The sequence below is a fragment of the Loxodonta africana genome, chromosome 20, assembly GCF_030014295.1.
Source record: "Loxodonta africana isolate mLoxAfr1 chromosome 20, mLoxAfr1.hap2, whole genome shotgun sequence".
NCBI lineage: Eukaryota > Metazoa > Chordata > Mammalia > Proboscidea > Elephantidae > Loxodonta > Loxodonta africana.
The window spans coordinates 74,921,205-75,065,383 of NC_087361.1; the positions used below are offsets into that span (position 1 = coordinate 74,921,205).

General features: G+C 39.7%; 1 protein-coding gene across 2 annotated transcripts; it reads left to right on the forward strand.

Annotated features, from left to right (window-relative positions):
- The first annotated feature begins 19,325 nt into the window (after positions 1 to 19,325).
- KIF14 (kinesin family member 14) lies at positions 19,326 to 93,300 on the forward strand. 2 transcript variants are annotated; one of them, XM_010590194.3, is made up of 31 exons: positions 19,326 to 19,794; positions 21,476 to 21,997; positions 22,097 to 22,676; positions 24,774 to 25,028; positions 25,908 to 25,995; positions 26,582 to 26,680; positions 27,662 to 27,714; positions 28,741 to 28,771; positions 29,228 to 29,335; positions 30,044 to 30,160; positions 30,493 to 30,608; positions 31,725 to 31,897; positions 32,968 to 33,115; positions 33,368 to 33,431; positions 35,787 to 35,971; positions 44,035 to 44,137; positions 46,857 to 47,023; positions 52,241 to 52,388; positions 52,915 to 53,067; positions 54,708 to 54,834; positions 57,750 to 57,843; positions 58,600 to 58,735; positions 62,161 to 62,261; positions 68,342 to 68,436; positions 71,440 to 71,664; positions 71,847 to 72,031; positions 76,672 to 76,830; positions 77,655 to 77,777; positions 89,733 to 89,807; positions 90,578 to 90,716; positions 91,118 to 93,300. In XM_010590194.3, exons 2-31 carry the CDS (start codon positions 21,592 to 21,594, stop codon positions 91,489 to 91,491), a joined length of 4,827 nt encoding a protein of 1,608 aa, XP_010588496.1. In that variant the 5' UTR covers positions 19,326 to 19,794; positions 21,476 to 21,591; the 3' UTR covers positions 91,492 to 93,300. The 2 variants fall into 2 exon arrangements, with proteins under 2 accessions (XP_010588496.1, XP_003410252.1); XM_003410204.4 differs by having other exon boundaries at positions 21,476 to 22,676.
- Positions 93,301 to 144,179: the final 50,879 nt, after the last annotated feature.

A 144,179-nucleotide genomic window follows, 5' to 3' on the forward strand; every position in this document is an offset into this window, starting at 1 on the left:
CTCTTAACCACTGCGCCACCAGGGCTCCACGTAAGGACAGTCAAGTCCATACCAGGTCAGGTTATTGTGGAAGCAGCAGTTTAGGGTGGGCTACAGGCTCATGAAATCAGAAACAATCCCAAACCACAGACCTACCATCAACAGAAGCCAAGAAAATTCCAGACAGATGAAGACACTGGCCGTGCAGTGTGTGGCCAGAGACCAGAAGCTGATGGTTTCCGCAGCTATAGGATTCCATCCCTTTTCATCCAGTTAGAATGCGATTCTGTTATGACCAACTAAAACTTGAGCCCACATCCTGAGACCCTGCTCTGTCATTCCTATATGTAATGAGAAAGAGAGAGAGGGAAGGAGACAGAGCTATCCCTTATATCTGTGCTGTGCACTCCTAAATACGTAGCACTTGAAATGTGGCTGGCCTTGTAAGTGCTCTAAGTGTAAAATGCACGCTGGGTTTGGAAGACTTCGTCTGGAAAAGGAATGTAAAATATCTCATGAGTAATTTTTATGTTCATTATGTATTGAAGTCAATGTTTTGACTATAATTGGTTAAATAAAATATATTCTTAAAATAAACTGCACCTTTTCTTTTTTGCTTTTCTTAACTTGGCTATTAGATTTGAAATTCATGAGTGGTTCACAATATATTGGACAATGCTGCTTTAGACTTTAATGGGACAAATTTCCAGGGTACCAGTTTGCAGCCCCCTTGTAAGATTTTGAGGTGAGGGGAGCAAACTGATAAGCTAGGAGTTTTAATTTTCTTTTCCCAGGAGTATAATCTCAATTTGCTCAGTCCCAACCTATGTCGATCTAAGTGGATATTCAGGTTCAATGAATCCTTGTGGTACCAAAATTTAATTAATAAGATTTTAAGAAATGCAGCTGGAAGAAATAAAGGACACAGTGACCAAGACTAATTCTTTGGCTTACTTTCACATGGATTAAATTAAACCCATAAAGTCTTTATAAATCTAGACCACGGCTTGTGAAAACCCTGTTCATCAACAAGAAGACAGGAAAATGCCATCATTTAACCATTTTTGTATGCTAAAGGAAACCGAGAAAATGTTAATCCAGATAGAACACTGCGCTCTCTGTTGCACCCCAGACTGCAGTATCTGGAAGAAAAAAAAATTGCAGAGTGAGTCAAAGAGCAGACTGTGGTTTAAATTGTGTGTTCAGGGTGGGGTGGGGGGTGGAGATGAGCCTTATAGAAACGTTAAAGGCATGTGGACGGGAATGGAATTATTCATGAAGCTATGGGCCTCCCTCCCCGGCTTCCCAAAGACTGATACCATGTGTAGAATTCTTGCAACCCAGGTGGCTTGTTACTTGGCAGTTGCCCTTTTATAACCATAAATATGAAAAAGCAATTATCTGGCACAATCTTTTTAATGCTGTTTTTTAAATTAAAAAACAGAATTACATGAATATAGAAACTGAAACAATTGTTATAAAAACAAATGTGTGTCGTTCTAGACAAGAGACTCATACTATTTAAACTGAAATTTACCAGTTAAAAAGAAATGAAGCTATAGACTATTGGGGGTCCATGAAGACAAAATGATTTCTACATACTCAACATCTTGGAAACCCTGGTGGTATAGTGGTTAAGTGCTCCAGCTACTAACCAAAGGGTCTGCAGTTCAAATCCACCAGGTGCTCCTTGGAAACTCCATGGGGCAGTTCTACTCCGTCCTATAGGGTTGCTATGAGTTGGAATTGACATGAGTTGGAATTGATTGAACAGCAACAGGCTTGGGCAATATCCTGAGACTGGTTGAAAGGTAAGTGACTCTAAACTCTTACATTCTCCATGTAGGAAAACAGCTACAATTCTGCTTGGAGAAGTCAGCAACATTTTCAAAATTACCTTGGGCCATGTTACCAAAGCACGGTGAGAAGAAAACCTAACTTGGCCTTTAAAAAAAATTACTGTTCCTAGGTGAACCCTACAGCTTCCTTTATATGAAAATAGGTTACCCAGTAGGCTTTGGGGCTGACAATGGTTTTTAAAATTTACTAATCTTCTCTGGAATGAAACCACCATGATCCAAAGAGAAAAAGAGCATTCTGAACAATTAGTAATCCTGGAGTTATTTTCTTTTTATATTAAGGATTACAAGCCTGATGTAATTTTTTTTTTTTAGTTATTGGCAGTATTGCTAAATCTATTTAGGTTGTGCCACTGAGTGATCACAACTGAATTCGTAAAGATTTCATTGAACAGACAAAATCAGAACGCACAAGCGTTTTAGGTAGTATATTCTTCCAGGACTCAGGGCCTATCATGTATTAGAATTTAGAAAGATAATACAAGATATGACAGATTTTAAACTCCTTTATGATCACACATATTATATAAATCTTATGTTTATTGTTGTTGTCAGCTGTTAGCCAGCTCCAAGTCATGGTGACCTAATGTTAATGGAACAAAACGTTGACTTGCCTTGCACGATCTTCATGATCGTTAGTGTGTTTGAGTCCATTGTTTCGGCCAGTGTGTCAGTCCATCTGACCGAGGGCTTTCCTCACCCTCATTGACCCTTCACTTTACCAACCATGACGTCCTTTTCTAGTAATTGGTCTTTCCTGATGACATATACAAAGTAAGCGAAGTCACACTAGCCTTACTTCAAAGGAGCATTTAGGTTGCATTTCTTGGAAAACTGATATGTTCATTCTTCTGGCAGCCCATGGTATATTTAATATTCTTCACCAATGCTACAGTTCAAATGCATCAATTCTTCCTCTGTAGCCACAGAAATTTGAGAACCAGAAAGAATTTTTGTAAAAATAGCTGTACAGGATTGTGGTGCAAAGCATAGCAAGTGGCTCCCAACTTCCTGAGTTTTGATGCCAGCTCTGTGACTTACCAGGTGTACAATGTTAGGTAATTTTTTTTAACTTCCTGGAAACTCAGTTTCCTTCATCTGTAAAACAGCAATAATCAGAATAATAGTAATAGGGTTATGAGGACCCCTGGTGGTGTAGTGGTTAAGAGCTTGACTGCTAACCAAAAGGTTGGCAGTTCGAATCCACCAGCTGCCCCTTGGAAACCCTACGGGGCACTTCTACTCTGTCCTGTAGGGTTATTACGAGTCAGAATCGACTCAACAGCAATAAGTTTGGTTTGTTTTTTTTATAGGGTTATGAAGGTTAAATGAGACAATATATGTACCTGACCTGACATATATTGTGCTCAATAATTGCTACTTGGTATTGTCTTTAGGTGCCATTGAGTTGATTCCAACTATGACGACCCCACGCGATTTTCTTGGCTATAATCTTTATGGCAGCAAATTGCCAAGTCTTGCTCCCCTGAAGTCACTGTGCAGGTTCAAACCTCCAACCTTTTGAGAACCTAACCGTTTGTGCCACCAGCACTCCTTACCTGCTTTCCATGCTTCTTTAATCCAGTAACCTTGTTCCTTAGCCGAGGAAACTGCAGTCAGGTGACTTACCTGTAGTCCTACCATTAAGCTGTGACACAGCCACAGCTGGAATTCAAGTGCAGCGCTCTTACCACTTCACCGTAACTTCCCCTTTGTCCTTTGGGCTTTAAAGTGTTAATTTCCGTAGTTCTATTGCACTTTTCTGTTAAGAACCCTGAATGCAACTAAATACAACCACCTACAAAGTAGGAAAATACATCTGAAATTCTAATAATTAAAGAAATAAATTAAAAATACATCTGAAATTCTAATAATTAAAGAAATAAATTAAAAATACATCTGAAATTCTAATAATTAAAGAAATAAATTAAATAGATTAACATTCTAAGTGACCATTTATTGGCGTGAGGTCATACTTTTTCTGCAAATCTTATGTAACCTAAAACGCTTCCAAAGTGCCTGTTCCACTGCTCAACGCTTTCTACACGTTTTCTTTCAGTTTGTCTCCCTCTGGTGGATTTAAGAAAAAAATGTGCTTTTATTTTTAGAATTACGCTGGATTATTTTTTTGGTCAGGCTAAGGAACACATGAATTGTCAGTCTGGCTCATGTTGCAGAGCTTCTAGAAAACTGACTTGCCTGGGTGGGAGTCTTTGCAGAGGCCCCAATTTGTGGAGGGTAAAGTAGGCGGAGGGAATCTGCTTCCAGTTCACTCATGTGAGGAAAAAAAGCGTACGCAAAGACATCGAGCTGTGTTCAGAGAAGCAAAAGTGGTTTGAAATTGCTGAGAATAAAGTACAAAAGATTAAGGCTGAAAGTCTGTGGCAAGAGATAACGTGGAAAGGTAAGTAGGGGCCATATTACAGGGGCTTTTAAAGTTATGTTCGAACTGCATTTTGTAGGTAATGGGAATTTAACGGGTTATTTACTTAGGCTTCAAAAACAGAAAACCCAAATAAGTGGCTTTAAAAAAACAGAAGTTTATTTCTGTATCATGTAAAAGAAGACAATAAGTAGGCAATCCAAGTTTGATAGGGAGCGCCTTGTCATCAGGGATCTAGGTTCCTTCCAATTCCTTACTCCTCCATCCCTATGGCATAGTCTTTGTTCTCATGGTTCAAAATGGCTGCCAGAGCTCCAGCAACCATACGCATCTACCCAATTGGATATCCACACTGGGGCTTCAAATTCAACTTTTCCAAAAAAACTAACTTGTTAATTTCTTTCTCTTTATTCTCTAGCTCCCTATTTCACTGGAAGAATGAGTGATGAAACGAGAGTGAGGAGGATGGATCAGAGACTCTGGAGAGAGGCTCCAGGAGAGAGAGAGTGAGCCTCCTAAAACGAGAAAGGAGTCAAGTGCTTTAAAATGGAGTGATGACCGGTCATGCTAAATGCTGCAGAGAAGTCAAGTCACATATGGACTAAAGGGCAGTTTTTTTTTTTTTTTAATATTTTTTATTGTGCTTTTTAAGTGAAAGTTTACAAGTCAAGCCAGTCTCTCACACAAAAACTTATATACACCCTGCTACATACTCCCAATTACTCTCCCCCTAATGAGACAGCCCACTCTCCCTTCACTCTCTCTCCTTGTGCCCATTTCACCAGCTTCTAACCCCCTCTACCCTCTCATCTCCCCCCACAGGCAGGAGATGCCAACACAATCTCAAGTGTCCACCTGATCCAAGAAGCTCACTCCTCACCAGCATCCCTCTCCAACCCATTGTCCAGTCCAATCCGTGTCTGAAGAGTTGGCTTCGGGAATGGCTCCTGTCCTGGGCCAACAGAAGGTCTGGGGGCCATGATCACTGGGGTCCTTCTGGTCTCTGTCAGACTATTAAGTCTGGTCTTTTTATGAGAATTTGGGGTCTGTATCCCACTGCTCTCCTGCTCCCTCAGGGGTTCTCGGTTGTGTTCTCTGTCAGAGCAGTCATCGGTTGTAGCCGGGCACCATCTAGTTCTGGTCTCAGGCTGATGTAGTCTCTGGTTCATGTGGCCCTTTCTGTCTCTTGGGCTCATAGTTACCTTGTGTCCTTGGCGTTCTTCATTCTCCTTTGATCCAGGTGGGTTGAGACTCGTTGATGCATCTTAGATGGCTGCTTGCTAGCGTTTAAGACCCCAGACGCCACTCTTCAAAGGGGGATGCAGAATGTTTTCTTAATAGGTTTTATTATGCCAACTGACTTAGATGTCCCCTGAAACCATGGTCCCAAATCCCTTCCCCTGCCACACTGGCTTTCGAAGCGTTCAGTTTATTCAGGAAACTTCTTTGCTTTTGGTTTTGTCCAATTGTGCTGACCTCCCCTGTATTGTGTGTTGTCTTTCCCTTCACCTAAAGTAGTTCTTATCACCTAAAGTAGTTCTTATCTATCTAATTAGTGAATACCCCCTCCCACCCTCCCTCCCCGCTCTCATAACCACAAAAGAATGTTTTCTTCTGAGTTTAAACTATTTCTCAAGTTTTTATAATAGCGGTCTTATACAATGTTTGTCCTTTTGCAACTGACTAATTTCACTCAGTGTAATGCCTTCCAGGTTTCTCTATGTTAGGAAATGTTTCACAGATTCCTCACTGTTCTTTATCGATGCGTAGTATTCCATTGTGTGAATATACCATAATTTATTTATCCATTCATCTGTTGATGGACACCTTGATTGTTTCCATCGTTTTGCTGTTGTAAACAGTGCTGAAATAAGCATGGGTGTGCATGTATCTGTTCGTGTAAAGGCTCTTATTTCTCTAGGATATATTCCAAGGAGTGGGATTGCTGGATCGTATCGTAGTTCTATTCCTAGCTTTTTAAGGAAGCGCCAAATCGATTTCCAAAGTGGTTGTACCATTTTACATCCCCACCAGCAGTGTAGAGGTGTTCCAATCTCTCCACAGCCTCTCCAACATATATTGTTTTGTGTTTTTTAGATTAATGGCAGCCTTGTTGGAGTGAGATGAAATCTCATTGTAGTTTTGATTTGCATTTCTCTAATGGCTAATGATCGTGAGAGCATTCCTCACGTATCTGTTAGCTACCTGAATGTCTTTAGTGAAGTGTCTATTTATATCTTTTGCCCATGTTTTAATTGGGTTGTCTTTTTGTAGTTGAGTTTTTGCATTATCACGTAGATTTTAGAAATCAGGTGCTGATCGGAAATGTCATAGCCAAAAACTTTTTCCCAGTGTGTAGGTAGTCTTTTTAGTCTTTTGGTGAAGTCTTTGGAGGAGCATAGGTGTTTGATTTTTAGGAGCTCCCAGTTACTTAGTTTTTCTTCTGCACTCTTAATGATGTTTTGTATACTATTTATACTATGTATTAAGGCTCCTAACGTTGTCCCTATTTTTTCTTTCATGATCTTTATAGTTTTAGATTTTATATTTAGGTCTTTGATCCATTTTGAGCTTGTTTTTGTGCATGGAGTGAGGTATGGGTCTTGTTTCATTTTTTTTTGCAGATGGATATCCAGTTATGCCAGCAGCATTTGTAAAAAGACTGTCTTTTTCCCATTTAACTGTTTTGGGGCCTTTGTCAAGTATCACCTGCTCATATGTGGATGGAATTTTGTCTGTATTCTCAATTCTGTTCCATTGGTCTATGTATCTGTTGTTGTACCAGTACCAGGCTGTTTTCATTACTATTACTACGGTATAATAGGTTCTAAAATCAGGTAGAGTAAGGTCTCCCACTTTGTTTTTCTTTTTCAGTAATGCTTTAGTTATCCGGGGCTTCGTTCCCTTCCATATGAAGTTGGTGATTTGTTTCTCCATCTCATTAAAGAATGTTGTTGGAATTTGGATCAGAATTGCATTAAATGTATAGATTGCTTTTGGTAGAATAGACATTTTTATAATGTTAAGTCTTCCTATTCATGAGCAAGGTATGTTTTTCCACTTATGTAGGTCTCTTAGTTTCTTGTAGAAGTGTATTGTAGTTTTCTTTGTATAAGTCTTTTACAACTCTGATAAGATTTATTCCTAAGTATTTTGTCTTCTTGGGGGCTACTGTAAATGGTATTGATTTGGTGATTTCCTCTTCGATGTTCTTTTTGTTGGTATAGAGGAATCCAACTGATTTTTTATGTTTATCTTGTACCCCGATATTCTGCTAAACTATTAGTTTCAGTAGTTTTCTGGAGGATTCCTTAGGGTTTTCTGTGTATAAGATCATGTCGTCTGGAAATAGAGATAATTTTACTTCTTCCTTGCCAATCTGGGTGCTCTTTATTTCTTTATCTAGCCTAATTGCTCTGGCTAGGACCTCCAGCACAATGTTGAATAAGAGTGGTGATAAATGGCATCCTTGTCTGGTTCCCATTCTCAAGGGGAATGCTTTCAGACTCTCTCCATAGGATGATGTTGTCTGTTGGCTTCGTATAAATGTCCTTTATTATGTTGAGGAATTTTCCTTCTATTCCTAGTTTGCTGAGAGTTTTTGTCATGAATGAGTGTTGAACTTTGTCAAATGACTTTTCTGCATCAATTGATAAAAGCATGTGATTCTTGTCTTTTGTTTTATTTATGTGATGGATTACATTAATTGTTTTTCTAATGTTGAACCATCCCTGCATACCTGGTAGGAATCCCACTTGGTCATGGTGAATTATTTTTTTGATATGTTGTTGAATTCTATTGGCTAGAATTTTGTTGAGGATTTTTGCCTCTAAGTTCATGAGTGATATAGGTTTGTAATTTTCTTTTTTGGTGGTGTCTGTACCTGGTTTTGGTATCAGGGGTATGCTGGCTTCATAGAATGAGTTAGGGAGCATTCTATCCTTTTCTATGCTCTGAAATACATTTAGTAGTAGTGGTGTTAACTCTTCTCTGAAAGTTTCATAGAACTCTGCAGTGAGGCTGTCCGGGCCAGGGCTATTTTTCTGTTGGGAGTTTTTTAAAATTACCTTTTCAATCTCTTTTTTTGTTATGGGTCTATTTAGTTGTTAGGTTGGTAGTGCGTTTCTAGGAAACTATCCATTTCTTCTAGGTTTTCAAATTTGCTAGAGTACAGTTTTTTATAGTAATCTGATATGATTCTTTTAATTTCAGTTGGATCTGTTGTAATATCACCCATCTCATTGCTTATTCAGGTTATTTGCTTCTTCTCATGTTTTCCTTTTGTCAGTTTGGCCAATGGTTTATGAATTTTGTTGATTTTTTTCAAAGAATCAGCTTTTGGTCTTGTTAATTCTTTCAGTTGTTTTTCTGTTTTCTATTTCATTTAGTTCTGCTTTCATTTTTATTATTTGTTTTTTTCTGGTGCCTGAGGATTTCCTTTGTTGCTCTCTTTCTATTTGTTCAAGTTGTAGGGATAATTCTTTGATTTTGGCCCGTCTTTTTGTACGTGTGCATTTATTGATATAAATTGACCTCTGAGCACTGCTTTCGCTGTGTCCCAAAGGTTCTGATAGGAAGCGTTTTCATTCTCATTGGATTCTATGAATTTCTTCATTCCATCCTCAATGTCTTCTATAATCCAGCCTTTTTTGAGCAGGGTATTGTTCAGTTTCCAAGTGTTTCATTTCTTTTCCCTGCTTTTTCTGTTATTGATTTCTACTTCTATGGCCTTATGGTCAGAGAAGATGCTTTGTAATATTCCAATGTTTTGGATTCTGCTAAGGCTTGCTTTATGACCTAATATGTGGTCTATTGTAGAGAATGTTCCATGTGCATTAGAAAAGAAAGTATACTTAGTTGCTGTTGGGTAGAGGGTTCTATGTATGTCTGTGAGGTCAAGTTGGTTGATTGTGGCATTTAGATCTTGCGTGTCTTTATTGAGCTTCTTTCTGGATGTCCTGTCCTTCTCTGCAAGTGGTGTGTTGAAGTCTCCTGCTATTATTGCGGCACTGTGTATCTCACTTTTCAATGCCGGTAGAGTTTGTTTTATGCCCTGTCATTGGGTGCATAAATATTTAATATGGTTATATCTTCTTGGTATATTGTCCCCTTAATCATTATATAGTGTCCTTTCTTATCCTTTATGATGGATTTAACTTTAAAGTCTATTTTGTCAGAAATTAATATTGCCACTCCTGCCCTTTTTTGATTGTTGTTTGCTTGATATATTTTTTTCCATCCTTTAAGTCTCTACGTTTGTGTCTCTGAATCTAAAGTGTGTCTCTTGTAGGCAGCATATAGACGGATCCTGTTTTTTAATCTGTTCTGCCACTCTCTGTCTCTTTATTGGTGCATTTAGTCCATTTACATTCAGCGTAATTATGGATAGGTTTGAATTTAGTGCTATCATTTTGATGTCTTTTTTTGTGTGTTCTTAACAGTTTCTTTTTCCCACTTAATTTTATGTGCTGAGTAGATTATATATTCTCCTTTCCTCATATTCATTGTTGTTGATTTTGAGTCTCTATTTTTTTCTTGTATTTTATTTTGATGAGTAGGATAATTTGTCTCCTTTGTGGTTACCTTATTATTTACCCCTATGGCTTTTTTCTAAGTTTAAACCTAATTTTTTTTCTTTGTATCACTGTATCTTCCTCTCAATATGGAAGATCTATGATTACATTTCTTAGTCCCTCTTTATTGTTTTAATATTGTCTTCTTTTATATAATAACATCTCTGTAACCCTGTTTTGAGCTTTTTTTTTTTTTTATAGTCTTGCTTTGTTTTTTTGATTTCCCTGTCTGGGTTGACTTCTGGTTGCTCTGCCCAGTGTTCTAGTCTTGGGTTGATACCTGATACTATTGATTTTCTAACCAAAGAACTCCCTTTAGTATTTCTTCTAGTTTTGGTTTTGTTTTTACAAATGCCCTAAACTTCTGTTTATCTGGAAATGTTCTAATTTCCCCTTCATATTTAAGAGACTGTTTTCCTGGATATATGATTCTTGGCTGACAGTTTTTTTCCTTCAATTTTATAAATATGTCATCCCATTGCCTCCTTGCCTACAGGGTTTCTGCCGAGTAGTCCAAGCTTATTCTTATTGGCTTTTCTTTGTAGGTGACTTATTGTTTTTCTCTAGCTGCTCTTAAAATTCTCTCTTTATTTTTGGTTTTGGCAAGTTTGATTATATGTCTTGGTGACTTTCTTTTAACATCTACTTTATGTGGAGTTCGATGAGCATCTTGGATAGATAGCTTCTCATCTTTCACAATATCAGGGAAGTTTTCTGCCAACAAATCTTCAACAATTTTCTCTGTATTTTCTGTTATCCCTCCCTGTTCTGGTATTCCAATCACTCGTAGGTTATTTTTCTTGATGGAGTCCCACATGATTCTGAAGTTTTCTTCACTTTTTAAAATTATTTTATCTGATTTTTCTTCAAATATATTAGTAACAAGTGATTTATCTTCAAGTTCAGAAATTCTGGCTTCTACTTGCTCAATTCTATGCCTCTGACTTTCTATCGAGTTGTCTACTTCTGTAATTTTATTGTTAATCTTCTGAATTTCTGATTGATGTCTGCCTATGGATTTTTCCAGCTTATTAAATTTTTCATCATGTTCCTGAATAATCTTACTAATTTTTTCAATTGCTTTATCTGCGTGTTCCTTGGCTTGTTCTGCATATTGCCTCATTTCCTTCCTGATGTCTTGAAGAGTTCTGTATGTTAAACTTTTGTATTCTGCATCTGGTAATTCCAGGAATGCACTTTCATCTAGAAGATCCCTGGATTCTTTGTTTTGAGAGCCTGTTGAGGTGATCATGGTCTGTTTCTTTATGTGACTTGATATTGACCATTGTCTCTGAGCCATCTATAAGTTATTGTATTAGTTTATGCTTGCTTACTCTGTCTTAGTGTCTTGCTTTGTTTTGTTTTGATATACCCAGAGGGGGTGCTTGAGTGAGCTAGCTTGATTATTTTTGCCTTTGGAGATATGATATCCTGTCCCCAGATGGCTAGAGTTATTATCAGGTATATCAGTCTAGGAGTCCATTCAGTTTTCTTGCATGAATTCAGCTCAGGTTTCCAGGTAGCTGATCATCAAGTGTGTGGTACAGGCTCTGTCCTACAGTCTTTGACGGGCAAGGGTGATTGCCGTATATACCAGTATCTGATTGCAGCAGGGGGTCACGCTCTGAACAAGGCAGGGGACTGAGAACCGTCCCCCGAGTGTCTCTAAGGAAAGCGCGTCCCTGTTCCCTAGAGCGTGCTGGTGGGTGGGTTCTACAGACGGACCATGGGCACCCAAAGTTTTTGGTTGTAAGGACTGGGAGGTACCAGTTATCCTTGGACCCCTGTTGCAGGTGGCTGGGTGACCTGAGTGGAGCTACCAGTCCTTAGGTCCCTGATGTGGATAGGTGAGGACCTTGTTTAATAGGCAAAGCAATGTCAAACATCAAACACCCACCTCTCCACCACACAGCTGAAATGGTTGGAGTCAGAAGGGCAGTTTTTATTGGATCTGAGAGGGAAATTATTGGTGACCTTGGTGAGGCTGTGTCCACAGGTACAGCAGAACCCTGTCCAGTGTTGAAGCTCATAGACCAGAATTACATCTTCCTTAACTCTTACTATTATAGTAATTGTGGAATAGTAGGGGTAGAAGTTAGCTGGCAGTGAACTAAGAAGTGAAGGAAGGGGTATTGAAGTAGAGAAAATGAGTGTTGTCCTTCAAGAAACTTGAGTGGGAGGAGTGTCCTGTCCTTGTCCGTATCGTGGTTGACCCAACCACATACCTTGAGTCTGGCATCCAGTACCAAAGAGCTGTGAACATTTCCGCTCTGCTCAGGCAAAAAGTCCTAGGCTTTCTTACCCCATTCCAACTTGGTTCCTCTCCTTTAGCTCCATTCCTGTGTTTACTGGAATCCTGGTACTTCATGATCCCTGCTTTCCCCTTGGTCTTAATGACAGCCTTAACTTCTCAGCCTTTTCTTTAGGACACAGTCTTGTGGTCTTCTTCTGGCTCCTACCACTTCCATTTGCCCAACCTAACAGCCCTATTTCATCACCCCATACCACTTGAATCCAACGTACTTCATGCCCCTGTAGACCTGCTAGGGAGCCTGGATGCGAAGAGAGCAAGATAGGTAGAGCTGGAGGAAGGGGGCGAAAAGAGAGGTTGGCGGCGGGGGGGTGGTCTTTTCTTATTTTGTCAAATGAGAGAGATGCTGAAGATGGAGAAAGCTGGGGATATTTGATGCAGGGAGGTCCATGGGGAGATGGAGAAGATGGTTTCCAGACACAGGTGTGGCGCTGGCCCCAAGCAGGAGGAGGGACAGCTGTTTCTCCAGACCAGAGCTAAACAAGGGCTTAAATGGAGGTAAGTTTACAGCTGGTGGTGAATGAGATAGGAAATTAAGAAAACAATATTATCATCAGTGGTGTTATCTTAGAAGACTGAACATGCACTTGGCTCTGATTAGCTCATGTTTATGGGTCTCTACATTCCATGCAACATGTTTAGCATTTGCATTTTCATATATATCCCCACTGCTGTCAAATGGATTCCTACTCACAGCAACCCTGTAGGACAGAGTAGAACTGCCCCATAGGGTTTCTAAAGCTGTAAATCTTTATGGAAGCAGACTGCCACATCTTTCTCCCTTGGAGCAGCTGGTGGGTTTGAACCGCTGATCATTCAGTTAGCAGCCGAGCACTTAACCACTGCACCACCAAGGCTCCTGTCATATACATTACCTATTATAATTCTCAGAAATATTTGTTAACTGTGTACAATCAGAACATTTATCAACTTAAATTCATATACAGTAGAGTATTAAAAAAATTAGACTTTCCAAATTGCTTCGCATATATTATCTAATTTGGTTTTTTTCTAGCAATCATTGACGTATTATCTCTGAGGAGTTTTACAGGTATAAGAAGCCAAGACTCAGACAGGTAAAGTAATTTGAGTGGTAAGCAGGTCTTCCTACTCTAATCTCTCAAAGAAATTATTATTTTAATGAGTTAAATTTGAAAACAAGTTTGAAATATGTTGTTGTTGTTAGGTGCTGTGGAGTTGATTTTCAACTCAGAGCAACCCTATGTGACAGAGTACAATTGCCCCATAGGGTTTGTTGCTGTCAGGTGCCATCGAATAGTTTTCGACTCGTAGTGACCCCATGCGACGGAGTAGAACTGCACCTAGGTTCTCTAGGCTGTAATCTTTATAGAGGCAGATCGCCAGGTCTTTCTCCTGCAGAGCTGCTGGGTAGGTTCAAACCTCCACCCTTTCAGTTAGCAGATGAGCGCTTAACCAATCTGTCTCCATAAGGTTTAAAAAACAAACAAACAAAAACCAAATCCTTTGCTGTAGAGTGGATTCCAATGAATAGCGGCCCTACAGGACAGAGTAGAATTGCCCCACAGGGTTTCCAAGGAGTAGTGATAGATTTGAACTGGTGACCTTTTGGTTAGCAGCCGAGCTCTTAACCACTGCACTACCAGAGCTCCTCTGCAGGGTTTACTAGGCCGTAATCAGAACAAATCTGCCTTGGAAGAAGTATATCCAGAATGTCCGTTAGAAGCAAGGATGGTGAGACTATGTCTCACATACTTTGGACATGTTATCAGGAGATATCAGTTCCTGGAGAAGAACATCACACTTGGTAAAGTAGAGGGTAAGTGAAAAAGAAGACTCTCAATGAAATGGATTGACACAGTGGCTGCGACAATGGGCTCAAGCATAACAACTCTCATGTGGATGGCACAGCACTGGACAGTGTTTCGCTCTGTTGTACATAGGGACACTCATGAGTCAGAACTGACTTGATTGGCATCTAACAACAACAACAATCTTTACAGAAGCAGACTGACAGGTCTTTCTCCTGAGGAGCCTCACAGTGGGCCCAAACCACCAACATTTTGGTTAGCAGCCTAGTGCTTAACTGCTGCGTGTTGGCAGTAACAAAGCACTCCTGCTTCCTCAGTGGGAGCTCAGAGCTCTGATGCCGCCAGCTGCTTTGGGCGGTTGTAGAGGGCGCCATATCCCCAAAGTCAGGCAGGATGTTAGCCACTGACTCAGAGGAAATGAGACTTGAACTGAAAAACATCTGCCATCTCACCCTGTGAACCTTGTACTCGCCAAATCTGCATTTTCTAGATTCCTTTTCTTCCTTCATAAAGCATAAAAGATGTCCAATATTCTAAAAAATTGAATCAAATTGGAGCAAAATGGAGATTCATATTGCTCCCCCTTAGAGACAGTGTTTCTTTGGTCTCTCATGATTTTTTAAGAGTATAAGGCCATTACAAAAGGAATTACAATTTCATCTTTTCAGTTATTTCCAGGGATTAAACCATAATCCTCATTCTTCGTAAAATAAAACGAGCCATTGTCATTGTAACAGAGCCGACAAATTGTGTGACTCCAGTTCTTCAGCACTAGCCTTGAATAGGGATTCAAGAGTTACATTAGGAAGCACAATTTAGTAGCTAACAATTATTAAGCACTGATCCTGTGCCAGGCCCTATGCTAAGCACTCTGCATACATTGTCTCATTTAATCCTCACTACATGTCTTCAAGGGGGGTGGCATTACCGTCTGCAATTTCCAGATGAGAACCCTGAGGCACCCAGAGGTTAGGTCACTTTCTGCTAGCTGTGAATAGGATTGAGTAGAGAAGAACCACTTCAGTGATCAAAACCCGTCTTGTGTAACCTGGGGGTGGCTCACAGGTGGCCCTTGCTTCTGTGGAGTATTAATCCTGTGGTTGAGATTAAATCTGGAGCTTTTACCAGAGCTGGTGGCATAATGATTAAGAACCATGGATGCTAACCAGAAGGTCGGCGGTTTGAATCTACCAGGCACTCTTCGGAAACCCTATGGGGCACTTCTACTCTGTCCTATAGGGTCACTATGACTCAGAATCGACTCACTGGCAATGGGTTTGGTTTTTTTTGTTCATTTGTTTTAACAGAACAAGAATAAGAAGAGGGAAGTGTGGCTAGTGTTACATGAAGGTCCTATGATGATTTTGTGCCAGGCATTAGGAATCAAGGATGAGCCAGGTTAGGTCCTGCTCCTTGGGCTAACAGTCTGGTGGGGAAATTGTGGACTGGTTTACTGGCTAGGCATTGTCTGGTCTTATTTAACTCTTAATTTTACGTTTAGTAAATACTTTATAGTTGTAAAGAGTCCCTGGGTGGTGTAGTTAACATGCCTGACTGCTAACTGAAAGGTGAGAGGTTTGAATACACCCAGAGGCACCACAGAAGAAAGGCCTGGTGATCTGAAAAGTCAGCCACTGAAAACTCTGTGGAGCACAATTCTGCTCTTGGAGTTGCCGTGAGTCAGGGTTAGCTAGACGGCAACTGGTATTAATTATTCCTTGTATTTAATATTCAGGTGTTTGCATTTAATTTTCGTATAAACTATCTTTTTGTGTGTGTGAATTCCTTTTTTGTGTGAAATACCTTTTTCTATTTTTATATTCCATTTATTTTCTTATTCTATTCATGGGCTTATTTTCCTTATAAAATTAAAAGAGATCTTTACATCTCCTGTCATATTTTTTGTATTTTTCTGGTCTGTTATATTTTGGAAACCCTGGTGGCGTAGCGGTTAAGAGCTTGCCTACTAACCAAAAGGTTGGCAGTTTGAATCCACCAGGTACTCCTTGGAAGCCTTATGGGGCAGTTCTACTCTGTCCTATAGGGTCGCTATGACTTGGAATTGACTCAGTGGCAATGGGTTTGATTTTTTTTTTTTTTTTTTGGTAATCTTATATTTTTACTTTTATTATGTTAAATTATACATAAGTTTAAAATTTTTGGAGCCCTGGTGTACAGTGGTTAAGAACTCAGCCTCTAACCAAAAGTTCACCAGTTCGAATCCACCAGGCTCTCCTTGGAAACCCTATGAGGCAGTCCTACCATGTCCTGTATGGTCACTATGAGTCGGAATTGACTCGACAGCAAAGGGTTTGGATTTTTGTTGGTTTTAAAATTTTTATGTACGGTATTCGAATTTGTCAGTTTTTTTCTTTTGCAGTATCTTCTTCTTTTGCTTCTAAACGGAATTATTGTTTTCCCAATAGATCTGTTAAATAATATAGTCTATTTTCTGATAGTTTTCCAACAACTTAATTTTAATTAAATTTTAGAATAATTTTTAAAGTGAGTTTTAAAATAGTCTGTTATCATCCTTTCAACCTTTTTATATAGTTGGGGGGGGTCACATCTTGTCTCTCTTTTTATGCCATTAAATACCTTTCCTTTATCTGCACTTTCAGCCACTTTTTTTCCTCTTTTTTTTAATATTGTTGCTTTATAATTTGTTTGGCTAGAGTCTTGTTGTTCTGGTTGTTTTTCGAAATGTATTTTTATTACTTTGTCAAGTTTCAAAATCTTATTGGAATATTGATTGAAATTGAGTTAAATATTGAATGGCATGGGCTTTGGGGTAGTATTTACTATGTATTTGGAGGTGTATAATCTTGCACAGATTTCTTAATTCTAAACCTCAATTTCTCATCTGTAAACCGGGGATGATAATAATATCTATCTCATAATATTTTTCAGGCTGAAACGAAAAAAATCCATTTAAAATTTTAGTATCCTTTCTGTCTAAACGTCTGCATAGGAAATTCTGGGAAAATGTTTTTACCATTGACTTTGCCATGGGAGCAAATAGTCATTTTTTTTTATTAACTTTTATTGAGCTTCAAGTGAACGTTTACAAATCAAGTCAGTCTGTCACATATAAGTTAATATACATCTTACTCCTTACTCCCACTTGCTCTCCCCCTAATGAGTCAGCCCTTCCAGTCTCTCCTTTTGTGAAAACTTTGGCAGCCTCCAACTCTCTCTATCCTCCCATCCCCCCTCCAGACAGGAGATGCCAACACAGTCTCAAGTGTCCACCTGATATAATTAGCTCACTCTTCATCAGCATCTCTCTCCTACCCACTGTCCAGTCCCTTTCATGTCTGATGAATTGTCTTCGGGGATGGTTCCCGTCCTGTGCCAACAGAAGGTTTGGGGACCATGACCGCCGGGATTCCTCTAGTCACATCCAGACCATTAAGTATGGTCTTTTTATGAGAATTTGGGGTCTGCATCCCACTGATCTCCTGCTCCCTCAGGGGTTCTCTATTGTGCTCCCTGTGAGGGCAGTCATCGATTGTGGCCGGGCACCAACTAGTTCTTCTGGTCTCAGGATAATGTAGGTCTCTGGTTCATGTGGCCCTCTCTGTCTCTTGGGCTCTTAGTTGTCGTGTGACCTTGGTGTTCTTCATTCTCCTTTGATCCAGGTGGGTTGAGACCAATTGATACATCTTAGATGGCCGCTTGTTAGCTTTTAAGACCCCACACGCCACATTTCAAAGTGGGATGCAGAATGTTTTCATAATAGAATTATTTTGCCAGTTGACTTAGAAGTCCCCTTAAACCATGGTTCCCAAACCCCCGCCCTTGCTCCGCTGACCTTTGAAGTATTCAGTTTATCCTGGAAACTTCTTTGCTTTTGGTCCAGTCCAGTCCAGTTGAGCTGACCTTCCATGTATTGAGTGTTGTCCTTCCCTTCACCTAAAGCAGTTCTTATCAGCTAATTAATCAGTAAAAAAACCCTCTCCCTCCCTCCCTCCCTCCCCCCCTCGTAACCACAAAAGTATGTGTTCTTCTCAGTTTATACTATTTCTCAAGATCTTATAATAGTGGTCTTATACAATATTTGTCCTTTTCCCTCTGACTGATTTCTCTCAGCATAATGCCTTCCAGGTTCCTCCATGTCATGAAATGTTTCACAGATTCGTCACTGTTCTTTACCGATGCGTAGTATTCCATTGTGTGAATATGCCACAATTTATTTACCCATTCATCCATAGATGGACACCTTGGTTGCTTCCAGCTTTTTGCTATTGTAAACAGAGCTGCAATAAACATGGGTGTGCATATATCTGTTTGTGTGAAGGCTCTTGTTTCTCTAGGGTGTATTCCGAGGAGTGGGATTTCTGGGTTGTATGGTAGTTCTATTTCTAACTGTTTAAGATAACGCCAGATAGATTTCCAAAGTGCTTGTACCATTTTACATTCCCACCAGCAATGTATGAGTTCCAATCTCTCTGCAGCCTCTCCAACATTTATTATTTTGTGTTTTTTGGATTAATGCCAGCCTTGTTGGAGTGAGATGGAATCTCATCGTAGTTTTAACTTGCATTTCTCTAATGGCTAATGCTCGAGAGCATTTTCTCATGTATCTGTTAGCTGCCTGAATGTCTTCTTTAGTGAAGTGTGTGTTCATATCCTTTGCCCACTTCTTGATTGGGTTGTTTGTCTTTTTGTGGTTGAGTTTTGACAGAATCATGTAGATTTTAGAGATCAGGTGCTGGTCGGAGATGTCATAGCTGAAAATTCTTTCCCAGTCTATAGGTGGTCTTTTTACTCTTTTGGTGAAGTCTTTAGATGAGCATAGGTGTTTGATTTTTAGGAGCTCCCAGTTATCAGGTTTCTCTTCGTCATTTTTGGTAATGTTTTGTATTCTGTTTATGCCTTGTATTAGGGCTCCTAGGGTTGTCCCTATTTTTTTCTTCCATGATCTTTATTGTTTTAGTCTTTATGTTTAGGTCTTTGATCCACTTGGAGTTAGTTTTTGTGCATGGTGTGAGGTATGGGTCCTGTTTCATTTTTTTGCAAATGGATATCCAGTTATGCCAGCACCAGTTGTTAAAAAGAGCAAATAGTCATTTTTACAATGTCAAGTCTTCAACGTAACGTGGATAGATTATGCTTTTTTTAATATTAAAGATCGACAAGACTGTCACTATCACTGCCCTACACCATCTTCGTCAGTTGCCCGCAACAACGCAGACCTCTCCCTCTTTCTCCGGTCGGAATTAAGAGGGCCGGAAGTCTACCAGAGAGCTGCGCCGGGGCGTGGCGGGACCCGTTGCCTGGGAGCGAGGGCGGGGCGGTCCACACACAGCCACCGGAAACCCCACCACCTGCGCTTCCGGGGGGCGGGAGGAAGCGGAGGCCCACGCCCGACGCGGCCGCCAGTAGCCAATCAGAAGACGGGGCGGTCATTCAAATTGTGGCCTCTGCTGGAGCCGGCTGCCGGGCGGTGAGTGACGTGCGAGCGGCCTGGAGGGTCCCCGGGGTGTTGGGCCCTGGGGAGGGTCCGAGGACGGGTTCTGTGGGGAGAGTGCGGGCGCTTCTCCTGCGGAGGACCGCTGCAGTGTGGACGGGTGGTCTGGGCTCAGGTCCTCTGTGCAGCCCGGAGTTCCTGGTCGGCGGCGTCGAGGCCCCCCGAGAGGAAGGGCTCCGCGGGGACCAGGACGCCGGAGTTCAGGGCTCCTCCGCCCAACCTTCTCCCGCTGGGTCTCGCCTAGTCGGCTGCCACGAAGAGGTCCATTCGCCGTCACAGCCCTCGTAGTGACCAGCTGAGGAAGAAGAGGATCACGGGGATGTTTTGGTGTTGGTTCCGACTTGTTTTCTTGCACTAATTCCAGTCTTCTTTAAAATCTGGTGGCGAAACTCCCCAGATAAAAAAAAAAACACCGTACTGATTTATGTAAGTAGCAAATAGTTTTCTGTTGCAGTAGACTTTCCAGGTTTTTTTTTTCTTTTCTTTAAATTCATTTCATGATAGTATGTTGTCATTTAGCGCCGATTCCGACTCATAGTGATCCCAGAAAGGTTGACGGAATGCTTATAAGCTGACGAAGTTTTTTGTAATAATGACTTTTATGTGGAACTTTAAAAGATTTACTTAAACATTGCCCGTTGCCGTCGAGTCGATGCCAACTCACAGCGACCCTATAGGTAGAAATACCCCATAGGGTTTCCAGGGAGTGGCTGGTGGATTCCAACTGTAGACCCTTTGGTTAGCAGCCTAACGCTTAACCACTGAGCGACCAGGGCTTCACTTAAACAGTAACTTCTAATTTGTTCCTGTATAACAATGATTTATGAACTAGTTTGAGCAAGTGTTATTTTACTAGTTAGAACCACGCATTCAAATTTAAAGGTTTGTTTATGTCAACTTAAGGAGTTTGCTGCAGAGTAGACTAGAAGCCAGATCTCTTAGCTGTCATCACTGCTGTTCTCTTTCTTCTAAACTTTAATGCCTGATAGATACTGTTGACATATATTTACAAACACATCGCTCTGATTTGTTATCTAATTGCTAGAGAGCAGACTACTTACCTAATCTTGCATAGTTCTGCTAACACGAGCAATTAATGTGTATTACTTATTGTCTGTGGTACTCATTTGTGAATAATCTGCCTTGTGACACCTCTCAATTTAATCTCTTTCATGAAATATTCCTGTATTCAGCATACATTCCACAGGTATTTATAAAAATGCATTGTTCCAGACTTTGACTTAAGTGCTAGGGTTTCCTTTAGGATCTCTCCCCACTTCCAAAGCTGGGACTACTTAAAAAAAGTGTTAATCTGTGTTTTCCGCCTTGACTAAGGAAATGAGAACAGAGGTCTTATCTTTGAAATCTCCACTGGCTATTAGAGGACCTGGCATACAATGAAAAAACCAATTGCCGTTGAATTGATTCTGACTCATGGTGATGCCATGTGTGTCAGAGTAAAACCGTTCTCCATAGGGTTTTCAATGGCTGGTTCTTTTAGCAGTAAATTGCCAGGACTTTCTTCTGAGGTGTCTCTGGGTGAACTTGAACCTTCGGCCTTTTGGTTAGCAGCCGAGTGCACTAACCATTTGCACCACCCAGGGACATAATGAGGACTCAGTGAATTTACTTGTTGAATGATGCTTGTAAACTCTTTGAGGGCAGAGATTTGTCTGAAGCTGCTTGGAAGTGATATCGGAGCTGGAGATTGAGTCTTGGAGACTAAAGGTGTCAGCTGAAGCCCTGAAGAAGTGGTGGTTCAGCTGTTAGAGACTGTGTAGTGAGCTGCACATAACGTGGGGGCCGTATTCATATTAAGTGGGTAGATTGAGAAAAAGAGTCCTCTAAAGAGACAGAAAAGACTAACACAAAGGAGGGTCAGAGTTTGGTGTCGATAAAAAGGTAGAGTGTTTGGAAGTAACAGTACCTTGGACTGGAACTGTCACAGAGGGGTCAAGTAGAAGAAGGATCGAAAAGTGTCATTATCACTGCTTTATTCTAATGTATTCCTCTGGGAAGTTACTTTTAAAAATGGGAAGTTCTCTCTATGTTTTTAAAGCCTGTTTAGGGTCTGTGCAATCTAATTTTTTTTCTTTTTTTTTTGTAGGTTAGCAGCTATTTTTAGAAACTGATATATGAGAAATGGCTGAAAGTCAAATAACCATCCAAAGACGAGCTTAGGTTCTTCAACAGCATCGTTTTCTAAAATAACTTGCTGCCAAAATGTCAGTATACGCTGCTCGTAATCGAAATGACAGCAATATCCTTGGTATTCCTTCTTCCCAAAAGAATTCCTCACTGAATGTCCTCTCCCAAGGTAGTGGACTTAAGCTGCATTCAAAGTCAAATATGTCAGAATGCGAAAATGATGATCCATTATTTGGATCTGCAAGTAAAATCAAAGACGTAAATAGCACTTACGTTATTTCTGCCTGTAAAAAAACGGGAGATCTGCCCCTGACCCCTAAACCTGTAGGTGGATTGACACTTCAGAGAAGAGTTACAAGGGACAAAGAATCGTCTTTGCTTGGTAGTGAGCTGGGAGAGACTGCTGAAAAACGTCTTACGTTACAACGTCGTGCTAAAACAGATTCTATGGAAAAGTGGGAAACAACGCAGAAAATGGGAGGTGAGACAGAAAATACTTGTGCTTCACAGGAAATTAGTAGAAATGTAAAGACTGTAAATACTGATAAAAACTCTTGTGTTGCATCTTCTGTACCTTTAGCTGAAGACTCAAAAAATGTTGAAATGATGACTGATGAAAAATACAAACAGACATTTTCAGCCCCCAGAGATGGAAATGAAAATGGAAATGTTGTGCTTAAGTACTTAAGCCATAGAACACCCACTGGTTCTCGGAGTCATATTGAAGCTGTTAGATCAGGACGCTTGGTAACAAAACCCTCTCAGAACAAGTTGGATATCAGAGTGTCTGGAACAGAAAACTTATATCATAGAAGTATTGGGAAGGACATTGTGAAAAATTCAGCCATTAAATTGGGAGCTTTAGAAAAAGGAAGAACACCTGTGAAATGCGTAACAGAACACAGATTAACGCCAAAGCGCAGTGTGCCTCAGTTGAAGAGCCCAGCTGCATCAGTACTGAAAAATCGAATGCCCAGCCTTCAAGTTAAACAAAGGCCAAAAAGTTCTCTTCTTGGAAATAAAACTGAAAGGTCACAAGAAAATACGCTCCCTCCTGAAGAAGAAGCTGCAGCTCAGAACACCGATATAAAAACAGACCCCTTAAAAGCAGAGAATAGTCAAGTGACCGTGGCAGTACGCATAAGGCCTTTCAGCAAGAGGTACGTAAGTCTTTTAAAATCCAAGGCTAAGTCCATGATATGTAATGCATCTTGCCTCTGGCAAGCCAATGTGCTTATGCATTTTCCAACTTGTTGGCAATATTTTTATGTAAAGAGAACTTTCAGATTTAGTTGTAGTATGTTGATTATTCTCAATGATTGTAAAATGAAAAAAATTGAGAATGTGTATTTTCTAAATCACCAACTTTTTTCTAGATATATTGCTTTTCAAAAGCCTGACTGAGTCACTTGAGTCTCTAATGCAGTCTGCTTTCAAATCTGTAACATATGGCAGGATCCTCTACCTTTCCCTTAAAAAGAGCCCTTACGGGTCACTCATTCCTCAAACAGATCTTTCCAGAACCCTTTCCAGAATGGTGCTCATCACCGTCATCCCATATTGAGAGATAATGATTATAAATGCAGTGATTTATTAGGTTTGATTCTGATGGCAAAAATCTCTCTCCACAAAGTGATTGTAGGTGGAGGTGACAGATTAGGGGTAGGGCTGAAATAGATGGACGTGACAAAATGTGAATGTGATATTTACGTATTTGAAAATATTTTAAGGGAAGACTGAAAAACTTGACAGGGACAGTAGTTTTAATTTGACGATGTGTATCTGAGCAAATTAGAAGAAGATACGGCAACCACTGCAGTGGGAAGGAACTTCTAGTTTGAGCATAAAGGGTCAATCACTAGTTAAAGGCGAGTCATAACAGCGCTATAAGGGCTTACTAGTGAAAATGTGGGGCTAATGATAAGGGGAGAGAGCTGAGAGTGAGCTGATTTGGCTCTTCAGAAAAGCTTCAAGAACCACAATAGGAAAAGAGGCAACATAAAAACAGACCCCGTAGGGACAAAATACAAGATGGCTGACTACACCGAAGGGCCAGGAGCCTGATTCCAGACTCAACAGACAAGCCCTGGAAGCAGGGCTGGGGTGGGGAGGCACTTGTCAAACTGATAAGGCAGGGGTTTGCAGGTTAAACTCTGATCCAAAATAGAGTTGGGAGGAAAAGGGATATCTGGTGCCAGACTCTTTTTTTTTTTTTGCATATCTAGAGTACGTGAAAGATTTCCACCCTAGTCTGAGGTAAAAGAAGAATGGACATGAAAATCCGTAACTCTAAGGGAGAGGATCTAGAGGAGGGAGTAACTTTCTATAATAGTGACAACAGCTGATAGCTAGGACAGACTTAGGATTCAAACTTACGTTCAGTGGATGTCTTAGTTATCTAGTGCTGCTATAACAGAAATACCACAAGTGAATGGCTTTAACAAAGAGAAGTACTACAGTAAAGTAGGTCAAAAGTCCAGATTCAGGGTGTCAGCTCCAGGGGAAGGCTTTCTCTCTCTGTAGCCTCTGGAGGAAGATCTTTCTCGTCAGTCTTCCCCTGGTTGAGGAGCTTCTCTGCACAGGAACCCTGGGTCTAAAGGACACATTCTGCTCCCAGTGCTTCTTTCTTGGTGGCATGAGGTGGTCCTGTCTCTCCACTTACTTCTTTCTTTTGCATCTCAAGAGATTGCCTCAAGGCACAGTCCAATCTTGTAGGTTGAGTCCTGCCTCACTAACACAACTGCCACCCATCTTCCCTCATTAACATCACAGAGGCAGGATTTACAACATATAGGAAAATCATAGAATACTGGGAATCATGGCCCAGCCCAATTGATACACACATTTTTGGGGGCATAATTCAGTCCATGACAACAGAGTTTGTTGAAATTATAATTTATGCCGTTTTTTACACAGATGCGTACCCCAAAACTTCTTTAAAATATATTTAAGATAAATTTTCAGATTCGAACTGAAGAGTATAAGTAGATTATAGCAGGTGGGATGGGAGAAAGGATTACTCAAGAGAAAAAAAGAGGAAAAATCTTGTGAAAATGGGGTAGATTTTCTGTAAAAGAGATCTGGAACCCCATTTTCCCTTCAAGTGGTGGCATTCGAGCTACTGGAGATGTATTAATGTTTGCTGCTTTACATTTCCACATAAAATTGAAGAATTTTCTTGCCTTTGAGGAATGTTATATTAGCTAGTTTTTATTTTGGGATTAATTTTATTTTTTTCTTTGTGTTTCTTTTTATAGAGAAAAGATGGAAAAAGCATCCCAGGTGGTCTTCATGAATGGAGAGGAAATAACTGTGCAACATCCTGACATGAAACAAGCTTACAATTTTATTTATGATGTTTCATTCTGGTCTTTTGATGAATGTCATCCTAACTATGCTAGCCAGACAACTGTTTATGAGACGTTAGCAGTACCTCTCCTAGAAAGAGCCTTTGAGGGCTACAATACCTGTCTCTTTGCTTATGGTCAGACTGGCTCTGGAAAATCATATACGTAAGTTTTATTGCAAATGTAATTATCCAGAAATTATTAAATCTTCTGTTAGGAGAAGCAGCATGGTGTGGTAGAAAGTTTTGAAATCACACAGATCTGGGCTCAAATCTCAGCTATTTTATATAGTAGCCATGCAAACTTGGGCAAGTTACTTATCCTTTGGACTTCAGTTTACACATGAGATACAGTTTTCTTTGTATCATTGACCTCATTTTACTATTAATTATACCTCTCGTATAAACTGAAGCCCAGCGAGGTTATGTATCTTGTAAATATTATGAGAATTAAAAATAAGTCATCTAATAAATGGTAGCTGTGACAATACCTGTCCTAGAAGGAAATACTCAGAATTTTAATGGTAGCTAATATTTTTTGAATTCTTCCTATATTCTCGTCACTGTGCTAAAGATTGGAGCCCTGGTGGGCAGTGGTTAAGAGCTCAGTGGTTAACTAAAAGGTTGGCAGTTCGAATCCACCAGGTGCTCCTTGGAAACCCTGTGGGGGAAGTTCCACTCTGTCCTATAGGGTCGCTGGGAGTCGGAATTGACTCGACGGCAACGATTTGATACAGGTGCTAAAGGTTTCACTTGCAGTCTGTCACAACAACCCTCTGAATTAGAGACTTCCATTATTCCCATTTTACAGAAGAAGAAATTGAGGCTTAGTGAGGTTAAGTATCGTGTCCAAGGTCACAGAGTTGATCAGTGTTAAGATCAAGATTTGAATTTAGTCAGATTCGGCTCCAGAGCCTAGGTTCTCAGCTATTAACTAAGATTTAATCAGCTTGCCCTCTGACTCATTTCCTCAGAAAGGATTTAAAAGAAAAACACACACAACTAACTACTTCTATTTTATCCTTATTCATAATGTATTTTCCAGGATGATGGGATTTAGCGAAGAACCAGGAATAATTCCAAGATTTTGTCAAGATCTTTTTGCGCAAGTAGCCAAAAAACGAACGCAAGAGGTATGTTCACAGAGTACCTGCAAGCCTGCATATTAGACTAGAAAGCAATCAAATCAAGTGAAAATCAGGGTTATGGTAACTAAAGAAACTAAGGAAACATTTAATGGAAGATGTAGTTCTGATAGCTAGGTCACTCTCCTTTGGAACAGTGGTATGGAAAGGGAGGGTGGGGACTCTGCATTTAGGATCAGTTCTTGCTGGTGTACAGTGATGGAGGGGTCGTCTCTTCTGTCAGCCTTTCTCTGCTTTATTCCTTTTGTGTGTGTATAAACCCATGGCCATCAAGTTGATTCTGACTCATAGCAACCCTATAGGACAGAGTAGAACCGCCCCATAAGGTTTCCAAGGAGCACCTGGTGGATTTGAACTGCCTACCTTTTGGTTAGCAGCCAAGCTCTTAACCACTGTGCCCCCAGGACTCCTATACTTCTTTATATTCTTCTAACTATAGCCTGAAGCCAAACACATAGTAGGTAGGTATTTAAGAAATGCTTAACGAATTGAATTGAATCTCACCTAGAGGTTAGTAAGAAGAACTACAAGGGCTTTTAAAATAAATTGCATGCTGTGTTTCTGTTCCTGCCAGGTCAGCTATCACCTTGAAATGAGCTTCTTTGAAGTATATAATGAGAAAATTCACGATCTCCTGGTTTGTAAAGGTGAAAATGGGCAGAGGAAGCAACCTGTAAGATTAAAACAATTTATTATTTGTCTTTGAGTTCTGTTCTTATAAATGCATGGAATTAGATGAGATTTCAGGATGATATGGCCTAACTTCTTATTAAAATGCTATTATATGATTGCGAATGCTTGGGATTAACAGCCTAACTTCTTCGTTATTTCGTAAGTAAGCTGAGAATCATTAGTAGAAATAAATCAGTTATTAAAATACCTCTTTTTATTTTAACCAAGTATCGTGTAAAAGTTAAACCATTTGTTACAAGATTTAGTTAGACCACCTAAACATCTAATGCCTAATAGTCTATAAAGCAGTAAAAGTTTTTAAAATTGGTTTTTTATTGTGGAATATGTATTTCAGTGGATTATCTAGCAAATTGGTATTTTATAGAGAATGTTTTCTGTGAAATACAAGGTTTCACAAATACAGAGGCCTTTTTTTTAAACTGCTATTCGAATTAAAAATTTTTAATTTTGAAAAGAACCTTGGAATGCGAACATTAAAATCTAAAGTCAGTTGAGTTGTTCAAGGCTGTGCAGCTTACTCTTGGCAAAATCAAGGAACTTAAAAATAAAACTTGGCATTTTCTTCTCTGTGTTTTTAAATTTCTGGCCACACACAACTTAAAATATATAATGTAAAAATGAAGAAAATGTTAAATGCCTGAAATTTAGTGAGCATGTTTAGAGAGCCACTTAAGAACATATAAGTAAAAGCTACTGCGGAATTTAACTTAAGGGCAAGAAAGCTGTAAGGCATTTGATGCTGTGCTGTATTGTTGCGTATCGTGCACATTTGTGGTGTTGAGGCAGTTTCTCAGTGCCTTACAGATTTGTTTCTGTGAGAACGTTTATGTTTATTTCTGGACATAAAAAAGACAGATCTCTTTACCTTAAACTCAAAATATAGAAAAATAATCGTTTGAAGTTATGTTTATTGTGAAGTATTTGTCATACACTTAACGATGCTAATGTTTGCTTCTGCTAGCTGAGACTGAGGGAGCATCCTATTTCTGGACCCTATGTGGAAGCGCTGTCAATGTAAGTGTTTGACTCCACAGGAGCAAGGAGAAAACGAATGAGTAGAGTGAATGTTGTTCTCCCATAAACCTTATGTTACTTCCATTTGCCTCCCCAGCTTTGAAACCTGCATGGCTATTTAGCCTTCTACGCTTACTATTATTCGATTAAATCTTCTCTCTCTAAATAGAGTCTTAGCTCTTTGTTTTTATATTTGTATTTTTCACAGCATCTATAAGTGCCTGGCATAGGGTATTAATTACACTGAGTATGAAATAAGTATTTGATTTTTCTCCCCTTCACCCTCTTTTCTCCCCATTAAGTTAAACCTTCTCCTTCAACGTGCTTTGTATACCGATTAAGATGAAGAGAGGAGAAGGCACGAAGATGAGCTCAGTTGTTTGATCTGTGCTAAGAGTCATTTGTGTTTCAACACTCTGAATGCTTCTCTTAAAGGAGAGAAAAAGTGATTAGATATGAGTTCAGCTCCATTTATTATATCCAGGATTATGTTGAGACCCAAACATGTATGTATGTGGGCGTGCATGCACACACGTAAAGTAAATCTTTTGATCTAATGGTTGTAGACTTGAATATTATAATGTTAAGATGCTAAGATACTTCATTGTTTAAGAAAAATCATACTTTTTGGCACAATTAAAACATTATTTTTAGAATAGGCAAATTTGTGGAAACCACAGTTTATTAGTCGTTACCAGGGGTGGCAGAGAGGGAAAGGGGGCCATTGCTTAGGGGCACTGAGTTTCTGTTCAGGCTGATGGAAGAATTTGGAAGCAGATAGTGGCGATGGTTGCACAGCACGATGAACATGATGGCACTGAATTGTACACGTGAAAAAGTTGAAATGTTAAGTGTTATATATGTTTTTACCACACACACACATGCAGAAAACCATTATTTTATTTCCTTCCCTTGAAGGCTGGGGTAAATGAAAGAGTCTGTGAGAATTAATGTAAAGGTTATTATTGCAGTATGAGAACAATAGTATCATCTGTAAAATCTGGTTTTTTTTTTTTTTTTAAATAGGAATGTTGTCAGTTCTTACTCTGATATCCAGGTAAGATTGATTTTCTGTGTTTTGTTTTCTTTTCATTAGATAGAAAGGTCATAATCATAAATATTCGTAAGAATATTTCTCCTTAATTGCTGTTTGCATAAACAGAAGGTTAATCTTGTTAATTATCGTAAAATGATTTTGTTTTTTAAACCTTAATCAAAAGTCTTGTTCTTCCAAATTAAAAAAAAAAAATGATTATTATGTCAGTTTGGAGTTATAGAAATAGCCTTTTAAAGGTATTATTTCCTGATTGAGATTTCTGTGACAGAAAAGAAAAAAGTGGACAATGGGAATACAAATGATAAAAGATAAACATTTATTAATAATCTTATTTTATAAACTAATTTTAAATGTGTGTAATGTTACCGGGTGTGCTTACTTAGCTTTGTTGTTCCATAACTTGTTCCAATAAATTATAGTCTGCAGCTCTGACCTTGCTCGCTTCTTTATTATTAGAGTTGGCTAGAATTGGGAAATAAACAAAGAGCAACTGCCGCTACTGGCATGAATGATAAAAGCTCCCGATCTCATTCCGTTTTCACCCTGGTGATGACCCAGACCAAGGTATTTTTTTTGGTGATTATTTTCGTAGATCAGGTAGTAAATAACATTTAAATTTCATGGTTTTCTTCTTTCATTCAAAAGATAAAAGTACTGTTATATCAGTAGAAGCATGTACACTAATTCTAAATGACTTTCTGTATATAATGGCAGTGTGTTGTTTTCATTATTTTTATGATCAGTAATACGTGGTAAAAACATATGAGAAAGTATATTATCTTTCAGGTGTTTTATAAGCACACTTAAATTTACAAAATGCAGCCATTGTATGCTATTAAAATTGTTTGCAAAGATCATTTTTAATAACTTTACCTATAGCATTCTATTAACTATTATAATCCGTTAAGTTTTTCTCTACTATGAGAAATTTATGTTGTTTTTAAATGTTTTGCTATTATAATGCCGGGATAAACAACACATTTGTGCATAAAGCTTTTTCTCTATGATTGTTTCCTTCATATAATTGAGTAGTTGTGGGTTTTTATTCTTTTAAAGCCATTTCTTTTATTTTGGCACAGCCCAACCACTGCTCAATGTATTGTTTTTAGTAGAATATGTGAATATTTATACATTGTGAAACTATCACAGATTCAAGCAGGGATGTTTTAAAAAAGAATGGTTGGTAATCTTATAGAATTTTCACTCATGAAGACATGTATTAATAGCAAGTCACTGAAGAACTTAAGTTATTTTAATATCATTTTGCTACAGACGGAATTGGTGGAGGGGGAAGAGCATGATCACAGAATCACGAGCCGCATGAATCTGATAGACCTGGCGGGCAGTGAGCGCTGCTCTGCAGCGCACACTAGTGGAGATCGGCTGAAGGTAAATGTGGATGGTTTGCATTTTGATAAAATTTAGTCCTGAGGGCATTATTTTCAGGATATTACAAACTGAATAAACTTACCAAAAAAAATGTATCTTTAGCTGCAGCCTACAGAATACATTGCTGTGGTTTAAAGAGGGATGCAAACTCTGTGGTTTGATTATTTTTCACAGAAACATTTTAGCAAGTTTTGAGTCATAGAAAGTTGGTAGCTTATAGAAGAAAGTACTTATTCATTAATTATACAAAGGGAGAAATACATTTTGTGAAATTAGTATATTGTTGAGCAATTATTTGAAAATTAATTTTTTTTTTTTTATCTTATGTATAGGAAGGTGTGAGTATTAACAAGTCCTTGCTGACTTTGGGAAAGGTTATATCCGCACTCTCTGAACAAGCGAACCAGAGGAGAGTTTTTATTCCTTATCGTGAATCAGTTCTTACATGGCAAGTATCTTCTGAAGTCAAATATAGTGAATACTGTGGGAAAAAATAATAGACTAACTTCATATAACACTGGGATAGAGAAGGAATATGGCCTAGTGGTTAACAATATAGACTCCGGAATCAAACTGGATTTGAATCTCAGCTCCGCATCTTAAAAGCTCTGTGACTTCGGACGAATCAGTTAATACTCTGAGCTTCAGTTTCCTCATCCGTAAAATGGGGATAACGTCAACACCTATCTTAGTGTTGTAGTGAGGATCAAATGATTAATGTAAAACTCTTAACACATAGTATGTGCTGTATGAATGTAAGCAAATATTACTGTACTTATTAGTGCCTGATGTGTGAATATATATGCTATTGCCAAACATAAAGTGAAATTAAATAATTTTTGTTTGGTTAGTGTAATTAATTTATATGTATTCAATTTTAAATATATTACATTTAAGTTTACATCTGTTTAGATTTAATTTCTAATTCTGATAAACATTTATATAATTCTGATAAGGACTGTATCTCTATTTGACAGAAATGTATCTTTATAATTGGTTTACTGTAATGTGGCTGCCACCTCAAAACCTATAAGGGAAAATCTGTTTTTATTTTTCCAAGCCTTTTGAAAGTTAAAAATAGTGAAATATATTCTGTATTAATAAAGGATATGCTTTTCAGTCTCATACTCCCTTTTTCCTTAAAATAAGCCTTTTGCATATAGTAGAATACAAAACTTTGGTTTATAGTCCATTCATTATTTTCAACATTTGTTGAACACCTGCTCCAAAAGGTTGTGGTAGCAATGGAAACACACAGACGACCAAGACATATAGTTCCTTTCCTAAAGTCGCTTGCAGTCTGGCAAGGCGAGAGGTATCTTACTAAATAGCTGATAACTAACCACATTTTAAAATTTCTGTACAGATTATTGCTTTACGAAACAATATAAAAAATGAAGAGAAAATACAGTGTTTATGAGATCTAAATATAGCTAGATACCAAAAATTATTAAAATGGTATTTAAGAGCAGCATATTGTTTGTTTTGTGCTTTCTAGGTAATTACTGTTATTCTAGGCTTTGTGAAGCAAAGTCTAATTATGACTTTTTTTTTTCCTTTAAAGGCTGTTAAAAGAAAGTCTGGGTGGAAATTCAAAAACTGCAATGATTGCGACAGTCAGTCCTGCCGGCAGCAGTATAGATGAAACCCTAAGCACGCTTAGATATGCTAACCAAGCCCGTTTGATAGTCAACATTGCCAAAGTAAATGAAGATACGAATGCTAAGTTAATCAGAGGTGAATATTTTTCTAAAAATTACTTTGCAACAGCTTAGTCTCACAAATTCTAGTCTTGAGAACATGCAATTTAAGGAAATCAGTTTTTTCTACACCTACTTATAATAGATTCTAGTCATCATTCCACAGTGATGGAGGAAGATAGAAGGACAGTGGGAAAAAGAATAAGTAATATGGAAGAAAAACAATCAGAAATTGTTTTAAAGGAGTAGAATATGAGTAAAGGGGAAACAGGAGGCATGGAAAAATAATTTTGCAGACTGAGTACAGATGTGTGTAGCAAATTAACAATAGAGTTATTTATTATTACTTTTTTCTTATGTCCTTTCCTTCATTGCCATTCCATTTATCAGCTCTGTTCTTGCTTAGCCTGTTGATCCAGAGGCTAAGCACAGGCCTAAATTTGTTTACGCTAAATACTACTTTGTGTTTATGCCTTGGTAATTACTCACCTAGGGTAGACTTTACATACCTGCAAAGAATCTTGATTTATGCCATGTCGTATCCCTGCTTATGTGGAGCTACCATCTTTTCACACCCCTTTGTCCTCTGGCCCTTTTTAGCAGCAGAAGGTGAATAGGTACTTCAGAGTTGTGATCCAGAGTAGAATCAGTTTTCTATATCACAGTTTATCCCTTCCTTTTTAGATCTCCTCTGTTTTACAAATGGAACCATTTTCATTAGAAATAAGCATTTTGAATTTCAGGTTGAAAAATGTTTGGTCTTTATCCAACATGTCTTATGAGTATGCTCTGCCCTGGACAATCTCAGCTTATGTCTCTTTTTACAGTGTCACTAATAGTACCATCCTTCCCTCTTAAGAGCATCCCACTATGGCCATCCTACTTATGAGGGGGGAAATTCATTAATATGAGAGTACTTTTCCAGGTCAAGCCTAGGTAGGGGTATATAGCTCATGTAAGTAAAGTAAAATTGATTTCTGAAATATTCTGTTTTATTTAATAATATTTAAAAATTCAAATAAAATAGAAGATGGGAGGATTGTACCTGACATGGAAATTATTATGTATTAAATGTGTTTTATCACATATCTTTTTATAAATATTTAGAGTTGAAAGCAGAAATTGAAAAGCTAAAAGCTGCTCAAAGAAACAATCGACATATTGACCCTGAACGATATAGGCTCTGTCGGCAAGAAATAACATCCCTAAGAATGAAACTGCATCAGCAGGAGAAAGACATGGCAGAAATGCAGAGGTGCGATACAGTCGGTACTTTAAATTTTCATTGTGTTTCCTTGGAATCATAGGACGAGTGGGGCCTGAAGAAGACGCTGAGTCTATCTTTCTCCCTACCTTCTGTATGAATAGAGCACCCCACCCCCAGACAATCATATTTTGAAATATTTCTAGGTTGTTCCCTAATCTTTATTGATGATCTAGCCTCTTGATTCTCAATCTTATATATCAGGATGTCTTTAACTCTATTGTTTTGTTTGTCTTTGGAAAGAGTATGGAAAGAAAAGTTTGAACAAGCTGAAAAAAGAAAACTTCAAGAAACAAAAGAGTTACAGGTATTATTTCAACCTTCTAAACTGATTGCAAATAAAAAAGAAATATGAAAGTAAACATGTAAATTTAATTTCTCAAATACTTACACTGACTCTGTACAAAGCAATACCATGAAGAGAATTAATATAAAGAATTGTTAAGATCAAGATTGTGATTGCTTTCAGCCCATAAGCTAGTTGGAAAGTTGAAATATAAACAAACTATACAGTTATATTCAATTTGACTCAACAAATATTGATTGAATATCTGTGCTGGGCCAGAAACAAGGATTGCCAGACTGTGTAAGGTGCAGTTCTGGCTCTCAGAGAGCTTGTGATTCAGGGGGAGATTTGTAGTTGTTGGATGCCGTCAAGTCGATCATGACTCATAGCGACCTCATGTGACGGAGTAGAACTGCCCTATAGGGTTTTCTTGGCTATAATCGTTATGGAAACAGATTGCCAGATCTTTCTCCTGCGAACCAGCTGTGTGGCTTCGAACCACTGCCGAGTGCTAACCTGATGCACCGCCAGGGCTCCTTGAGGGAGGTTTACAGTAAAAAGACAACTGTATTGTGATGTGACTTAATTAGCTTTAGCTATATGAAACTGTCATTTTTATAGGTAAAAAGTGGTTGAATACAGGCAGTTTCCTATGATCCAACCTAATGCAATGAAAAGTATGAGATGCAGGAGAGAGGACAGAATCATTTGAGGAGGGTGTTTATCAAGGAGGAAGGGACCGTTAAGCAGTGTGTTGCACAATGAGCAGTAGAGGAATACGTGTTTGAAGGCATGGAGGCCCAACACAGCTTGGATGTCAGAGAATTAAGACATTTTTTATGGCTGGAAATGAAAGCTGGTGACAGAGATTAGACTGGAGAGAGATGCAGGTGGGGAACTTGGATTTAGGTGATTGGGAGCCATTGAAGGGCTTTAAATGGAAAGAGAATGACATAAGCAGTCTTGTATTTAGACAGACACTTGTGGTCATAGTGTGAAAGGTGGATTTAAGAGAGCGAAGACTGTTGATGACAGAAAAGATTACTCATTTAAGAGGTAGCTGTTGCTGTTAAGGCAAGTGATTGTCAGAGCTTGGAGTAAGGCAGTGGCAGTGGGATTGGATAGTGGAGGAATTGGAGTCAAGAGATAGAAGGGAGGTAAAATTGATAGGCTTGGGAATGTTTTTGGATGTAGGGGTTGAGAGAAATGGAAAAGTCGAGAATGAGTCCCAGGTTTCTGAAATACGTGTATTGCCATTGTGAAATTGTCAGCTCGCTGTAGTGGTAAACGAAGGAGCCAGATGACAGTGAGTTGAGGAATGACTGAGAGATGAAAAGATAGAGCCACACATGTAGACTCTGAAAAACTTAGGTGAGAATTGCGGGAGTCAGAGATGGGCTTTGAAGTTGAGAGAAGGGTTTGTTTGTTTGTTTTGTGTTTATTTGTTTAAAGGATGAAAGAGACTTGAACATTTTTATAGGAGTCAGAAAGCTCCTTAATGAAGTGAGGTTCTAAAAGAGACTGGAGAAGATAGGTCATTGCCAGTGCCAAAGGTATTGGCAGTAAAGGAAATATTTCATATGATAGGTAGGGAAGTCCTATAAGGATTCAGGGGAAGGGAGGAAAATTCCATGGGAAAGGCCAGTCTGGGAAGCTTGGGTCAGATCTCGATAGGTAGAGAAAAGGAAGAGAGCACTTCAGGAAGGGAAAATTATATGAGAGTAAAGGAGGTGTGCTCGGAAGAGAGGGTGTGGATCAATTTTATTGGAATAAGCAGTTTGTGTAAGGTCATAAGGTGATAAAATTGGAAAAATAAGTTATGGTTAAGAGCTTAATTTCCAGGCCAAGGAATTTGAGTTTTGTCTTACAGGAAGCGAGAAGTCGCTGAAATGTTTGACTAGGGAATTGACATTTTGAGAGTACCTTTGCAAGAGAATTAATCCGCTATGGATGTAAGATGGATTGAAAACAGGAAAAATTGTTGGCAGGGCAATCAGGAGGGTACTATGGTAGGTAGTTCAGGTGTGAATTGATAAGGGCCTGAACTAAGGTGATGGCAGTGAGGATGTGAAACAAGGAACCGATCCGTTCTAAAGACATTTGGCGTGATTTGGTGACAGATTGATATGTGAGTGGGCTGAGGATGGTGAAGGATGAAGAATCAGCGTAACTCTAGGACCTTTAGTATGATTCTAACAGTTATCGGGAAGTCAGGAAGGGGAGATTCTTAGGAGGGCGAAATTCTAAGGAACTTTTAATTTATCGAGACTTCATGTAGAATGATTTAAATTTTTAACTTAGACCATATATTTTAGGTGAGTTTAGCAATTTTGTATTTATCGTTAATGTTAATTTTTTTTTTCTGACTTTCACTAGAAAGCAGGAATTACATTCCAAATGGACAACCACTTGCCAAACCTTGTCAATCTCAATGAAGATCCTCAGCTATCGGAGATGTTGCTATATATGATAAAAGAAGGAAAAACCACAGTTGGAAAGTATAAACCAAACTCAAGCCATGATATTCAGTTATCTGGGGCGCTGATTGCTGATGATCATTGGTATGTTAATCTTCTTAAATAAGGCATCTGTTCATTTTTCAGTGGTCTTCTATATCTTGTTAACATGTGGTTACCTTCACTGAGGCATTAGTTTATACTGATTCTTGTATATAATTCTTCAAACTCATCCTCTAGCCAGGAAAACCAGGCATACTCAGTGTTTGTAAGGGTTATAGGTCAGTTATTCTCAGTGTCAAATATTGTGCTCCCTATTTTTGTCTTGGAGCCCTGGTGCCACAGTGGGTAAGAGCTCAGCTGCTAACCAAAAGGTCGGTAGTTTGAATCTACCAGCCACTCCTTGGAAACCCTATGGGGCAGTTCTGCTCTGTCTTGTAGGGTTGCTGTGAGTCGGAATCAACTCGACAGCAATGAGTATATATCTTTGTTTTGGTGTATTTGATCTTTCGTTGGTTGAGGGACACTTTCCTTTCTTAGAATTATAATTATGTGAATGAAAGCAAACTTCTAGCCATCTTAATGACAGAAGTTTTGGTTGGATTGCCAAATTTTAAAATTTTGTTTCATGTGACCTTTACATGAATGGAATGATAGTGTATGTGTTGTTGGGATGGTAGTGTGTGTAAGCTGTTTTGACTCTTCATCGTTTTCAAGATTTATCCATGTTGATGCTCTTTCATTTTCACAGCTATGAATCATTCCATTCCAGTATATGAATTTATCTATTATATGATTACAATTTATTTATTTTGCTGGTAGACATTTGGGTTGTTTCTAATTTTTTTGCTGCCACAATATTTCTTTTTGTATTCTTGTATGTGTTTCCTGGTACAAATGTGAAGAGTTTCTCTAGAAAGAGTGTCCCAGTTGCTAGGCTGAGATAATGACCTTACGAGTTCTCAGAGGAGCTGGTAGGAACTTGGGAGACCTGAGCTGCCAGACCAGTCATCTCTCACTGTGAGCACCCTCTCTGTTTACCCCAGTGTGCTGTATAAATATTATAATTTTCTAAGTATGTATAATAATAATTTAAAAAGTTTAAGAAGCACTTAAAGTGTATGTCTAGGAGTAAAGTTGTTTGGTTGAGGGATATGTGCATCTTCAGCTTTATTAGGTAATTTCAAATTGCTTTCCGAAACCATTATCAGTTTCTGCTTCTGTTGGTGGAGCATAGCCATTGCCGCACATCTTTGCCAACACTTGGTGCTGTCAGACTTTAATTTATGCCAGTCTGGTGAATGTTAATTGATATCTCATTGTGGATGCATTTTGCATTTATTTCATTAATTATGAGGTTGATTATCTTTTCATATATCCACTGGCCTTTTTGTTTGCTCTTCTGTGACTTGCCTATTTATGTCTTTTATTCATTTTTCAGTTGGCTTGTTTTTTTTCTTAATAACTTGTAAGAGTTCTTTATATATTCTGCTGGCCAAACCCGTATGGGTTTTATGTGTTGCAAGTATCCCTTAATGAGTGTGTGATTCACCTTTCCACTCTTTTGTGCTGCGTTTGGCGGATGGAAGTTCCTGATCTGATTGCAGTGCATGTCATCAGTTTTGTCCTTTATGGTTGTCAATTTTTGTGTCTTGTTTAAGAAATCCTTTCTACATTGAGATCATAGAGATGTTTGTCTAAATTTTCTTATAGATGTTTTCAAGTTTTGTTTTCACATTTAAGTTCTTAAGTTGTCTGGAATTTTTATTTGTTAAGAAGTTGGGATCTAGATTCATTTGTTTTCCATGTGAATAACTTGTTGTCCCAGTACTACACATTACCCCTAAATGCCAAAAAAAAAAACCCAAACCTGTTGCCATTGAGTTGATTCTAACTCATAGCAACATATAGTGTATTGCTTTTTTTGTGATCTGTACTGCTCATATAACAAATTTTCAAAAATTTGGAAGTCTGTTTCTTCTCTCTGATACCCTATGGACTTAGTTACTTTAGCTTTATAATAAGTCTTTATATCCGGTAGAGAAAATCCTCTCGTTTTTCAGATCCATTTGCTCTTTAATTAAGTAATTGTTTTGTATAACAGAAATGCAATATTACTTCTATTAGTGGCAAAGATATAGAACAAGCTCTGAAAGAGTTAAGAGTCTAGTAGGGGATGAGGAAGCCCCCACTTGCCTCTCACTCTGTTGGTCCTTGTTTAGTACAGTCATCAGCCTTTGTCTTATTCCCTGGACTGTAAACTCCGTGAGAGCTGGTTTCATGTCTGTCTTCACTGTTGACACATATCTGGCATGCAGGGATACAGTGAATATAGGAACTTCAGTACCCATCAGTATATATTGTGTTAGATGAGTACTACATACTTAGAGCTTAAAAGTAAAGAGAAGGAAGAGTCTGCTTCCTGCTGAGACGTAAAGAAAAGCTTCTTAGAGCTCTAGCTTTTCAGTTGGGTTGAAGGATGATAGAGATAAGGGAAAGGATGGCCTTTGTTGAAGGAATGACTCAAACAAGGGAGGAAAGCTAATATTAAGGCAAATTCATGGTACTGAAAAGTTTGAGTATGAGGTGGGGTTCTTCTGGGAAAATGTAGCAAATAAGGGATATTGGTGGTTAGAACCAGATTGTGGAAGTTCCAGAATGGTAGACTAAGAAAATTTTTTTTTTTTAAATAATTTTTATTGTGCTTTAAGTGAAAGTTTACAAATCAAGTCAGTATGTCACATATAAGCTCATATACCCCTTCCTCCATACTCCCACTTACTCTCCCCTTAATGAGTCAGCCCGCTCCCTCCTTCCAGTCTCTCCTTTAGTGAAGGTTTTGCCAGTTTCTAACCCTCTATACCCTCCCATGTCCCCTCCAGACAGGAAATGCCAACACAGTCTCAAGTGTCCACCTGATACAAGTAGCTCTCTCTTCATCAGCATCTCTCTCGAACCCATTGTCCAGTCCCTTCCATGTCTGATGAGTTGTCTTCGGGAGTGGTTCCTGTCCTGGGCCAACAAAAGGTTTGGGGACCATGACCGCCGGGATTCCTCTAGTCTCAGTCAGACCATTAACTCTGGTCTTTTTATGAGAATTTGGGGTCTGCCTCCCACTGATCTCTTGCTCCCTCAGGGGTTCTCTGTTGTGCTCCCTGTCAGGGCAGTCATTGGTTGTGGCTGGGCACCATCTAGTTCTTCTGGTCTCAGGATGATGTAAGTCTCTAGTTCATGTGGCCTTTTCTGTCTCTTGGGCTCATAGTTATCATGTAACCTTGGTGTTCTTCATTCTCCTTTGATCCAGGTGGGTTGAGACCAATTGATGCACCTTAGATGGCCGCTTGTTAGCATTTAAGACCCCAGATGCCACACTTCAAAGTGAGATGCAGAATGTTTTCACAATAGAATTATTTTGCCAATTGACTTAGAAGTCCCCTTAACCCATAGTCCCCAAACCCCTGCCCGTGCTCCGCTGACCTTTGAAGCATTCAGTTTATCCTGGAAACTTCTTTGCTTTTGGTCCAGTCCAGCTGAGCTGACCTTCCCTTCACCTAAAGTAGTTCTTATCTACTAACTAATCAGTAAATAACCCTCTCCCACCCTCCCTCCCTCCCCGTCCCGTAACCACAAAAGAATGTGTTCTCAGTTTATACTGTTTCTCAAGATCTTATAATAGTGGTCTTATACAATATTTGTCCTTTTGCCTCTGACTGATTTCACTCAGCACAATGCCTTCCAGGTTCCTCCATGTTATTAAATGTTTCACAGATTCGTCACCGTTCTTCATTGATGCGTAGTATTCCATTGTGTGAATATACCGTAATTTATTTAACCGTTCATCCGCTGATGGACACCTTGGTTGCTTCCAGCTTTTTGCTATTGTAAACAGTGCTGAAATAAACATGGGTGTGCATATATCTGTTTGTATGAAGGCTCTTGTTTCTCTAGGGTATATTCCGAGCAGTGGGATTTCTGGGTTGTATGGTAGTTCTATTTCTAACTGTTTAAGATAACGCCAGATAGATTTCCAAAGTGCTTGTACCATTTTACATTCCCACCAGCAGTGTATAAGAGTTCCAATCTCTCCGCAGCCTCTCCAACATTTATTATTTTGTGTTTTTTGGATTAATGCCAGCCTTGTTGGAGTGAGATGGAATCTCATCGTACTTTTAATTTGCATTTCTCTAATGGCTAATGCTCGAGAGCATTTTCTCATGTATCTGTTAGCTGCCTGAATATCTTCTTTAGTGAAGTGCATGTTCATATCCTTTGCCAACTTTTTGATTGGGCTGTTTGTCTTTTTGTGGTTGAGTTTTAACAGAATCATATAGATTTTAGAGATCAGGCGCTGGTCGGAGATGTCATAGCTGAAAATTTTTTCCCAATCTGTAAAAATCTGTAGGTGGTCTTTTTACTCTTTTGGTGAAGTCTTTAGATGAGCATAGGTGTTTGATTTTTAGGAGCTCCCAGTTATCTGGTTTCTCTTCGTCATTTTTGGTAATGTTTTGTATTCTGTTTATGCCTTGTATTAGGGCTCCTAAGGTTGACCCTATTTTTTCTTCCATGATCTTTATCGTTTTAGTCTTTATGTTTAGGTCTTTGATCCACTTGGAGTTAGTTTTTGTGCATGGTGTGAGGTATGGGTCCTGTTTCATTTTTTTGCAAATGGATATCCAGTTATGCCAGCACCATTTGTTAAAAAGACTATCTTTTCCCCAATTAACTGGCACTGGGCCTTTGTCAAATATCAGCTGCTCATATGTGGATGGATTTATATCTGGGTTCTCAATTCTGTTCCACTGGTCTATGCGCCTGTTGTTGTACCAGTACCAGGCTGTTTTGACTACTGTGGCTGTATAATATGCTCTAAAATCAGGTAGAGTGAGGCCTCCCACTTTCTTCTTCTTTTTCAGTAATGCTTTACTTATCCGGGGCTTCTTTCCCTTCCATATGAAGCTGGTGATTTGTTTCTCCATCACATTTAAAAATGTCACTGGAATTTGGATCGGAAGTGCATTGTATGTATAGATAGCTTTTGGTAGAATAGACATTTTTACTATGTTAAGTCTTCCTATCCATGAGCAAGGTATGTTTTTCCACTTCTGTAGGTCCTTTTTAGTTTCTTACACTAGTACTTTGTAGTTTTCTTTGTGTAAGTCTTTTACATCTTTGGTAAGATTTATTCCTAAGTATTTTATCTTCTTGGGGGCTACTGTGAATGGTATTGATTTGGTGATTTCCTCTTCGATGTTCTTTTTGTTGATGTAGAGGAATCCAAGTGAGTTTTGTATGTTTTTCTTATAACCTGAGACTCTGCCAAACTCTTCTATTAGTTTCAGTAGTTTTCTGAAGGATTCCTTAGGGTTTTCTGTGTATAAGATAGTGTCATCTGCAAATAAAGATAATTTTACTTCCTCCTTGCCAATCCGGATGCCCTTTATTTCTTTGTCTAGCCTAATTGCTCTGGCTAGGACCTCTAGCACAATGTTGAATAAGAGCGGTGACAAAGGGCATCCTTGTCTGGTTCCCGTTCTCAAGGGAAATGCTTTCAGGCTCTCTCCATTTAGAGTGATGTTAGCTGTTGGCTTTGTATAAAAAAAAAAAAAAAAAATTATTTTTTTATTTTGGCTTTGTATGGATGCCCTTTATTATGTTGAGGAATTTTCCTTCAATTCCTATTTTGCTGAGAGTTTTTATCATGAATGGGTGTTGGACTTTGTTAAATGCCTTTTCTGCATCAACTGATAAGATCATGTGGTTTCTGTCTTTTGTTTTATTTATATGGTGGATTACATTAATGGTTTTTCTAATATTAAACCAGCCTTGCATACCTGGTATAAATCCCACTTGGTCGCGGTGGATTATTTTTTGATATGTTGTTGAATTCTGTTGGCTAGAATTTTGTTGAGGATTTTTGCATCTATGTTCATGAGGGATATAGGTCTGTAATTTTCTTTTTTTGTGGTGTCTTTACCTGGTTTTGGTATCAGGGATATGGTGGCTTCATAGAATGTGTTGGGTAGTATTCCATCATTTTCTATGCTTTGAAATACCTTTAGTAGTAGTGGTGTTAATTCTTCTCTGAAGGTTTGGTAGAACTCTGCAGTGAAGCCGTCCGGGCCAGGGCTTTTTTTTGTTGGGAGTTTTTTGATTACCTTTTCAATCTCTTTTTTTGTTATGGGTCTATTTAGTTGTTCTACTTCTGATTGTGTTAGTTTAGGTAGGTAGTGTTTTTCTAGGAATTCATCCATTTCTTCTAGGTTTGCAAATTTGTTAGAGTATAGTTTTTAATAATAATCTGATATGATTCTTTTAATTTCATTTGGGTCTGTTGTGATGTGGTCCTTCTCGTTTCTTATTTGGGTTATTTGTTTCCCTTCCTGTATTTCTTTAGTCAGTCTAGCCAATGGTTTATCAATTTTGTTAATTTTTTCAAAGAACCAGCTTTTGGCTTTGTTAATTCTTTCAATTGTTTCTCTGTTCTCTAATTCATTTAGTTCAGCTCTAATATTTATTGTTTATTTTTTTCTGGTGCCTGATGGATTCTTTTGTTGCTCGCTTTCTATTTGTTCAAGTTGTAGGGACAGTTCTCTGATTTTGGCCCTTTCTTCTTTATGTATGTGTGCATTTATCAATATAAATTGACCTCTGAGCATTCCTTTTGCTCTGTCCCAGAGGTTTTGATAGGAAGTGTTTTCATTCTTGTTGCATTATATGAATTTCTTTATTCCCTCCTTAATGTCTTCTATAACCCAGTCTTTTTTCAGGAGGGTATTGTTCAGTTTCCAAGTATTTGATTTCTTTTCCCTGATTTTTCTGTTATTGATTTCCACTTTTATGGCCTTGTGGTCTGAGAAGATGCTTTGTGATATTTTGGTGTTTTGGATTCTGCAGAGGTTTGTTTTATGACCCAATATGTAGACCAAGGAATATTGATGGGAGAGTAGATAGAACTAGGAAGGGAGTGGAACAAGAAGACCTTGCTTAAACCTTTGCTGGTTAAGACACTAGATTGGTGGGAGGGATGGCCTGCCAGAGGGTGAGTTCCTCTTTTCTCTAAAGGATGCAATTGAACTAGTATTCGTTAATACGGATCTTGGAACCTAACTGGTCGTTTTTGGTTGGGACTGAGCCTTTGCTTCCCTTTTCTCCTCTCTATCCAGTTTATCCGAAGAGGAACTGGACTTTGGAGTTTCTTTCCTGTTCTCTGGGTATAAAGAACAAAGGAACAAGTAGCATTTATAGTTGATTTTCTGGACAGGGTCCAGTTATTTTATATGAATAAGGAGTAAGATTTTTCATGAGAGAAAAAAAATGTTTGTTGTTTTTTCCATTTGCTGATTTGTAAAACCAGAAACATAGAAAAGTAAAAAATAAAAACACTTAAAATTGTCCCATTCATGGGTGACCACTGTTAATATTTTAATAAGTTTGTTCCTTGAATTTTTTTTTTCATTTTAGGGAAAAGAAGTTTTATTTTTTTAAAAAATCTTTATAATCAAAATACATGGGATAGAATCGTTTCCAATGTAGCTGAGAGGGGCCAGATTTTTTTTTTTTTATATACTTTTTATTGTGCTTTAAGTGAAAGTTTACAAATCAAGTCAGTCTCTCATACAAAAACCCATATATACCTTGCTACACACTCCCAATTGCTCTCCCCCTAATGAGACAGCCCGCTTTCTCCCTCCACTCTCTCTTTTCGTGTCCATTTCGCCAGTTTCTAACCCCCTCCACCCTCTGATCTATCTCCCCTCCAGGCAGGAGATGCCAACATAGTCTCAAGTGTCCACCTGATCCAAGAAGCTCACTCCTCACCAGCATCCCTCTCCAACCCATTGTCCAGTCCAATCCCTGTCTGAAGAGTTGGCTTTGGGAATGGTTCCTGTCCTGGGCCAAGAGAAGGTCTGGGGGCCATGCCCACTGGGGTCCTTCTAGTCTCAGTCAGACCATTAAGTCTGGTCCTATGAGAATTTGGAGCCAGATTTTTTTTGCCAAAACTTTAAAATCTAGTTGAAGCAAAATAAAAGAATTTTAAATTATTTTCGTAATAAACTGACATGAACTTTAATACTAAAGGAATAACCCAAGCAGGATCATCCTGTATTGCCTGCTTCATATTTTTAATGTGTCCTGTAATTGTAACAATGTGCCTCTTATCTTTACAGTACCATCGAAAATTTTGACGGGACAGTGAGTATTATCCCAGTTGGGGAAGCAAAGACTTATGTTAATGGAAGACATATTTTGGAAGCCACAGTATTACATCATGTAAGTTGACTCGTACTGAAAGATAAGAAATTGTTTGACCTTGAGCAAGTCATTTAATTTCTTTGAGTCTCAGTTTTCTCCTCTGTAAGATAAGGGAGTTGAACCAGTTTAAGGATTTTTCCAGTTCTACAATTCTCTTTTCTATTAATTCAGAAGCTATTGTCCTTTATGCAGAGACAAAAATTATATCCCTATGAACCAGTACCTAAAGAGCAGACCACTTGACAGCAATCTTATGTGTCCAGTAAAGAGCTGGGCCTTGGAATCAGGCCAGAAAGGGTTGAAGCCCTGGCGCTACTGTTTGCTATCTGTATGACCTTTAGCAAGGAGCTCTGGTGATGCAAAGGTTAAGTGCTTGGCTGCTAACTGAAAGGAAGGTCAGCAGTTGGAACCCACCAGGTGTTTCATGGGATGAAAGTCCTGGCAACCTGCTCCTGTAAAGATTAGAGTCTAGGAAACTCTATGGGGCAGTTCTACTCTGTCCTATAGGGTCACTATGAGTCGGAATCGACTTGGCAGCACACAGCAACAACAAAAACGTGATCTTCAGCAAGTTATTTTACTAAGATGATTGCTTAATAGTGCATAAACTAGGACACTTTTGAGAGAATTATTATTATTATTATTTTTTATTAAGTTTACAAATTAGGTCAGTCTCTCATACAAAACCTTATATATACCTTGTATACTCCTAGTTGCTCTCCCCCTAATGAGACAGCACGTTCCTTTTCGCCACCCTGTGTTTCTGTGTCCGTTCAACCAGCTTCTGTCCCCCTCGGCCTTCACATCTTCCCTCCACACAGGGGCTGCCCAGATAGTCTTATGTGTCTACTTGATCCAAGAAGCCCACTCCTCACCAGTATCATTTGCTGTCTTATAGTCCAGTCCCAATCCCTGTCTGAAGAGTTGGCTTCGAGAATGGTTCCTGTCTTGGGCTAACAGAAGGTTTGGGGACCATGGTCTCCGGGGTCCCTCTGGTCTCAGTCAGACCATTAAGCCTGGTCTTTTTATGAGAATTTGGTGTCTGCATCCTGCTGCTCTCCTGCTCCCTCAGGGGTTCTCTGTTGTGTTCCCTGTCATGGCAGTCATCGGTTGTAGCTGGGCACCATCTAGTTTTCTTGTCTCAGGCTGATGTAGTCTTTGATTTATGCGGCCCATTCTGACTCTTGGGCTCATACTTACCTTGTGTCCTTGGTGTTCTTCATTCTCCTTTGCTCCAGGTGGGTTGAGACCAATTGTTGCATCTTAGATGGCCACTTGCTAGCATTTAAGACCCCAGGTGCCACTCTCCAAAATGGGATGCAGAATGTTTTCTTAATAGTTTTTGTTATGCCAGTTGATCTAGATGTCCCCTGAAACCATGGTCCCCAAACCTGGCCCCTGCTACTCTGGCCTTTGAAGCGTTTGGTTTATTCAGAAAACTTCTTTGCTTTTGATATAGTCCAGTTGTGCTGACCTCTCCTTTATTGCGTGTTGTCCATCCCTTCACCTAAATTAGCCCTTGTCTACTACCTAATTAGTGAATTCCCCTCTCCCTCCCTCTTCCCCTTCCCTACCTCGAAACCATCAAAGAGTATTTTCTTCTCTGTTTAAACTATTTCTTGAGTTCTTGTAATAGTGGTCTCATACAATATTTGTCCTTTTGCAGCTGACTAATTTCACTGAATATAATGCCTTCCAGGTTCTTCCATGTCATGAAATGTTTCGCAGATTCATTGTTGTTCTTTATCAATGCAGAGTACTCCATTGTGAGAGAATTATTAATAATTACATCAGGAGAACAATCACAAATCCAACTATGATGGGCAAACTGAGACATCTGGAGCCCTGGTGGCCGTAGTGGTTAAGAGCTAGGCTGATAACCAAAAGGTCAGCAGTTCAGATCTACCAGTTGCTACTTGGAAGCCCTATGGGGCAGTTCTACTCTGTCATATAGGGTTGCTGTGAGTTGGAATTGACTCTATGGCTCATGAAGTGGAGGCTTTCTACCTTTCAGGATTGCTGGGAAGATTAAGTGCAATAATAATTAATGCATAGCTTTCAGGACATAATCTGCAGATAGTAAACTCTCAACGAATACATTATTGTTATCATTAAACTCTGTGTTCTTTAGTTTACTCATTCCTAAAATTGATACAACGATATGACTCTCATTGGGCTCTTGTGAGGCATAAATGAGGAAACGTATGTGAAGTGCTTACTGCAGTGATTGGCGTATAAAAAGTGTTTAATAAATGTTAGTTACACCTTCTCCTCACTTATCGACTGTCTTGTTATCTGACATTTTGCATTCACGACAACAGTGAAAAAACTACTGTCCAACTGTTTTGCACAATTAAGGACGTACATCTGGCGGTAATGAATGCTGAGATGCAGCATGAAAGTAATGCTGGGTTCGATGGTTAAGGTTCTGTGTCAGCTTGGCTGGGCCATGATTCTCAATGGTTTGGCAGTTATGTAATGATGTAGTCATCCTTCATTTTGTGATCTGATGAGGTCATCCTACATTTTCACGTAACACCAATTTTGCACAATGACCTGTTTTTTGAAACCTAACCATGTCGATAAGTGAGGAGATTGTGTACTATGATTTTTTTTTTGTTTATCATTAGCAATACTAGGCTAAATTGAATTATTAGGCATAATGATTTGTCTCCTGTAATTTTTTTGGTTCACACTCACCTCTGTTAGTAAATTTTTTTTTTATTTTGTACTTTAGGGTGATCGGGTAATTCTTGGAGGTGATCATTATTTTAGATTTAATCATCCAGTAGAAGTCCAGAAAGGGCAAAGACCATCCTGTAGAGATGCTGATACTCTTATAAGCGAGGGTACAAAAGACTTTGAATTTGCAAAAAATGAGTTGCTCCTAGCCCAGAGATCACAGTAAGTATTATTGTTGCTATAAATTAGTACGTGGAAGGGTGAGGTCAACAAAAGAAAGTTAATCACGTTGTACTAGTTTCCAGTAGTTAACTCTTTGGGTGCTGGTTTGTAGTAACCTAATCTCTTTTCTTGATACAATGGGTGCCTTAAGTAATAGTCAGTCAGTTTTGTATGTACCTGGTAGATCCTTTGTCTCAGGTTTTGCCTCTGTCCTTTCATTATTTTCTTTAGCAGTAGTTCAAAAGAAAAAAACCAAACCCATTGTTGTCGAGTCGATTCCGACTCATAGCAACCCTATAGGACAGGGTAGAACTGCCCCATAGGGTTTTCAAGGCTATAATCTTTTTTTTTTTTTGGTACCATTAAATAATTTATTTTAAATGGACATTAAAAATATAATATTAAATGTTTGCAAAGATACAATGAGAGGGGAGACTCTTTCTATGCACGGCTAATGGCAATCAGTGTAAATCATTACAATCCCTCAAAGTCACAAAAATGTTCAAACCTTTTTTTTTTATTGTCCTTTAAGTGAAAGTTTACAATTCAAGTCAGTTTCTCATACAAAAACGTACCTGCTCATTGTTATGTGACCCTAGTTGCTCTCCCTACTGTGACAGCACACTCTTCCTCCCCACCCTGTGTTTCCCACGTCCATTCAGCCAGCTGCCTTCTCATCCTGCCTCTGGACAGGAGCTGCCCACTTATTCTCATGTATCTACTTGAGCTAAGAAGCACAGTCCTTACCAGTATCATTTTAATCTTATAGTCCAGTCTAACCTTTGCCTGAAATGTTGGCTTCGGGAATGGTTTTAGTTTTAGGCTAACAGAGAGTCTGGGGGGCCATGTCCTCTGGGGTCCCTCAGTCTCAGTCAGACTATTAAGTTTGGTCTTTTTACGAGAATTTGAGTTCTGCACCCAACTTTTCTCCTGCTCCCTCAGGGACTCTCTGTTGTATTCCCTGTCAGGGCAGTCATTGGTGGTAGCTGGGCATCATCTAGTTCTTCTGGTCTCAGGCCGATGGAGTCTTCGGTTTATTTGGCCCTTTCTGTCTCTTGGGGTCATATTTTCCTTGTGTCTTTGGTGTTCTTCATTCTCCTTTGCTCCAGGTGAGTTGGGACCAATTGATGCACCTTAGATGGCTGCTTACTAGCTTTTAGACCCCAGACGCCACTCACCAAAGCGGGATGCAGAATGTTTTTGTAATAAACTTTGTTATGCCAGTTGACCTAGATGTATGCTGAAACCAGGGTCCCCAGTCCCCCGAGAAGGCTGTGATCTTTATGGAGACAAACTGCCACATCTTTCTCCTGTAGAGTGGCTGGTGGGTTCAAACCGTGAACTTTTTGGTTAGCAGCTGATTCTTAACCACTGTGCCACCAGATGATGAATTCCTACTAAATAGCAGAAGCAATCAAACATCATTCCGTGTTAAATTAACCAGGACATTTCTTAGAGTGCTGCTGACTGTAAGAGTAACAATACAAATCAATTCTCGAGCATCAGTGTATGCCTCATTCATCATTTATCAAACATTTATTGAGCATCTGTTAGGTGTCTGTCATAGTACTAGGTGCTGGGGAATAATCGAAATGTAATTCCTGCTTCAGAAGAATTTATAATCTCATGGGCTTGACGGTTATGACGTAGTGCTATGCTAGAGTGCCCTGACAGAGTCCTGTAATGTATGGTCTGAAATCTCTTGGGGAGACAGTTGGTGCAGACCAGGATCAGTGAAGGCTTCCAGAGGAGAGAAGATGTCCCTTTGGAACAGAGTCCCAAGAGACTGTAAGAAGCTAGCCAGAAGAAGACTAGGGGTGTGTCTTTGTTATCTAGTGCTGCTATAATAGAAGTACCACAAGTAGGTGGCTTTAATGAACAGAAATTTATTTTCTCACAGTTTAGGAGGCCAGGAGTTCACATTCAGGGCATTGGTTCTAGAGTAAGGTTTTCTTTCTCTGTTGGCCCAGGAGAAGGTCCTTTTGTTTTTTCAGCTTCTGTTCGTCCTTGGCAGTCTCCACATGGCATCTATCTTCTCTTATCAATCTGTATTTCTTTGCTTCTGTGCCTGCTCTGCTGCTTTTATACCTCAAAAGCGATTGACTTTAGATACACTTTACACTGATAAAGCCTCATTAATATAATAAGGAAAACCCTATTCCCAAATGGGATTCTATCCACAGGTATCGTTGTTGTTGTCAGTTGCTGTCGAGTTGATTCCAACTCCTGGCAACCCCATGTATGCAAAGTAGAATTGCTCCATAGGGTTTTCGAGGCTGTGACCTTTTGGAAACGGATTACCAGGCCTGTCTTCCCAGGCACCTCTGGGTGAGTTCAAACCACCAACCTTTCGTCTAGTAATCGAACACTTAAATGTTTGCACCACCCAGGGACCTATCCACAGGTATAGGGGTTAGGATTTACAATACATACTTTTCGTGGATGTAATTCAATCCATGACAGGGAGTATATCTTTGTTTTTCTTTCTTTATCCCAGTTTTAGCTCGTGCAGAATTGTAGGATTTTTGGCTTAGATAGTATCCTTGTAAAGTGTAAATAAATAAAATGCTAAAGAATTTGGACTTTATCTTAAAGGGCATGGGAGTCATTAAGGAATTTGAAGGAGACAGACATAACCTGAATCATAGTTTTAGAAAGCTCACCATGACCCACGTCTGGAGAATGGGTTAGACGTAGAGCATGTTAGAGCCTGCAAACTATGTTAAGACACTATAGAAGTAAGATAAGTATTGCGTGATTGGACAGGAGAAATGTGAAGAATATTAAAGAGATAAAATCAACAAGAGTTGATGACCAGAGAGGGTGAAAGGAGGAGAATCAAGAATGACTAGTATAGCTGGACTAACCCTGCTTTGTCACCTTCTAAAAGCCTGAATCTGCTTTTGCCCTCTTTCTTTTGGCAGTCTTACTCTTTCTCCAGTAAAACTGGGAATGGAAACTTCTATATACTGTAGTTGCTAGAGTATCGAGTTTATTGAGAAGAAAAACTTTTTATTTTTCTGTAATCATTGATGCTTTTTCCCCTGGATTTTGAGAGGTAACAAAGCTGATTTAATGTTTTGACTACCAAAATGTCAAATTATTATAAAGGATTAAAAACATATGGTATAATCTCTTCTTTATCACCCCTCATATCATGTGCTTTAGGTCATTTCAGTATTTTCCTAAGCTATGACCTAAAGATGAATTGAAAGTTGTTGATATATGAAGTATAATTTTTACTCAGCATGAAAGTTTGACATTAAATACCCTTATTTTGTGTTTTCTAAAAAGTTAACTACAATATTCACTGTAGTATTTACTAGAGCATCATATTTTTATGTAATTTATTTTCCTTAAGCATTAGAGATATATATTTAAGTATATATGTAGGAATATATATATACTTCAACTCTGGAAACCCTGGTGGCGTAGTGGTTAAGTGCTACGGCTGTTAACCAAGAGGTTTGCGGTTCAAATCTGCCAGGCGCTCCTTGGAAACTCTAGGGGGCAGTTCTACTCTGTCCTGTAGGGTCGCTATGAGTCAGAATCAACTAGATGGCAGTGGATTTATATATTTAAATATCCAAACCCTGTGCCGTCGAGTCAATTCTGACTCATAGCGACCCTGAAGGACAGAGTAGAACTGCCCTAAAGGGTTTCCAAGGAGCGCCTGGTGGATTTGAACTGCTGACCTTTTGGTTAGCAGCCACAGCTCTTAACCACTACACCACCAGGGTTTGCACTTAAATATCAGGCATCTATAAGAGTAACTAAATTAGAAATAAGCAACTTTTCATTGTTTTATATTTTCTTTGTGTATAAGTAACAGAGCCATAGTGGTGCAGTGGTTAAAGTGCTCAGCTGCTAACAGAAAGGTTGGTGGTTTGACCCCACCATCTACTCTGCAGGAGAAAGATGTGGCAGTTCTTTCTTGCCTATAGGGTTGCTATGAATTGAAATCGACTTAGCGGCAAGGAATTTTTTTTTTTTTAATGTATAAATAGAAGGAACCCTGGTGGTGCAGTGGTTAAAGTGCTCAGCTGCCAACCAAAAGTTTGATGGTTCAAACCCACCAACTGCTCTGTGGGAGAAAAATGTGGCCGTTAGCGTCCATAAAGATTATAGCCTTGGAGCAAAGTCATAGAAGCTTCATAGATGCATCCAAACACCCTGAGGGACTGAGTTACTGGAGCTGAGGGCTGGAGACCAAGATTGTGGGGATCATCTAGGTCGGTTAGCACAACAAAGTTCACGAAGAAAATATTCTACATCCAACTTTGGTGAGTAGCGTCTGGGATCTTAAAAGCTTGAAAGTGACCATCTAAGATACATCTACTGGTCCCATCCCACCTGGAGCAAAAGAGAATGAAGAAAACCAAAGACACAAGGAAAATATTAATCTAAAAGACTAATGGACCACATGAACCACAGCCTCTACCAGCCTGAGCCCAAAAGAACTAGATGGGGCCCAGCTACCACTAGAGGGTCCTGGACAGAGTGGGAGAAAAATATAGAACAAAATTCAGATTTAAATTCTAATCTGACAGAGACTAGAAGAACCCCCGAGACTGTGACCCCCAGATACCCTCTTAACTTCAAACTGAAGCCACTCCCAAAGTTCACCCTTCAGTCAAAGATTATACAGGTCTATATAACAAATATTAACACATGTGAGAAATGTGCTTCTTAGTTCAATCCTGTATACAAGACCAAAGGGGCAACACCTGCCCAAAAGCAATGACGAGAAGGCAGGAAGGCAGAGGAGAAATGGACGGATGGACGTGGGGAAATGGGGTGTGGAAGGGAAGAGTATTGACACATTGTGGGGATTGCAACCAGTGTCACAAAACAATCTGTGTGTAAATTGTTGGCTGAGAAACTAATTTGTTCTGTAAAGTTTCACCTAAAGCACGTGCATGCGCGCGCACACACACACACACACACACAAAGATTACAGCTTAGAAACCCTATGGGGCAGTTCTACTCTGTCTTATAGAGTTGCTCTGAGTTGGAATTAACTAAATGGCAATGGGTTTGGTTTCTGGTTTTATGTATAAATAGTTATGTAGCTAATAAAAGTTTAAGAACAATGTTGAAAGAACGTCAGAAATTATGTTTTGAGTTAGATGGAAACATTTTAATATGATTAAAAACTGTTATCGTGTATAAAGAATTCTTGGCCGTGTACCCTGTAAATATTTTACCTCTTTATAGACTTGAAGCAGAAATAGAAGAGGCGCGGTTGAAAGCAAAGGAAGAAATGATGCAAGGAATCCAAATTGCAAAAGAAATGGCTCAGCAAGAGCTTTCTTCTCAAAAAGCTGCATATGAAAGCAAAATAAAAGCGTTGGAAGCAGAACTGGTAAAGGCAGAATTGGTTTATTCTTTCCGTGATAGTGCACAGAACTGGTAAAGGCAGAATTGGTTTATTCTTTCCGTGATAGTGCACACCAAGTTATGTATTGCTGGTTGTAAAATTATGTCCCTGCAAGGTTGCTGGAGGTATATTAAAGATTAGAGTCAAATCCACAATGAGTTTTGGCCTTTAATTTTACTTTAAGAAGTAAGTTGTTAGTAGACAATGGCTGCTGGAAGGAGGAGGTAGGCAGAGAAGCTTCGGTCTTCTGGACGTGAGAGCCATGGCTCTGCCCATGGTTTACCAGCAGTGTTGCACTTGCAGAAGCCCCTTTGGTGGAGAGTACTCTAAAAGGTTTGCCTAATGACATATAATCAATTAAAAAGGCATAGAGAAGGTATGGGTAAATATCTCTTTATAAGTCAGTTTCTTGTGCCTTGGTTAAAGAAAGGGACTTTGTGTTTTTTGGTACCATTTTGAAAACTGTTTTGCGTTTTTTGCCTGAATTGTATCTTACTATTGCTCTTTAAAGGAAGAAGAGTCTCAAAGGAAGAAAATGCAGGAAATAAATAACCAAAAGGCTAATCACAAAATTGAGGAATTAGAAAAGGCAAAGCAGCATCTTGAACAGGAAATATATGTAAACAAAAAGCGGTTAGAAATGGAGACTTTGGCTACAAAACAGGTAATTGCATTTTATACCTAGTTGGCGCAACTCTAAGGAAAAACCAGATTTTGCAAGTTTTTATTTATTTATTTTGCAACCTTATGGTGTCTTGACAGAAGATAGCCAAATCCAAGTCTCTAGATGAGAAGGTATCTTCTTGCCTAAAAGCTTGTATACTGGGCACTGCTCACAGATCTTTTCACACATCATCACACAGGTACTTCGAAAGGGTCAGACCTCTTAATTCCATCTAGTTCCATCCAAGTTTTCTCTTTTTATGCATCTACAACTATCCTGTGATCAGTCATGGCAAATCATTTAAATAAGTGAAATAGTATTGGAGCACTATGTAAAAAAATGAGAAAGGCGCAATTCACACTGGGTCACATCTTGCTGGCAAAATGAAGCATCATCTGCCCATGGAAAGAGCAGCAAGCTGGCCGTTTCCTAAGAGAACTCACACTACCTCAGCCTCGTGTGCTGCTGCACCTAACGTTGTCAGCTGAGTGAGGGTGAGGGCATCTTTCAGGGACAGACTCATTATCCATGTTCTCGAGACTGAAGTATTAAACCAGAATTGTCAGTATGTTAATACCTTTGGTCACTTTACTACCAACCTTTTTGGCCATTCTTTTTCTTTACTAGTGGCTCTCAAAGAAAAAGTGTGGGCCCTGGACCAGCAACATCAGCGTCACCCGGGAACCTGTTAGAAATGCAAATTCTCAGGCCCTAACCCAGGCCTACTGAATCAGAAACTAGGAGTGGGGCCCAGAATCTGTTTTAACAACCCCCCACCTCACCCCATGGTTCTGTTGAATACTAAAGTTTGAGAACCACTCTTGTAATCTCTGCTTCTCTGCTTTGATCCCTTATGGAGCCTGGTGGTACAGTGCTTAAGAGCTTGGCTGCTAACCAGAAGGTCAGCAGTTTGAATCTACCAGCTGCTCCTTGGAAACCCTGTGGGGCAGCTCTGTTCTGTCCCATAGGATGGCTACGAGTCTGAATCAACTCGAAAGCAACGAATTTGGTTTGGTTTTGGTTTTGATCCCTTATATCTTAATCTTAAGGTTTAACTCTCAGATGGCAATTTTATTTCTCTTTTTCCCAAATTTGAAGATGGGTGGGTGGAAGAAAAATATCCCTGGTAACCCCAAATACCAATCCTATTATGTAGTGATAATACATTTACTAGCCAACTCTAGGATGCAGAGTGGTTTGTGAACCACCTCAAAGATTTTTAGGAGAAAAACAACTGTATTACTCAATTTTAAGTTAAATCTTAAAAAACAATTATTTTTTAAGGTCTATTATAAAGTTCATTTGCATTAAACTTGGCTTTTCTCATGTCTTTTAAATTTGCCCTCTTTAGTCAGTACATGTTTTTGAGTTTGGGCTTTTTTGAGCAGTTTTTCCTTTTAAGCTTTTTGTAATTTCCTGTTAATGGGAAGAAAAAGATTAATCTATGTTATCAAAAATTCCTAATGACTTTATTGTAGGACAAAATTATTTTACAAAATAATCTTGTAAGTCATTTTAAAAAATCTTGTATGCGTAATATAAAAAGTTGATTATAGTGTGTTACCATTATCAATCTGGCTTTAGAATTTCTTTCTTTGTATATTCTCATGGAAGTGTCTATATGAATAAATATTAATTAGGCTTTAGAAGACCACAGCATCCGCCATGCAAAAATTCTGGAAGCTTTAGAAACTGAGAAGCAAAAAATTGCTAAAGAAGTACAAAGTCTACAGCAGAATCAGAGTAATAGAGATAAAACTTTTACAAGTAAGTATATCATTATTTTAGCTGACATTTTCTAAGTTACATATGTTATTTTATATATTATGATTTCTAAGATGTTAGAGTTTAGTTGCTTTTGTATATTCAAAATTCTTTATTGTAGATGTTGCTGAATTTAAATAAAATTTCTGGGTTTAGATAAATTTGCATGAATGATTGTTTTTATGACCTTTAGTTTTTAGTATACTTAGTTATATAACCAAAATAGTCAATAAAATTCCAAGCATTTAACATGTGACATGTTTTAAAACTGTGATAATTTATTCTAATCCTTATTTTATATCTCAATTATACTTAATCATTGAGTAGTTTGTGCTCTTTTTCACATGGATTTTTAAAAAAATTTCTTCACGTTTCTATGTAGACCACAGCATGTTTTTATGTAAACCTTTTTTTTCCCCATTATGGACAATTTCACAAACTACTGGAGATTTTAGTACAGTAAACTACTATGTATTTATCATCTAACTTCAACAATTATCAACACGTATTCAATCTTGTTTCATCTTTATCAACCCCCCTATCTTCCTGAACTATTTTGAAGCAAATCCCAGACTGTGTATCTTCACTGCGTATCTCTAGATTAGATAAGGACTCTCTTAGTCTTTTAAATATAACCATATTATTATTACACCTGAAAATATTAATAATAATTTCTTATACACACCAAATATCTCATCTACATTCCTACCTCCTGGATCGTTTCATAAATATTTTTTTTACATTTGGTTTCTTTGAATCTAGGTCCACACATGGCCTAAAAAAAAAACCCATTGCCGTCGAGTCAATTCTGACTCATAGGCCTACACCTGACATTTCATAGATATGTCTCCTAAGTCTCTCTCTTTTTTTAAAATTAATTTTTATTGTGCTTTAAGTGAAAGTTTACAAATCAAGCCAGTCTCTCATATAAAAATTTATAGACATCTTGCTATACACTCCTAATTGCTCTCCCCCTAATGAGACAGCACACTCCTTCCCTCCACTCTCTCTCCTCATGTCCTTTCGGGCAGCTTTTGGCCCCCTCTGCCCTCTCATCTCCCCTCTAGACAGGAGATGCCAACACAGTCTAATGTGTCTACTTGATCCAACAAGCCCATACTTCACTAGTAGTGTTTTCCATCCCATATTCCAGTCCAATCCCTGTTTGAAGAGTTGGCCCTGGGAATGGTTCCTGTCTTGGGCTAACAGAAGGTCTGGGGACCATGACCTCTGGGGTGCTTCTAGTCCCAGTCTGACCATTAATTCTGGTTTTTTTACGAGAATTTGGGGTCTGCATCCCACTGCTCTCCTGCTCCCTCAGGGGTTCTCTGTTGTGTTGCCTGTCAGGGCAGGTTGTGGCTAGGCAGCATCTATTTCTTGTGGTCTCAGGCTGATGTATTCTCTGGTTTATGTGGTCCTTTCTGTCTTTTAGGCTCATAGTTACCTTGTGTCTTTGGTACTCTTCATTCCTCCTTGCTCCTGGTGGGTTGAGACCAATTGATGCATCTTAGATGGCCACTTGCTAGCGTTTAAGACCCCAGATGCCACTCTCCAAAGTGGGATACAGAATATTTTCTTAATAGATTTTGTTATGCCAGTTGACTTAGATGTCCCCTGAAGCCGTGGTCCCGAAACCCCTGCCCCTGCTTTGCTGGCTTTTGAAGCGTTCAGTTTATTCAGGAAACTGCTTTGCTTTTGGTTTAGTCCAATTTTGTTGACCTCTTTTGTGTTGTGTGTTGTCTTTCCCTTCACCTAAAATAAAGCTTATCTACTATCTAATTAGTGAAAACCCCTCTCCCTCCCTCCCTCCCTCCCACTTCCCTCTCGTAACCATCAAAGATTTTCTTCTCTGTTTAAACTATTTCTCCAGTTCTTATAATAGTGGTCTTATACAATATTTGTCCTTTTGCAACTGCTAAGCCTCTTTTAATCTGTAAATTCTCTCATTTCTTTCACTTTTCCTTCCCTCCCCTTACTTCCCCCTCCCCTTCTCTCCTCTCCCTTCCACTTAGAATTTATTTGTTGAAGAGCCAGGTCATCTGTCCTGTGGAGTTTCCCAAATTCTGGATTATGCCAATTATATCTCCGTAGTGTTGCTTAACAGGTTCCTTTGACCCTGAATTCCCTGTAGAGCGGTAGTTGGGTCCACAGACCTATCAGATTCAGGTTTAATTTTTTGGCAAGAATATTTGGTAATTGTGTTATGTACTTTCTATAATTTCTGTTTTTAAATAACTTTGAAAATATGAATACTATTTATATTTGTTGCAAGAGATAAGTTAAATATATTGTATATCTTTTTATTCCCCTCAGGGCCTAGAACAGTGCCTTGCAATAAATCTTTGATTTTTTATCCATATGAAGGTGAGGCTTAGGCTTCCAAAAAAGTGTTTTTTAATAGCATTCTGGTTATAAGTTTGACTGAACAGTACAGAAATTATTTGTGATAAAGTCCTAAATTTAAATTAGGAAAAATGAAATTGTGGACTAAATCATTTTCTTTTTGGCATAATAAATATGTATTTAATTTTCAAGTAAAATGCAAGGGGGTGAGTCTGTATAAGTAAGGCTGTAGTATACTTCAGTTGATACTTTAAAGAAATTAGAAATTAGAAAAAAATTGTAAAGAAATTAGAAAGAAAAGCATTGTCTTTGATGCTTCCTTTCTTACAAAATCCTTATCCTCTCAATATCAACTTTAGCTTTTGTCCGTTTCACCCCAGGTGATAAAGCATCATTTTATATAGAGAATGTTGTATTTCACCAATGAGATTTGAAGAAAAGTTACTCAAATATCACCCTTTTCCTTCTCCAACATAGAATTAAAACCATTCATTTAAAGTTAATTTTTTTAGCAGTTGTTCTGTCTAGTGAAGTATGTTCGTGCTCATATATGTATTTTGAATCTTCTCTATCAGTTCAGCCGAATTGGAGCTCCATGAAGCTCTCAATGAGGATTCAGGAAGCCAATGCCATCAGCAACAAATTAAGAAAATATTATGTTTTTGGCAGGTGAGTAATTAATCGTCTTAATTGTAAAGTAATTTTTTGTTTTAAACTAGTTGACCTTCGTATGGTTTTTAAAAAAAATTTAGTTCCCGTAGAGTTGTAGTTTTCTGTAGTGCCTGTCGGAGGGAGAACTGGTGTCAGCTTGTAAGGTAACTTCAAGCTTCTCCTTCAGAGCTTACTCTGGAGTGAAAGAGGCTGTCGACAATTAATATGCTAGTATACTTCATGAACAAAATAATTTTAGATGTTTTAAAAATAGTAATTTTCTTACTGAGTTGAAAATTTATCTGTATTTCACTTTTTTAAAAGTATAAATTACTAGATTTTTAAAAATTAAATTTGTGTGTTATAAGGTATTTTTATGTAGTGTGTACTAAGCATGATTGTTGTTGTTATTGTTAGTTGTCACCGAGTCGATTCTGACTCAGTGGCAACCCCATGGGTACAGAGTAGAATTGCTTCATAGGGTTTTCAAGGCTGTGACCTTTTCGGAAACAGAATGCCAAGGCTGCCCTCAGAAGTGCGTCTGGATTGGTTCGAACCACCAACCTTTTGGCTAGTGGTCGAGCACTTAACTGTGCTGCCCAGGAACTCCTTAGCGTGATTATTACTATACTAAAATGCTCAACTATGGAAAGATTCAGTCAGTGGACTGAATTTTTATTAAAGTTATTCTAATCCAGAAAATTCTTAGTCTAAATGAGTATGTATGTTTTAGGATAAGCTTTTCTTTTTTTTTTTTTTTGCTGCTGCTTTCAGACATGATGTATCAGATAGAGGAAGTTCTGAAACTTCTGTTCAGGTTCGGGTTCGTAACCTGCAACTAGGGATCTCAACCTTCTGGAGTCTGGAAAAGTTTGAATCTAAGCTTGCAGCAATGAAAGAGCTTTATGAGGTTTGGAATTTTAATAAAATCTCTATGAACTTTTAAAATAAAAATATAAAAGTGACATATTCTCATTAAAAAATTTTGGAAAATAAAAGGCAGTCTTTTTTTTTATCACATTACTTAAACCAGTCAACACTAACAATTATGTCTGTTTCCTTTGATTTTGCGTGCAGATGGGATTTTATTGATTTGTTTAACATAGTTTTAACTGTAATAGAGAAATTTAGAGCTGAATCTGTTTGATGATACATTTTCTTAAATGTACCTTGAAGCTTAAGGTAAGAAGAAACCCAACAGACGTAAAGTAGTTTACATCATTTGAAATTACCTTCCTATGCCTAATAATGTATATTTACACTTTTGTACATATTTTTCATATTTGCATTTCCCTCTTGCCATACTTTTTTAATTTGTTGTTTTTAATGGTCACAACGAAAAATATCTATGAACATATTAGTTTTTTATATCTTATTTCCTTGTGTTATATTTTCTAAAATGGCTTGTTATTACATTTTGATGCTCGCTCACAAATTGCCTGCCAGAAATATTGCCCATTTACCAATGTTAAATAAGCTTGCTTTAATTTGCATTTTAATTACTAGCGAATCTGAGGATTTAACTCTTTCTTTGTAGATAAAATATGTGTTCATGTCCTTTGAATTTTTTGGCAGGTGAAATCTGGGTAGTAATCTAATCTATTTTTTAAAGTTCTTGAAATATTTTGATAAAAGCCTTTATTTTATATTATTCGTATCCATTTTTTCCCCTGATTATATTGTCTTTTTTCGTGGTTTCTTTTTGTCATAAAAGAATTTCACATTTGGTATGTTTGAATCTGACCAATCTTCTGCATTTTCCTTTAACTTTTGTCTAATTTTTGAGTCAGGTGGGATTTATTGTTTTGTGAAAGGTACGAATATCAAGTTAATTTTTCTTCATGTTAATATCAAGTTATCCCTAAAACATTTATTAAATAGGAAATCATTTCTCATTTCTTGTGTTAGAATTTTTTTGTCAAATATCTCATGACTCGTTATGCAATTATATTCTATACTACTTAGATAATAACAATAATGAAAATATTAGGAAAAACTTACAAGGATGCTACTAAATTATAGGAACTCTGGTGGTGTAGTGGTTAAGTGCTTGGCTGCTAACCGAGAGATTGGCGGTTTGAACTCACTGGCTGCTTCTGAGAGAAAGATGTGGCAGTGTGCCTCCATAAAGATTTACAGCCTTGGCAACCCGGTGGAGCAGTTCTACCCTGTCCTCTAGGGTCTCTATGAGTTGGTATCGACTTGACAGTACACAGCTACTACGACCACCAAATTATAGCCTTAATGCTTAAATTGTTTTAATAAGAAAAAAAAAAAGGAAATGAATTAAATATTTAACTCAGTCTAGAAAAATAATAAAATAAAACAAAGAAAAGCAAAGGAGGACATTATTAAATACGGTAAAAGCAATAACTAACAAACTAGAAGTTAATAAATTCAAGCCCTGATTTTTTTAAAAGACATTTGATTTTAGGAATGAGAAATAGCATTTAAATAAAGACATGGGAAACAAATTTTAAATTATACTGTATATAAGATTTTATGCTAATAAATTTGACAGCTTTTCCAGAAAGAAAAGACTTTCTAGAAACTGAAAACTGGCTTAAGAATAAATGAATAACAATGGGATAAATTGAAAAGTTTGTCAATGAGCTAACTTAAAAAAAAGTAAAGTGCTGGTCCCCATCAGGCTTACAGATAACTCTTCCAAACCTCTAAAGAACAAGTAAACCCTATTCCATTTAAACTATTCCAGACCATAGCAAAAGACTGACAGTGTCCCAATTCATGTTATGATGCTAGATTAACTGATTAAAAACAAATCTAAAAACCCACAAAAACGGAAAAGATGACTCAGAAGAGAATTACAAACTAATCTTACTATGAACACAACTACGAAAGCCCTGAATGAAACCCAACAATATATTAAAAGAATAATTATACCATGACCAAGTAGTGTTTATTCCAGAAATGCAGGTATAATCATAATAGAAAATCCAAAAAGGCTGAAAGGAAACATACCAGAGCACTGACAGTATTTCTTTATCTCTAAATCACATGTTCATGGGTGGTTTCAGTTTTCTTCTTTGTGTTTGTATGTGTTAATAGTTTCTAAATTTTCTGCAATGAATGCATGTTGCTTATGTAGTCAGAAAAACAAAACACAGTATTATAGTCATTTGATTATTCTTGCCTTGACATATACATTAAAATGTATTGGGCCCATTACCCTCATTACTGCCTTCCTACTTTCAACTGTTCATTGCAATATTGTCTACTTATTTTTCATATAATTATAATACCTCCAAATCAAGCTCTATATTGCATTTTTCTAGAACTTTGGTTGGCATTGCTTTAAATATTTAAATTAAAGATTATACTATGATCAATATATTCAGTCAGGAAGTGATTGTATCTTAACATTTCATTTCAGATTATTTTCTTTCCTAAGGATTTTATCATTTTGTTTTTAGTATGTTTCCTAAATCCCAAATTTATTATTTCTGAATTATTTAATGAGTTTCGTTGCTTATATTAGCAGATCTCTTTTTCTTTTCTTTTTTTCCTTTTGTTCTTGTTGAGAATTTACACAGCAGAACATACACCACTTCAGCAGTTTCTGCAGGTACAATTCAGCAACGATGATAACATTCAAGTTGTGTGACCATTCTCACCCTCTTTTTCTGAGTTGTTCCTCCCCCGTTGACATAAATTCACTGTCCCCTGCAGTTCCTATCTAATCCTTCAAGTTGATGTTGTCAATTTGATCCCATGTAGACAGTTCTTAAAAGAATGTAATGTTCAAGGAAGACATTTTTTACTAGTTACACTAAACTATTATTTGATTTTAAGAAGACTTCAGGGGATACTTTTGGTTTAAGATGGTATCAGGGCAGTAGTTTCAAGGGTTCATCCATCCTTCATGGCACAAAGATGTCTGGTGTCTATGAGAATTTGAAATTCTGTTCTGCATTTTCCTCCTTTTGATCAAGGTTATTCTGTGGAATCTTTTATCAAAATGTTCCGTCATGGTAGCTGGGCACCACCTAGCTCTTCTGATCTCATGGCAAAGGAAACAATTGTTTATGGAGGCAATTTGCATCACATTCCATATCCTCCTCCTGTTCCTGACTCTTCTTCCTTTGTTTGAGGTGAATAGAGACCGACTGTCGTGCCTTGGATTTAGCAAGTCTCTTTTAATATTATAAGTCCTAGCATCATGTGATTAATTTTTTATTTTTTCAGGAATGCAATTGATTTTTATTTTATCAAGTAATCTGTAATTTTATGTTTTAAACTTAACCAAGTATTAAACTTTTTTTTTTTCCTTAGTTGCTAAACATTTTTAACCCGTAATTATTCTGTTTTTCTTAGAGTAATGGTAGTAACAGGGGTGAAGATGTCTTTTGTGATCCTGAAGATGAGTGGGAACCTGACATTACAAATGCACCAGTTTCTTCATTTTCTAGAAGGAGGTAAAGATGTCTTTGATATTGGTTTTTATATTCTGGGTATATGTATATATCATGTCCTTATTTAAAAAAAGATATTGTCATGATGGATAAGTCTGAAAGGAACCCAGAAATGTCAGAGGAATAGTATGTTACTGATCAAATTGCAGCAGTTAGGGCATTAAATTGTTTATCAGTCAGAGGAGGAACAAAAACGTTCAGTATATCATCATATAAATCTTACGAGCAACTTAGAATAACATAAATCTAATTTCCTATAAAAATAAGCAGTATTTATTATTTTTAAGCTACCATTTCTCAAGAACTTGGCATATTCTATGATATTTTATCCTAAGTTGTAGAATTTTAAATATGGTCAGTGTTTGATGAGCACCACAAAAGAGTCAATCATGGTGGTAGAGAACCTCTAACTATGACAAATGTTGCTTGTAAACTAAAAACGTGAAACACTTCTACAGTGAATAGATGCTCAAGGAAAAACTAGTTTGGCTTAGACCTTAGACACTTAGATTACAAAGAGGCAAAATGGTATGATGGAAAGGCCTTGGTCTTTGGAACCAGTTTAGCCCCTTAGTTTGGTTTTTAAACAAATACTTCTTTGATGATTACACTTTGCTGTATCCTGATGATACAAAGCTGAATTAAAAATAGTCCCCATCCTCAAGGACCAGGGATTGAGAAAATTAGAGGCAAGAGCAGTTGATACAGACCTGAACTAAGACTGGGCAGAAGAACTGGGAAGGAGAGCAGTGGTGTCACCCAGTGCAGTAACTCATGGTGTTACCCGCCCCAGACCTCTCCCATACCAGGCCATACAGGATCCTTAGTAATGTTTTCTACTACTCGAAAATCGTAATTCACATATATCACTCCTTCTTTTCCTTTAATTACTACTGCATTCTCAAAAAAGTTATTTACAAATACTAATTACCACAATACTGTAGCTAAAACACCAGAGAATTTGACTATAAAAATACCGGCAGCAATGAAAGCAACAGCACATGCTTGTAGTGCGGAGGAAACCACATGATCTGAAGCATCACTGTAAGTGGGTCATAATGACGGCTCTGACCGGTCCGCATTAAAACATTTCAAAAAATAAATCAGCATAGAGTTTTAGCTTTGTAGGTATATTGATACGTGTAAGCTAGGCTTAAGAAAAATGTTTTTGTTTTTATGACTATAGGGTTATTTTTATAAAAAATGTATACATTTCTGCTGAAACACTGCACAAAAATTTTGTAGACAGTCGTTTTGGTGTCATCCCCTCTGACAGTGTTAGCCGGTGCAGTATGCACCTGCCCCGCATCCTCCTATTGATGTTAACTGGAGGAGAGGCAGGTTTTTTTTTTTTTTTTGACATATTTTAAAGGCAGAATCAATAGGATTTGTTGACTGGTTGTGCGGTTCAGGGAGAGGAAGGGCTCAAGGATGACTCCTGGTTTTAACTTGGTTGACTGACTAGAGGGAAGTGGTGTTCCTTGAGATGAAGGTTAAGATGAGTTTCTTTTTGAACATGACAAGTTTGAGGTGCCCAGGGGATGTCCAGGTGGATATTCAGGTCTAGAACTTGGAAGGGTGACTTGGGAATTTTCAGGGTGTTCAGTGTCAATGGCGTTAGCCCATCAGCAGAAGCATCATCGTTATGACAAGCATCTATCAACTGTTTAGTAAGCATTATCTCATTTAGTCCTTCCCTCACACCTACGAAGTAAGTGCTGGCATTACCCCCGTTCTGTATGTGAAGAAATGGAGGACTTAAAGAGGTTAAGTAACTTCTCCAATGTCACAGAGCTGATTTGAGAAAGATCTAGTACTCAAATCCAAACCTGAGTGACTCCAAATCTTCTGTTTTTCTTGACTACCCTGCCATATTGCCACTCTTTTGCATATGAAAGAATAGCATCTTTCTGTTTAAATTAATTTTTTTTTTTTAAGATTCATCACCTTCAGCTGCAGCTTCAGAATCCGTTTGGATTTCCAAACCTTTTTATGTCTCAGACGGTTTTTGACCTTGTTTATTTTTAACTCATTTATAAAATCTCTGCAAAGAGATGGAAGTACTTCATAGAAACGTTTTCCCTGTTAGTGCTGCGTTAATTGCTACCTGCAAACTGCTATACTCCAGTAAGAAATAGCAAAGCATAACAACATTATCCACAAAGAAGTACAGAGCACATCCTTTAAACAGATCCCGAGCTCCTTGAGGGCAGGGAGCTTATCTGTATCCCCTGCTGTGGTATAGCGAAAGAGTTACAGACTCCCATATCGGAGCCCTGGGCTCTAATCTGTGCTCAGTGTGGTCGTGGCAAGTGACATTTATATCTCTAGGCTTCAGTTTTCTCATCTGTAAAATGGAGGCCATAATATGTACCTGCAGCGTTTATCATGAAGATTAAGTTGGGTCATGTATATAAAGCAGCTGCTGCTCCTGCTACTTCTACTATGACCACCATCTTAGGATTCCTAGAGAAAGAGGATGCCCCATGTATATGTGTATATATGTGTATATATGTATATATGTGTGTATATACACACACACACACACATACTGACTCTTCACTTATCCACAGGGTTAGGTTCCAAAGACCAGGGTGCTATGTGAAAATAGAGGATGACCACATCATTACATAACTGCTAAATTACATTGTTACAGAACTGCCAGGTTATGTCATTATATAACTGCCAAGTTACATCATTACATAACTGTCAAACCACTGAAAATCATGGCCCAGCCAAATTGACACATAACCTTACCTATCAAAGCCAGCATTACTCTCACCTTGCACCTTAGCATTTGTTACTGCCACACGTATGTTGTTAATGCGCAAAATAGTTGGATAGTAGATTTTTGCTATTGTCGTAAATGCAAAGTGTTGGACAACGAGATAGTCGATAAGTGAGGAGAAGGTGTCTGTGTGTATGTGACTGTTTCTGTTTCTCCAGGGAACCCTAAGACAGTGGTTGTAGTAGACGTAGTGGGAGCAGTAGCTGCTTTATATACGTGACATAGAGAAAGAGGAAAAGAGAGAGATTGATTTACTTCAGGGAATTGGCTCATGCGATGGTGATTGTGGGGGCTCGCAAGGTCAGGGTCATAGGTCAAGCAGCAGGCTGGAGACTGCTGTAGCCTTGTGTCCCAAGATCTGCAGGTCAGGTGATGTAAAGAGTGCAGAGCGAAGACTGTCAGAGATTTCTGCCAAAATAGAGGCTAGAGGCAGAACACACCCTAAGGAAACTCCATTTTCAGCTGATTGATTACATTACATTAGATTACATTATTGAACAGCAGCTATCCTACTGTTTGGCCACACTACTGGGAACCATAGCCTAGCTAAGTTGACACATAAAACTAATTATCAAAACCTCTATTATCTGTAACGTGGGACTGATGATGGTGATAATGTTACAGAACTGACTAGAGATAAAGCTCCTAGTGCAGTGGGTGGGTGTTCAATAAATGGCAGCTCTTATTATTATTTGGTGCTTAACATGTATTGAATAAAGTTTAAATCTTGGGATACAGAGAGAATATGATTTCTGGTCTAATACCAATAAACCCATGGTGATATCTTCAGGTGATTTGTCTTGAGAACTTCAAAATACAGTTAGTCTCTGGCACTAAAATGAGCTAAAGATGGTCTTGGGTGGAATTGGATGGGATAGGGTTTGGGATACTTAAGCCAATATAAGGTAACACAAGCCTCCCCAAAGTGAAAACCAAACCTATAAATTCATCAGATTTCTTTAGATTTTAAAATTATTGGTTTCTTATTCTTTTTTTCTTACAGACAGACATAAACTTTGTGTACTTAGAACAGTGGATAACAGCTTGAGCATTAGTAGTTGATGAGCATGAAAATTCTAGCCTACTGAATGTTGTTTCACGTCTTATATCCCCCTGACTTTTAGGGAATCCACAGAGGTTTAAAATGTTACCGAAAAAAATCAAAACTTCTTTTAATATTTTCTAAGATTTTGAAAAATGTCACATTTTCATTTGGCAGAGTTGTTTTTTTTGAGAACTTCTATAATTTAGAAGTATCATATTTGAAAAAAAAAATCGTGAATTGCTTTTGGGCTAAGACCTTGTGTGTGAAGTTTCAGCCTTGTGCAAATGTTTACGACGGAATTGCAAACTCTGAGAACACTGGCATGTAATAGAAATGCCGACAGACTCTTCATTACAGAACTGCTCCCAGTCAGTGATATACCACAGTTGTTCTCCAATAAAGTAGACTGATTTGGCTGTCTGTAAATTTTGCTGTGTAATGTTGACAGTTAAAAGTAAATTTTTCACTCGAGGTTATGTAAAAACTCTTTGAAAGGAATGTGACAGCATTTTCTGTACTTGGGTTTAAACACTGACTATGATAATGCTGAAAGACTAACAGTTTTCTTAGTTTAGAGTTACTGTAATAATGTACCCTTCTTTTCACCCCTTAGTAGAAAAACTGTAACCTTTGAGAACTGATATTCCCTTTCCCTATTATCAGAGCCGTGGTGCCGTGGTGGTTAAGAGCTACGGCTGCTAACCAAAAGGGCAGCAGTTCAAATCCACCAGCCATTCCTTGGAAACCCTGTGGGGCAGTTCTGCTCTGTCCCATAGGGTCGCTATGAGTCAGAATCAACTTGACAGCGATGGGTTTGGTTTTTGGTTTTTCCCTAGTATCACTCGTATTTCTGTGCTTTTCTTAATAGGAGTTCATAGGGAACATTTATATGTGAAACATTTAGGCCACTACTGATAGGATGCTTTTGTTGAACAATCGTTTCGACAAATAGTATTTTTCTTTGAGTGGCAAACAGCAGTAGAGAGGTCTGTTAGGAAAAAACTTCAAAGGGCCCACTAGATTTGAATCTAGGTCATTGCTTGAGTAGTTTCATTGACATGATGGAGCTGGAGTTGGATTTTAGAAAATTGATAGATGAATAAACCTGAACCTGTTGCTGTCAAGTCAATTCCGACTCATTGCGACCCTATAGGACAGAGTAAAACTGCCCCGTAGAGTTTCCAAGGAGCTCCTGGTGGATTCAAACTGCCAGCCTTTTGGTTAGCAGCCATTGCACATAACCACTACACCACCAGGGTTTCCAGTAGATGAATGGCAATGTGGAAATAGGCTGCTTTTTCAAGTAATGGAAAGAGTAGGCTGCTTTTTTGAGAAGTAGTTAGAAAGAAAGAGTAGTAGCTAGACAACCAGTCACACTCAAGGGAGGGATTCAAGTGTTTTTATAGACTGAGGGGAAAGAGGCGGCAAAAAGGAACTGAAGATAGAATCATTTTCTCCATTTGTGCTACTGCTATACTTCACAGTTATTATGCTTTTTACACCATATAGCAAATATTTACTTAGATGTTTATTTTCCTAGATCACTGCCCTGTTTAAAATCTTTCCCAGGATAATTTGCTCAGGAGAAAATGCAAGCTTCCTAAATGGCATACAAAGTCAGCCTCAAATTGGCCCCTGCACACCTCCCAGCAGCCTCTTCCTTGCCTCTCTTCCATAGCCTAGACTACAGTTCTTCTGAGCCTCATTTGGTTCTTTGCATGTGCATAGTCTTCCCTCATCCAGGTCCTTGTGCCTCCAGCACTACTGCCTGCATCCCAAGCCTGCCTCCCCATTTGGCCAACTGCTACTTACCCTTCAGGATCGCTGCTCCCAACTCACTGGGCTAGGTTAAGCTCTTCAGGGTCTCCCGTAGCACTCTTTGTTCTTATAACACTCACCACTTTATTGTCATTATTGGCCTGGTGTCTCTCATTTCCTCTGACCCGTAAGCCCAGGGAGCCCAGAGACTGTGTGTGCAGTGTTCACCACAGTTCCCAGAGCCTGTAAAGGGTAGTGCTCAATACATATTTATTCTGCTTAAATAACTAACGATATGTTTAGAACAGTCCCTGTAAAGACTAAAATTCTTACTCAATGAACCAAATGAATTTAACTAGTCCTTGATGGAAATGTTTGCGTGGAAAATATCCGTGCACCCCCATTTTCTTAGAGAATTTTAAAACAAATGTTCTTAGTAGTATTATTCCATATGGTATATAACTACCAATTTTATGGTTTGTCTCTTTCTAGGAGCAGGAGTTTGATGAAGAATAGAAGAATTTCTGGTTGTTTACGTGACATACAAGTCCACCCAACTCAGAATTTGCATTCTTCACGTTCGTCAGGTATTTTTACACCAAATCTATTTGCACAGTGAGAAGAGCATCAAGGCTCTGGCCCTGCCCCGGGCACTGCCTTGTTTTGTGACCTGTCCACATCATTTCATCTCCCAGAAGGTTCACTTTCCTCCATAAAATGAGGGAGATGGACAGGATAGCCCCTTCCACTTCTGAAATTCTGTGCTTTATGGTTTATCTCAAAGCCTTTATTAGAATGGCTAAGTCAAGTTTGGAAGGCTTGTCTATTGTTCAGAAATATATAACAATATTGTTTTCTTATAATTGAAGAAAAGCAAAGTTGTATGGGGAGGAGAAAAAAGATATATACATACGTGTTTAGAAATGAATAAGTTGGCTCTCGAGAGCTACACCTTAACCTGAAAGCAGTGGTTGCCCATGGCGGGTGGAAGAGGGGAACGGGATAGAAAGGAAGGCTTCCTTTTCACGCCATACCCTTTGGTTCCTTTTAAATTTTAATAATATGCATGTATCATCTATTAGAAAATTACTTGAATTGGAAAAAAATGTTTAAAAGAAAAAGTTATGGAAATTATTCCTCTGAATAATTATTTTGTACCGATATTGATGATAATGTTAATTTGCCTTCAGCATGGGGGATACACTATAAATTTGTATGTGTAACTACTCGTAATAATTAAAATTACTCTATAGTAACAGTAGGCTACTATGCAGCAATGAAAAGAATGAACTACTGATTCCTACAGTAACCTGGATGAATCGCCAAAACATTATGTCGAGTGAAAGAAGCCAGACACAGAAGAGTACTTATTGTATGATTCCATTTACATTAAGTTCAAGAAGAGGCAAACCGATCTATCTACGATGACAGAATCCAGGATCGCTCAGAATAGAACAGTGGTCAGCTCTGTTAGGGGTGTTGTCTGGGAAGGCTTAAGAGGGAACCTGTTGGATGGATGGAAACGTTGTGTACTTTGATCTCAGTGGGATTACACTGGAGTATACATATATAAAAAAAATAGCAAACTGTACGGTTGAGGTTGATTTGCACATTTTTATTGTTGCTGTCAGGTGCTGTCAAGTCGGTTCTGACTCATAGCGACCCTGTGTACAACTGAGTGAAACACCGCCCGGTCCTGTGCCTTTCTTACAACTGTTGCTATGCTTGAGCCCATTGTAGCCAGTGTGTCAATCATCTTGTTGAGGGTCTTCCTTTTTTTCACTGACCCTCTACTTTGCTGCTTTTAAATTATATATGCACACTTTACTGCATATAAATTATATATCAGCAAACAAAAAGTTTTTAAATTACTATGTAGCATAATAATCTATATGAGAAATGTACTAATGGAGTATGAGTAGCAATAAAGGAAATTATATTTCAACTTGACTTTAAATTAAAGAAATTAGGACTTCTTTTTGTTTAATCATAAAATTATCTTTTAGGAAAATAATTAGTATCTATACTACTTATTTAATCTAAAGTAGATCAAAATATGCTGTAGGTTTTTTTTGTTGTTAAGTTAGCCAGCAAAATAGAAGGAGATATATCTGTGGTAACAATATATTTATTCAGCATTATTTGAGAGTAAGATGTTTTACAAAAGTAACTTTTCCAAATAATTGAAGCTATCTCTTCAAGGACTATTTTTAGAAATTGAGGTAGGTAATTTTTTAATGTATTAAGGGGAAGTCAGAGGGAGGAAAAGTCTTTGCTTGTTTGCAGTCTTTGAAAAGGGAAATGGAAACACACATTTAGTATGAGCCTGTCTGGGCAACTGTGAGGCGGTAGATAGAGGTTGAGCCTTTTGAGGCCAGGGGCTGCATCTAGTACTTTCCAGCTTTGGGAAACTGGGCAAGTGTCTTAACTTCTCACTTTAATGGTCATATTTTTAAACTAGATTTTGCAGGTCTTTCTAAATGTTAATATTAGATTTTAGAGTGCATTAATACGGTTCATTATCTTAAACAGACTGTATAGTTAACTATTCTTGATGACTATAATATAGTCATCATCCCAGTAATGATACTGATTTATTAATACCTTGATAGCAGTATAGCATTGGGGTTTGTAGCTTCTCTGTTTTTTTCTTCCCAAATTAAGTTATCTTTGTTCCAGCCTCTTAATAGTCTCACCCTTTGGCTTTATTCTACCTTCATTTAGTTTGCTGTTTCTAATTGACTATGGACTGGTCCAGAAACCCAATCTTACGTGTTAAATGAGAATGGCTTATACCCATGTATTAACACTCCAGGATAAAGTTATTTCCAGAGGCTCTGAATGGATTCTTTCAAGCTTTTCCATTTACTTAGTTTGGACAGTGCTTAGAAAGTTATGTTTTCTGAAAGTCTGTCTCCCAGAGATATGATTTATTAACTATAGATATTCATTTGACATCTCCCTATTTTGATTGTAGTGTACCTGGAGAAGAAACTGTTATAGAGGTACTGGGACATCTCTTTTAATATAGTTTATTGCCTTCTTTTCCCATTTTATTTTATTTGACTGCTATTGTTTTCACCAATTCACAGTTTATTAGGCGTTAAACCCAAAAACCAAATGCACTGCTGTCGAATTGATTCTGCCTCATAGCAACCCTATAGGACAGAGTAGAACTGCCCCATAGAGTTTCCAAGGAGCGCCTGGTGGATTCGAACTGCCAACCTTTTGGTTAGCAGCTGTAGCACTTAACCACTATGCCACCAGGGTTTCCAAGGGAAGATTAATTCCTACTGATAAGTAAATAAAAGAGAGGTTATGTGGGATTTTTGGGTTCTCTGTTACTGGTATTGCAGGTGAGGAACTACTATACCTACGGATTGTTGCTGTTGAGAGAGAGGTTCATTGATCCCTGCATGGGATTGTGTTTTTACTTTGGCATATAGAAATAAGGACGTATTGAAATCAGAATGACCTACTTTGAATTTATTGACCAATGATTCTATAATATGCTCGCCATAATGCATTGTTTGAAAGAGGGTATTGCACCTGAAAACTAGGCCTAAGATGACTGTTTTCTGTTGATACAGGCTTAATGGAGAAATCAAGTACCATTTACTCCAATTCAGCAGAATCATTTCTTCCTGGAATTTGCAAAGAATTGATTGGTTCATCATTAAATTTTCTTGGACAGAGTTATGATGAAGAAAAAACCATGGCAGACAGTCTAATTAATAACTTTCTTACAATTTATAATGGCATATTTGCCATTTCCAAAGCCCATGAAGAACAAGACGAAGAAAGTCATGATAACTGTAAGTAGTCCCTCTGCTTTTATTAACGCACGTGATTGTCTTCTGCATATACGCTTTGATTTGAATGACTATTTGTGACATCTGGCATGAAGTTTTTGGACTGTATTAAAATGTTTTAATGGTGTTCATGTATGAGTTCTTTTATTTGGAGATTATTTCTTCCAGTAATTTTCCTTTTTCAGTGTTCTCTTCCGATCGAGCAATCCAGTCACTTACTATCCAGATAGCATGTGCTTTTGAGCAGCTCGTGGTGCTGATCAAACACTGGCTGAATGATGTCCTAGCTTGCAAAAGCACAGCAAGACTGGATGATGAGTTGAGACAAGAAGTTAAGAAACTGGGAGGCTATTTGCAGTTATTTTTGCAGGTAAATCGATTTGCTTATAATCATTTGAAGAATTCATTTGTTCAGTAAGTATTTATTGACTTCCTACTGTCAGCCTCTTCCCTGCATTGTCTATATTAGATATATAGGATTTTCAAAAGTCCTTTCTGCTTTGAAATCCTGAGACTGTGGGTATCTACAATTGATTTATTGAACCAGAAGTTCTAAGTGATACACAAGTATTAACTCATTGAATCCTCATAACAACCCAAGAACTATCACCACTTTACAGTTGGGAAAATGGAGACAAAGAGAGAAAAGTCCAAGGTTATTAAACTAGTAAGTAGTAGAGTTGGAATTTGAACCCAAGCAGTCTTGGGCCCAGAGTCCCTGCTGTCTACCATTATACCATGCTAGCCCTCAATTAAGGTATTGGGAAGAGAGGCAAAGCCTTACTCCGGTTATGGATGGGGTTTCAGCTCATGCTGCCATAGCGGCAAAGAAAGTAATTTTATTTTCCTCATTTGTATCAGATGAAATTAGGTTTGGCTGTGAGTAAGAAGTAGGATAAAAGGTTACTTTCCTCTCATGTAAAATCTGAATGTAGGCATGGTGGCTGTGCTGCACAAATTCCTTGGGACCTAGGCTCCTTCCAGTGCTGCCCTCTGCCGTGACTAATGCCTTCATGTCCACCATGGTGGTAGAGCTCCCACTGAGTCCAACCTAGCAGAATTCAGGGAGGATTCTGGAAATTGCCATATGACACTTCTATTTACATATCATTGGCCAGAACTGCATCACATGGCCATATATGCAAATACTCTGGGGAAATGTAGTTTTTATTCTAGGCACCTGTGTACCAAACTGAAAAATCAAGGGTTCTACTCCTATGGCAAGAGGGGGGAATTGATAGAATACCTGATAGTCTGCCATTCTCTGTAAGAATTCCTTGAGAGCATTCTATTATTGTAGTAGAGTTTGTTGTACCAAATACTTCCTGAAATAAGTGGGCTATTTACTAACTGGCATTTGGAAATCTTTATTTGGTCGACTGATCTAACTACTCAGTTTAAATCAGATGTTGATTTTTAATGATCTTCTCCCCTGGGAGGTCTTTTGGTTAGGCACCTGTCGTACTTGCTTCTACAAATACCCTGGACTTCAAGCGTTATGCCTTTTAATGTAATGTATTATATACAGGTCTGTACTCCTGGACCGTAAGCTCTGGGAAGGTGGGGCTGTGTGTGTTTTTTCACAAGGACTCATCATATGATAGATACTTAGTTGGGCACTTGTTACTGAATTACACATTCACATTGGATGAAGGATCACTTTAGATGTAGGTGATGAGGAAGTAGAATGATTTTGACATGTAAGGGTGGACTGCAAACAGGTGTGGGTGAGGTAGTAGATGAAGGAGATGCTCTTATAGCATAGAGCCATGAAAATGAAAGGAGATAGGCTTGCCCAGAGAGCAAAGCTGGAGAGCCAAAAACTGAGGGTCTGACTTAGACTCCAACTTAGAGAAGGGAGTTAGTTGAAGGATGGTCTGTGGTAGAAACAAGAGTTTGCTAAGAGTTTGCTAAGCTGCTAAGCTTGGCTATCACCATCACCAGTGGCAGTACCATTACCAGTAACTGTCAAGTCGGTTCTGACTCATGACAGCCCCATGTACCTCAGAGTAGAACTGTGCTTCATAGGGTACTCAGTGGCTGTTTTTTTTTTTTTTTTAATAATTTTTATTGTGCTTTAAGTGAAAGTTTACAAATCAAGTCAGTCTCTCATACAAAAACCCATATACACCTTGCTGCACACTCCCAATTGCTCTCCCCCTAATGAGACAGCCCACTCTCTCCCTCCACTCTCTCTTTTCGTGTCCATTTCGCCAGCTTCTAACCCCCTCCACCCTCTCATCTCCCCTCCAAGCAGGAGATGCCAACATAGTGTACAAGTGTCCACCTGATCCAAGAAGCTCACTCCTCACCAGCATCCCTCTCCAACCCATTGCCCAGTCCAATCCATGTCTGAAGAGTTGGCTTTGGGAATGGTTCCTGTCCTGGGCCAACAAAAGGTCTGGGGGCCATGACCACTGGGGTCCTTCTAGTCTCAGTCAGACCATTAAGTCTTTTTATGAGAATTTGGGGTCTGCATTCCAGTGCTCTTCTGCCCCCTCAGGGGTTCTAGGTTGTGTTCCCTGTCAGGGCAGTCATCGGTTGTAGCCGGGCACCATCTAGTTCTTCTGGTCTCAGGATGATGTAGTCTCTGGTTCATGTGGCCCTTTCTGTCTCTTGGGCTCGTAATCACCTTATGTCCTTGGTGTTCTTCATTCTTCTTTGATCCGGGTGGGTTGAGACCAATTGATGCATCTTAGATGGCTGCTTGCTAGCGTTTAAGACCCCAGACGCCACTCTTAAAAGTGGGATGCGGAATGTTTTCTTAATAGATTTTATTATGCCAGTTGACTTAGCTGTCCCCTGAAACCATGGTCCCCAGACCCCTGCCCCTGCTACGCTGGCCTTTGAAGCATTCAGTTTACTCAGGAAACTTCTTTGCTTTTGGTTTAGTCCAATTGTGCTGACCTCCCCTGTATTGTGTGTTGTCTTTCCCTTCACCTAAAGTAGTTCTTATCTACTATCTAATTAGTGAATACCCCCTCCCACCCTCCCTCCCCCCTCTCATAACCACAAAAGAATGTTTTCTTCTCAGTTTAAACTGTTTCTCAAGTTCTTATAATAGTGGTCTTATACAATATTTGTCCTTTTGCAACTGCCTAATTTCACTCGGCATAATACCTTCCAGGTTCCTCCATGTTATAAAATGTTTCAGATTCCTCACTGTTCTATATTGATGCGTAGTATTCCATTGTGCGAATATACCATAATTTATTTATCCATTCATCCATTGATGGGCACCTTGTTTGCTTCCATGTTTTTGCTGTTGTAAACAGTGCTGCGGTAAACATGGGTGTGCATATATCTGTCCGTGTAAAGGCTCTTATTTCTCTAGGGTGTATTCCAAGGAGTGGGATTCCTGGATTGTATGGTAGTTCTATTTCTAGCTTTTGAAGGGAGCGCCAAATTGATTTCCAAAGTGGTTGTACCATTTTACATTCCCACCAGCAGTGTAGAAGTGTTCCAATCTCTCCACAGCCTCTCCAACATTTATTGTTTTGTGTTTCTTGGATTAATGCCAGCCTTGCTGGAGTGAGATGAAATCTCATTGTAATTTTGATCTGCATTTCTCTAATGGCTAATGATGGTGAACATTTCCTCATATATCTGTTAGCTTCCTTAATGTCTTCTTCAGTGAAGTGTCTATTCATATCTTTTGCCCATTTTTTAATTGGGTTATTTGTCTTTTTGCAGTTGAGTTTTTGCTGTATCACGTAGATTTTAGAGATCAGGCACTGATCAGAAATGTCATAGCTAAAAACTGTTTCCCAGTGTGTAGGTAGTCTTTTTAGTCTTTTGGTGAAGTCTTTGGATGAACATAAGTGTTTGATTTTTAGGAGCTCCCAGTTATCTAGTTTTTCTTCTACATTCTTTATAATGTTTTGTATACTGTTTATTCAATGGCTGATTTTTCGGAAGTAGATCTCTAGACCTTTCTTCTGGGGCTCCTCTGGGTAGACTCAAACCTCCAACTTTTCGATTAGCAGCCAAGCGCATTAACCATTTGTACCACCCAGATACTTGGGGGCAGTACAGAAACCATGAAAATAAAACTCCTAGATTTGGAGTTTGGAATACCAGTGTTTGAACCCATGCTAAGTTAGTTCTCATGCAAAATAAAAATTGCAATCCCTACCTGGCAGGGTTGCTGTGAGCATCAGATGAGTTAATGTTGGGGAGGGGGGGAACCTATTAGAATAATTGGTGTGTAGTTTCTGTCCCTCTTGCCATCTGTTAAAAACACGTTTCATTTTGGGGTTTCTACCGATAGCCCTATGAGAGATGTTTTATATAGGAATCACGGATGAAGAGCCCAGACTTGGAGGTAAAGTTAGGCTGAACTCAGGAGAGACACGGTTAAGCTGAATTTAGAAATTACACTTTCTACATAAGTATGGTTTGGCAATCTTTACCTTTTAGCAACACAATTAGCATATTCCAGAAAGCAGGCTAAGAGAAGTATTCTGAAGAAACACAGACGTGGTCAATCAGGTAACATGAAGAAGGAAAGCTCAAGAGATTTTCCACAGCCTTCTTGGGTATACGCCAGCGGAAACGTAGCAAGCCTTTTGTTTGAAGAGGTTTTCTTTTCCTCCCTCTTGTCCTTCCTTTCCCTCTTCTTTTCCTTCTCCACTTAAAAAATGAAAATATCTTGACTAACCATCTCTCAAATAGTTATTAGGCTAGGAAAAGTTAAACAGCAAAAAAGCTGCCGTATCATTTTGTTATTTTCTTTTGATGTTTGTTTGTCAATTTTGTGTCTTATCTAGTCAGTTGCATACTTGCCGTATGTCTCCAATTAGTGTGTGAGAGATCTTTTAGGGTAGAGCCTGTCATTCATTCTCTTACCTTCAGTAGCATGTTTTCTGCTTCTGACTGAGACTTTGATGAAGAGTGGTCACTATATGAAAAAATGCAGAATTTATTTTCTTCAGATTGTGTTTCTGTCTTTGCTTTACCACCCCTTGTAATTTCATGTATCTGATATACTGGTTCATTTTTATCTTATAGGGATGTTGTTCGGATATCTCATCAATGGTAAAAGAGGCTCAAAAGAAAGTGATTCAAATTGTACAGCAGGCTGTAAAGTACGTGGGACAATTAGCAGTTCTGAAAGGGAGCAAGCTACGTTTTCTGGAAAACAGTAACAACAAGGCTGTCAGCCTCCAGGTAACTTAGCAATATTACTTTTGAAAGACTTTATCTGAGGGAACAGTAGAGGTTTCTGATAATAGTTAGAATCACTAAACTTGACAGGTTCTTTTTATTTTTCAAAATAGCATATACTTTTAATAGTTAGACAGTAAAATTCAAAATTGTTTCCATCTAAGTTGGTCAAATGTACCAAATGATTTTAGAAAGGAGATTAAAAATGGAGAATAGCAATCTACTACAGAGGGTTTTCTTAGCCAACCAGCACAAGAAGAACTTTGTAATTCTGAAAAGTTAGTATTTGCTGCTGGCTTTAAGTATTCATGTTGTTGAAAACATATTATTATACAAGAATATTTATGTGTAACTGTTACATCCACAGAGTGGCCTGCCTAAGATAGTAAACATTCTTTACAACATGCTGTATTTGAAATAAGGAGCCCTGGTGGCACAGTGGTGGTTAAGTGCTAGGCTGCTAACTGAAAGATCAGCGGTTTGAACTCACCAGCTGCTCTATGGGAGAAAGATGTGGAAGTCTGCTTCTGTAAAGATTACAGCCTTGGAAACCCTATGGGGCGGTTCTGCTCTGTCCTATAGGGTCGCTATGAGTCGGAATCAACTCAATGGCAATGGATTTGGTTTTTCATATGTGGAATATTAAAGTGCAGACTTGTTAATTTTTTTCCGTATAGACTGTTAGTTCTTATTCCAGCTGTAGCTGAATTTAATGAACTTGGAATGTTTGTGGCCCTAAAATAAGCAGAAATTATAACTTAATTATTTGACGGCTTAAAAATATAAAACCAGAATTTGCCTGTTAATGCTTAAAAATTTTTTCCTAGGAGGATTTTATGGATGCTCTTTGTGATGGTGTAGGCTTAGGAATGAAGATTCTATTAGATTCTGGACTAGAAAAAACAAAAGAACTTCAGCCTGAACTCTTAAGGCTGTGTGCACAAAACGAGGTAAGATGACTAAAAGAATGTTCTGTGTAGTACCAGGTAGCATGTAAGGTTGATTTGTAAACAATAGTTTGATTCCCAAACAGTAGTCTAACTTCATCAGTAAAGAATGTCTGCCTTGAGCATTGTACTACTTTAAAGAATTTTTTATATGGGATCAAACTGACAAAAGCAACTTGAGAGATTAGATAGGAATCTTAGAGGGCAGTGAATTTACATTAATGGGAAGGAAGACTCAGAAAGGAGGGGGAGAACGGTTGCACAACTTGAAGAATATCATCACCGCCACTGAATTGTACGGGTCGGAACTGTTGGATTGGTGCAGGCTCTGCTGTGTATGTTTTAAACAACAACAAAAAATAAAGTTATTTAAGACAAAAAAGAAAAAATGAAACATTGTTTAACTCAATGAATTAGAACTCTATAAACTTACATATTTTGTATAGAATTATTTTTTACTCTGGAAGATGAGGCTGGTGATATCATGATGTGGTGATGTGGTCCCAAGTTATCCTTAGCGTTAACTGCAGCTTCTGTTAGTAAAAAAAAAAAAAAGAAATTTTTTTTTTAGTAACCTGTGCTAAATCCTATCAAGGCCTGAGTTCAGTCTGGATGAACTCCCAAGCAGAGTGAAATGTGGTAGTGACACCTAGTGTTTACTTTGGTTGCTGTTTTCTTACCTTTGTTTAGATCTCCACTTTTCCATCTAGGAATGGAAACTAACACTGATCTCAGATCTTCAACTGAATTATGTTGCCAGGGTGTTCATATAAATTATTTCATATCAAAATATTGAACCAATGAAGGTTTCAGTGACTTGCTAAAATTTGCCTCCTTTCCCACTTCCCTGGTTAACATTAAAGCACAAAACCAATGCTGTCTTAGAGGTGGGTCGTGACACTAAAACCTGTGTTTGAAACCTGGCTTTATCACTCTCCTGTCATTTAGCAAGTCAGTGTTCTGACCCTGTTTCTTCACCTGTCACATGTCATAATACCTATGTCATAGGTCCTTGTGAACTATTTATTTATTGAATAATTTCTCTGGACAGTTACTTGATTAGACACTTTACATAAAATAGTGGTGGGCCACGTAACTTTGCAAGGTAGGAATTACTATTATTTCTGTGAGTTTCTGAGAATTGGAGTACCTTGTCCAGTCACACAACTCTAAAGCCCTGGGCTTTACATGAATGGGTTTTGTAAATCACTGCTCATGCATTAATTTTTTTGTTTCTTGAGCATAATAGTAAGTGAAGTGGGTGTCAGGAAAATAAAAAGTCAGATCTTGTAACAGTGAATTTTCAGAGCCTTTTCTGTTCTAGAATTTTGTTGGTAAAGCCATCTCTGCCCATCCGCATTTCTCTTGCTGGAGTTGAGGCAGCTAGGAGCAGAGCTTTAATCTGAACAGCACGGGGGACCTGGCAGGAAGTCTACTCATTTAAGTACTTTATTGATTGATCTAAGAAAGTAGATATGGGGACTCTTAGCTTCCATCCCTCTGAGTAGTTGTTTCCAGGAAGGCATGGAGTAAGCTAAATCTTTTTTTTTTTAGGAAAACCTTGACATTAATATACTTATTATAGTTATCTTAAAAAAACCAAACCCCTTGCCCTCGAGTCAATTCCACCTTATAGTGGCAAGGGGTTAGAGTAGAACTGCCCCATAAACTTTCCAAGGAGAGGCTGGTGGATTCGAACTGCCAACCTTTTGGTTAGCAGCCAAGCTCTTAACCACTGTGCTACCAGGGCTTCTCAGTTACCTTAGCTGAGGAGAAACTGTCTAAACCAGTGGCTTCCCCTTCCCTTTCCCCTGACTATTGGGTTATATAGATTCGTCTCTGCCTAGGGAAATTCTACCATGTAACTGGGGAAGACACTGAACATTAAGTCGCTCTCCTACTTTCTGTGTTTCCTTGAGCAGTTTACCTGAGCCTCAGTTGTTCCATTTTAAGAATGGGGATGACCATGCATCGTAAAATCCTTCTGAGGATTATATAAGATTAAGAAACAATGTGTATGAAAGTGCTGAACATAGTGCCTGGCAAACCTTAAGTCACTCCACTTGCTTGTACACGTTCTCTTTTTCTCCATGTGTGTGTCTGCCTCTCTCACTTTGTGTGTGCGTGTGTGTTTTTAACATAAAAAGATGTTTTAAAGGAGTTCATACTTTCACTAAGACAAGACCATTGCATCTAATCATGTCGCAATAGACATGAGGTTGATTTGAGCTCATTTGTAACCCAACGTTAGGGCAGGGGCACACTGGACTATTAGCTCAAACAAACCACTGCTGACATCTCAAACGCGGTTTTGCTCATCAGCAGCATCGCTGATCACTAAAACGCTTTGTCGTCAGTTGCAATGCAGAATCTCTGGTGTTCGTGAATAAGGGCATAGAAGAAGTTAATGAAAAATGGAGATGCGAGCGTGTGTGTGATTGTGCTTCATCAGCTGTGAAGCAGTGTGCTAGTGTTAGCTTTAGTACAGTCTTCAGAAAATGGGTCAGGCTCATCTTGTGTACAGCTTATCTACCTGCATCTTCATGTAGGCCTCCACCTCCTTCCTCTCATTGTCTTTCTACAGTATGTCATGGTTATATTTTGTTGCTCATGGTAGGTTGCTAGCTTACAATATTTTTCTTTGTTTGCTGGTAGAGAAGTTTTTGTTTTTTTATTGTACTTAGATAAAGGTTTACAGAACAAATTAGCTTCTCCTTAAACAATACACATATTGTTTTGTGACATTGGTTTACCAACCACACGGCATGTCTACAGTTTCCCTTCCTGACCTCGGGTTTCCTATTACTAGCTTTCCTGTCCTTTCCTGCCCCTGGGCTGGTGTGCCCCTTTCGTCTTTTATTTTTGTTTGTTTTACGGGCCTGTCTAATCTTTGGCTGAAGGGTGAATCTCAGGAGTGACTTCATTACTGAGCTAAAAGGGTCTCTGGGGCCATACTCTTGGGATTTCTCCAGTCTCTGTCAGGCCGGTAAGTCTAATCTGTTTTTGTGAGTTAGGATTTTGCTGTACATTTTTGTCTAGCTCGGTCTGGGACCCTCTATTGTGATCCCTGTCAGAGCGGTCAATGGTGGTAGCCAGGCACCATCTAGTTGTGCTGGACTCAGTCTGGTGGAGGCTGTGGGAGTTGGGGTCCATTAGTCCTTTGGATTAACCTTTCCCTTGTGTCTTTTGTTTTCTTCATTCTCCCTTGGTCCTGACGGGGTGAGACCAGTGCAGTATCTTAGATGGCCACTCACAAGCTTTTAAGACCCCAGATGCTACTCACCAAAGTAGAATGTAGAACGTTTTCTTTATAAACTATGTCTTAGCAATTGAGCTAGATGTTCCCTGAGACCATGGTCCCCATAGCCCTCTGCCCAGTAATTGAGTCCCTCAGGGAGGTTGGGCTTGTCTATGGAGCTTCTATGACCTTGCCTTGTACAAGTTATGCTGGCTTCGCCAGTATTGTGCACTGTCTTACCCTTCACCAAAGTAAGGTCTATTTAGTGTTTTTACATCCTTGCCCCTCCCCCTCTCATAACCATCAAAGATTGTTACTTTTCATGTGTAAACCTTTTTGTGAGTTTTTTATAGTAGTTGTCTCATACAATATTTGTCCTTTGTGATTGACTTATTTCACTCAGCATAATGTCTTCCAGGTTCATCCATGTTGTGAGATGCTTCGCAGATTCATCATTGTTCTTTAGCACTGTGTAATACTGCATTGTGTCTGTGTACCATAGTTTGTTTATTCATTCATCTGTCGATGGGCACCTAGGCTGTTTCCATCTTTTTGCTACTGTGAACAATGCTGCAGTGAACATGGGTGTGCATATGTCTATTCATGTGATGGCTTTTATTTCTTTAGGGTATAGTCCTAGGAGTGGGATTGCTGGATCATATGGTATTTATATTTCTGGCTTTCTAAAGAAGTACCATATTGTTTTCCAAAATGGTTGTACCATTTTGCACTCCCATCAGCACTGCGTTAGAGTTCTAATCTCCCCACAGCCTCACCAACATTTGTTATTTTCTGTTTATTGATTCATGCCAGTAATGCTGGGGTATAATGGTATTTCATTGTGGTTTTGATTTGCATTTCTCTAGTGATCGCAAGCGTTTCTTTATGTGTCTGTTCACTGCTTGAATGTCTTCTTTGGTGAAGTGTCTGTTCATATCCTTTCCCCATTTTTTAATTGGATTATTTGTCTTTTTCTTGTAGAGGTGTTGGATTTTCTTGTAGATTTTAGAGATCAGACCTTTGTTGGTTTTGTCATAGCCAAAATTTTTTTCCCAGTCTGTAGGTTCTCTTTTTACTCTTTTGGTGAACTCTTTTGATGAGCATAAGTGTTTAATTTTTAGAAGATCCCAGTTATCTAGCTTATCTTCTGATGTTTGTGTACTGTTGATTATCGTTTATATGCTATTTGTGCCATGTATTAGGGCCTCTAATGTGGACCGTATTTTTTCTTCTATTATCTTTTTAGTTTTGTTGTTATATTTAGGTCTTGATCTATTTTGAGTTAGTTTTTGTGTATGCTGTGAGGATGGGTCCTGTTTCATTTTTTTACAGATGGACATCCAGTTTTGCCAGGACCGTTTGTTAAAAAGACTATTTTTTCCTCACTTGATGGACTTTGGGCCCTTGTTGAAGATCAGGTGACTATAGGTGGATGGATTTACATCTGGGTTCTCAACTCTGTTCCATTGGTCAGTGTATCTGTTGTTGTGCCAGTACCAGGCTGTTTTGACTACTCTAGCTGTATAGTAGGTTTTGAGGTCAGGCAGTGTGAGTCCTCCTACTTTATTCTTCTTCAATAGTGCTTTACTTATCTGGGGACTCTTCTCTTTCCATATAAAGTTAATGATTAATTTTTCCATCTCTTTCAAGAATGCTGTTGATATTTGGATCAGGATTTCATTGTATTTGTAGATTGCTTTGGGGTAGAATTGACATTTTCACAATGTTGAGCCTACCTATCCATTTTTGTAGATCACTTTTGGTTTCTTGCAGTAGGGTTTTGTAATTTTCTTTGTATAGGTCTTTTACGTTCCTGGTTAGATTTATTCCTAAGTATTTTATTTTTTTAGAGGCTATTATAAATGGTATTTTCCCAATTGCTTTTCATCATTGTCTTTATTGTTGTTTAGGAATACAACGGATTTTTTTGTGTTTGTCTTATATCCTGCTACTCTGCTGGACCTATTGGTTCCAGTAGTTTTCTCATGGAGTCTTTTGGGTTTTCTATGTATAGTATCATATCAGCTGCAAGTAGGGATAGTTTTGCTTCTTCATTGCCAATTTGGATGCCCATTATTATTTTTTCTTGCCTTATTGCTCTAGCTGGGACTTTCAGCACAGTGTTAAATAGGTAAGAGACATCCTTGTGTTGTTCCTTTTCTCAAGGGGAATGTTTCAGCCTCTCTCCATTAAGGACAGTGTTGGCCATTGGTTTTGTATAGATGCCCTTTATTATGTTGAGGAATTTTCCTTCTATACCTATTCTATTGAGAGTTTTTTTCAGGAATGGGTGTTGGACTTTTTTGAATGCCTTTTCTGTGTCGATTGAGATGATCATGTGATTCTTTTATTTTATTTATGTGGTGGATTACATTGATTGATTTTCCAATGTTGAACCATCCTTGCACACCTGGTATGAATCCCACTTGTTCATGGCGTATAATTTTTTTTTGATATGATGCTGAATTCTATTGGCTAGAATTTTGTTGAGGATTTTTGTATCTGTATTTATGAGAGATATTGGTCTATAATTTTCTTTTTTTTGTGGTGTCTTTGCCTGGTTTTGGTATCAGGGTTATGCTGGCTTCCTAGAATGAATTCAGCAATATTGCTTCCTTTTCTACATTCTGAAATAGTTTGAGTAGTACTGGCGTAAGCTCTTCTCTGAATGTTTGGTAGAATTCTCCAGTGAGGCCATCTGGGCCAGGGCTTTTTATTGTTGGGAGTTTTTTTTTTTTTAATTACCTTTTCAATCTCTTTTCTTGTTATGGGTCTGCTCAGATTTTCAACATCATTTTCTGTCAGTTCGGGTAGCTAGTGTTTTTCTAGAAATTTGTCCGTTTCTTCTAGGTTTTCAAATTCGTTGGAGTATAGTTTTTATAATACTCTGTTATGGTCCTTTTTATTCAGTTGGGTCTGTTGTAGTGTCTCCCATTTCATTTCTTATTTGGGTTATTTGAGTCCTCTCCTGAGGGCTTCTTTTGATGTTCTCTTCCTATTTGTTCAAGTTGTATAACTAATATTTTGATTTTGTTCCTTGTTTTTTGGTGTGTGAATCTGTTGCTATAAATTTTTCTCTGAGGGCTGCCTTTGTTTTGGTATGTGTTTTCATTCTTGTTTGATTCTAGGAATTTTTTTTTATTCCATCTTTGATTTCTTCTATTACCTAGTGTTTTTAAGCAGGGTATTTATTCAGTTTCCATACTATAATTGATTTTTTTTCCTTGCTCTTTCTGTTGTTAATTTCTACTTTGATGGCATTGTGATCACAGAAGATACTTTGTATTATCTCAGTGGTTTGAATTTTGTTGAGGGTTGCTTTGTGGTCTAAGATATGGCCTCTTCTGGGGAACGTTCCGTGTGCGTTGGAAAAGAATGTGTACTTTGCAGCTGTTGGGTGGAGTGTTCTATATTCGTCTATGAGTTCAACTTGGGTGTTTGTGTCTTTTAGATCTTCTGTATCTTTGTTGAGTTTTTTTCTAGATGTTCTGTCCTTTACTGAGAGTGATGTGTTGAAGTCTACTATTATTGTGGAACTGTCAGTTTCTCTTTTCAGTGCTGTTAGAGTTTGTTTTATGTATTTTGGAGCCCTGTCATTGGGTACATAGATATTTATTATGGTTATGTCTTCATGATGGATTGTCCCTTTAATCATTATATAATGCCCTTCTTTCTCTTTTATGGTGGATTTTTCTTTAAAGTCTGTTTTCTCTGAGATTAGTATTGCTACTCCTGCTCTTTTTTGGTACCTGTTTGCTTGATGTATTTTTTTTCCATCCTTTGATTTTTAATAAATTTTTAATAAATTTTCTTTCTAAGTTGTGTCTTGTATAGACAGCATATTGATGGATCCTGTTTTTTTTTAATCCATTCTGTCACTCTATGTCTCTTTACGGGTGCATTTAGGTCATTTACGTTCAGTGTAATTATCGATAGGTGTGAGTTTATTGCTGTCATTTTTTGGTGCTTTTTTTTTTTTTGTGGTGCCGACATTTTCTTTGTTCTTCTTGCTCTCCTGTGCTGAATTCCTTTTGTTTGTAGATTTTTTTCACTTCTTTAGCTTTTGTAGATTTTGTGTTTACTGAGGCTTTATGTTTTTCTTCTTTATTTTGATGAGTAGTTTTGTTAACTTTTTTGTGGTTACCTTGAAATTTATGCTTATTTTCCGAAGTTTGAACCAGTCTTTTATTATTTGGTATCGCCTTGCCTTCCTCTGCATTTGAAAGTTTTATATTTATACTGTTTATTCCCTCTTTTATTGCTCTGACATTGTTGTCATTTACAGATTAACGTCTCTGGTTTCCTGTTGTAAATCTTTTAGTTTTGATTAATTCTTGAGAGTTCATTACCTAGTTTGGCATTTGGCTGATGCAGTCTTGTGTCCTAGATTCAGGCTGTCATCTGAGGTTGTTTGTTCTCTAACTGAAGGACTCCCTTAAATAATTCTTGTAAATTTGGTTTAGTTTTTACATATTCTCTTAATTTCTGTTTATTTGGAAATGTCCTAATTTCGCCATCATATTTGAGTGAGAGTTTTGCAGGATGTATTATTGTTGGTTGGCAATTTTTTTCTTTCAAGGTTTTATGTATGTCATCCCATTTTCTTCTTGCCTGCATGGTTTCTGCTGAGTAATCAGAGCTTAGTCTTGTTTCCACTCTGTATGTGACTTTTTGGGTTTTTTTTGAGCTGCTCTTAGTATTCTCTCTTTGTCTTTGGTTTTAGTGTGTGTGATTATGATATGCCTTGATGATTTTCTTTTGGGATCTGTCCTATACGAGGTTCATTGAACTTCTTGGATGGTCAACTTTTCATCTTTCATGATATTAGGGAAGCTTTCTGTCAGCAATTCTTCAGTGATCCTCTCTGGAGCTCCAATCACTTGCACATTTTTGCTTTTGATTGTATCCCACATCATTCTCAGGGTTTCTTCATTTTTCTTTGTCCTTTTCTCTGATTTTTCCTCAAACAAAGTGGTATCCACCTATTTGTCTTCAGTTTCACTGATTTTGTCTTCCATTGTTTCAGACATTCTCCTCAGACCTTCTATGATGCTGTCCCTTTCTGAAATCTTGTTATTTATCTTTTGGTGTTCTATCTAATTGTTGTTTTTGTATAATTTCTAGTTGTCAATTCATTTTGTTATTTTGTTACTGTATTATTTTCCTGAATTCTCCCATTGTTTTGTCTGTCTTTTCCTTGATTTTGTCCCTTTTTTTCCCTTTAGTCTGCTATTTCCTTCAACTCTTGCGTAGCTCTGAATGTTAGAGATTTGAATTTCCTATCAGGTAGTTCCAGTGCCTTTTCTTCTACTGGAACGTCATCTGGTATTTTATTTTGGATGCCTACAGGAACCATCCTGTCCTGTTTTTTATGTTTGGATGTTGTCTACCATCTTTGGGGCATTCAGTAGTTATTTTCTTTATTTATTGATTACAGATTCTGTTTGTTTCATCTTGCGTTTTTGTTTTATTTGGTTATGTCTCAGTAGGCAGGCTGGACATTCTTTGTTGTTTGCTCGTCTGTGGGCACAATGCTTCTCACCACCTTGTCCAATGGGGAGGGCCAGTTGCTCAGCTGTGGTGTAGCAGGGTAGGGCCTGTGGAAGGGAAGGGCTGGGATGGGTGGTTTGTTGCACATACTGGGGTCGATAGGGTGGGGCCAGGGCCAGTGCAGGACAGGTTCCAGTGGACTGTGCCTGTGCTACTTGGGGGTGCAATGCTCAGTGTATGGTACAAATAGGCAGGAGGGAGGGAGGAGGTTGTAATGTGTGGGGCAAAGTGGGTGTGGGAAAGAAGAAAAAGAGGAGAGAGGAACAGGAGCCATAAAAAAAAAAATGCTGAGGGAACCTGCCTTGGAGTGGTGTAGACCCAGGGAAGCTGTGTGCCAGTGGCTTTCTAGCCAGGTGATGAGACACAGCCCATGAAGGAGGGACAGATATGGCACACGCAACTAGGTTGGCAGGAGAAAGGAAAGGAAGGAAGAGAGAGAGATATAAGAAACTAGATTAAAAAGAGAAAGAAAGGTACATATGGCTAGGTGGTCAGGAGAAAGGAATGGAAGGAATGTAGACAGAGACAGGAAACTGAGAAAAAAAGATGCCAGGTAGTTGGGAGGAAGGAAGGTAGAGAGAGATAAAAAACTGAGAAAAAAGAAGAAAGAAAGTAAAGAAAGAAAAATGCCCTAAGAGAGCCCACCAGAAGTGGGTCCCTAGCCGAGTGGCACTGCAAAACCTGTCAAGAAGGAGTGGAGATGGCACACGGTGCCAGGTGTTCAGAAGAAGGGTAAGGAAGGAAGGTAGAGAGAAAAAATTGTAAAAAGAAAAGAAGAGAGAAAGGAAAAAAATAAATGCCCAGAAGGAGCCCAAACTCGTGTGGTGGCATGGACCAGGGAAGTGGCTTCCCAGCCACATGGCACTGCACTGCCTATCTAGAAGGAGCAGAGATGGCACAGGTCGCCAGGTATTCAGGAGAAGAGAAGGAAAGTATGGTAGAGAGAGATAAGAAATCAAGCAAAAGACAAAAATTTAAAAAATCCCCGAGGGAGCCCACTGGCTTGGCAGCATGGACCAGGGAAGTAGCTCCCCAGCAGTGTGGCACTGTACAGCCCATCTAGAAGAAGCAGAGATGGCACACGGTGCCAGGTGTTCAGGAGAAAAGAAGGGAAGGGTGGTAGAGTGAGACAAGAAATTGAGAAAAGAATCCCCAAAGGAGCCCACTGGCTTGGTGGTATGGACCAGGGAAATGGCTCCCTAGCTGTGTGCTACTGCACAGCCCGTCTAGAAGGGGTGGAGATGACACACAGCACAAGGTATTCAGGAAACAAGAAGGAAAGTAGAGAGAAACGAGAAACCAAGAAATGAAAAACAAAAAGGAAAAAAGAAAAAAAAAATGCCTCCAGGGAGCCCCCTGACGTGACGTCGCAGATGGGGAAAGTGATTCCATAGCCAAGTGGTATTTCAGAGCCTGTCAAGAAGGAGTGGAGATAGCACACAGAGCCAGGTTTTCTTGAAAAGGAAGGGAAGGAGGTGAGAGCGAAGAAACCAAAAGAAGCTGGAAAAAAAAAAAACAACAGCAACAAAAAAATGGCACTGAAGGAGCTGGCTGGTGTGGGCAGGGTAAATCCAAGCAGAATGGAGCCAGTGCCTCCCCAGGTGGGTGACCTCAGCCTGCTGGGTAGCGGCAGAGGCCAGGCAGGGGGAAGAAGGGTGGGGGGTGGGAAAGCATGTATCGCTGGCTACCAGGTGCTTTGTCATCTCCTCCTGGGAGCTCCATGAACCTGCCTTCATGTACTCCTTATTTGCTGATCTGGGTGGCTGAGGAGTCCAAGATGGTGAATCCATGCTCGCTTTCTGTCCTCTGTCTGTTTCTCATTCCATTTGGTACTTGATTGAGTTCTTTATCTCTTCATTTGACACTTAGGATTCCAGGATTGACATTCATCTCTGTTTTACTTAGTTTTTTGGGTCTTTGCTGTGGAGGGTCAGTGTGGTGCTTCTGTCTATAGCTCCATGTTGGCTCCGCCCTCTAGGTTACAGTATTTTTATAAGTTAAAACTCATAAGAGTCTAAAGAAAGAAAACAACAATATCCAAAGAATAGAAAATAAGCTCAAACATAAGGAATTGGGTTTACAATTTTAAAGCTGGAGTTAGGGGAAAAAATAATTTGGGTATTCATTTTTTTACCACCTAGAGGAAATTTGCATTAGGCCTAGGGAAGAGCTCTGTGGGTAAGGTCAGCTAAATACTTACACAGAATTCCCTGGCAGAAATTAAGCAAGAAAGCACTTTAGGGGACAGCTTTGAGTGCTACAAAAGTAAAGTCAGGAGTTAGACAGTGGCTCTCACCCTGATTTTGAGTCTGAAGAGCTAGGACCTGGTACCAGGTACCAAACTGCCCAGAATATATTCCCCTATTTGTAAATTGAGGACAATAACATATGCAGTTATTGAGAATCAGATAATAAAATGTATGTAAATTTCCTGGAGAATAATATTTGTTTGATAAATTAGTTACCCTACCCCCTTCCAAGGAAAGTTTTGGAAATTTCATTCCTATAAATATTTCATTCCTATACATATTTAGGAGCCCTGGCAACACAGTGGTTAAAAGTTCGGCTGCTAACCAAAAAAGTAGGCAGCTTGAATCCACCAGCCACTCCTTGGAAACCCTATGTGGCGGTTCTGCTTTGTGCTATAGGGTCTCTATGAGTTGGAATTGACTCAACGGCAACAGGTTTATTTTTTTTGCTTGTTTTGTTTTGTTTTTTATACATATTTAGGAGCCCTGGTGGCACAGTGGTAAAGAGTTTGGCTGCTAACTAAAAAGGTTGGCAGTTTGAATCCACCAGCCACTCCTTGGAAACTCTATGGTGCAATTCTACCCTGTCCTGTAGGGCCACTGGGAGTCAGAATTGACTCAGCGGCAACAGGTTTGGTTTTTTGTTTTATACATGTTTAAGTATAGTCAAATCCTTTTATAATAGCAAACACTGGAGAGTATATTTAATGTGGACATCAACGTGTAATTTATTTTGAAAGAAATTCCACTTACATGATTTTAGGACTCTTTAAGCTGTTTAATTACAGTTCCAGAGCTATAACTCTAGTCTTCTCACTTCTACACTAGAATTCTTTTTCCAATCTGAGCCCATATAGTTCTAGGATTTTTATACATATAAATAATTGTTTATATAATAAAATATTTTAATGTTCCCTATAGGTTACCATACAGATGAAAGCTAATGCCATGGGACTGATTAAATCTCTTGAAAATGTCTTTACTGAATGGAAAACAGTAAGAGAAGCTTTAAATGGTTTTTAAGTTTAATTTTGTTTAGTGTATTTTATTTCAGTTTTTATCCTTAGCCAGAGACTCCCTTTTGCATGTTTAATTTAAATGTGTACAATAGGTCTTTGGCTATTTCCTCTTGGGTGTTATAATTTGTCTTAAAGTGAATGGATAAGGGATTGTATAGAAACTGATGAATGTACTTCCTCTGCTTCTTAACTGCTACTGGTTTGGTAACTGTCAGCTTGTGCTTGGATAGTCATTTTAGGCTGAAAAATAAATTGTGTTTAATAATCAGTGTGCTCAAAGATCTTAAAATGCAGGTGAATTAGACAAATTATTTTATTCCCATGTCACAGGAAATAGAAAAATGTAGACCAAGTATATAATCAGTATATTAAATAGGAGTGTAATTTCTATGGCTTAAAATTTTTTATTTATATAAGAGATATTATGACAATGAACCCTTAAAAATTAAATAAATTTATTTTTTATGATGTTGGATAGTAAATGATACTGTTGGTTTATTTTCATGTCATAGGATGATAGGACTTTGATTTAAAATTAATTGAAAATTTCATATTTTTTTTGAAAAACAGTAATTGTTAATGTATTTTGGTCTCGCTTATAGAAATAAAGTTAAGCACTGATAAGGAAATTTAAACTCACTCTCTTTTTTAAAGATAAGATTCTGACCATATTAAATCGTATTGACTAAGCCTTATTGCCTTGTAGCCTCCTATGCAATCTAAATAATATTAACTTTATTTACACAGAAAAGTTTCAGAACTCAAGTACGAGAAGAAAACTGTGGGTACCAAGATCTGAAGAAGATGGTTAATCTTGCCCCAGAGTTCTTGAAGTTAAAACATTGCTTAGACCAAACTGTTCAAATTATTATTTCTACATTGAGAGGTATATACTCCAAATGGTATTGTAGTTAATCAGAATTTTATATTTTAAGGAAACTGGGCATTATTCTTTTTCATTTCTAGTCTAAGTCATTAACTAAAGCCTAACTAATGTGTCTTCATTCATGTTTAATCCTGATATAGGATTTTGGACAATTGAATTCCATATATACTTTATATGGATTTTATTTATATGTATATAAATAGCTCTGCCTAGATATTTAGATCCTGAACAACCAGATACTTATCTAGCAGATAAGCACTTTAACTGAATAGTCTTAAATAGTTTGGAATTGTCTTGATAGGGTCACTTTGACTTAAAAGATATCTAGAGTCATGTAACCATAATAAATACCTGTTACAAACTGAAAGGGTTAATTAACTTTTTTTCTTCCTCTTGTATAGGATGCCACAGTGATGTAAGTCTTCTCAAGAGGTGTGTTGAAAGTATTTGCAACTTCGCCAGTAATTTTCATGATTACTTCAGTCACCCCTGTAATTCTGTCAACAGCTGTGAGAATAGAGCACCTCCAGTTGGCCACAGGGAGCTAGAATCTCTAGCTAAGTCACTCCTCTTATGTTTTGAATCAGAAGAAAGACCTGATTTATTGAAACCCCGGGAAACTTGTAATCAAAGTACCAGAGAACAACAATCTAAATCAAGTAGGACTGAATCTGTTAGGAAAAAAGGTATACCAAAGCGGGTCTATGAACTCCATGGCTTGTCTTCAGGAGTGACCTCGGAGGAAAACACATCCAGTAGGATTCAGTGGGTGTGAATACCGACCAATAGGCGCTTAGTGGCTATCCATGAAAGAGAAAGAATACTTGAGAGCCACTTTTCTTTATGCAGGAGAATATAAAAAGCAAGAATTCAGCTTAAATATTTCAAAGAAGTTCATATATGCTGGTGGCCTTACACTGGGTATGGACACTATTAGCATTATGGAACCCTGATTTGAAAATGCCTGAATGTACACTCAAGTTTCTCAGCAGGCAGTTTTAAACAGGATGTTAACCACATTGGAACGTTGTGGCAACAAAATGAAATTAGGAATTCAGAAACCAAGTGAACGGCCATTTCTCTCGTTTTTCATTGCCTTGAATTTTAAATGTTCATCCTTAGCATTGATATGTTATCTCTGGTTGGTTCATTGGTCTGTAAGTAGTTATTTTTTCCTGAGTGGAAACCTCATCAATCAGTTCAATTTATTCCTATGCCTTCTCTCCTCTACAAATAGCCAGAATGAGATTTATGGTAGAATTGCCAATACACGTTTAACTAAGGCAGCTTTTCCTGCTTTGTCAAATCTAAAACTTTTCTTAAAGGATCATCTGGTTGCCATTTTGAATAGTGTATTTAAGGGTGTAGTTTCCTGTTCCTTTCCAAATTATAAGCTGCTACCAGCACTGTTTTTTTTTTTTTTTTTACCAAAATATGATTGCTGACATAGTAGTTTACTGTGTTATCTACATACCATAATGAGGGTCATATGAATATAATTTAAAACCAATTAAATATTGCCCAAATCACGCTCAACTGTTGGGTGGGCTCAGGAGATCGGAAGCTAGGCTTTGATAATGCTTTTTTTGTTAAGACTTTGGAAGATGATTTGATAAAGTTTCAAGATCCTTATTGTGTTTCATGGTTAGGAAAAACAAAACACTTTTATCTACAATCAAATAATAAAGATCGTATGATTCTATTTGGTGGGATCTTACATTAAGGCCATAGCTTGACATTTTTGACCTGTTCAAGAATGTGTATAATTTGAAAAGATGCATTTCATGACCCTGCTTTGGTGATGCAGCAGTTCCTATACTGAGCAGCTCTTGGACAATAGTTCTTTTAAATAACTTGGTCTCTTCCTTGGCCTTTTCATTTGCAGATACCACCTGCATTATTTGGCTTCCTTAGTGGAAATTGGCTATTAGTACTATGACTAAGTTTGATGATTTCTTTGTTAGGGAGAGATTGTAAATACATACTGGTCATCATAGGCAGAACAATGTTGAGGAACCAGGTGTCCTGTTTTCAGGTGCTTGAAAATGGTGCAATTCAGTAAGTTTGCTCCCCCCGCCCCCCGCCTTTTATTTTGGGCATTTGAGCTTGTATTCCTTCTGAAGTTCTTATGTATTTTCAATAATCAGTGCTCTGCCAAGTGGCACTTTTCGCTATCAGGTTTTATGAAATGTAAATGTACACAATAAGGATTTTTCCTGAAGGTTGCACTTCTTTCAAGAACTTCTTAAAGTATCAGTATAATAATTTTCATCTTAACGTTCAGTATTTAACCATTACTTTATCCTTTCTAAACTCATGACTTCATTGGTCAGAAAATTTTTAGTGTCTGTAAAATTTTGTGTATATATATTTATACTCTTAAGTAAATTGTTATACTGTATTTGAATGAATGGTGAAAAACATATTTGCTATTAGAATCATGCATACTAATAATGTAAAGAAAATGTCTTTAATAAATGTGGTAGTTTCAGAATTGTCTCTTGGTCTAAAGTTTTTTATTTTTATTTATCTTTTGTTCATTTACTTTATTCCTGACTCGAAATTGCTTTAAAAGCTCTGGCTTGATAATAGCTATCCTAGTGTTGCAAATCAAATAAAAAATTAGGAAACAGCAAATATTACCCTGGTGGTGCAGTGGTTAAGCACTCGACTGCTAACCAAAAGGTCAGTGGTTTGGGCCCACCAGCAGCTCCACAGTGGAAAGATGTTGCAGTCTGCTTCTGTAAAGCTTTGGAAACTCTATGGGGCAGTTCTACTCTGCCCTACAGGGATAGATTACATTGCCTCAAACCAAAATTTTTGAAAGCTCCCACTTGTTGGACCCCAGTTGTTTATAATATTATACTTTCTTGATGCAAAAGACCTCTGTTAAAAATAAAACTCAAAGAAATTGAAACATAGGGTTTATCCTGAGCAGTTATCCTATATGCATATAGGGAGACCATTCTGGTTCCAGAAAAAAGCAAATTGCTCAAAGTCAGCTAGTTACAATGAGGCTTAGAGAAGAGGAGGGAGAAGAAGGTCAACCTTTGGCTAACCTTAATGTGAATGACTGAGCCCTTCCTTCCCTCCTTTACTGAGATCAACAAATCTGAGGTTACTTCTGATCTGGCTGCTAATAATTTTGGCCCTCCACCCACCTGCAGCCATTTGACTTTTTGAGATTTAAATTAGGAAAGCCTAAAGATAAGGATGCCTTTTATCACCACTCCTATTTAGCACTGTGTTGACAGTCCTAGCTAGAGCAATAAGGCTAGAAAAAGAAAAAAAGGGCATCCAAATTGGTAAGGAAGAAGTAAAATTATCCCTATTTGCGAATGATATGATACTATACAGAGAACCCAAAAAACTCCACGAGAAAACCACTGAAACTAATAAATTAGTTCAGCAGAGAAGCAGGATAACAAAATAATCTTACAAAAATCAGTTGGATTCCTATACACCAATAAAAAAAAAATAAAGAGAACTACAAAAAGGAAATCAGGAGAGCAATGCAATTTATAATAGCCCCTAAAAAATAAAATACATAAGAATAAATCAAACCAGGGACGTGAAAGACCTACAAAAAGAAAACTACATAACACTACTGCAAGAAAGCAAAAGAGACCTACATAAAATGTAGCTCATGGATAGGTAGACTCAACATTGTGAAAATGTCAATTCTACCCAATGCAATCTACAAATATAATGCAATCCTAATCCAAATACCAACAGCATTCTTTAATGAAATGGAAAAACTAATCATTAACTTTATATGGAAAGGAAAGAGGCCCTGGATAAGTAAAGCACTATTGAAGAAGAAGAATAAAGTAGGAGGCCTTGCACCTACAACACCTCAGAACCTACTGTACAGCTATGATAGTCAAAACAGCCTGGTACTGGCACAATGACAGACACATTGATGAATGGAACAGAATCGAGAACCCACATGTAAATCCATCCACCTATGGTCAGCTGATCTTTGACAAAGTCCCAAAATTCATTAAATGGGGAAAAAAACCGTCCTTTTAACAAACGGTGCTGGCAAAACTGGATGTCTATCTGTAAAAAAGTGAAACAGCCCATACTTCACACAATACACAAAAACTAACTCAAAATGGATCAAAGACCTGAATACAAAACCAAAAGCTAAAAAGATAATAGAAGAAAAAATAGGGTCGATGCTAGAGGCCCTAAAACACAGCATAAATAGCATATAAACTTGTAACTAACAATACACAAACACCAGAAAATAATCTAGATAATAGGAACCTTCTAAAACTTAAACACTTAAGCTCATCGAAAGCCTTCACCAAAAGAGTAAAAAGAGAATTTACAGACTGGGAAAAAATTTTTGGCTATGGCATTTCTGACAAAGGTCTAATGTCTAAAATCTATAGGAAAATCCAACACCTCTATAAAAAAAGACAAAAATGGGCAAAGGGTATGAACAGACACTTCATCAAAGAAGACATTCAAGTGGCTGACACATGAGGAAATGTGCATGATCACTAGCCATTAGAGAAATGCAAATCAAAACTACAATGAGGTACTATCTATCTCACCCCTACATTACTGGCATGAATCAAAAAAAAAAAAAAAAAAAAAAACCCAGAAAATAAATGCTGGAGAGGCTGTGGGGAGATTAGAACTCTTGTGCACTGCTGGTGGGAATGCAAAATGGTACAACCATTTTGGTAAACAATATGGCACTTCCTTAAAAAGCTAGAAATAGAAATGCCATACGGTGCACCAATCCCACTCCTAGGAAAATATCCTAGAGAAATAAGAGTCATCACATGAATAGACATATGCACACCCATATTCATTGCAGCATTATTCGCAATAGCAAAAAGATGGAAACAACCTAGGTGCCCATCAACAGGTGAATGGATAAACAAACTATGGTACATACACACAATGAAATACTACACAACAATAAAGAACAAGGATGAATCTGTGAAACATCACACAACATGGATGAATCTGGAGGGCATTATGCTGAGTGAAGTAAGTCAATCACAAAAGGGCAAATATTATATGAGACCACTGTTATAAAAACTCATGAAAAGGTTTATGCACAAAAAGAAACAATCTTTGATGGCTACAAGAAAGGAGAGGGGTGGGAGACAAAACACTAAATAGACAATAAATAAGTGGTAACTTTGAAGAAGGATAAGACAGTGTACAATACGGGGGAAGCCAGCACAGCTTGTACAAGTCAAGGTCATAGAAGCTCCGTAAACACATCCAAACTCCCTGAGGGATGGAATTACTGGGCTGAGGGCTGTGGGGACCATGGCCTTGGGGAACATCTAGCTGAATTGGCATAACATAGTTGATAAAGAAAATGTTCTATGTTCTACTTTGGTGAGTAGCACCTGGGGTCTTAAAAGCTTGTGAGCAGCCATCTGAGATACTCCACTGGTCTCACCCTATTTGGAGCAAGGGAGAATGAATAAAACTAAAGACGCAAGGGAAAGATTACTCCAAAGGACTAATGGATCACAGCCTCCACCAGACTGAGTCTAGGACAACTAGATGCTGCCCAGCCACCACCACTGAGAGCTCTGACAGGGATCACAATAGAGGATCCCAGACAGAGATGAGAAAAATGTGGACAAAATTCTAACTCACTAAAAAGACCAGATTTACTGGCCTGACAAAGACTGGAGAAACCCCGGAGTATGGTCCCCAGACACCCTTTTAGCTCAGTAATATAGTCACCCCTGAGGTTCACCCTTCAGTCAAATATTAGACAGGCTGATAAAACAAATAAAACATGGAGCTCAACCATGTGTACAAAACTAATGGGCACACTATCCCAGAGGCAAGGATGAGAAGGCCGGGGGCAGGAAAGCTGGACGAATGGAAATGGGGAACCTAAGGTCCAGAAAGGGAGGGTGTTGACATGTCATGGGGTTGGCAACCAATGTCACAAAACAATATGTGTATTATTGTTTAATGAGAAACTAATTTGCTCTGAAACCTACATCTAAAGTACAATTAAAAAAAATGCTTTTTCTTAGCAAAAAAAAAAAAAGAGAGAAGCAAGCAGACAGAGAGAGGGACTTCATTACCACTAAGCAAGAAGAGCCAGGAGCGGAGTGCATACTTTGGACCCAGAGTCCCTGTGCTGGGAACTCCTAGACCAAGGGAAGATTGATGACAAAGACCTTTCCCCAGAGCTGACAGAGAGAGAAAGTCTTTCCCTATAGTCAGCACCCACAATTTGGACTTCTAGTCTCCTAGACTATGACAGATTAAATTTCTGTTTGTTAAAGCAGAGAAAAAAGAAAAAGAACTCTTAATTGTGCTCATGCAGAACCTGTACATAGACCAAGAGGCAGTTGTTTGAACAGAACAAGAGGATAGTGCAGTGTTTAAAGTCAGAAAAAGTGTGCGTCAGGGTTGTATACTTTCACTACACTTTTTCAATCTGTATGTCAAGCAAATAATCCTAGAGGCTGGATTTATATGAAGAAGAACATGTAATCAGGTTTGGAAGAAGACTCACTCACAACCTGTGATATGCAAATGACACTGCTTGCTTGCTGAAAGTGAAGAGGACTTGAAGCACTTGCTGGTGAACGTCAAAGACTACAGCCTTCAGTGTGGATTCCACCTCAACATAAAGAAAACAAAAAATCCGTGAAGAGGTTACAACCTAAGAAGCCTTATGGGGGCAGTTCTACTGTGTTCTATAGAGTCACTGTGAGTTGAAATTTCCTTGATGGGATAAAAAACAAACAAACAAACAAAAAAACATTTGATGATAGAGTCCTGGCTGTGGGGATTAAATGAGACAATAAATTGATAGCCCTTAGCACAGGATACCTGATGAATGAAATGCTAGCCATTGTCATTTATTAATTATTAATTTCATCTACATGAGCATTTTAAGCTGTTATTTATAAGCTAGTACTCCCAAAATTACATTCCCTTCTCCTGAACTCGCTTATCTAACTTATCTACCAGGTTGTATTACCAAAACAACCAAAAGGAAACCCTTTGCTGCAGAGTTGATTCCAACCATGGTGACTACAGGGGTTTCAGAGTAGAGCTGTGCTCCACGGTCTTTTCAATAGCTGTAATCTTACGGAAGTAGATCCCCAGATCTTTTTTTTGAGGTGCCACCAGGTGGGTTTGAACCACCAACCGGCCGAGTACTAATTGTTTGGGCCACCCAGAGGCCTTGGTTGTAATACCAAAATAAATAAATAAATGAAAACACAAACCCATTGCCATCGAGTTGATTCTGACTCACAGTGACCCTATAGGACAGAATAGAACTGCCCCACAGGGTTTCTAAGGAGCAGCTGGTGGATTCCAACTGCTGACCTTTTGGTTACCAGCCAAGCTCTTAACCATTGTGCCACCAGGGCTCCAGGTTTTATTACAAACCAAAAAAAAAAAACCCAAACCCATTGCCGTCAAGTCGATTCCGACTCATAGAGACCCTATTGGAAAGAGTAGAACTGCCCCATAAGGTTTCCAAGGAGCAGCTGGTGGATTCAAACTGCCGACCTTTTGGTTAACTGCTGAGCTCTTAATCACCGTGCCACCAGGGTTCCTGGTTTGGTACGAACAGCTTCGTAACACTCTTCCCTTCTTCCTCTGCATATAGCTCCTCCTTTTATACTATTCCTGGGGACACCAACTCCAACGAAGCCTCTCGTTTCCTCTCTCTGATCCCATTTGTGCTGTTGCCCAGCATCACAATCTTTGGAGAGCACTCAGAACAGTGTCCTTCATACTTTGGTACAGGGGTGGATTATCCAATAGGCAAGGTAAGCACGGTGTTACTTGTACTTACTAATCTGTAGTGAACAATTTCATGTGGGTTTCACCATATTGCTTACCTTGCTCACTAGGTCATCCATCCTTGTCAGGAATTGTAAATTTGAAGAAGTTTTGATTCTCTAGGAAGGTGCTTTGGGATTGGGAGACAAACAGGTGCCAGCCATACCTACAAGCAGGTTCTTTGATGCGGTGAAAAAACGTGAAATCGTTCGCTACGGATGATCTGGTACCTTGCCTACTGGATAATCTGCTCCAGCTTTGGTGACCGCACCAGCTGGAGACCCCTTAGGGTTTTATTTTTTAATATGTTGTTGTTGTTAGGTGCTGTCAAGTTGATTTCAACTCATGGCAATCCCATGTGACAGAGTAGAACTGCCTCATATGGTTTTTTAGGCTGTAATCTTTACAGGAAGAGATTGCCAGGTCTTTCTCCTGTGGAGCTGCTAGGTGGGTTCAAGTGCTTAACATTTGTACCACCAAGCCTCCTTATTTTTAATATTTTATTTCATTGTATTTTGTTGTTGTTGAGACTATACACAGCAGAGCATATGCCAATTCAACAATTCTACATGTACAATTCAGTAACTTTGATTACCTTCTTCAAATTGTGCAACCATTCTCACACTCCTTATCCAAATTGTTTCTCCCCCTTTAAAATAAACTCACTGCCCCATAAGTTTCCTATCTAATCTTTTGAGTTGCTGTAGTCAATTTGATCCCATGTAATTAAGCTAAACTATTATTTTCGCCTCATTGTTATCAGGTGCTTTTGAGTAGGTTCTGACTGAGAGCAAATGAACCTATGTATAACAGTCGGTCCCGTGCCATCCTCACTATGGTGGTATGTTTGAGCCCATTTTGCAGGCACTGTGTCAGTCTATCTTGTTGAGGGTCTTCCTCTTTTTCACTGACCCTCTATTTTACTAAACATAAGCCCTGGTAGCACAGTGGTTAAGTGCTCAGCTGCTAACCAAAAGGTCGGAAATTTGAACACACCAGCTGCTCCATGGGAGAAAGATATGGCAGTCTGTTTCCTTAAAGGTTATTTGCCTTGTAAACTGTAAGGGACAGTTCTACTCATAGGGTCACTATGAGTGAGCATATACTCGAAGGCATTGGGTTTGATCCCTTAGGGTTTTAGATAAACGTTACCCATTACTATCCAAGTAGAGGAAAAAGATCCAGGCCAATGCACGTCACGTGCAGGCACCACCCGTGTGTCTGTGGAGGCTTGCATGACACTAGACAGGTTTCAGCAGAGCTTCCAGACTAGGAAGGTCTGGTGATCTGTTTCTGAAAACCAGTCAGTGAAAACCCTATGGATCATAATGGTCAGATCCACAACTAATCACGGGGATGGCCAGGACCAGGCAGCATTTTATTCAGTTGTTCATGCGGTCACCATGAGTCAGGGGACACCATGAACTGGGGACCGACTCAAAGGCAGCTACCAGCAACAACAGAGGAAAGGGAGGAAGGTTTCTTCAAGCTCCTTCATTTGGGCTCGTGCTGTTTCCCTTTCTTTTCTGAAACTAACCCCTCTCGGCACCACATAGTCCAGGAGACACAAGTTGGTTCAAGTGGATGATGAAGTAATTTACATAAGAAAAAAGAAAATGGACTCAAACCCAGTCTAGGTCAGAACTTTTTTCCATGATGCAATTCACAACCTCCTTCTGGGAAGGAATGAGCATTCTTGATAAAATGCTTGAGCAATGTTCTCAGAGAACAAAATGAGAAGATTATGAACTTTTGGGAAGCAAGTGTTACTCACTCAACTGACTAACCAAATATTTTTTAGCTAGACGTTTTTGTTTTCTTTTTAAATAGATCCCAACAATGATTCTCAAACCATTTGATTTCCTATAAAACGGCTTTACCAAAAAGGAACCTGTGAACTGACTTGCTCAAAAGTCTCCTCCTTGGCAGCAGCTTTGCACTTTGATGTGTGCTTATAATAAATTTAGACATTGCTTTGACATTGTGAGGAGACTCTGGGCAATAATTTATGTAGACCTAAGGTTTTGGGTTTCTTTTTGAGTGTTCTCTCTCTGTTAAGAAGTGAACATATGAGTTTGGGGAGAAGCTAAAAAAAATATAAGAAGGGTTAGAGTGGAACATAGTGCTAGGGCCTTGGCCGCCCAAAACAGCGTAAGAGGAAAGACAGAAAGAGGCAGAGGGTAAGAACCAAACACACATGTAATTACAGATACAGGGCAGAGTTTAGGGAGGTAGTACCACGTGGCCAAAATACAGAACTTGAGGCCAGCCAGATGCACTCGAGTTCTACCTTGCCATTTACTATGTGATTCTAGGCAAGTCACAAGCTCCCTGTGCTATTTGAATCATTAGGCCTTGTGAATTGCTTAGGAGAGTGTGTGGCGCACAGGTTTTAGTTAACTGCAGTTATCCTTATTATGAGTGTGTTAGTGTTGACTATGCAGTTCCCAACCCCAGGCCCGGGATGGACTGTCTCCCATCCCTGCTGGTGTTCAGGTCACCCCTCTGAGCTTCAGGCCTGGCCATCCAGGCTGTGTGGAGGAGGCCCAACTCCACCTCCAGGCACTCTTCTGGGTTTCATTCCCTTCGCTCTGTTTTGTTTTCTTTATGTTCACAACTGTACTTCCTCCAGGTTTTTTTCTGACAAGTGAAGTCCCAGTCTCTCAATTCTGAATCTGTAATTTTTTAGATTTTTCAACCTTGGAAAAAGCCATCTAGGACTGTCACAACTTCCTCCTCTGGGAACTTACCAGCCTGGCTCAGCCTGGAATGTCCGAATGCATGGGTCATTGTTTCCTCCTCCTAGGAGTCACAGGACACACTGACATATTAATGGCATTCACCTCTAGCCATAGATTCTATCCCGCAAATAAGGTCATAGCTAACGCTTGTCCACGTGAGCTTACACTGTTGCCTTATTGAGTGCTTATACCGTGCTTAGTGCTGTATAAGCCTGGTCTCATTCAGTGTTCACAATATGTTCCCAATAACAAATACTGCATCGTTATTTCCACCATTTTGCATTTGCAGTCAAATATTAATTAAATGCCTGTGATGTGGCAGGCAGGGCACAAGACATTGAGAATACAATGGCAAAGAAGGTAGGCCAGGACCTCCCCCTATGGAGCCTCACATTCTAGTGGGAAGATAGTCAAGGCAACCACAATGACAATGCAGAGTAACCAATGCATGGGCACACCTGACCTAGGTTGATGTGATATATAAGCTCAGGCCTGGAAATGAGGGAAAGTTGCCCAGGTGAGGAGGTGGGAAGTTGAACATCCCAGGCAGTGGCAACAGCATGTGCAAAGGCCCGGAGGAGAAACACAGCCTGGTGCACGGCTGGGGGGCTGGGGCTGATGGAGAGTGGGGGCGAGTGGGGAGACTGATGTAGGAGATGTCCTCGGGGGCCCCATTAGGGAGAGTCTTGTAAGCCAAATTAAGGAGTTTGGCCACTGAAGGGTTTTAAGCTAGGAAAATGACTTCAAATTTGGAGTCTAGATGGATCCTTCTGGCTGCAGTGTGGAGAATGGGTTGGGAATGGGGAGACCGGTTAGGAGTTGATCTTTAGGTGGTGTGAACTAGGGACATGGTAGTTTGAGTGGAGAAGTACATGGATCCTAGAAAGATTTAGGAGGAAAAATGGACAAGACTTGATAACTCGGTGAAAGGAGGGCTGAGAAAATGGAGGAAAAAGAATGTGGCCCAGGTATTTGGCTTGAGCAGTAAGGTAAGTGGTTGTACAATTTACTTAGATGGAAAATACCAGGGAAGGGGGGTGGGTAAGGAGACATACTAACCTGAATTTTAGATTTGCTTCATTTGAGGGATCGTGGCACCCAAGTTGTGGTAGCTAGAAGGACATTGAAAGTAAGAGTCTACGTGTAAGAGAGTGCTGTTTTACAGTCTGTTATATTTTTGCACTGTGGTGTATCTTTCTGTTTGTTGTACAGGTCTTATTACTAAAACACATAAATAGGTTGCCTGAGGGGAGTTTGTGGAGTCATTTAGCAATTCTTATACTGGCTTTATAAGTTAAGGATTAGCTCTCTCCTCTGTTTTACAGAAGAATAAACAAAATATTTAGAGAATTTGAACTATTTTTACAAGATCACATATGGAAAAAGAATTAGAATTAGGCCTCATCTCCAGGTTTGTAAACCCCAAATACCACACTTCTGTCTAAATCTTTGTTGATGGAGTGGTGGAGGAAAGAAGAGAAGGATGAATGAAGAATGGAAAAATGGATGGGTAGATGAATGCATGGCTGGTTAGAGGCATGGGTGGATGGACAGATGGGTAGTTAGAGGGATAGGTGGATGGATGAACGATTGGGTAGTTAGAGGGATAAGTGGATAGATGGATCGGTGGGTGGGTAGATGGATAATAACAAAAGCTCACATTTGTTGAGCACTTACTATGCGGCAGGTATTAAACTAAGTAGTGTACACGCAGCTGCTCATATAATCATCTAACAACACTATGAGGGAGATACTGTTGTTATCCTTTGTCACGAGACAAACACGTGTGGGCTGGCCTGCCAGTCCTAGGGTGAGGATGAAAGACATGTGAAGTAGAGCTCCCTACACTCTCTCCCACCTAGAGCCCAGCCTAGATCAGCTGGCCCTCAGCTGACCGTAGAATCATTAGCTAGAAGTCTCAATTGCTTTTGATTGTATGCCATGGAAATTGTGATGGTCATAGTTAATTGACACCCCCTTCTATGTGTTGATGGCTTTTTCATTATTCCCTGTTTTTGGTTATTACAAGTCATTACAAATGAACATTCTTTAAAAATTTTTTTATTGTGATAATATACATATAACATAAAATTTGCCATTTTAATGTGCATACTTTTGTGGCATGAATTACATTTGATATGAAAATTCTTGTACAATTCTTTTGGTGCACATATCTACAGTTTTCCAAGTTTCTCAATATTTTAAAAATTAATATAATAGATGTCCTTTTTCAATTTCCTTTAGCAATTTTATTAGGAAACATATCCTACACACCAAAAGTGAAAGTCACATCTGTGTGTTTTTGTTTTCATCCAACACTCAAGAGAGATTTATAATAATTGCAAAAAAAAAAAAAAAAAAATCCCAAGGCGAAAGTGGGTAAGAACCATGTGCAGCTGCTTACTTCCCTACAAACCTGGGGCCTTGTGAGGCCAATAGGAGCATGGCCTGGTGGAATCCACGCTGTACCTCTCTTTGCTTCTACACACTAACCTGAACCCACTTTGAACTTATTCTCTCCCAGCTGGTGCCTTTGTTAGGACCATACATCACCAGCACTCCTCCCTGGATGACCATTTCAACTATACATCATCTGAGTGAGCTGGGGCTTTCCTAACGTATTGCTCTTATACATCAGCAAAGTGAGCTGCGACTCCAGCAATATATTAGTGTAATACACCACCAGGCTGAGGCATATTGATGGAGCAAAGCTGGTCGATCTGTGAATTGTGGATATCTAGGAGTTTGGGTCAAGAAAGTAATGCAGATCTCAGGTTGGATTGATGTGACTCTGAATGGTATTTTATGATATAAAGTTTACTTCTGATTTAGAAAGTAATTTAACGTGGGTGACAGCTCAGGTTTGGGTTAAGAGAGGTCGACGTAGTAGATATCTGTAGCTCTTGGGAGATGTATTTCAGGAATAAATTACTCTTCTTGATACTTTGATTTCATTTTGCAATATGTCATCAAGGGCACCAGAAAATTGGCCTGGGAGGAAAGTTTTGCACATAAAGCAAAACGGGTGCATTCCGCTGCTTGCCAGGTAAATAAATACGAGAGGATCGTGTCCTCTGGAAGCCTCGGTTGCCGTTGCCGTCTGTTTCTGTTGGTTGGAGCTGCCTTGTCAGAGGAGCTTACTCTTGACCTAATGTTTACGTAACGAAGCAGCAGTTGCCAAGCGTAAATTGTTAGCAATTCCTACAAGACTCCGGAGATCAGAATAACTAGAGTTTAGGCACAGGAACAATACTAGTTGCCGTGGGGTTGATTCCTACTCATGGAGACATCATATGTGCCAGAAGACAGCTGTGCTCCATAGCGTTTTCAATGGCCGATTTTTTTGGAAGTAGATCTCCAGGCCTTTCTCCAGGGATGCCTCTGGGTGGACTTGAACCTCCAACCTTTCAGTTAGCAGCCATGTTAAAGACAACAAACAATGACTAGACTCCAATAAGTGGTTCAAATAAATTAGGCCCCAAATCGGGGCACCCCTAGCTCCCCTTGTTGCTCAAATAGAAAGGGTTCTCTCCTGTACAATGCAGATGTACCAGACATGGTGTGGTATGATGTTCTCAAGAGCTATCCATGACTTTATTAAATATAACAGTAATAACAGCCAATACTATTGTTACCACCATCTCAAAGAGGAGAAAAGTGAAACACGGAAAGGTTGAGTGTCACACGTCTGGCAAATGTTGCAGATGGGATAAAACCAGGCATTCCGGTCTTGACCATCAAGAGCGGAGTCTCAAACCTGGCTGTGCATCAGCATCACCTGGGCAGATTTTTTTAAATATCAAAACTTGAGCCATGACTCCTAGAGATTTTTATTTAATTCGTGTAGGGGTGGTCTACAGATTTTTTTTTTTTTTTTTTTTAATAATTTTTATTGTGCTTTAAGTGAAAGCTTACAAATCAAGTCAGTCTCTCACATATAAACTTATATACACCTTACTCCATACTCCCACTTACTCTCCCCCTAATGAGTCAGCCCGCTCCCTCCTTCCAGTCTCTCCTTTCGTGACCATTTTGCCAGTTTCTAACTCCCTCTACCCTCCCATCTCCCCTCCAGACAGGAGATGCCAACATAGTCTCAAGTGTCCACCTGATGCAAGTAGCTCACTCCTCATCAGCATCTCTCTCCAACATATTGTCCAGTCCAATCCATGTCTGACGAGTTGGCTTCGGGAATGGTTCCCGTTCTGGGCCAACAGAAGGTTTGGGGACCATGACCACTGGGGTCCTTCTAGTCTCAGTCAGACCATTAAGTCTGGTCTTTTTATGAGAATTTGGGGTCTGCATCCCACTGTTCTTCTGCTCCTTCAGGGGCTCTCTGTTGTGTTCCCTGTCAGGGAAGTCATCGGTTGTGGCCGGGCCCCATCTAGTTCTTCTGGTCTCAGGATGATGTAGTCTACAGATGTGTTTTTAAAGCTTCCTAGATATTTCTAATGTGCAGGTGAAGATGAGAACCACTAACTCCGTATCTGTCAATGAATGGTGCTTATTTTTTATATTGTTGAGAATATACACAGCAGAATACAGACCAATTCAACAGTTTCTACATGTACACTTCAGTGACACCCTCCCTTTCCAAATTGTTCCTCCTCCATTAACATAAACTCACTGCCCCCTAAGTTTCCTATCTAATCTTTTGAGTTGTTGTTGCCAATTTGATCCCATATAGATAGTTCTTAGAAGAGCACAGTGCTCAAGGCTGACATTCTTTACTAACAAAACTACAAAAAAGTTGCTGTCCAGTCAATTTCAACTCATAGCGACCCTACAGGACAGAGTAGAACTGCCGCATAGGGTTTCCAAGGAGCGGCTGGAGGTCACAACTGCCAACCTTTTGGTTAGCAGCTGTAACACGCCGTGGCTCTCAACTACTATAAAGCTAAACTATTATTTGGTTTTAAGAAGACTTCAGGGGATATTTTTGGTTTAAGGTTTAAGGTTACGGTACTTACCTTCATTATGGCGTTTTAATGTAAATGGACCAAAAAAGGACAGAATTCACTTTTCAATTAGCAATAGAGGAGCAAAGCATTTAGAGAGCTCTTGGCTAAAGAAGGAGAACTGGTGGCATGGTGGTAAAGTGCTCACCTGCTAACCGTACGGTCAGTGCTTTGAAACCACCAGCTGCTCTGTGGGAGAAAGATGTGGCAGTCTGCTTCTGAAAGATTACTGCCTTGGAAACCCTATATAGAACTTCTACTCTGTTCTATAGGTAATGGCCTCAACGGCAAGTGGGTTTTGGCTTTTGATTGGCTAAAGAGGTGTCAGGAGCCCTGGTGGTGCAATGATTAAGCGTTAGGCTGCTAACCAAAAGGTTGGCAGTTCAAATCCACCAGCCACTCCTTGTAAACCCTATTAGTTGGAATTCACTGCATGGCAATGGGTTTAGTTTTTTTTTTTTTTGGAAAGAGGTGCCACCTGGGAAGTGGGCCGTTCATTGGCTCAGTGATGCCACCTGTAGGGAAAGAAAAGAACGGCAGAGGTTCTTATAAAATCACTTAGCATGACCACATTCTGCCTATGTTAAGGCCTCAGCATGACAGCTGCCACACATGACCTAATATCATTAATGGGCCTCTTTGAAAAGTAGAAAGCATTCTTACTTTTAAACCTAACAATGGTTTTTAGAAAGATTAAAAAAAACAAAAAAAATTACTCCTTACCTCAAAGGCAATGAGTATTTTGTTCCAGCTGAAATGCTTTTCATGGTCCATGCCAGTCATGACAATCACAGCTTGTGTTCTGTCCTATAAAAAGGCTGAGACAGATCAAATGCCTTTTGTGTGAGGATTCCCCTCGGTCTTGTGTGCCCACCCCGCCCCCGTGCAGGGATTGTAAAGCTGCTTCTGTTCTAGTTGTCCCTGGCTGAGGCCTCAAGTCTGTGCTGCAGGCCAGGATGGCAAATGGCACAAAACCAACTCATTTGCACATCCATTAGGCATTTGCAATGAAAATTAGGAATCATGGCCCTTCTTCCCATTCTTCATGGTTTTTTACTTAGTGAGGGCAGAATGCAGATAAAAATTGTTGTTGTTAGTTGCCGTCGAGTTGCTTCTGACTCCTGGCAACCCCGTGTTTGTCAGAGTAGAACTCCTCTGTAGGGTTTTCAAGGTTATGACCTTTTTTTTCTTTTTAAAAAATTATTATCGTACCTTTGATGAAGGTTTACAGAACAAACTAACTTCTCATTAAATAATTAGTATATGTATTGTTTTATGACATTGGTTACCAACCCCAAGACATGTCAACACTCTCCCTTCTTGAACTTGGGTTCCCCATTACCAGCTTTCCTGCCCCCTCCTGCTTTCTAGTCCTTGCCGCTGGGCTGGTGCTCCCTTTAGTCTTGTTTTGTTTTATGGGCCTGTCTAATCTTTGGCTGAAAGGCGAACCTCAGGAATGACTTCAGTACTGAGCTAAAATTGTGTCTGGGGGGCCATACTGTAGGGGTTTCTCCAGTCTCTGCCAGGCCAATAAGTCCAGTCTTTTTTATGAGCTAGAATTTTATTCTGCATTTTTCTCCAGCTCTGTCTGGCACCCTGTATTGTGATCCCTGTCAGAGCAGTCAGTGGTGGTAGCCAGGCACTGTCTAGTTGTGCTGGACTCAGTCTGGTAGAGGCTGTGGTAGTTGTGGTCCATTAGTCATTTGGACTAATCTTTTCCTTGTGTTTTTGGCTTTCTTCATTCTCCCTTGCTCCAAAGAGGGTGAGACCAGTGGAGTATCTTAGATGTCCGCTCACAGGCTTTAAGGCCCCAGACACTACTCACCAAAGTAGAACGTGGAATATTTTCTTTATAAACTATATTATGCCAATTGAGCTAGATGTTCCCCAAGACCGTGGTCCCCATAGCCCTCAGCCTAGTAATTTGGTCCCTCAGGGAGTTTGGATGTGTCTGTGGAGCTTCCATGATCTTGCCTTGTACAAGTTGTGCTGGCTTCTCCAGTACTGTAGACTGTCTTACCCTTCAGCAAAGTTACCACTTACCTATTGTCTATTTAGTATTTTTCCATCCCAACCCACCTCCCCCCTCGTAATGATGAAAGATTGTTTCTTTTTGTGTGTAAACTTTTCATGAGTTTTTTATAGTAGTGATCTCATACAATATTTGTCCTTTTGTGACTGACTTATTTCACTCAGCATAATGCCTCTCAGATTCATCCACGTTGTGAGATGCTTCGCAGATTCACCACTGTTCTTTAGCGTTTGGTAATACTCCATTGTGTGTATGTATCATAGCTTGTTTATCCATCCATCTGTTGATGGGCACTTAGGTTGTTTCCATCTTTCTGCTACTGTGAACAATGCTGCAATGAACATGGTGTGTATATGTTTATTTCTGTGACAGCTCTTATTTCTCTAGGATATATTCCTAAGAGTGGGATTGCTGGATCATATGGTATCTCTATTTCTAGCTTTCTAAGAAAGAGCCATATCGTTTTCCAAAATGGTTGGACCATTTTGCATTCCCATCAGCAGGGCATAAGAGTCCCAAGCTCCCCACAGCCTCTCCAACATTTGCTATTTTCTGTTTTTTTAATTCATGCCAGTAATGCTAGGGTATGATGGTATCTCATTGTGGTTTTGATTTGCATTTCTCTAATGGCTGGTGATCACTGTGAGCATTTCCTCATATGCCTGTTAGCCACTTGAATGTCTTCTTTGGTGAAGTGTCTGTTCATTTCCTTTGCCCATTTTTTGATTGGATTTTTTGTCTTCTTTTTTGTAGAGGTGTTGGATTTTCCTATAGATTTTAGAGATTAAACCTTTGTAGGATTTGTCATAGCCAACTTTATTTTCCCAGTCTGTAGGTTCTCTTTTTACTCTTTTGGTGAAGTCTTTTGATGAGCATAAGTCTTTGATTTTTAGAAGATCTGAGTTATCTAGCTTTTCTTCTGGTGTCTGTGTGTTGTTAGTTATGGTTTGCATCCTGTTAATGCCATGTATTAGAGCCTCTAGCCCTAATTTTTTTGACCCTATTTTTTCTTCTATGATCTTTATAGTTTTTGGTTTTATATTTAGGTCTTTGGCTTATTTTGAATTAGTTTTTGTGTATGGTGTGAGGTATGGGTCCTGTTTTTTTGTAGATGAACATCCAGTTTTGCCAACATCATTTATTAAAAAGACTGACTTTTCCCCATTTGATGGACTTCAGGTCCTTGTGAAAGATCAGGTGACTGTAGGTGGATGGACAAGGTTGTGACCTTTTGGAAGGAAATCACCAGGCCTGTCTTCCAAAGCACTTCTGGGTGGGTTTGGACCGCCAAATTTTCAGCTAGTAGTCCTCAAGTGTTTAACTATTTGTACCACCCAAGGACTCCTAAAATAAAAATTAACATCCTAATAATGCGAATTCTTTTGAATAATATGTTAATACTTCTAATGTAGTATAAGCAGCCCTGGTGGTACAGTGGTTAAACTCTCCTGCTAACCAAAATGTTGGTGTTTCAAACCCACCAGCTGCTCCTTGGGACAAAGATGTAGCAGTCTGCTTCCATAAAGATTACCCTAAAGATTACAGTCTTGGAAATCCTATGCGGTGGTTCTATTTGGTCCCTTAGAGTCACTATGAGTTGGAACTGACTTGATGACAGTGGGTTTTAGGAATGTAGTATAAACATGTGAAATCAGCTGAAACTGACCATTAAATTGTTCAGTACTAATACAGGCTGTACGCCTTTTTGTGGGTATGGATACAACACTGAACAGCTTTTTTTTTTAATTTATTTTGTTTTTGTTGTTGTTGAGAGTATACACAGCAGAACATCCCCTAATTCAACAGTTCCTACCTGTATATTCAGTGACACCCTCCTTTTCCAAATTGTTCCTCCCCCATTAACACAAACTCCCTGCCCCCTAAGCTTCCTATCTAATCTTGCAAGTTGTTGTTGTTGAGTGGATCCTATATAGATAGATCTTGAAAGAGCACAATAAACATGGAGCAACTCTTGATTTCAGCTCAAAGTTTTTGATCCTACTCACATCTAAATGCTAAATGAGACTATAAAATACATATGTATAATTTTGAGGGCTTAAATTGATACACTCTTTGAAATGTAACTGAATAAATCTAAAATGTCTATGAAATCTTAATTTCCTAACAGCTGAAAGACAAGCAAGTAAAAAAGAAAAACAAAACCCAAACCCACCGCCGTCAAGTGGATTCCAACTCATAGTGACCCTATAGGACAGAGTAGAACTGCCCCGTAGAGTTTCCAAGGAGAGGCTGGCGGATTTGAACTGCTGACCTTTTGTTTAGCAGCTGTAGCACTTAACCACTAAGCCACAAGTAAATATATATTATATCAAATAGTGATAAAGTGCTATTGAAAAAAATCAGATAGGTGAAAGGTGATAAAGAGTGCTGGGCAGTAAGAACGGCGGTTGCTATTTTATGTTAACTGGCCAAGGAAGACCTCACTGCTATGGTGATATATGAGCAGAGACATTCAAAGAATGATGGAGCCAGTTGTGCAGGTACCTTGACAGAGAGCATTGGAGATGGAGGAAACAGCCAGTGGTTGGCCCTGGGCAGCAAGGAAGCCTGTGGTACTAAAGTTGGGTGGGCAAGGGAGTGGTAGGAGATGAAAGTTTGATTAGGAAGACGAGGCAGAGCATGTAGGGCTGTGTAGACATTTGTAATGACTTTGGAATTGAACACCGAGTGGAAAACCACTGGAAGGGTTACGTCACCTGCTTTAAGTTTTGAAAAGCTCACTCTTTCAACTGTGTGGAGAATAGGTTATGAGCAGGTAAGGATAGAGGTAAGAAGACCGCTTATGAGGTTACTGAAGTGATCTGGGGCAGAGCTGGTGGTGGCTTGGACCAGGGCAGTAGTGGTGGAGAAGAGAAGCGGCCCGGCTCTGGATCCATTCTGAAGGTAGAGCTGGCAGGATTTGCTGGATGTGAAGGCTCCAGTGCTTTTGGTCTGAGCAACACCGGAAAAATTGAGTTAACCTTTACTAGGATAGAGGCTGTGTGAGGAGCAGGTTTGAGGGTAATGGGATTTTTAATTTTAGATAAGTTTGAGATGTCTATTACAGGGTATCTGCCAGAAACAAATCATGTCTGGAAGAACTTTAAACCCAGGCCTATAGAATTTCTGCAAGTAAAGTTTCTACAGGTAAAGGAACATGAGTTTAGTATCAAAAAATCCTACAAAACTTGTGATTCCCAAGAAGGGAAGGGTTTTTTTCTGTTTTGGTGACCAGTGCTTAGAATGATACCTGGCATATTGTAGACACTCAATAAACATCTACTGAGTACATTAATGAAATAAGATACAATGAGCAAAAGTCAGCAGAAAATCAAACTCCCAAACACTGCAGATACTGGAATTATTGAATATAAAATATGTAAAATAGGCTTAAAATGAGATATTGAAAATGAAATGAAATATGTCAAAATTATAACAAAATAACTATAAACATGAATAGTTAAAATTGGTAATAAAAAATCTAAAATAACATCTGGAATGCAGGCAAATAGGTGATTAGATGATGCCGAAAAGACAACTAGGGATGATAGATTTGAAAAAATGACACGGAATGCAGTACAGGCAAGAAAACTTAAACACCATGGAGGAGAGTGTGAGAAAGTCCAATACACATCTAAAGCAGTATTTCTCACTGTTGACATTTTGGACTGAACCATTCCTTAGTGTGGGGGTCTAACTTGTACATCGTATGATGTCTAGCATCATCCCTGTCCTCTTCAAACTCTATGCCAGTGACACCCTTACCCAAGTGAGGGTAATGAAAGATGTCTCCAGACATTGCCAAATGTCCCCTGGGGGCCAAAATTGTCACCTCTCCCCCAGCAATTGATAAACTTATCTAAGGAAATAATTGGGAGAATGAGGGAAAGGTGACATTTAAAGAAATGATGGCTGGGGATTTTCCAGCTTCTTCTACTCCTCAATTTCAGGGATCCCAATAAATACCAAGGAGTAACTCAAAAGATTAGATAGGAAGCTTGGGGGGCAGTGAGTTTATGTTAACAGGGGAGAAACAATTCAGAAAATGAGGGTGAGAATGATTGCACAACCTGAAGAATATAATCAATGCCACTGAATTATACATGTAGGAATTGTTGAATTGGCATATGTTCTACTGTATATATGCTCAACAACACCAAAAATAAAGTAAATTATTTAAAAAAAAACTCACCTAATGTGATGGTCAAGATTGTGTGTCAGCTTGGCTGGGCCATGATTCTCAGTGTTTACGTGTGATCACCCCCATGATGGGATCTGCTGTAGCCAATCAGCTGAAAGGCTGTTTCCTTGGGGGTGTGGCCTGCATCTGAACATAAAGCAGTCATTCTGGCTTTCTGCTCACTCTGGATCCTGCAGCTGGCTGCTGTTTGTCTGACCTTCGCTTCTTGGAACTTGAGCTAGCAGCTTATCTGCCAGTCTTAGGATTCATCGCTCTTCACAGTCTGTGCGCAAGAGCCCTGCTTTCTTCCTTGCCGATCTTGGGTTCACCAGCCCCTGTGGCTTCGTGAATCGGGAGAAGCCTCTATCCTAATTCACAGACTTGGGAGTTCCAGCCTCTACAGTTGTGTGAGCCATTTTTTTTTTTATATAAATCTCTCTCTATACATATTTATATGCTTTACTGGTTTTGCCTCTCTAGAAAACCTAGCCTAAGACACCTCGCTAGCCAAAGGAATAGTTTGCCCATTAGGTAATACTTGGTTTATTTAAATAGGTCTGATTATTTTGGGTGCTGAACTTGCTACCTTGATGTTATGATTCATTTGTCATAAATAAAACAAGACAAAAAGTCCATACATTGACACATTTCAGTGACAGGAGAACATCAAAAGAAAGATCTTAAAAACAGATATAGAGAATAAGTTCAATTGTTTAAAAAGAAAAGGCAGATAATACTGTCAAGTAGGTACCTAAAAGGTTTCTAGGCAAGGGCAAATGGGGGAAGAGCCTGATGGGGGGAAGATAGGACTGACGTTCTCTGGAATATTCCACGGCACTGACAGGCACACCTATACTTGAGTTTAAGGACGCCTCTCTTTTTTTTTTTTTTCTCTGCTCAGAAGAAATACTCATGAGCCTGTGCTCAGAGTCTCCTCTGAAAATAATCTGGGGTCAATATGAATCCTTAGATAGATGGATGACTGAGGGGCAACAATTGTAAAGCAGAGAGTAATGTTGCTAAGCAGGCAAAATTGCAAAGCATCCTGAATAGTTACATAAAAACACACACAAAACTCTGCAAAGCCTCAGAGAATGCTGACACCAGACCTAGTGCAGGGGATCTCCATCGGGGCCATTTTGCCCCTTCCCCAACCCACAAGCCCTAGAGACATTTGGCAATGTCTGGAGACATGTTTAATTGCCATGAGTGGGGAAGGGAGAGACTGCTACTGATATCTAGTGAGTAGAGGCCAGGGATGTTATTAAATACCCTACAGTGCACAGGACAGCCCCCCACAACGAAGAATTATCTAGCCGAAAATGTCAATAGTGCCGACTTGAGTAGGGGTTGTGAGGAGATTTGGCATTAGACAAAAACCCAAAACCAAACCCACTGCCATCAAGTCGACTCTGTGACTCCATAGGGTTCCCAAGGCTGTAAGTCTCTACTGAAGCAGACTGCCACATCTTTGTCTCATGGACCCACTGGTGGTTTCCAACCACTGACCTTTCGGTTAGCAGTCCAGTGCTTTAACCAGGCGTTAGCTGCCTGATATGAATCCCAACTTTACCATTTACCAGCAGTGTGACCTTGGGCAAGTCATTTGACCTCTCAAGCCTCAGATTGCTCATGTATAAAATTAGAATGACAGTGGTATCTACTATTGTTGGGGTTGTTTTGAGAATTAAATGTCGTAACACACACATAGTGTGTAACACAATGCCTGGAATAGAGGGCTTATAAAGGTTAGCCGCTGTCGTTATTATTAGCTACAGAATGTACATCCAGGGAACCAAGTGAGGTGACCTACATGGGATCATTAAACATAAACCAGTTAAAAGTTGAAGAAAATATTCCAAAACTTAATTTGGATTCTTAACTCTGGCAGCTGGCAGCAGGGCAGCTGGTTTGTCCAGCTCTCTCCTAGCTTGTGGTTTTATCACAAACAGCACTCCCCTAGCTGTGGTCGTTGGCATAGAGAAGAGCTTACATCTTCGGAAACTGTTTTAACTCTCCTGGAATCCAGATTTCTCGAGTCTGTGGAGTTGGGGTGACCCAACCAGACCATTGCCCTGAGAACTTCTTTTGAGCCTTGAGAAAACTGGTTTCCTGAAATCATCTTTAGGTCATATAATAACCTAGTAAGTAGCTTAATGAAGACCATTTTGCCTTAGGCAGTGGGCTCTTCTGAAGAATTGTTTTTGTCCAGAACAGGAACTCCAAGTCAGACTGGGAGCTGTGTTTTGGGGTAAATTGTTATTATATAGACACACTGTTCTGGCTCTGTTTCCATGGCAATGTCGATAAGATGGGCTGCAAGAATCTTTGGAAAGTTCTTTCCTCTTTGGAACATTTCTGGCCCTCTAGTTGAAACATTATCCTGATTTGCAAATCATATATTCAATCGATTTCTATTATTGGCTTAATATGATTTTTGTTTTAATGATCTTTTCCTCCTGCATGGCCAAAAAAACCAAAACCCGTTGCCGTCAAGTTGATTCCAACTCCTAGTAACCCCATAGGACAGAGTAGAACTGCCCCGTAGGGTTTCCAAAGGACAGCTGGTGGATTCGAACTACTGACCTTGTGGTTAGCAGCCAAGCTCTTAACTGCTGCACCACCAGGGCTCCTTCTTCATGGCAAGAGGCCCCAAATCTAGCTTATTCAAAATTAGTATAAAGTCACTTAGATCCAAGTTTTGTAAAAAGTGGCCAGAAAAATGAGGCTGTAAGGGAGCAAGGAAACTAGATTAATGGAAACAGGACAGCCAGAATGGAAATAATGAGAATGTTCACACGTTGTGTATAACGTAATCAACGTCATCGAACAATTTCTGTAGAAATTGTTGAATGGAAAGCTAAACCACTGTACAAACTTTCATTTAAAACACGATAAGATATTATCAAAAAAAAAAAAAAAAAGGCCAGGCTTAGGGAACTAGAAGACACCCCTGTTTGTCTCCCCTGGGAATTCTTTCTGGAAAGAAGTGGTCATGCACTGAACTCTGCACAGACAACTCTACTCCCCAGAGTTAAGGGCTAGGAAGGGACAGTAAAAGCCACAAATTGTCAGAGCTGTTCTTGGCAGAAGGTGCCCTGGAAGTGCAATGGTTAAAGCACTTGGCTGCTAACAGAATGGTCAGCAGTTTGAATCCACCGGGGCTCTGTAGGAGAAAAGGCCTGGTGATCTGCTTCTGCAAAGATTAAAAAAAAAACAAACCAAACACCCAGTGCCGTTGAGTCGATTCCGACTCATAGCGACCGTACAGGACAGAGTAGAACTGCCCCATAGAGTTTCCATGGAGTGCCTGGCAAATTTGAACTGCCAACCCTTTGGTTAGCAGCCGTAGCACTTAACCACTATACTACCAGGGTTTCCAGTTCTACTCTATCCTATAGGGTGCCTATGAGTGTGAATCAACTGGATGGCACACACCAACAACATTCTTGGCAGATTTTCCCGTAAGATGGTCCCTAGAATAAGTGTGACCTAAAAAAAAAAAAAAAAAAATTTTTTTTTTTTTAAGGGCAGGTCTGAGCCTGAAGCCCACCTGCCCTGCATGTGGAACGTCAGCCCAGGCTGCTATTTGCCAAGTAAAACTACTGACCGTTTACTTGAAACTTCTGACAAGTTCATGGGTTTATCATGTGGCCATCAAGTGTTGTCCTTTTAAAAACTTCATAGACTATAATCCAATCAGGTGGGACTAGACTCATAGAGTTGATAAAAATGGACACTTTGGTAAGGGTGCTATCCCTGCACTTGGAGCATTTATAGGTCTGGGGTCAGGAAATCATCCCCGGGGAGGGGGGTGGGCTATTCAGTCTAAGCTTATTAAACAACCTTGAAATTTTAGAAGCCAGTGCCAGGGCCCAGCCAGGGAGCAGCCTGGGACTCACAGAGTTTGGGGTGACTGACCCTGGGAAGAGTAACCCATGGTGGTGCCAAGCAAGACCTGTGTTTCCACGACCACTACACTCATCTGCGGGAAACTGGGCAGATTCTTGGGTTTGGAGATTACCATGAATTTCTCATTAGCTCATAAGAAAGTCTTAGGCATGATATTGGAAACCCTGGTGGGGTAGTGGTTAAGTGCTACGGCTGCTAACCAAAAGTTCGGCAGTTCAAATCTACCGGCCGCTCCTTGGAAGCATTATGGGGCATTTCTACTCTGTTCTATAGGGTCGCTATGAGTCAGAATCGACTCGACAGCAACAGGTTTGGTTTGCCTTTGGTTATCCAAATAAAACATGGCTCATTGATAGGCCAGAGAACACACCTCACTTCACACACGAACCAACATGTAAATTTGCTTCTGTAAGGTTTGCAGTCACCTAGTGGGATCGGGTTTACAGGGTGGCCCTTCAGCCGCAGCTTTTTCCCCATCAAGTAAAAAAACCCTGCTGCCATCAAGTTGATTCTGACTCACAGTGATCCGATAGGACAGAGCAGAACTGTCCCACAGGGTTTGTGGAAGCAGGTTGCTACATCTTTCTCCCGTGGAGTGGCTGGTGAATTTGAACCACTAATCTTTTGGCCAGCAGATGAGCACTTAACTATTGCACCACCAGGGCTCCTTCTATCAAGTCAAGAAATCTGAAATTCCTGTTGCAAACTCAAAGAATGCTGATACACTAGGCCTAGGAGAGGTAGAAAGGAGAGATGAAGCATGTAGCCAGCCAGTACAGTTCAAAAAAATAACAGTATAAATTCTTAGCCACTCACACTACATTTGCTAGGTGTGTTTACAGAGATGATCACACACGCACCAGGTGCTGAAAATGTGCCAGGCCCTCTTCGTCACTCTTCACAAAAGCCCCCTGAGGTTGGAGCTATTGCTCTTCCCGTGCTCTACATGAAGAGGTTCAACGACTTGCCCAAGGTCTTCAGCTACAGCACTCCTCAGCATCATGCAGTGAGCTGCTATTTTTTTTTTTTTTTGTCTGTCCAGCATCCACAACGTGTTTAGTGAACTGCTTCTTCCCTACTCAAGATCGTGTGATTCTGGGGGGCTGGCCACAAGGAGGGGAATGTGACCCAGGCCTGACCAAGGAGAGAGAGGAGGGAGAAAACGGTAGCGATCTGATGATTTCAGCCCCACCCGCCTGTTGGTCTGTCGCACTGTGATGACCTGCGTGCTGCTCTGATGCGGGAGGCTGGGCCGCTGGTGCTTCACACACCAGCAGAGTCACCCATGGTGGGCAAGTTTCAGTGGAGCTTCCAGACCAAGACAGACTAGGAAGAAAGGCCTGGTAATCTACTTCTGAAAATCAGCCAACTAAAGCCTTTGGATCACAACAGAACATTGGCTGACTTGTTTTTTTGGACATGTCACCAGGAGGGATCAATTGCTGGAGGAGGACATCATGTTTGGTGAAGAAGAGGCCCAGTGAGGGTGAGAAAGACTGTTGGTGAAATGAACTGGCACGATAGCAGCGACAAAGGACTCAGGCGTGCTGGTGATCATGAGGTTGGTGCAGGACTGGGCAATGATTCGTTCTTTTGTACATTAGGTTACCATGAGTCAGAGTCAACTCGGCAGCTATCTCTCTAACGATTTCAATCAAGTTCCTGGATCCATCCATGCCTGAAGACAAAGTCTCTCTTTTGGACTTTCCGGTTCCATGCGGTAATTAAGTTTCCATTACTAATAACCCAAAGAGCTCTAAGAAATGTCTGGGAGGAGGGGAATGGGATAAGTTCCCGAAGGTGCTTAACCTAACAGATATGGGCAGTCATTAGACTGTGCAAAGAGTCTAGAAGCTGTGTAACAGAACAGGGTCTGCCCAGGCCCCATTCCTGTGTAGCTGAGGCACTGCTGCCCACAGCCAGGCTCCAGAAGCCTCCAGCTTGGGGGCCTGGCAGGCTGGGGGCTCTTCTGTACACTCTACACCTATTACCTGGAGAAAGTGTTTCCAGCTGGCCCAGGAAAGAGGCATGGTGGCTGGAGAGGGGAGAAGCATGACTATATTGGCCATCTTGTATAAGGAAAAGACTAGGGTTAGGGAGTACTCTTCAGGGGAAAGGTGAGGTCCCTTCTGACCTCCAGTGATTCTTTAGTCTCTTGCAGAAACCAGGAACACATACAATCCTTGCTTTCTCCAAGTCTTGCTTCTAGATTGGAGTGGAGGTGCAGGCGGTCTGAGTTGGGGTGTACACTAGCTCCCAGACTGATTCACACTTGCACCAATCCTGCCAGCCTCCAACAGGTGGCTAGCTGATGGGTAGTTAACCAGTTGTTGGAACAAGCAAGGCCCAACTTGTCAGGCTTTCAAGTGGACTCCAGAAATATTTACATTGTCCTTTCTGTTGCAAAATATGCCTTCAACTCTCACTTTTTGGCCTCCACGAAGGAGGGGTGAACGTGTGCCTTGGCCCCTCCTCATTGTCCTATAACTGCTGTTATTGGCACTGGGCATTCTACAAACAACTGTCAAGAGGAATGCTTTTGCACTTATTTGCTTTACATTATTGTAAGGCTGTTCGGATATTTGTAGGAACTACTTCCATTGCTTTTGTCAGATGGATCTTGGCTGAAAGCAGAGAATCCGAGAAAGATGTTTACCTGTGTTTTATTGACTAGCAAAAGGATTTGACTGTGTGGATCATAACAAATTACAGATAACATTGCCAAGAATGGGAATTCCAGAATACTTAATTGTGCTCATGAGGAACCTGTACATAGACCAAGAGGCAGTTATTCGAACATACTGCCTGGTTTAAAGTCAAGAAAGGTATGTGTCAGGGTTGTATTCTTCACCATACCTATTCAATCTATATGCTGAGCAAATAATCCCAGAAGCTGGGCTGTGTAAAGAATGCAGTATCGGGATTGGAGGAAGACTCGTTAACAACCTGCGTTATGCAGATGATACAATCTTGCTTGCTCAAAGTCAAGAGAACTTGAAACACTGATGAAGATCAAAGACCACAGCCTTCAGTATGGATTACACCTTGTGATGGTTAAGGTTGTGTGTCAGCTTGGCTGGGCCATGACTCTCCGTGTTTATATGTGATCATTATTGTGATAGAATCTGCTGTGAGTAGTCAGTCAGTTAAAATGGAGCTTCCTTGGGCGTGTGGCCTGCATCTGAATATAAGCAGATGTTCTGGCTTTCTGCTTGCTCTGGATTCTGCAGCTGGCTGCTGTTTGTTTGGCCTCCACTTCTTGGGACCTGAGCTAGCAGCTTACCTGCCAAACTTAGGATTCGTCCACCTTCACAGCCTGTGAGCAAGAGCCCTGCTCTCCGACCTGCCAATCTTGGGTTTGCCAGCCCCTGAAGCTACATGAATCAGGAGAAGCCTTGCAATTTTGCCAGCTCTTCTTGGAATTTGTCAATCTTCACAGCCTGTGAGCAAGAGCCCTGCTCTCCAATCTGTCAATCTTGGGTTCACTAGCCCCTGCAGTTAAATGAATCAGGAGAAGTATCTATCCCGATCCACAGACTTGGGATGTTTCAGACTGTACAACCACGTGAGCCATTTCCTTAATATAAATCTCTCTCTATATATATGTTTACATGCTTTATTGGTTTTGTTTCTTTAGAGAACCCAGCCTAAGACATTTGGTACCAAGAGTGGTTCTAGAGAAACAAACTTGTAAGGATGAGTTTTCTAAATTGGTTCTCAAGTCTGGTTAGTCTTAAAGATATTGATGACTCTGCTTCCAGCGGTAAAGAGGGCACTGCTAATCCATGGTGTGAGGTGATGATACAAATATGCAAAATATCACCACCAATAGATCAGGTATTGGTAAAAGGTGAGGCTTTGGATGAACACATGTGTGATATCTTTCTACAGTTTTGTCAGAATGAGAAGTATAAGGAAGCTGGCTGGTTGGCCCTACTTTCATGAGACAAACTGGTGAAAGAAAGAGATGTGCTCAGGGCTTCAGAGTCAAAGCTCAAGTGCCGCATAAATGACCTCAAAGCTTCCATTTGTGCTTTGATAGAAAGCCTTATTTCTTGTAGTAACAGAGCTGATATTGCCAAAAATCAAATTCAGAGCCTCATTGTAAGAGTGGCTGAATTACAATGCCAGCCCAATTGCCGACCTTGAGAGGTGTCTGAAGTTAAAGTGAGGTCATTGATTGGGAAGAAATGGGATCCTGAGACTTGGGATGGGATATATAGGCAGATAATCAGGAAGCTGGAGACACTGAGCCCCTAGATTCCATTGAATCACTCCTGCCAGCAGAACCACTTCCATCTGAAGAGATTACTTCATGTTTGTCTGCTAAACCACCCTGCCCAGAAAAACCATCAGCCCCTCCGCTCCCATCTAATGAGATTAGCCCTAGCCCAGCTGCTCTAAAGAGCCTTTGCCTGAGTTATTGCCTGGGGCATTGCCTGAGGCAGATGCTTTGTAAAACAGTGCTTTATGTTCTCAAAACAATTCCACACTATGGATTCTGGCTAGACTTAAGTCCCGGTGAGCCCCAAAAGGTGAAGTACAAATTGTGACCCAGGAGGAGGCACCTACACTCCAAAAGAACTGCTCGACTTTTCTAATGTGTACAAACAGAAACCTGGGGAATATGTGTGGGAATGGCTATTAAGGATGTGGGATACTCGTGCAAGGAACATAAAGATGGATCAGTTTGAGTATATTGATATGGGTCCACTAAGCACAGATTCTTCATTCAATATTTCAGCTTGAGAAGTTAGGAAAGGATCTAATAGTTTATTTGGTTGAGTTGCTGAAGCATAGATTACTTGGTGGCCTACACTAAATGAAGTTGAAGTACCAGACCTGCCTTTGTATACTGTAGAAGAAGGTATCCAAAGGCTTGGGGAAATTGGTATGCTAGAGTGGATTTATTCCACACATGGAATGCCCAGAGGACACGCCTTTCACCAAAACTGTGAGGAACAAATTTGTGAAGGGAGCTCCAGCATCCTTAAAGGCTGCTGTGATTGCTATTTTATGTAAGTCAGATTTGACAGCGGGAACTGCCCTAGCTGAATTAAGGCAGCTAACTGCAATGGGGCTGAATGGACCCTGTGGTAGTAGGCGTCAAGGGGCTGCATTCAGTCGACAAAGACAAGGTGGTTACAGTAATGGCTGGTGAAGTCAAAGCAGTAATCAGAATAGTCAGACTCGTATGGGCGTATGGCACTGGCTAGTCATGGTGTCCCTAGGAGTGAAATAGATAGAAAATCTACTAAATATTTACTTAATCTGTACAAATGGTTGAATTCTAGGCCAAGTGAACAGCAGTATAACTTGAATCACCAGAATAGAGAGTCATGGTCCCTCAATCAATTTCCAGACTTAAGCGAGTGAATAAGGGGAGGCCGAGTCCCCTTGAGAAGGATGCCAATACACTGCCCAAAATGTTTGCTGTTAATCTCTCTCCCAGCCTTCCCCAAAGGGATCTACGGCCTTTTACAAGAGTGACTATTCATTGGGGAAAAGGAAATAATCAGACTTTTTGTGGATTACTTGAAACTGGCTCTGAACTGACACTAATTCCAGAGACCCAAAATGTCACTGTGGCCCGTGAGTCAGAGTGGGGGCATATGGAGATCAGGTTATTAATGGAGCCTTGGCTCGTGTCTGTCTAACAGTAGGTCCAGTGGGTCCCTGAACCCATCCTGTAGTGATTTCCCAGTTCCAGAATGCATAATTGGAATAGATATACTCAGCAACTGGAAGAACCTTCACACTGGAACCCTGACAAATGGAATAAAGGTTATTATTGTTGGAAAAGCCAAATGGAAGCCATTAGAACTGCCCCTACCTAGGAAAATAGTAAACCAAAAGCAATACTGCATTCCTGGAGGAATTGCAGAGATTACTGCCACCGTAAAGGACTTGAAGGATTCAGGGGTGGTGATTCCCACCACATTCCCATTCAACTCTCCTATTTGACCTGTGCAAAAAACAGATGAATCTTGGAGAACGACAGTGGATTATTGAAAACTTAACTAGGAGGTGACTCCAATTGCAGTCACCATTCCAGATGTAGTTTTATAGCTTGAGGAAATTAATATATCTCCTGGTACCTGGTCTGCAGCTATTGATCTGGTGAATGCTTTTTCTCCATACCTGTTTTGAAGGATCATCAGAAGCAGTTTGCCTTCAGCTGGCAAGGCCAGCAATACACCTTCAGTTGCCTACCTCAGAGCTACATCAACTCTCCCGCCCTACTTCATAATTTAGTCCACAGAGACCTTGATCACCTTTTCCTTCCACAAGACATCACACTGGTCCTTTACATTGATGACATTATGCTGATAGGACCTAGTAAGGAAGAAGTGCCAATGATGCTGGACTTATTGGTAAAATATTTGCATGCTCAAGGGTGGGAAATTAATCTAACAAAAATTCAGACACCTTCTACCTCAGTGAAATTTCTAGGGGTCCAGTGATGTGGGGGATGTCAAGATATTCCTTCTAAAGTGAAGGATAAGTTATTGCATCTGGCTGCTCCCACAACTAAAAAGGAGGCACATTGCCTAGCAGGCCTTTTGGATTTTGGAGGCAACATACTCCTCATTTGGGTGTGCTACTCTGGCCTATTTATCAGGTGACTTGAAAAGCTGCTAGTTTTGAATGGGGCCTAGAACAACAGAAAGCCCTGCAACAGGTTCAGGCTGCTGTGCAAACCTCTATGCCACTTGGGCCATATGATCCAGCTGGTCCAATGGTGCTTAAAGTGTGTCAGTGGCAGATAGAGATGATGTTTGGAGTCTTTGGCAGGCCCCTATTGGTGAATCACAGCACAGACCCTTATGATTTTGGAGCAAAGCCCTGTCATCCTCTGCAGGTAACTATTCTCCTTTTGAAAAACAGCTTTTGGCTTGATACTGGGCCTTAGTAGAGACTGAATGCTTAACCATGGGACACCAAGTCAACCATGCGGCCTGAGCTGCCCATCATGAACTCGGTGTTGTCTGACCCACAAAGTTATAAAGTTGGACGTGCACAGCAGCACTCCATCATTAAATGCAAGTGATGTATACAAGATTTAGCCTGAGCAGGACCTGAAGGCACAAGTAAGTTGCATGAGGAAGTAGCCCAAATGCCCATGGTCTCCACTCCTGTCTCATTACCTTCCATCTCCCAGGCTGCACCTATGGCCTCATGGGGAGTTTCTTATGACCAGTTGACTGAAGAAGAGAAAACTCATGCCTAGTTTACAGATGGTTCTGCGAGATATGCAGGCACCACTCAAAAGTGGACAGTGGCAGCACTACACCCCCTTTCTGGGACCTCCCTGAAGGACAGTGGTGAAGAGAAATCCTCTCAATGGGCAGAACTTTGAGCAGTGCACCTGGTTGTTCACTTTCCTTGGAAGGAGAAATGGCCAGGTGTGTGATTGTATACTGATTCATGGGCTGTGGCCAATGGTTGGCTGGATGGTCAGGGACTTGGAAGGAACATGAATGGACAATTGGAAACAAGGATTTATAGGGAAGAGAGATGTGGACAGATCTCCTGAATGGGCCAAAGAAGTGAAGATATCTGTGTCTCATGTGAATGCTCACCAAAGGGTGACCTCAGCAGAGGAGGATTTTAACAATCAAGTAGATAGGAGGAAACCAGTCATTCTCTTTCCACAGCTACTCCCATCATTGCTCAATGGGCTCATGAACAAAGTGGCCATGGTGGCAGGGAAGGAGGTTATGCATGGGGCCAGCAACAAGAACTTCCACTCACCAAGGCTGACTTGGCTATAGCCACTGCTGAGTACCCAATCTGCTAGCAGCAGAGACTGGCACTGCATCGCCAATATGGCACCTCAAGGTGATCAGCCAGCAACCTGGTGGAAAGTTGATTACACTGGACAACTTCCATCATGGAAAGGGCAATGTTTTGTCCTTACTGGAATAGACACTCTGAATATGGATTTGCCTTCCCTGCAAGCAATACTTCTGCCAAAATTACCAACTGTGGACTTACAGAATGCCTTATCCACTGTCATGGTATCCCACACAGCACTGCCTCTTATTAAGGGACTCAGTTCACAACAAATGAAGTGCAACAGTGAGCCCATGCTCATGGAATTCACTGGTCTTACCATGTCCCCAATTATCCTGAAGCAGCTGGCTTGACAGAATGATAGAATGGCCTTTTAAAGACACAATTATGGTGCCAGCTAGATGGCAATACCTTGCTGGGTTGGGGTAATGTTCTTTAGGAGGCTGTATATGCTCAGCGCTGTTTCTCCCATAGCCAGGATTCATGTGTCTGGGAATCAAGAGGTGTAAATGGGAATGGCACCACTCGCTAGGTTTTTGCTTACCATCCCCATGACCTTACACTCTGCAGGTCTAGAGGTCTTAGTTTCAAAGGGAGGAATGCTTCCACCTGGAGACACATCACTGATTCTACTGAACCGGAAGCTAAGAATATCACCTGGCCACTTGGGGCTCCTTATGCCTCTGGATCAACAGGCAAAGAAAGGAGTTACCATACTGGCTGGTGTGATTGATCCTGATTACTAATGGGAAATCATATTGATATTACATAATGGAGGTAAAGAAATATATGTCTGAAATGCAGGAGATCCCTTAGGGTGTCTCTTAGGACTACCATGGTCTGTGATTAAAGTCAATGGAAAACTACAGCAGCCCAATTCCAACATGACTACTAATGGCCCAGGCCCTTCAGGAATGAAGGTTTGGGCCACCCCACCAGGCAAAGAATCATGACCACTTGAGGTGCTTGCTGAGGACAAAGGTAATATGGAATGGGTGGTGGAAGAAGGTAGTACTAAATACCAGTTATGGCCACATGATCAGTTGCAGAAATGACGACTGTAATTGTTAAGAGTATTTCTGCTTTGTATGTGTGCATGAAATATTTTCGTTACCTTTACTTGTGAAATATAAGATGCAAATGGGGCTAGTGCATTTTTGTTTGTATGTGTGTTAGTTGTATCATGTTAGGAGTAAGTATGCCTGTATGATTGTCTTTATTCAGAGATTATGTATGGTTTAAGGAGATGTGTACATGTGGCAAGTTGACAAGGGGTGGACTGTGATGGTTAAGATTATGTGTCAACTTGGCTGGGCCATGATTCTCAGTATTTATATGTGATCACTCCCATGATGGGATCTGCTGTGAGTAGTGAATCAGTTTGAAAAGGAATTTCCTTGGGAGTGTGGCCAGCATCTGAATATTAGCAGATGTTCTGGTTTTCTGCTTCCTCTGGATCCTGTAGCTGGCTTCCGTTCATCTGGCCTCAGCTTCTTGGGACTTGAGCTAGCAGCTTACCTGCTGATCTTGGGATTTGTCGATCTTCACAGCCTGTGAGCAAGAGCCCTGCTCTCCTACCTACCGATCTTGGGTTCACCAGTTCCTGCAGCTGTGTGAATCAGGAGAAGTCTCTATCCTGATCTACACGCTTGGGACATTCCAGACTACATATATATTTATATACTTTACTGGTTTTGCTTCTCTAGAGAACCCAGCCTAAGACACACCTCAACATAAATAAAGCAAGAATCCTCACAACTAGACCAATAAGAACATCATGATAAGTGGAGAAAAGATTGATACAGTCAAGGATTTCATTTTACTTGGATCCACAATCAATACCCATGGAAGCACCAGTCAAGAAATCAAATGACGCATTGCATTGGACAAATCTGCTGTAAAAGACTCTTTAAGGAGTTAAAAAGCAAAGATGTCACTTTAAGGACTAAGGTGCTCCTGACCTAAGCCACCATCGTGTTTTCAATCACCTCATATGCATCTGAAAACTGGACAATTATTAAGGAAGACTGAAGAAGAATTGATGCCTTTGAATTATGGTGTTGGCGAAGAACAGTGAGTATACCATGGACTGCCAGAAAAAGAAACAAATCTGTCTTGGAAGAAGTACAGTCAGAAAGTGCCTTAGAAGCAAGGATGGTGAGACTTCATCTCATATATTTCAGACATGTTAGCAGGAGAGACCAGTCCCTGAAGAAGGACATCATGCTTGTTAAAGTAGAGGGTCATTGAAAAAGAGGAAGACCCTTAACAAGATGGATTGACACAGTGGCTGCAACAATGGGCTCAAGCATAGCAATGATGCCTATTCCCGGCAGTGTTTCATTCTATTGTACATAGGGTTGCTATGAGTTGGAACCAACTAGATGGCACCTAACAACAAAAACAACTTCCACACAGTCTAAAATTTTGATCAGATGACTCTTGCAAATGCATTGCTACTTTGGCATTGAAGAGTTGTTGAAGATGCATATGTTTCATCCCCAAGGCTGAATACTCAGAAAACACGGTGGGGAAATGCATACAAAACATCAAATTTAATTAAAGTTCATGCTGATATTTCCAAGAAACACTGTCAGTACATGAAGCTACCATATTTCTGGTAACACCTAGTTGAATTTGTACCTTGTTTCTCATGTGATCAGTCAGCTGGGCTAGTTATAAACACTTGAACACTTCCTAAAGGTTCATGCCCTGTTTTACGTGTGCTTAGAATTTTCTAGTTTATCCTCTTTGCCCCTGAAGTGTACATGCAATTATCAGAAAGTTCAACTGTTTCTAGAAGACGAACAGCTTATGTTTCTGTGGATGTATTTTATTTTATTTTTTTTGTTTTGCATCATCTTGAGTCACAGGAGGATTTAAAACAAGCACAATAACATCGATGCAGTTGACTCAGCAGATAGGAAGAAGTTGAAGTATTGAGGGTGACACTCTTTAATCTACTAGCCCTCAAATGTAATCCTGGTCATAATTGTAGGAAAATGCACACATCATGACGTAAAAGATTTTTTACTCACTAGATATTTTCTAAATCCTCAGAGCAGGAACTGGTCTCCTTTAAAGTTCCCAGTGATTTATGTGAAGAGACTTGACTCCTGGATGTCCCTTGAGCAATAACCACACAGTTATTAAAAAAGCATTTGGGGAAGAAGTCTGAGGAAGTCATCTTTGCAGGGATTTTTGGCAGTGAAGGGAGGCCCTTTTCTTAAAAGAGCACAGTAGGAACTGGAGAACTCCAAATTCCTTTACTTTTTCACCTATAAAGCTGACTTCAGAATAGATTTTGAAGAGAAAAGGCAAGGCACTAGTTAATTAGGCATAGTTTATAGGTAACCAGTGTTGTTCCTGGTGAAGACCTGCAGAGTCCATCAGTCCTTTCCCTTTCCATGATCTCTACTCTCTGAATGAGTTAAGATGTATCGTATCTAGTTTTCTGTAAAACCTGAGTGCTTGGGAAAAATCCTACATTTCATACAGAGGAAGCACAAGAGTTCATCACACTATACCAGTTATGTACCAGAAGACCTTTTAAGGCAGGAGAAAATGTTACTTTTCTTTAAGATCCTCCCTAGATTCCCATAGTCTATTCAACATTTCTCCGGAAGTGGCAACATAGATCAGTCGCAAGTAGAATAATAAATACGTGTGAAGGTGGTATTCACAAAGAGGCTCAAAGAAGTCACCAAGCATTTTCCTTTTTAAAGAAAGTGCCATGTTTATTCGGGATCTGAGAGACATGTGAGACTTTGTAATTTGTGGAGAGGAAAGGAACTATTGTCCCTTGACTACTTCCCTTGGATAGGCATTGTGCAAGATGCCCTATCTATTTCATCTTAGTTCATTCTTACAACATGCCTGTAGTCTATTTTAGTATTAAACCAGTTACCATTGATTCAACTTCAACTCATGGTGACCCCATGTGTTTCAGAGTAGAACTGTGCTCCATAAAGTTTTCAATGGCTGATTTTTTGGAAGTAGATCTCCAGGCCTTTCTTCTGAGGTAGCTCTGGGTGGACCCAAACCTCCAACCTTTCACTTAACAGCCAAGTGGATTCACTGTTTATACCACTCCGAGACTTCAAGTTTTTATTAAGACCATCATCATTTTACAGATGAGGAAACTGAGGCTTACACAAGTGAGGTAGCTTTGCCGACAATTGGTCATGCTTGTCAGTTGACCAAGTAAATACATTCCTTGAGTGAAGGCTCTGAATAGGTGGTGGAGCAAGATAGAGTGGAATTCTGGTACTTTGTGGAAGAAAATAAATTCCTTTATTCTATTCCTTCCATCTGTTAAGGTCTTGATGCATCTGCCTTTTTCCTTAACTGTCCAGTAATTAGTTGTTTTTCATCTGCATTTCTCTGGTAAAATGAGCTTAAAAGGAAGCTCTAGGCTTTCTGTCCATTTGGGTTGCACACCATTTAACAGCTGTCACTTTTCACCCCAGAAACAAACAAAAACCAAACTCGTTGCCATTGAGTTGATTCCAACCCATAGTGACCCTATAGAACAGGGTAGAACTGCCCCATAGGGTTTCCGAGGAGCAGCTGGTGAATTCAAACTGCCAACAGCCAAGCTCTTAACCACTGTACCACCAGGGCTCCATTTCACCCCAAAAGGAGCTGAATTTCAGTGGTGGAGAATGTGTTCCCAATATGTAATTTATCTTTTAGTTTATAAAGCACTTTAAGGTCCTCTGGGATGCCAGAGGCTGTGTAAATATGCTATTTATTATTCATCAACTTGATCCTCCTAATGGTCCCCCCTGACAGGTCTGAATCAATTGAGAAGGGTCAGATTGCAAGAAATGCCAATAAGACCTCCTTTCTCGGGGAGATGTTTGGCAGCCTCTCATGGCACTTCCATGTGGTAAGTTGTGCGACCTGATCTGCTTATGAAATTCCCACAGGGAGCTCTGGTCATCACAAACATGTTCTCCAAAGCATAGGAACCCTCACTTCATGGGTTAGACAGGGAGGGCAATGGTCTAGCAAATTGAAATTTTTGCATCAACCATTTGGAGTTGCTGAAAATCTTGCTAGGATTTATCGCTTTGACATCATGCCTTAGTGGAGTATACTGAATGCAAACAAATATTCCTGAAAATTAGATTTTGTGCCTGATTATAAAAAATAATACAAAGCTCACTTGTAAAAAAAAAATAAAAAGGTAAAAAAATAGAGAAAAATTAAAGAAGAAAATAAATATCACCGATAGTCCTTACTGCACAGAAATGATAACTGCTTTAAGATTTTAACTTCTCTCCAGTCTCTCTCTCACACACACATACACACAGAGGCGTTGGGCATTAGGCTGCATCTTCCTTTTCTCATTTAACGTTTTCTATTTCATGAACACTTTCCCATATCATTAATTATTTTCTAAACATGATTTAAATGTCTTCATATGGATGAATACAAGCGGGTCTTTCTTTGCTAGTTTAAGCCTTGCAGTGCCTCAGGGTCATCATCCAGAATATTAATTCTTGTGGGTGATGTAAAAGGGGTAGGTGACCTGGCTGAAAATGAAGCGTCAGCAGACCTCAAACTCAAACTTGAGTGTATTTTAATATAAATTTCTCATACTAATGGGTTCCTTTTTCCCGTTACTAGAATAGAATAAAAATCGGAATTAGTTCAGATTTTTCCTGAGGTTTGAGGACGATAGAGTTGTTTGAGAGCACACTGGACAAGAAGCAAGCGATGATATTTGTTAAGACCGTCATAGCTCTCCTTTAAGGAGCCCTGGTGTTGCAAGTGTTTAAGCGCTTAGCTATTAGCTGAAAGGTCGACAGTTCAAACCTACACAGCTGCTCCATGGGAGAAAGACCTGGTGGTCTGCTCCCATAAAGATTACAGCCTAGAAAACCTCAGGGGGCAGCTCTACCCTGTCACATGAGGTCACCGTGAGTTGGAATTCACTCGACGGCACCTGACAACATCAACAGTGTTCCTTTAGCAGACATCGTAAAGTCACAAAATCCCCCAGTTTGGTCCCTTCCCTTGTACTCTCTGTACGCTAGTGAAATCAGATCTAAAACCTTAGACAGCAGGTCGGCTCTGAGGGAAGCCTTGCCTTCACTACTTCTGTTCTTATTCTTGTTGAGACTGATCAGCTTCATGCTTACAAACGCACACACCGCATTCCTTCTAGGAGTGGAAATTACAACAGGTCAGGTTGTAATGGAAAGAAAATAAACCTGAAATAATTCCTGACACATGAACCCAGGAGAGCCCGGAGGGAAAGGCAAGGCGGGGCAGAGTTCAGGATTCTGGGTAGCCAAGGCCAAATGTTTTGAGGGCACCACCCTGACCCTATTCTGTGGCTGTCTGTCACTGGTTTCTCTTAATAGGGTTCTTGTTCAGGCTTCTAGCTTGATTAAGATTTGATTCTGTCCCAAGCTCCTGGCAAACAGGGGCCATATCTGTGTAAATCGCTTTGTGCAGTACCTAGCCCAAACCACTCACAAATGTCATCTAATAGGAAGTTTTAATTTTATTTATGTATTTTCTGAAGAGGTAATGCACTCACTTGCTCCAAGTTCAAAAGGTACAAAAGTGTGCTCAATGGAAAGACTTTCTCTTCCCTTGCCCCCCAGCCACTCAGTTTTATCATTTTCTCATATCATCCTATGATATTTTATGCATTTATAAGCAAATACATATATATTATTCTTTTTAAGTCAAATAACCAATTGCTGCCAAGTTGACTAACTCATGGTGACCCCATGCATGTCAGAGTAGACCTGTGTTCCACAGGGTTTTCAATGGCTGATTTTTCAGAAGTAGATTGCCAGGCCTTTCTTCTGTGGTACCTCTGGATGAACTTGAACCTCCAACCTTTCGGTTAGCAGCCACGTTTGTTAACCATTTGCACCACCCAGGGAATTCCCTTCATCAAATAGTGCATACTGTGTACACTCTTCTCTACCTTGCTTTGTTCATATAGCAATGTCTTAGACATCATTTCAGAATCAGCACTTGAAGAGTTTTCTCCTTCTATTTTCAATATTGTACCATAACTTAACTTGTCCCCTATTAATTAATTTTTAATTTTTTTCAGTCTTTTGCTGTTATAAGCAATGTTTCAACAAACAATGGTGTAATATGTCTTTTTACACGTATGAGGCAATAATATGCACTTTTGAATCTCACTAAGTAGATCTGAAAACTTGAAAGTAATGGGATGAATCAAGGCAAATAGAACTTCACGTTAAAGTGAGTAGGAAGCCCATGTGTTCAGTTCTTTTTCTAATGAAGACAAAGTTAACCTGCCAAAGTAAGTTGTGTAAATTGCATACCACAGAAATTATTGAATTTAAATGCTTAGCTCCGTCTGCTGTCTGAATACCTCAGATAGGTAAAAAGTGGTTGACTTTAGGAACTTGCACTCTCCAAGACTTTCTCTTTTATCCTGTTCTTCACCCATTCTCATTTTTTTATGTTTCTAGAGAATCAAGAAATAGATATCAAATACCCTAAACACAGGAATTTGAAGTGCTACCAGTCCTCTGTTCTTAGCTCCAAAGAAAACACAGCCTTCTGCTCTCTGTTATGAGATTTCTGTATTTTCTCCTTCCTTTCTTCTCCCTCTCTTCTTCTCCCTTATCTACGTCTGTCCCTCTCTCCCTCCCTTCCTTCCTGCCGTCGATCAACAACCAAAACTAACCAGCCTTCGCTCAAATCTCTGCCCTTGAGATTCCTACTACCTACTAGGAGAGGAAGGAGCCCCAATGGTGCAAGAGTTAAGCACTTGGCTGCTAACCAAAAGGTTGGTGATCTAAACCCACCCAGTTGTTCCACAGGAGAAAGACCTGGCTATCTGCTCCCATAGAGATTACAACCCAGAAAACCCTACGGGACAGTTCTACTCTGTCGCATGGAGTTGCTATGACTTGATGGCACCTAACAACAATAATAGGAGAAGTTCCTGGGTGATACAGACGATTAAAGTGCTCGATGCTAAACCTTTGGTCCACCCAGAGGCACCTTGAAAGAAAGGCCTAGCAATCTACTCTTGAAAAATAAGCCATTGAAAACCCTATGGAGCACAGTTCTGCTCTGATACACATGGGGTGGCCGTGAATCAGAATCTACTCGATGGCAACTGGTTTATCGGAGAGAAAGAGGGGGCAGTCTCTTATGGGTGGGCAGTTTGAAGGAGACTTCCTGGAGGGAGGTGAGGCCTGGAGGAATGCAGAGGACTCTAGCAGTGAAGAGGGCTGAATTGAGATCAGGGAATCCCAGGCATTGGTCCCTAAAAGTGAAAAGGAACTGAACACGTCAACTCAGAGGAAGAAGGCACGCTATACATCTAATTAGTGCAGGAGACAGGTAGGAAGCAAGGTTGGCAAGGTAAGTTTGGTTAGATTGTAGTCTTCCAGGTACTGGGGAGTCAGAAGATGTATGAACAGGGGAGTGAAGGTGTCTGTGATTAAGTCACGGATCTGCTGTGTAGGTCGACCTCCAGCATGGATTGAGGGGGAGGGTGGCTAACATCTTGGGACCAGTTAGCAGGCCGTTGTAGAAGTCCAGTGAAGATGTAAGAAGGGCCTGACTGGTGGTGATCAAGGGAAGGGAGAGAGCAGCAGATGGAGGAAGCATTTGACGATGTGTAAGTAAAGGGACCTGGTGCTTATGGCACCAAAGCTTTAAGCCTGGGTAGCTGAGAGGTTGATTTTGCCTTTACAGGAAATAGGGATGTCATGAAGAAAAGTTACTTTTGAAAGAAAAATAAAGAATTGCATTTTCCCAGGTGAAAGTTGAGTTGTAGAAGAATAACCCGTAGGAATGTAGGAATGCAGTTGGATAAGCGAGACTGGAGGCCAAGAAAGAGGAGGGCAGGCTCTGGAGCCAGGCTGTCTGGGTTTGTGTCCACCACTGTTCACTAGGTGTGTCAACTTTGGCAAATGACTTGGCCTCTCTGTGCCTCAGTTTCTTTACCTGTAACATGGGCATAGAAATGTTCCTGAGAAGTTTGTTGTGAGGTTTGCATGAGTTGATACAAGTATTAAAATATTAGTGATGATTCAGTGTCCTCATCTATGAATAGGAAGAAAATAATACGTCCCAAAGTTGTAAGGATTAATGGAGACTAAATTGGGAGCCCCGGTGGCATAGTGGTTAAGTGCTACAGCTGCTAACCAAGAGGCTGGCAATTCAAATCCACCAGGCGCTCCTTGGAAACTGTCTGGGGCAGTTCTACTCTGTCCTATAGGGTCGCTATGAGTTGGAATCAATTCGACAGCAGTGGGTTTGGTTTTTTTTTAAATGTGATAATATATAAAGCGCTTAGGAGTATCTGACACATAGTTGTCGTTAGTTGCTGTCAAGCTGGCTCAGACGCATGGTGACCTTACATATAACGGGAAGAAACATTTCCTGGTCCTCTGCCATCCTCACAGTCCTTGGTATGTTTGAGCCCATTGTTGCAGCCACTGTGTCAATCCATCTCATGGAAGGTTTCCCTTGTTTTCGCTGCCCAAACATGATGTCATTTGCTAGCAATTGGTCTTTCCCGATGACATGTTCAAAGCAAGTAAGACGGAGCCTCGTCATCCCTGCTTCTAGGGAACATTCTGGCTGTACTGCCTCCAAGTTTGATTTGTTTGTTCTGGCACGAATTCAGTATTCTTCGCCAACACACAATTCAAATGTGTCAATTCTCCTCAATCTTCTCTTTTCATTGTCCAGCTTTCACATGCATATAAAGCGATAGAAAAGACCATGGCTTGGATCAGGCACATTTAAGTCATACAAATGACATCTTTTGGCACATAGTAGGTGCTTAATAAATGCAATTAAAGGAAGTTCCCTCCTTTCAGTTGCTCAGGCCAAGCCTAGGAGTCACCCTTGATTCCTCACTCTCACATTCGAGTCTGAACCATCAGCAAATGTGATTGGCTCTACCTTCAAAATACATCTACCATCTTAAAACGTTTTAGTACTTCTCCTGCCACTGCTGCCTCCTGGGCACCATCATCCATCATCTCTCACCTGGATTTCTGCAAAAGCCTTCCTACTTCTCTGCTTGTCCCCCCACCCCAGGGGCAAATAAGCCCTTTTGAAACTTAAGTCATTGGCCATCACTGCTCTGTGATATCCCTCCAATGGCACCCATCAAAATCAGAGCGACAGCCAAATCCTGGCAATGGCGCCGCTTGAATCTGCCTCCCCTCCCTGACTCTGAAGCCCCTTCTAAGGCTCTCCCCTTGTTCACTCCGCCCCCTTCCCCAGGCTCACTCCCACCCTGTGGTCTTTGCCCAGGCTGGTCCCTCAGCCTAGCGTCATGTTCTCAGTAACACCTTCCCAGGCCACCCTATTTCAAATGACAAGAACTGCCACCACCCTAGCACAACCAATTCCGCTTACCTTGCTCTACTTTTTCCTTGCCATCGCACTTACCCTGCCTAACATACTATAAAATGTGCTGATTTCTCAGCTTGGCTGCCATGCCGTCTCCCTTTCCACCTAGAGTGGAAGGTATCCCGGGCAGGCTCCCTTTGTTGGCTGGGTGCACCGTATGCGCAGGTGCCTAGAACAGCGCCTGCCACGGAGCAGGTGAGCGCTCAAGGAATAATCACGCTTTCCAGTGGCGGACGGTGCCACACACAAACGATCGGGTGCCCGCAGAAGACAATTGTTTGTTCTCCTAAATTTTTAATATTCTTCTATTTGTAAAATCATGACTATTTAAACTTTATTTTACCCCAGAAAGAGATTGTATTCACAGCACCCAACTCTTCATTTCCACCTGCTATTTTATTCTCACAAAAATCCTCTGTAGTTGGTGTTTAGAGACTCATTTTGGTGACTTGCCCAGACTTCCTAGTGTCTGACTTTCATTCTAGTACCCTATTGTTCTTGCTGTTGTTAGGTGCCTCTGTCAATTCCAACTCACGGAGACCCCCTGCGACAGAGTAGAACTACCCCACAGGGTTTTCTTGACTGTAATCTTTACTAAAGCAGATCACCAGGTCTTCCTCACCAAGAAGCCACTGAGTGCGTTAGAACTGCCAACCTTTGGGTTAGCATCCAGCACGTAACCATCGCACTACCAGAGCCCCTTAAAAACAAACCATTGCCTTTGAGTGGATTCTGAGTCATAGCGATCCTATAGTACTTTATTAAAACCGAAAAACCAAACCTGTTGCGGTCCAGTCGATGCCAACTGTTAGTGACCCTATAGGACAGAGTAGAACTGCCCCATAGAGTTTCCCAGGAGCACCTGGTGGATTTGAACTGCCAGCCTTTTTGGTTAGCAGCCGTAGCACTTAACGACGATGCCACCAGGTTTTCCATAGTACCTTATTAAGAAAAAACCTTATTAAGTCCCATTAATTAGGCAGATTTTAACTGTCAGGCTAAATTCTTCCAAAATAATGGAGAATTATTTTTTAAATTGTGAAATGCCTTTTTTCCTGAAAGACTGACTTAATATATTTTGTCCATTAACACAACTCTCTCCAAAAATTTGTCCCACACGTACTAGATGCCACATCATAAGCAATGGAAAGGATTTTTCTGAAAACGTCCTTTGGATATTTTTGGGTGAAAATCATCTGAAAAAGAATCCACAAGAAGAACTCGACTTCTCAGATATATTGAGCATTTCAACTTGATATTGAGGAACAATAGCTACACAGACACCAACAGCTTTTTTTAGATGTATCTTTTTTATTTTTAATGATCCAATACTGACTGTAGAAAATTTTAGAAACCTAGAAAAGTACAAAGAACAGTAGAAACACCTGCAATTCTACTATCTGTGGAAATTATGTTAACATTTGGGAATTTTTTTTCTATTTGTTTAGATGTTAAATGTAATATATATGGGCATATACAAATACACATAATATATATATTCTGCTTTTTAAAAATTTAATACATTATCAGCCTTTTCTCATAGCATTTAATTTTCTTTTAAACTCCTTTTTTGAATGATTGCATAAATCCATTTCTACAAATGTGACATAATTCACTTGACCTTTCTTGGGAGAAATTATTGCTGCCAATTTCTCACTTTAGAGATAATGTTTCAGTGAGCATTTTGGTACATAAATACTCACATCTCTGATTAATTCCTCAGGGTACATTCATACAAGTGAGATTATAGCATCCAAGGGTACAGGATTTGTAAAAAATTTTATGTATATCGATAAATTTATAGTCCCACCACCAGGGTATAAAAGTACCAGTCTCAACATAGTCTCACTAACACTGAATATTGTTATTTTTAAAACTTTTTGGCCATTTGATAGGTGAAAAATCTTGCTTATGGTTTAAGGTGATGTCTCTATTATTGGTGAGGTTGAGCTTTTTGTGTGTGTTACTGTGTGTTACTGCGTTTGTGTGTGTTACTGCGTTTGTGTGTGTTACCGTGTAAACCATTGGTGTTGTTTCTCTTGGGGAGAAATTACTCACAATTTTTGCCCATTTTTCTATTGAGTTCTTAGTAGATTTTTAAGTTTGTTTTGATTTGGTTTGGTTTTTAGTTTGTTTTTAAGGATTTATAGGAATATTAAAATTTTATCCTATATATTGCAACTGATTTTTCAGTTTCTAGTTTGCCATTAATTTTTGTATTATACTTTTGAAATTCAGTAAATTAAAATCTCATGGGATCAAGTTGATCAATATTTCATTCTATTGTTTCTTTGTATAATTTTTATGCCTAGAAAATCTTTCCCCATCCTCAGAGTTTACAAATAGTTACCATTACATAGTTCTAGCTCTTTTTAAAATTCAACTAAAATTCCTTAATGCATTTGGGGCTTGCTTTGCTGTATGGGGAAACCCTGGTGGCGTAGTGGTTAAGTGCTGTGGCTGCTAAGCAAAAGGTGGGCAGTTGGAATCCGCCAGGCGCTCCTTGGGAACTCTATGGGGCAGTTCTGCTCTGTCCTGTAGGGTCGCTATGAGTTGAAATCGACTCGACGGCAATGGGTTTTTCAGTTTTGCTGTATGGTAACAGATAAGGAGGCTTTTTCCCAAATATTTAACCATTTTTTAAAGCACTATTTGTCATACACGCCATCTCTTCCCCCACTGATTTTAAAAATAAATATAAACCCCTAACATTTTAAATATTTTAGGGTCCATTCTTTACCATCTTTTCTATCCCATTGGTCTATTTATTTGCCATTCTGTCATTGCCGTATTATTTTCATTAATGTGCCTTTAAACTGATTTTAATGTCTGGTAAGTCCAGTCCTCTTTCATTATTCTTCTCTGTCAAAAATTCCTTGACTATTCTCAATTGTCTATTATCTCAAACGAATAGTAGAATAATTTTGTCAAATTTTAAAAAGTGATCTTTTATTTCAGTTGCATAAGCGTAGATATTAATCGAAGTATGTTTCCATGAAGTTTTCTGCCTCTTTTCTCTGGTGCTTTACTAATTTTACTCCAGCCCCGAGAAGGCCCCTAGAAGTCCCTGGCAGATGACAGAGAAGAAAATTAGAAGCAGATAATAGCTCTCTTGGGTGGCTAGTATTGAACATTACATATTTCCTTGTCAGAACAATTAGAAAGGAAAACAAAAAAACGTAGAAGCCTTAGAATGTACTAGAAAGCTCAGTGGGCAATTTCAGAAATACAAGTTACATGCACACACACATATGTTAAACAGTCAAAGTGGCTTTAATTGTAAATACATTGCACACACTCAAGAGAAGCTGCCCTGCTGTGTGTCACTGGTATTTCCTCGGTCACCTGGAGTGCGCTCAGGGTCAGATAGTGCAGCACTCGCAGCGGTGTAAACACAGCCGCCATTGTGCTCCATGGCTCTCCTCCTACTTCTCTTTGGGGGTTGGTGTGTCACCAGAGGACTCGCTTAGCTGAGCCAGAGTTAGACGTTGGGGATTTTTAAAAATAGATGTGCTGGAGAGCAGATGTAGCTTTATTTCAGGAAATATGCAGTCTTACAGGCAATACGAACACTGATGGAAATGTTAGCATTTAAGTCATTTGGGGGAAAATTCTTCCCCCTTTTGGCTAACTCAGCTTTAGTAAAAGCCCAAGAAAAAGAGACAACAAATTCCACTTAAGTTTACGTTTCCTCTGGGATTATAGACTTTGCAATGATGGTGTGAACTAATTATAAATCAAACTAACCAAAAATATATGTATGGTTACACCAGTAGTTAAGTACGCATATACGTGTGTAGGAAGGTGTATGTGTGTCCATATGTGTGCAGGTATAGGTGTATCTGCAGATATAGCTATATACATGTTTGTCTGTGCTTCAGGTATATTCATATATATAATAAAACACATAGGGGCAGATTTATAGATACTTCCCAGACATAAGCAAACACCTCACAGGATTGGTTTACTGGGTTTGAAGGCTTAGGACCATAGTCTCATGGGACAGCTTGGTCAATTGGCATAGGAGTTCATAAAGTTTATTCTCTACATCCTAGTCTGGTGAGTAGCCTCTGGGATCTTAAAAGCTTGCCAGCAGCCATCTAAGATATAACTATTGTTATCTACTCGTCTAGAGCAAAAGGGAATGAAGAAACTAGAGTACAATAACTCACACAAACCATGGCCTTATCTATCCTGAGATCAGAAGAACTAGCTGGTGCCTGGCCAGCACTGCTAACCATTCTGACTAGAGACAAAATATGTGGTCCCGAATAGAACTGGAGAAAAACATAGACCAAAACTCAAATTCTTAAAAAAAGGTGAGACTTATTGGACCAGTAGAGACCAGAGGAACCCCTGAGACTGTAGCCCTGACATACCTTTTAAACCTGGAACTGAAACCACTCCTGGAGGTCAACTTTCAGTTAAATAACAGGTTCGCTCATAAAATAACATCACAGGTGATTAATATGCTATTAAAAAAAGAATCAACTATATAAAACTAAACAGTCAACATTTACCCTAAAGCAAAGATGAGAAGGTAAGGGCGGGGGAGGGGGCGGCAGGCAGGGAAGCTAGATTAATGGAAACAGAGCAACCATAATCGAAATAATGAGAATGGTGACATATAGTGAAAAACGTAACCAATGTCACTGAACAATATGCATAGAAATTGTTAAGCGGGAACCTAGTTTGCTGTGTGAATTTTGACAAGACACAATAAAATATAATTTAAATAATAATAATAAATAAATAAAAAGTAAGTCTAGAGTAGTCTGCTCGCCTGTTTTCATCAGCTGCCATTGAATTGGCCCTTGATTTGTGGTGACCCCATGCACAATGGGATAGGATTGTTGTGATCCATAAGGTTTTTTGTTCACTTGAGCAGAGCTTTAAGTTAAAATGGTAGCTACATAGGATGTCTTTCCTGTACAGAGAAAGCAGTGTTCATAATTGGAGTTTTATTAGTCCGGGTTGGTCAGCTGCTGTAAAAAACAACTCTCTCGTTGAGTGGCTTACCACAATAAAACTTTATTTCTCATGCAAGTCACAGTCCAGTGTGGGTTGACAGGGCAGGAGAACTCTGCTCCACGTAGTCCTTCAGGGATCTAAACTCCTTCCACCTTGTGGGTACACCTTTTTCTAGGTTTTTGGAGTCTTCTTTCAGTTGTCAAGTGGGAAAAGGAAATGAGGCTCCCATATAGGAAGGTTTAGTAGGTCAAGCCTAGAAGTGATGCTTCCAACGGCCAGAATTCAATCCCATGACCACATCTAAATGCAAGAGAGAATGAAAATGCCCAGGAAGAAGATATTGACCAGCACTAGCAGCTTCTGCATAGAACTCATTCATTTATTCATGTGTTCATTCATTCACTGATATTTATTGAACAGCTGTTATGGGCCAGACATTAGCTGTAGCTAAGAAGACATTAGAGTCCCTGGGTAGTAAAAATGGCCAATGCACTCAACTGCTAATCAAAAGGTTGGAGGTTTGAGGCCACCCACAGGCACCACAGAAGAAAGGCCTACTGATCTACCTCTGAAAAATCGTCCATTGAAAACCCTGTGGTGCACAGTTCTAGTCTGACACATGTGGGGTCACCATGAGTGATGGCAATTGGTAAGAAGGTAGCAGCCCTCAGGATTGCAGGGCCGTCAGTCTTTGGGAGAATATAGTCTTAGTTTTGAATCCTTGCTTACTAGGTGTGTGAGTTTCAGCTGTTACAAGGGGGTGAATTGAGCTTGCAGTGTTTTTGTGAGAACTGCATGACATGACGTATGTAAAACTCCAATCAAGCCTTGCATACATGTAGAAAGTGACCTATTACGTGTTGTTCACATAGTATCTCCTCAATATCGGTTGCTATTACTCTTAAAGCAAAGAAGCACTGGTGGCTCAGAGCTTGACTGCTCAGCGGAAAGTTTGGCAGTTCAAACCCACCAGCCGCTCTGTGGGAGAAAGATGTGGCAGTCTGCTTCCGTAAAGTTACAGCCTTGGAAATCCTACGGGGCAATTCTGCTCTGTCTTATAGATCACTATGAGTTGGAATCAACTCGATGGCAACGGGTTGGGTTTTTGGATTTTTTGCTCTTAAGGCATAGAGTTCACACAATACGCGTTTTTTCCTAAAAACTCAAAATAGCAGATTTATGTCCCTACTTTTAATGGTTATAAATTAAATGGCTGGATTTTGTTTCTACCCAAATATTATTTTTCCAAATATGTTGTCATTAGTTCCCATCGAGTTGATGCTGACTCATCGTGACACTCTGTATGCAGAGTAGAACCGCTCCATAGGGTTGTCAAGGCTGTGACCTTTCGGAAACAGAATACCATGTCTGTCCTCCAAGGTGCCTCTGGGTGAGCTTGAACCTCCAACCTTTCCTCTAGTAGTCGAGTGCTTAACTGTTAGTGCCACTCAGAGATCCAAAGATAAAAGATACTAAGCCCAAGTAGTTTACGATTTTTACTATGGCCTATTTATACCTTTCATACTGAGGAGAAAAGCATTTATATACGGGCCTAGAAGCTATAGTCAGTATAAACAGTGGGAGTATGGGTGAAAGGGAGCGCCTAGGTTTGCCAATACTGGGTGGGCTTTGTTTATGTTTGCCAAAAAAAAAAAAAACCCAAAATCCCCAGAGTCTGTTGGACAAAGGGAGCTCTGGTCAACCACTATAGCACGCAATTGGCCACTAGATGGCAGTGTCTCACAGGAATATGGTGAACCACTCCGGGGCGAGGAAAGGCTCTACTTGCTCTTGGACTTAAGTCCCGATTTTGAAATGAACTAAAGAGAGATCAAAAAAAAAAAAAAAAGAAGGAGGAGGTGGGGAGGAATTGTATAAAAACTTCTTGTTCTTGTTCTTAATATTATGAAAAGAAATACCAAGTTCTCTTGCGACGTTTTATACCCATTTTTTATGCAGTTACTCTATTTAATGAACACAGAATGTGTACACACAAGACTCGTGGGGTTTTCTGAGTCATCTTCTCTGAGTGCCCTTTGATCCTCATTTCTAGTCTTGGATTTCCACGCACATTTGGGAGCTGGCCTGAAGCGAGGCTGCTGAGGTAAATTCTGCTTTTTCCGGGTGAAAAAATAGATTGAGATATTCATTCAGAAACATTGAAAGCTAGTAGGGAATTTCTGGCAGTTTTTATCCTTGAGGTGATGGTAGGACAGTCCTACAATGGAAGTTGAGTATCTGTTTTGCCTGTTGTTTGGTTTTAACTTGTGTATCTACATGGTTTTTCCACAGAACTAAAGACTGAGTGGTAATTCAATAGACATAGGGCTAATGCCTTAAAGAAAACATCACTAATCATCACAGAAATGGTCATTTACTGAGAGGTCACCGTTCTGAGGGCTTTGCATATATTATCTCATTTAATTTTCTCTCCAGCCACGTATGGAAGATGTTGTTATTAACGTCAGTTTACAGATGAGGAAACCAAGGCAAAGAGAGTTTAAGTAACTTGTCCAAGGTCACAGAGCTAGTAAATGGTAGAGCAAGCATTTGAACATAGGTTTATCTGACTTCAAAGCCAATGTTTAAGAAAATCGAGTCTTTGTTTTTCTTATATACTATATCCCACTTTTAAACTCCAGGCTTTCTCTAATCTCATTTGCTTCATTAGCTGTTTACTTTTAGAGGACAATCCTCATAAAATCATACATTTTAATTAATTTCTGTATTCATCAAAGAATCTAGTCAATACCTTGAAAATCTTGATCCATAGACTGAAGGAAGAAAAATAATGGAACTGAAGAAGGCTTCCCACCCTTGGGGAGTCCCTGGGGGGTGCAAATGGTTAACATGCTTGGCTGCTTATCTAAAGGCTAGAGGTTTGAGTCCACCCAGAGGCACCTTGGAAAAAAGGCATGGCAATCTGCTTTCAAAAAAAATCAGGCATTGAAAACCCTATGGAGCACAGTTCTATTCTGATACACATGAGGGCACCATGAGTTGGAGGCGACTCGATGGCAGTTGGTTTGTGTTTTCCCACTGTTGGGTGTTGTGTTCTTATTTGATTGTTTCCTCGGCTGGACGGTGAACTCCGCTGAACAGGAATGGTATCTGCTTTGTTCACCTCTAGAAGAGTGCCTGGTCACACAGTAGGTGCTCAGTAATTACTAGTTAAAGGAATACACTTACAGTGATCATGTTTGTAGAATAAAAATAAAGCTGCATGGTCTCGCAAAGGATTTTTTCTGATTTGTTCTTTATTTATATGAAGTCATGTTGCTGTTGTTGGGTGCAGGTGAGTCAATTTTTGACTCGTAGTGACCCTATGTGACAGAGTAGAACTGCCCCATAGGGTTTTCTAGGCTGTAATCTTTACAGGAGCAGATAGCCAGATTCAAACTGCCAATCTTTGGTTATCAGCTGAGTGCTTAACCATTGGACCACCAGGGCTCCTTATATGAAGTCATATAAAGGTAAAAATATTTTATCACAATTTTAAATTACTCTGAAAAAGTCAGTATCACCAACGACATTTAGACTGAGATGAGAATCGATGGGGAAGTCTGGCTGTGGGGAAGGCAGGGCTGCTGTCTGGAAGAGCCCTGTTTAGCTGTGGAGTCAGTGCTCAGCCACACAGAGATGCCCAGCCAGGCGTGTGTCCAGAGCGAAACGGAAAGCCTGTCCTGGGAATTCAGAGAAGAGAGTGGGCCTTGAGGGGTGAAGCGGTCAGGGCAGGCCAGGGCAGGCTCCGGGTGGTGGCAGGACAGATGGACGTGGGTGGTGAGAATGGGTGCTAAGTTAGGAATGAGGGCGTTTGGTCCTCCCCACCCACAGACGGCCCATGGCTTGGCTTTGCCTCAGGTAGAAATAAGCACTACAAAGCTTGCAGCACTCACCTTCTCTGGCAAGTTCTGAGTTTAAACTTTGCACTAGATCTCCCTTTACTGAGAAGCAGGTTTTAGTGTTCCAGCCATAGTTCTGGGGCCGCCCTCCACTGCTGTCAGGTTTGTGGGTTTTATTTTTGTGTGCGTAATTGGAAAATTCCCCTGTGAGACTGGGAAAAAGCATCAATGTCGTTACAAAAATGGTCTCTTGTTCCAACCGATAGGATTGGGCCAGCTTTTGAAAGCGAAGGCCATCAGAGAGGTGAGGGTCAGGCTGGTAACTGCGCCAGCCGCTCTGGTTGGACATTGGTCTTTGTTCTGGACTGTTAGGAGATGGTGGCAGCCCGGGGAAGACGAGGCTGCAGCGAGTGACCCGGACACATAAAACACGTTTACGACGCCTGCAGTGGCAGGGCTTCTTGTGACTGATGCCTGGGAAGAGGAGCAGTTGTGTGCTGTGCAGGAGGGCCGCCTCTGCAAGTTCCCAGAGGGGTGGTTGTTGTTGTGAGATGCCATGGTGTCGATTCCGACTCATGGAGACCCTATGTGACACAGAAGAACTACCCCATAGGGTTTTCTAGGCTGTAGTCTTTAAGGGAGGAGATCAGCAGGTCTTTCTCCCACAGAGCCGCTGGATGGGCTCCAACTGCCAACCTTTCATTAGCAGTCAAGCGCTTAATCCTTGTGCTGGCAGGGCTCCTTCCCAAAGGGGTATTGGTGTTGAAAAGGGACCTCCCTCCATGCAAATGCCAACTCACCTAGTCCTTCCCCTCCCACGGCTCCTTGCCGCCCTCCGTCT

Coding starts and splice junctions, on each gene's coding strand:
- KIF14 (XM_003410204.4), top strand. CDS start 21,592: ATGTCAGTATACGCTGCTCGTAATCGAAATGACAGCAATATCCTTGGT. Junction 30,609..31,724: donor CGTGAATCAGTTCTTACATG/GCAAGTATCTTC, acceptor TTTCCTTTAAAG/GCTGTTAAAAGAAAGTCTGG. Junction 31,898..32,967: donor GAATGCTAAGTTAATCAGAG/GTGAATATTTTT, acceptor ATAAATATTTAG/AGTTGAAAGCAGAAATTGAA.